This window comes from Desmodus rotundus, chromosome 1 (genome assembly GCF_022682495.2).
Source record: "Desmodus rotundus isolate HL8 chromosome 1, HLdesRot8A.1, whole genome shotgun sequence".
NCBI classification, from domain to species: domain Eukaryota; kingdom Metazoa; phylum Chordata; class Mammalia; order Chiroptera; family Phyllostomidae; genus Desmodus; species Desmodus rotundus.
In genome coordinates this window covers 10,965,058-11,086,516 of record NC_071387.1, presented here as the reverse complement: position 1 = coordinate 11,086,516, position 121,459 = coordinate 10,965,058, and the positions used below count along the sequence as shown (strand labels likewise).

The 121,459-nt window shown below is 45.0% G+C and overlaps 3 protein-coding genes and 1 pseudogene across 4 annotated transcripts; 1 reads left to right on the top strand and 3 right to left on the bottom strand.

Moving 5' to 3' along the window:
• Positions 1-10,320: 10,320 nt before the first annotated feature.
• On the bottom strand, positions 10,321-29,478 carry LOC112306511 (N-acetyllactosaminide alpha-1,3-galactosyltransferase-like 1). Its single transcript, XM_071219933.1, is given in 5 exon segments — positions 10,321-10,674; positions 10,676-11,006; positions 11,436-11,573; positions 17,839-17,886; positions 29,354-29,478. Coding segments are annotated over 5 exon segments (996 nt in total).
• A 12,985-nt stretch (positions 29,479-42,463) lies between these two features.
• LOC112306470 (small ribosomal subunit protein uS5 pseudogene) lies at positions 42,464-43,383 on the bottom strand (annotated as a pseudogene).
• A 7,366-nt stretch (positions 43,384-50,749) lies between these two features.
• Positions 50,750-103,958, bottom strand: GGTA1 (glycoprotein alpha-galactosyltransferase 1 (inactive)). 2 transcript variants are annotated; one of them, XM_053921103.2, is made up of 8 exons: positions 103,611-103,955; positions 77,177-77,278; positions 68,858-68,946; positions 65,959-65,994; positions 64,136-64,201; positions 63,513-63,602; positions 58,081-58,218; positions 50,750-53,426 (listed from the first exon to the last, which is right to left on the bottom strand). In XM_053921103.2, the coding sequence occupies exons 3-8, from the start codon at positions 68,935-68,937 to the stop codon at positions 52,733-52,735; spliced, it is 1,104 nt and encodes a 367-aa protein (XP_053777078.1). In that variant the 5' UTR covers positions 68,938-68,946; positions 77,177-77,278; positions 103,611-103,955; the 3' UTR covers positions 50,750-52,732. The 2 variants fall into 2 exon arrangements, with proteins under 2 accessions (XP_053777078.1, XP_053777085.1); XM_053921110.2 differs by lacking the exon at positions 65,959-65,994 and having other exon boundaries at positions 103,611-103,958.
• LOC112306512 (uncharacterized) lies at positions 91,712-121,231 on the top strand. The gene is given in 7 exon segments (XM_045197013.3): positions 91,712-91,817; positions 92,930-92,953; positions 95,423-95,481; positions 103,533-103,937; positions 119,909-119,995; positions 120,215-120,842; positions 120,845-121,231. Coding segments are annotated over 7 exon segments (1,416 nt in total). The 3' UTR covers positions 120,952-121,231.
• The last annotated feature ends 228 nt before the right edge of the window (positions 121,232-121,459 follow it).

Here is a 121,459-nt window from a genome sequence, read left to right as displayed (position 1 = left end):
TAATGGCTTGGTGATGATGAATTCCTTTAGTTTTACCTTGTCTGGGAAGCATTTTATCTGTCCTTCCATTCTAAATGATAGCTTTGCTGGATAGAGTAATCTTGGTTGTAGGTCTTTGCTTTTCATGACTTTTAATACTTCTTGCCAGCCCCTTCTTGGCTGCAATGTTTCTTTTGAGAAATAAGCTGAGAGTCTTATGGGAACTCCTTTGTAGGTAACTCTCTTCTTTTCTCTTCCTGCTTGTAAGATTCTCTCTTTATCTTTAATCCTTGGCATTTCAATTATGATGTGGCTTAGTGTGGTCCTCTTTGGGTCCAACTTGATTGGGACTCTCTGTGCTTCCTGGACTTGCATGTCTATTTATTTTCTCCAAATTAGGGAAGTTTTTTTCATTATTTTTTCAAATAGATTTCCAATTTCTTGCTCTTTCTCTTCTCCTTCTGGCACCCCTTTGATGTAAATGTTGGACCTCTTGAAGTTGTCCCAGAGGCTGCTTATACTACCCTCTTTTTTTCTGATTTTTTTATTCTTCTTGTTCTGATTGGTTGTTTTTTGCCTCCTTATGTTCCAAATCATTGATGTGATTCTCAGCTTCATCCTCTCTACTGTTGTTTCCCTGTAAATTGTTCTTTATTTCAATTAGTGAATCCTTCATTTCTGACTGGATCTTTTTTATGCTGCTGAGGTCCTCACTAAGTTCCCTGAGCATCTTTATAAACAGTGTTTTGAACTCTGAGTCTAATAGCTTGCTTATCTCCATCTTGTTTAGTTCTTTTTCTGGAGTTTTGACCTGTTCTTTCACTTGGGCCATGTTTCTTTGTCTCCTTGTATTGGCAGCCTCTCTCATTTGTCAGCTTCAGGGTATCATTGCATTTGGTCATCATGTTCCCTTAGTCTCCTCTCTATGACAGAGTTTTGTTTTTTCCTTAACTTTCATAACCTTGACAGTTTCGAAGAGTACTGGTCAGGTATTTTGTAGGCTGCCCCTCAGTTTGGGTTTGCCTGATGTTTGGGCTTGTCATGATTACATTGGGAATATGGATTTGGGAAAGAGTACCACAGAGATGAAGTGCCCTTTCCATTGCATCATATCAGGGGAGCATGATATCAGCGTGACTTGTGATTGATGTTAAGCTTGAGCACTTGGCTCAGGTTCCTCCAGTTACTGTTTCTCTCTTTCTGTACCTGTTCTTAGAAGAGAGTCATTAAGTCCAGTTCACACCAAAGGGAGGGGGGGGATGTATTTTTAAACTGCATTCTATCAATCTCTAGTTAATATCCTTTTTACCCCCCTCCTTCCAAAAGTTCACTTAGTTCCTGAGCCTTTGGATGATTCTGTGATATATGTCAACTTAGTTCTTAGCTTTCCCCACTATATCTTAAGTCACTTTTCTGCAGTCCAGCTTCCAAAATTTTGTTTCTATTGTTTCCTCTTCTCTTTGAATTTATAGGTTTATGAGTTTTAAAAATCCCTTTATTGTAGTTTTAGTGGGGTTTCAGAGAAAGTGAAATTGAATTATGTTCAGTCTCCCATCTTTATCTAGAAGTATTGGGAGGAAATATTTTTTAATCATTAAAATTGACATTTAATCTGTGTTTGGATTTGCTATTTCTGTTTGTCATGATTCTACCATTGATATAATTCATGGAATCACTGAATGGTACTTTTCTGTACCATTTTGTATCTCATAAAACATTGTGATCAGTCAAGAAATTCAGTTCCCAGCTAGAGAAGTAAGGCTTCTAATGTTGGTTGGTATGATCAGCTCAGATTATCAAAGGTAAATTGGGTTTAAAGGGAGGTTTATGTGGAATAGGAGATGCTTCCTTTTACATGTCCAATTGTTATTAAGTTTAACAAAAAACAGGGTAGGCTTCGACACCTCAGGAATCTGTTTGGGTCAGTTGGACAGGCAAAGAGCCTTAACCAACTTACGCTAGCCAAGGCAACCAAAACTTGAATGAGGGGGACGGCGGTTAAAATATACACTATAGTTTCTTGAAAATTTGTGTAAATGATAACTGTTGCCCTCTGTATATTTGCTCTTTCTCTTTCCATCTCACCTTTCACCTTTTTTTAAAAGAGTTTTTTAGAGCAGTTTTAGGTTTACAATAAAATTAAGAGAAAGGTACAAAGATCCCCATGTACCCTCTGCGCCCACACATATAGAGCCTCCCCCATTAGGAACATTCCCCACCAGAGTGGTACGTTTGTTCCTGAGGACAAATCTACACCGACATTTCATGGTCATCCAAAGGGTTCATTCTTGGTGGTGTACGTTCTGTGGGTTTAGACAAATGTATAATGACATGAATCTATCATAGTATCACACAGAGTGTTTTCACTGCCCTGAAAATCCTATTCATTCCTGCCCTGCAACCCTAACTATGACCGATCTTTTTATTGTCTCCATAGTTCTGCCTTTTCCAGAACGTAGTTGAAATCATAAACTGTATACTTTTTTATCATCTTTTGTTTTTCTACAATTTTATATGTGTTTTGATATTGGCTTTGTTTACCATTTAGTGACTAGGTTGCAGTTTTTTCTTCATATGCATTTTTATTACATTTTCAACAGACAATGCATCTATGTGGCTCAAAAACCAAAACGATGTAATGTGTATATTGAGAATTCTCTCTCCTGTCTCTGTCTACCTTGTTCTCCATTGCCCTGCCCCTCATTAGTAACCACTTCTGTTAGTTTCTTGTGGGTCTTTGTGGTGCAAGTATAAACATATGTTCTTATTCCCCCCCTACTTACACAAAAGATCACATTATTTATACTGTTCTATGCTGTGTTTTCTTCACTGAATAATAGATATTAGAACATAGAGAATTTCCTTATTCTTTTTTATAGCTCTCTGGGTGTCCCAGTGTTTGTTTAACCAGTTCCCTATAGAGAGTGAGTTGGGTTTGTTTGTCATGTTTGCCTTTGAATAACCTGTACAACCCTCATTCTGTAGGTGTGTAGGTATATTTGTATATACATTTCCACAAGTGGGAGAGCTGCAGAATATTGACTTAGTATTACAGTGTACCTAATGTCATCTGTTGTCATCTGTTTTAATAGTCAGGGACAACCAGGAAAATAGCAACCACTTCTAGTAACAGCAACAGAGAAAATTCAGGGAAGTGGTTACCAGGTGATAGAAAAAGTGAGTGCCTGATTGAGAAAGTGAAGCAACCCAGAGAGTAGTAACAGCAGAGGAGCCACTGCTCGTAACTGGAGAGACAAAAGTAAGAAGGCCGCGTTACTGAGTCCCAGAGCTGGGGGTCACCCCCTGGAGGCTAGCACCTCTAGTGGGAGCTAGGGCCCCTAAGAGGAGATGACTGGAGATGTAGTCACTGTCAGAGAAGGGCCTGAGATCGAAGAGACAGGGAGAGAAATATCCTGGTATATTCCTTTCCTCCCTTGTCCTCCAATCCTTCAGAAATCAGTGGATAGTGAGCCCATTAATAGAGATCTGTCCCCTTATAGTACAGAGCAGAGCAATGGAAGGACAAAGAATGGATTTCAGGACATATGGGCTCAAAATCTGTATAGTCCACTGCTTTTGCTACTCAGCACTTAAGTTCACCCTCTACCCGTGTTTCATACCTTCATACTTCTGTCTGAATGTACAAAGACACTCTCTCTCCCCTTCTCCCCAGACAAGACAGACTCCAAGTCCTATTAGCCATTGTAACCTCAAGTTCAAGATCTACTGGTGATCCTCATTTCTCTTCAGCAGGTCCAGATGTGACCTTCTGTGGCCTGGGAACTTATGAACTAAATTATAAATTAAGTTCCACTAACACATACTCCATACCAAACTGTAGGAAAAGGGGAAGGAAAAAGAGTAGGAATCATCGGTTAATATGTACATAACAGAAAGGTGCATCAGTGCTATAGTCTTTGTTGCTATAAGAAGTCACAAGGTCATAGTTGATATTTATCACTTCCCTTTACCATGTATTCCATATTTCCTTCATTTTTAGCTAGTACTGCAGGTCGTTGGCAGGCTGACTATATTGGGACACATTCAGAACAACAAAAAACACACTTGGTATTTCAACAGAAAGAATTCATATAAGGAATTGGCTAAGCAGTTTTGGAGAGCCAAAGAAGCAAAAAAGGGAATACTGAGCTAGCCCAGAGATAGGAACTAGAGATGAAGCCACCACGTCTAGGTCAGGGGGGGCAAAAGGAAGCTTATAGGAGGGGCCCCTCAGACCTCCGAGGAGAGGCCACTGCCCCAGCTGTTGCTGATATTTTGGTTAGGCATGATGAGGCTGATTCTAGAGGGGTCCTCACCGCAAAAAGCTGAACATTATTGATAACCAACAGTCAGGGAAGGAATGCATGTTTTCTCCCTTATCTGCCTTACAGAATTGAACAGGTAGTCAACTGGCAAAGTAGAAATGTAGTTCTCATAGTCTGCTCTAGCATCACAAAGCAGAATATAAAAGTGTGGGTGTGGACCAGCAGACAAATGGTTTACTAACTGAGGCAGCTCATCACTTAGCCTGCTCAATATCTATATACAACTTTCTACATCTACTTCAATTTCCCATACAGCATAAACAATTTCCAGCTTTTCTCTCACATGATATAATTATCTTCTGTAGAAATAAGCACTCTCACCTTTTCCCCCAAAAGTTCCCAAATGTTGTTGCATTAATTTCTGAATGATGTTAATTACTCCTCAAGTTCAGTTAGAGCCCCTCTTGAATATTTGCTAACCTTAAGATGAAATTGTAAAATTAACCAGTTATTAATTCTTAAAATTACAATGGGAAAGGAGAAGAAAAAATTGTTAACATCTACACAAATGCATAAACACACATACATTAAACAAAGAAGAAAATAATGTTCAGGTATAGACCTTTTTTCTCTCTGGTCACGAGCCTGTAGTTGATCTTTGTCATTTCCATCTCCTACTCACTTTGTGTCCCCTCTGCTCTGAGGAAGCACTTGTACCAGGTGGTGTGATCCAAAGCGTCACTCCTGAAGGCTCTGAATCTGCAGTGGTCTTGTCTTTTTTGTTATTGTTGTTGTTATAGTAGTTTTCCACTTTTACTGTGAGAATGTGGAGGAGAAAATGAATGTACTTGACACAAAGGAGTTAGATTTGGTGACTGACGACATGTGGAATGGGAGGAGAGAACAAAAGTCTGTATGTGTGTTAAAATGTTTACACTATGGGATGCAGCTCTGGTTTCGTTGGAGTGGAGTTCAGATAGATCTGGGCTTAATGCAGAGTCCCCAGCTGTCCTGGTTTGCCCCACACTGAGGGATTTCCTGGAACTGAGACTTCCTATGCTAAAACCGGGAAAGTACCTGGCAAACTGGGACCAGTTGGTCATCTTAGCCTAAAATGAACTGTCAGGGCAGATTAGCAACAGGAGCTTCTTGGCAGGAGCACTGAGCCAGTTACCGCCTGGGATAATCAGTCCTTAGCAAGTGAGCACGCAAGATGCCTTTAATGTGGCCCAGTAAGAGAGCCGTCGGTGAGGCAGGGAAATGGTGATTCTTACTTAATACGCCATGGTTGCTGCCGTTGAAATCTGTCCCCAGCCCTTGGAATCCATGGATCTAGTGTGGTTAAGGGGGAGAGGATGTTGGAATTAAGATCTGTGACTCCCTCTAACAGAGTGCAACCCAGAGGGGACATTCTTTCTCACCACACACCACACCACACCACAGCTCTGGACACGTGAGGCTTCACTGGGGACTTCAGATGAAGATAGGGTGGGGTTCAAGGGATAGGGAGGAAGAACTCGGTCATGCACCTGGCTTACTGCAGACCTGAAACACTTGGCAGGGCAGAATGATATTTCTGCAGGTGGGACATAAATAGTGACGTTTGAGTTGTGCAGCAACCGTAACATCAACAGGCTGGGGAGAGGAGGCCAGAGGAAAGTTGGCAACACTTCAGCTTTTCTGGAAGCAATTCCAGTCAGGAGGAAAGGATAGGTTGATTAAAGCTCCTTTTTTGTGATATGGTGCCATCTAGTGTTAACCATCATGTTTGCCTTTGTCCTAGTTGGATTATTTAAAGCAAGCAGATGATTGAAGAATCTGGGAAAGTTTCCAAAGTCGTCAATCATTTGCTTGTTCATTTGACAGGTACTGATTGAACACCTTCTGTATGCCAGTTACTTTTCTAGGCATGGGGATTACAACTGTGAACACAATGGCCAGAAATCTGAATTTGTGGAAGCTTACATTTTGTGGGGAGAAAGACAAATCAAATAAGAAAAAATAAGTAAAATATGCACTATACTATATAGTCATAAATGTTAAAGGGAAAAAGTAAATCAAGGAAGGAAGAATTAAGTTTAAAATCGGGGAGGAAGGAGCTTTATAATTTTAGATCATGTGTTCAGGTTGGCCTCACTAAGACTATTTCTAAGCAAAAAACAGAGGTAGTGAGAGAGTATTTGGGGCAGAGGAAATAGTCAGTGCAAAGGCCCTGGGGTGGAAGCATGTCTGGAGAGCTGAGGAACGTCAAGGAGGAATATGCCAAACTAGGGGGAAAGTATTAGGAAACGAGGGCCTTGGGGATCGCAGTAAGGACTGCCACATTTACTCTGAGTGAGATAGGAAATCATGACCGAGTTTTGTGCGGGGCGTGGCTTTACAAAGGTATATACAGGGAAGGACAAAAGTAGGTTCACAGCCATGAGTATGTGAAACAATTTATTTTTGTATCAGTATTTATTAATTATTGTATATTTTTCATATGAGCAACTGTAAACCTATTTTTGCCACACCGTGTATAAATGATAGCCTGTGGTATGTGCCTTTCCGTAGATTTTTTATGCTAAAAGTCATTCATTCATTCAATAAACATTTTTGCTGAAGTTTTCTATTTTTCATTTCTTTTGAGATAATTTGGAATGGCTTGTTGTGACTTTTTTTATGATGACTGCTCTAAAATCTTTGTCAGATCATTTCATCTGATTTCTCTCTATATTAGCATCAGTTGACTACCTTTTCTCATTTGGGTTGTGACATTTGTGGTTCTCAGTATGGTGAGTGGTTTTTTAAATTGTATTCTAGGCATTTTGAGTATTAAGTTTTGAGACTCCAAAACTTAAATCTTTTTTTTCAGCAAGAGAACTCACCTGTTTATGTTTACTTTTGGGGGCTGTGGTTCCAATGGCCTATAGGTTTCAGAGCCTGTACAACATTATTCTGGTCCACTTTGTTCACCTGGTGCCACCAGGGCTCCAGCTTGATCCCACTGATGCTGCCAGCAGGGGTGAAGTGCGCTTTCCCAGGCATTTCCTGCTAGGTGGATGCTGGGCCATGGGGCAGTGAGTGCTTCCCTCAGCCTCTCTGGGTCACCTGTTCTCTGGGCTACACAGCACCTGGCTGATCACTGCTGGTGCTGCCTAAGGGGGGGGGAAGGTGATTTCCTGGGCTCCCATGCCGGTGCTGCTAAGTGGCTAGTGGAGGATACTGGGTCTGTGGGACAGAAAATGTCTCCCATAGCCTTCTCTGTAGGTCACATGGTATTAATAGGCTTCTTGTCCTATCTCCGTCAGTGCTTCTGAGTGAGGGGAGCATCACCCTGGGCCCCTCTCTGCCTCTGGTGGTAGTGATAGGGGTCACCTTTACCTTTTGGCGCTGGGTGGAGGCCCATGAGATGCTAGGCATGGGTCTCCCTGTACTGTTGAGTTGGGGGCCAGGAGACATTGGACCTGTCGGTGCTTCTAGATAGAATTCTCTGCCAATTCTTGCAGGTGCTCCTGGAGCAGGCCAAGCAGGCCAGCCAGTATGGCGTGGGAGCGGGGTGCTTCACTCAGTCTCTGCTGGGCTGCCTCTTTCTTGGGCCTTCAGCCAGAAAGACCTGACTTTTCCTAGAGATTTTTTTTTTGCCTACGCCTTTTGATGGTTTTGAGTTGTAGGCCTCTCCTGTGCCTAGTCTGGGATATACAGGAGAAAAAGAAATCCCAGGAAACTCACCTCCATGCTTTCCCTCAAGTACTAAGGTCTCTAGCCAGGCTGCCTTTCTCTTTCCACTTTTCAGAGTCCTTTTATGGTCGTGTCTAATTATGTCCTGGATTCTTACTTGTACTTACAGGGGAGTAACGGGGAAAAGTGAGTCTATGTCATCTTGTCTGGGACCAGAAATCTCAAAAGAGCAGGCTGTTTTATTTTATACATCTTTCCTCAGTCCATCTCTCTCCCTATATTTTGCTATAAATAACAAGACGAAAGCTTGGAAGCTTCCTTATCTCCATAAGGAAGATACATGCCCTCTTTTCCACTAACCAGAGGAGGCAATGTTGTCACGCCTTCTGTCATTACATAACAAAGCTTCCCTTCCTCCAGTTTTCAATAACATGTTCCTTCCTTTTTAGCAGCTCCCTCAAAGTCCAGACGTCTACTAACAGTCTGTTCAAAGAAATTTAGGCTTTCTCTACCCCGCTTCAAAAAATCTTTCCAGTTTCCATCCACTTACTGCTTACTTCCAAAACCATTCCCACTGTTTTAGGTATATTTTATGGCATCGTCTCACTTTCAGGTGTGAAATCTGTATTAGTTATTTATTGCTGCCTAAGAAATTATCCTAAAACTTAGTAGTATGAAACAATGCACGTTAATTATCTGACAGTTTCTGTGGGTTGGGAATACGGGCAGAGCTTAGCTGGGTCTTCTGCAATACTTGTGGTTCTCTCACAAGGCTGAAATCAAGGCGCTGACTGGAGATGAGGTCTCATCTGAAGACTCAGCCGGGGAAAGATCTGCTTCCAAGGTCACTGGCGTGGTTGTTGGCAGTACTTAGTTCCTTGAGAGCTGTTGCTCTGAGGGGATTCAGGTCCTTTCTGTCTGTGGGCTGGTCACTGCCCTTGGTTCCTTGCTATGAGGGCCTCTCCAACATTTCAACTCGCTTCAGCAAAAGCAGCAAGAAAGAGAGTCTGCTAGTAAAACAGAAGTCACAATCTTATGTATCCTCATGATGAGAGTGACTTCCCATCACCTTTGTCATATTCTGTTAGTTGGAAGCAAGTCACTACATTAAGCTCACGTCCGAAGTGGTGGGGGGAGGGATGTGCAGCTGACACAAGGACGTGAATACCAGGGTAGGTGGTGGTTGGCAGCCGTTGTAAGGTCTGCCTGCCAGTCATTTATCAATATCCCTACTTTTCAGTGCTTTGATAGCCAATGATACTTAACTTTTACAGAATGCGTACTAAGCCTAAGTATTTCTTCCATGAAGGAGTATTTAAATAATAACTTATTGTGACTTCAAACTCTCTACTTCTTATGATATGCTATAATTCATCACTAATTTATGGAAACATAGTTGATATGACTACATAAAGATTCTCATAGAGGTGATTACTCCCTTTCCTGAACCACCATGATTGTTTAGCCATATTTTCCTTATGGGTTTAAGCAGTTTTAAACTTGCAAAAGAGATATTTATAAATAGTTTTATTTCTCTTGGTAGACTGTAGGCTGCTTGAGGTCAAATTCTGTATATTTTAAAACATTCTTCTATCCCTGACTGCACCTAGAAGAATATATTTATCATAAAGTTCAGTAGATATCTATTTTTTAAAAGATTTTATTTTTTAGAGAGAGAAGGAGGAAGGGAGAAAGGGGGGAGAAACATCAATTGGTTGCATCTCACACACAACCCAAGCAGGGTCCTGGCCTGCAGCCTAGGCATGTGCCCTGTCAGGGAATCAAACCTGCAACCTTTCCGTTCACAGGTCAGCATTCAACCCACTGAGCCACACCAGCCAGGATGATGTCTATTTAAAAAAAATAAAATTCCTGTAGCATTAAAAAAAATGAATTCACTATCTTCGTAACAGTAAAAGTAAGGTACAGAGTTGGTAGAATGTCTCTAGTTCACCTTAGTTCAATCAGATACTAGTTCAAATGCAAATTGAGGATATTAATCCCAAGTAGTATTTATCACAACACTGGAAAACAGAGTAAATATTTGATGAGTGAACTGATGAATATTTATCTTTACCCTTACATCTATCCCACATTTTGTGGTTATCTGTCTATCTGTATTTTCTGCACTAGAAGCTGGGTGTATTTCCTCATAAAACATTCATTTTGCACCTCCAAAAATATTTCCACATTATTTAAAATACATAGATAATAACATTACTGTACACTAACATTTAATTGTCCATTTATCCAGCATAGGTAGATTTAGATGCTTCAAAAATACAAGGAGAAAAACAACTTATTTTGAAAGATCACACATTTTTGTAAGTTTCTAAAACACTCAAAAATTTAATGTTTTATCTTTAAGTACTCATTGTGATCACTTATTAACCCATAAATCTAATAATACTAACCATCAAATCCCTTTCGACTGCCATGCTATCTTAATATGTTTAATCTGTGGGGGAGTTCTAAAAGTTGGATCCCAATTATATTCTGGTGATAACAACTTAGTGGGCTTATTGATAAAAAAATACTTGTTTAGGTGACGTTCATATGTGCTGATAAGTTCGTTTTCTATGTCATCAATTACTCCTTTTTGATATTCTACAGTGAAGGTCAAAACCTCATAGGGTGTACCACCAAAAATGGCACTATGATAATAGAAATCTCCCTTTCCAAAAGGGATGAAAGCTGCTGATTTAGATCTTCTTTCACAAGGGAAATTTTTAACATTTTTAAAATGCCACCATTTTCATGCCACCAAATCCAGCATGAAGTTGAGCTACAGATTTGCCCAGGGTTTCCACTCCAAATTCATGCTTGAAGATCTGACTTACATTCATACTGAAGAGAAAGTCAACTTCATGCTGGATGTATTTTATGATGCACATATTTAAATTCTTCATGCATATAACATTAAAGTCTTCCCACATCTTATCTTTTAATACAGTCAACAGTTTAAATGTTCGAAGGGGACCTAGCTCTATGGGAGGTAACCTGGAGAAGTCATCCATCAAGATGTAAAAGATAACATTGTGGCCAATCATAAAGTGCTCATTAGCAGATTGGATGAATTGTTTCAGGTGCTGTCCTGTAAACCTGTGAAACATGAAAAGAAAAACAAACAGGAAAAACTTATTTTGCTAAAAATTATCCGGAGAACACATGTCATTTAAACATTCTGTCTAACATATTTGTCATTGTAGGTGAGGGTAGAGAAGGTGGGTCTTTATCTTTATTGGTTAGTGAAAGAGAATGTAGTGATTTGGGGGCCTGGGAAGAACCATAAAGCTCACTGTGAAGAAAGAAAAAGAGAGCTAAATGAATATTAATGAAAAGATTCCCAAGTAATGTTAAAGACTTAGCCACAGCTGGAGAAAATAACTATGATAGACAAATAAACATACAGGTCAGCCAGAAATAATGATTAGGGTTAATTATGAGTAGCTCTTTGAGTGTAGAAAGTCCTTGGGTGTTTATCTACAATAAACTTTTACAAAATAAAAAAAGGCTATTAGTAACACCTACTTTCCAGTAGCCCAAACAACCAAGCCTATGGTAATGTTCAGCCTTTTATAATATTTTTCCAGGACCTGTCTATTGTAAGTTTCTTCCCATATGACTGGAGCAAGCCAGTTAGTTGTTGTTATTACATCAGGACGTTTTCTGTTGAGCAAACAAGAAACAAAGTAATCAGATGCCACTTAATTATGACAGCAGAAGTTGTTGTCCAAGTGAATATGCTAATTACTATAAAGTACTTTCTATGTGCCAGGCACAGCTATTGAGTGCTTTACATTTAACCCTTGCATGTCCTATAATGTAGGTGCTATTATTATCCTATTTTTCTTATGAGGAAACAAGCACAGATTGGTTGAATAGATTGCTTAGCATCACACAGCTAATAAATGGCAGAGTCAGGAGTTAAGATCAGCCGGATGGACTTCAGAATTTATGCTTTAGTCATGGCACCACATTGCCTTTGGAGCCCAGGGAGTTTTTTCCTTTGAGTTCTGACTGCAGCTTAAATTTAAGTAGCCCAGGGTTTGAACATTTCTCTGATAACTGGCTGACGCAGACAGCACTACTGCCTCCTTATGTCTTCTTTACCACCCCCTTCTCCTTTTTCTTTTCCTCCCTCCTTTTTTCCTAGAAGCTCTAGAGAACTCCCTTTTCACGTTTTCCCTAATGCTTTAGGCCCATCAATGCAAATGCAAGAAAACAAAATTAGTCCAAAAAGGGAGAATGACATTAGATTTGGTTCTAATAATAACAATAGGACAGCAGAAGTAGCAACATCAGTAGTGATAGTTTTGCTGGAGGCAGAGCATTGAACTAGTAAAACAAATTAAGAACTTCATTTTGGAAGGAAATGCATGCAAAGTCAGAAGCCATTTTGCTCTTGGTGATTGCAGGTTTTCATTACAAATCCAGACCCAGATAAGTGTAGGATTTTGCGACGCTTAATAGTATCGATATATTATCAATAATATATAATAGTTCTTTATTGTCAGGGCATATATTCCAAGACCCCAGTGGATGCCTGGAATTGCAGGTAGTACTGAGCTCTATATGAAGGGGGGACCCCAAACCCTGAATTTATTTATTAAAAAATTGTGTAGTTATTCTTACATGTTAAAACTTCAGTCATGTCCTGAAGCTCATTAGCTCAGTGGATTGAGTGTGGGCCTGCGAAACAAAAGGTCGCTGGTTTGATTCCCATTCAGGGCACATGCCTGGGTTGCAGGCTAGGTCCCCAGTAGGGCGCACGTGAGAGGCAACAACACATTGATGTTTCTCTCCCTCTCCTTCTCCCTCCCTTCCCCTCCCTTTATTAAAAAAGGGCAAACACATTGAAAAAGTCTCCAAAAAAAAAAAAATCACTGAAGCTGAATGCAGCCTCTCACAGCAGCACCAGCTGGTACACCAATACAAGTGGAATACTCACTTAGTGGGGGAAGCCTGTACTACAAGGGGCCTGCCCTCCAGAAGACAATTCCAGGCTTTTTTGAGTCCTTCATCATATTTGACTCACAACTCTTAAACTCTGTCTTAAAACTGGCCAGATGTATCCTTGCCACAGTGATGATGCTTAGAAATTAGGTATGCTACAGATACAAATCAATGTCTACTTGAGAAGATGAAAGGGCGAAGATTGTCCCTCTTTCCTCATTAGATCAGATTAAGGATTCGTTTCCAGAAAAAGTCTCTGAAAGCAGAAGGCAATTAAAAACCTGCCTTTGGAGATTGTTTGATAAATGGAAGAGGAAGCAATTAGAAGATACTGAGAGTCATTAGACTTAAAGGCTGACCAGAAGGCATCCTCTGCAAAGGAGGCTCTCAGAAATCAGGGGGACAAGACGACCCACCCTGTGGATGCCTTGCCTAGCCCCCCTCGATGGCTTAGTGTCTACGTACAAAGTGGCCCTAGCTACTTGGAGTCCAGTGGGGATTGCGCATGTGCCCAATGACATGGACGTCCCTTACTAAGATGGAGCTATTAGTCAGCACTGAGTGCCCACCGTGCCAGCAGCAGAGGCCAACTCTGAGCCTAAATATGTCACCGTTTCCCAGGGGGACCAGCCAGCCAAGTGATGGCTGCCTGATTATATTAGACTCCATAATGAAAAGGGCAGCATCTTTGCCTTGGAGGAATGTTTCACGTTCTGGGTGGGGATTTGCTTTCCCTGCCTTCAAATCTGCCAGGTTTGTCGACTGGCAGAATATCTGATTTATTGCTATTGTATCAAACATAATGTTGCCTCCTGCAGGGTACACATTTCATGGTGAAAGTAGTGTGGTGATTGGCTCACTTCCATAAAGTTTTCTGGTCTGAATATGTGCATCACTGTCCAGAGGCAGCTGGCCTGGTAAAAACTGGAATGGCCAAGAAAAGTCTCAGTTTCAGTGTTAGTTCAGAGATGATTCCTGAAACATTGAGGTACTGTTCTATAGGATACTGTTAATGCTTTGAACCAGTGAACAATGTGAGGTGCCATTTCTTCCAAAACTAAAAGACAAGGTCCACAAAGCAAGATGGATGTGGGATGTTCCTACTCATGATCATATCTAATAACTACCTTATAGAATGTTTAGTTGCCATTGTTGTGACCTTGGGTTCAGTGGGTTTCAAGTTCCTAGTTCTCAATGGAAAAAGTCCTTCCGGTAGCAGGAAGTCCTCCTCCACTTCCTGTCTACCTGGCTTGATCACCATATCACCATAGTTTGTGCCCTTTTCTTTTTTCCTCTGTATTCATGTAATTCTATAGATAACATGTATACAATACACACACACACACACACACATATAAATACACATATATGTCCAGGCTTTTAAAATCCTGTTTAGTTTAAAGTAATGAGATAATGCACACATTTCTGCACCTTGCTTTTCTCACTCAGCACAACCTTGTGGAAATCCTTCCAGATGATCTGTACTAGTTCTTACTCATTCTTTCTAAAGGCTGAGTAATATTTCAAGGTTTTAGACAGTTTGTTTAGCCAGTTCCTTATGATTGGGTGTTCATTTTATTTCTGGGATTATTTTTGTCACTATGAGAAGCGATACAATAAAATTTCTTAATCTTGTATCCTTATGTATCGTTGCTGTTGTTTTTGCCGGATAGTCCCAGGAGTGGGATTGCTGCCCGTATGTTCATTTTAATAGGGGTTACCCAATGACTTTTTAAGTGGCTGTACTACTTCACATTTCCATGAGCATTTTCACTACACTGTCAGACTGTAGCTCTTTAAAAATTCCAGTGTAATGTGTATAACAGCTCATTATTACTTTTTATTACATTTCTCTAATTTTCAGTGAATTTAAGCATCTTTTCATATGCTTGTTGGTTATCTCAATTTGCTTTACTGTGAGTTTCATATTTTCTATTGAATTGTTGATCGTTTCAGCAGTTTGTAGGAGTTCCTTGTGCTTAATTACATCTGTATTACAAACAATTTTTCCCAGGTGATTTTCTCATCTATTAAATTTTGGTTCTTCTTAAACCAAATAAAAGTTTTTAAATTTTCTATAGATCACTATAATAACATAATTAATAAAATATAACTTAAAAATAAATTTTATGTAGTGAAAGGTATCTTCTTAAGTAGCTACTATGTCTCCAGCATTTTAATTAAGATTTCCTGCCCTGGCTGGTGTGGCTCTGTGGGTTGAGTGCTGGCCTTCAAACCAAAGGGTTGCTGGTTCAATTCCTAGTCAGGGCACATGCCTGGGTTGCAGGCCAGGTCCCCAGTGGGGAGCATTTGAGAGGCAACCACACATTGATGTTTCTCTCCCTCTCTCTCTCCCTTCCCCTCTGTCTAAAAATTAACTAAATAATCTTTTTTAAAAAAAAGATTTCCTTCTTACCTAGATTTTACATGTTTTCTAATTGACTTTAAAATAAGATTTATTATTGCTTTACTTTTTACATTTAAGTCTTTAATCTATCGGGAATTTATTTTTATGTGACATAGGATGGGGGCTCCACTTTTTTCCCACTTAGATGGCCAGGAGTACCAATGTCACTTATGAAATAATCCATTCTCCCCTCACTGATTTGTTTAGCCATAAGTATTTGTTTAAATAGAAAATGTCAAGCCCTCCTCCCCAAATGAAGTAAATATGTAATGTGTGCTATTCTGAACAAGGAATTTTGGGAAGCTTCACTTGGGAAGCTTCATATAAGAGCTCTCTCAAGTGGCTGGAGGACTAGGATCAGACCTTTTTCTTTGGGAATTCTCTTTGTAACTCTCCTCACTGATTTCTAAAAGACCACCTTTATTATACATCAATTTTCATACAGTGTATTGTGCTCTAATTCTGGACTTACCTTGCTTATAATATGTTCCACATTGATTTGATCACAATGGTGTTAAGCAAAATTCTCTTATTTTTCACACTTTCTTTGGCTGTTCTGAGATATTCTTTTATATTTACTTGAAAAAACTTACAGTTTTTTTTCTAATTAATAAAAAAAAAAATGAACTTCTTCCCTGATATCCCAATATTGAAGAGGTCATTTTATTTTAAACTAAAAGCCAACATGATGCTTAATAATAAAGCACAAGCCTTCTGATCGAGAATGCCTTCTACCACTATTACATTGTTATGAAAGTGTTATCATTTCCGTTAGACCAAGGGTTTTATGTATTTATTTATTCTACAAATATTGAGCCTCTACTATGTCTAGGCTCTTTTTTAGGCACATTCTAGTGAGGAGAGGCAGATAATAAGTGAACAAACCAGCAAATATATAGCATGTTGGGTGTTTATGAGCACAATGGAGAAAAATAAACTGGATAGGGAAGGAAGGGAGTGGGGGTGCCATTTTATATGGGGCGGGTGGAGTCTTGAGGGGAGTGAGAGAGTGAGCCATTGGCTATTGAAGGATGAATGACCCATGCAGAAAGAACAGAAGGTGCAAAGGCCCTGAGGTGAGAGCATGCGTGGTGTATGCGAGGAACATCAAGGAGGCCGTTGTGATTAGAATGGGGTGAGGTCTGAGATAGATATGAGGTGGCTATTTTATCTATAGTTATTTCTCCCATTTTAAACTCTTTGAACTCCTTGGAAAGCATCTTATAACAGCAGAGGGTCTAAATGTCCATAACAGCAAAAACCTAGAAACAGTTGAAGTGCCCATTAACAGGGCGATGGATGAACAAACTGTGGTATAATTCCAGTCAGTTATTATGCAGCCATCAGAATGGATGATAGTAACATGCAATATTTGGATGACTCTTGGCAATCTAACGATGAAAGGGAAAATAAGTCCCTGAAGATTACATACAGCATGATATGTTCTTTATAAAGTTATGAACAACTGAAATTTAAAAATAAGGCTTTACCAAGAATATATATAGCAGATATATAGTTAAAAAAGAAAGCAAGGAGATGATAAATCAGGATTCCTAGTAGTGGTTGTTCCAGGGCAGAGAGGCCGAGTGGGAGTCTTGGAAAGAACACAAAACTAGATGTTGAAGTTATTGAAGGTGGTGATATTTGTTTCATTAAAAATAAGTAAGCAAGAAAGCACACAAATCAATAATATAAGTAGATTTTGCATGGACTAATGAGATGAATCATGAAGCAAGGGGTATTATTAATGTAATTCTGTATATCTAAGATCTGTTTTAAAAATATAAATATGAAAAGAATTCACCGATGGTGAAATACATATAAAAGATGCTGAAATTCAATAATTACAGAAATGCAAATTGAATTGAGATATTTTAACTAATAGTTTTTCCATTAATAACATGTTTGATACTAAATGTTTATAATAAAATATAAAGATGTAAAACAAATAAAATTTTACTAACATTTACCCCCTGCTGAATGGAAAATAAATGGTGTAATCATTAAAGGGCATTTTAGCAGCCCTTCAATAAAAATTTTAAATGTTTATATCCTCTTAAATTAATGATAGGAATTTATCCCACAGATATATTCACACAACAGTGCACAAAAATATCTGAACAAGGATATTCATTAAAATATTACTTACAATAGCCACCAAATTGCACACAATACAATACCAATAGGGAGTTGCTGAAATAATTACTCTCTATAGCCATAAAATAGGATACTAGATAGCTATTAAAAAGAAAGAGCTTCTCCCCTGAGTGTTAATGCCAAAATCAAGAGAATTCATTAATGGCATTTTGGAGGCTGCTTATAAAGTGATTTTTTTCTTCCCCTAATAAAACTGCGAATGTTAAACCAGATGATAGCTTTCTTATTAAGACCCTTAATTACCTGACTCTTTATGAATAAATCCTAGTTTGGTACATAAGAGTCTTAAAAATAAGAACTCTAAGTCCTGAAGCCTGTCAGGATAGCTACAATTTGATGATAGGGTAAAAAATTTCCCCCATTCAAATTGAGTTATACTATTATTATATTGTGAGCAGAATTTTTTGTTCTTACTTTGGATTAAACCAGTCTGAGAGCCGAGGTTCTTCTGCTTCATGATCCCTGGGTACAAAGAGAAAATCAAGTTAAGAGTAATCCACTCATTCTGCAAATATGTATTGCACCCCTATAACATGACAGGCACTATTGGTGCTGGTTTGGTAACTATGAACCCTTAGGTCAGCTCCTGCCCTCAGGAAGCTAATAAACTAGTAGGAAAGACAAGATTAAGTAGATAATTATAGTACAGAGTAGTAAGGGCTAATAGGGAAAAACAGATCTCCGTGGGAGCATATACATGTAAATGGGGTATCTAACCCAAGTTTGGGGTCTGGGGAAACCAACTGAAAAAGAAATATGTGAACTGGGTCTGGAAGGATAAGGACTAAAGACACAGAAGGTAAAGATGTCATGACCAAAGGCAGGAAGGAAGTGACAGTATGGTTTGGGTTGGGAGGGAACAAATTTTTAAAATTAACAGGAGAAATAATGTATACTTGGAGAAAATGCAGATTTAATTCATTTATCAAACATTAGTAGCTTACTGTGTGATACTCTGTTATGTGTTGAAGAGGCTGAAGTAGGGGCCCAAATGTTCACCTTTGACTTTTATTAGAGAGGAAGGAACCACCCAAGGTTTTGTTGTAAACTTTTAAGTTAATTATTTAATTAGCAAGGTTATGAGGGAATTTCCCTTTTATCAACCAGGGACATTTTGTAAAATAAGAATAACTTTAAGCAACTCCTGCTTCCAGAAAGATGGAATAGCACTGATTTTCCCTATTCTTATCACTAAGCCTAGCTGAAACCCCTGGACATTGTACATAAAGACTCTGAAAGGCGGAGAGAAGGCAGCACAGGTAGACACCTTGGGTCTCAAAAATGGACATGGCAGTTTGTTCCCTGGATTTTCTGCCACATATATCCTAGACTGGGTGTTAGCGAGGCCAGCAGCCCAGGAATGCCAATGGGCAGACAGAAAAAGAGTCCCAAGAAAAGCCTGCTCTTCATAGCTGGAGGACCAGGAAAAGGGCAACCTCGCAAGACAGAAAAGTTGTAAACACTACTGACTATAGTCCAGCCCAATGTCACAGAACAACCGTGGCCCCACGCCCATCCCTCTAGAAATGGCCACGTGGAGAGCTTAGCTTTCCATCTTCTACAGACTGTAATGAGGTTCCCTCACCTCCTCACTCATGTGGAGTTAGAGGAGGCTAGCGGGGGTTAATGCTTCCACCACTGCTCAGCGCTCGTGGCCATCCTCCTGCAGTCCTTGTCAGTGGAGACGGTGTGGGCAGCCTGAACTCCCATCCCCGCTGTTGTAACAAGGAGCCCTCCCCACCAGGTTTCAGTGGAGACAGAGGTGAGCACCTGAAGTTTGACCCCCTCAACGGACCGGACTGAGTAGGTGCCACCCATGCCCAGCTTGAGCAGTGTAAGAGGATGCCTGTTAAAACACAGGTTTAAATAAGATGTGGTCTCCTAATACCCAAACTGTCCAAGTTTCAATAAAAAAATCACTCATTTTACCAAGAATCAGAAAGGTCTCATACCAAGAATCAAGGAGATCCCTGAACGAGAAAGGACTATCTGCAGATGTCACGGTCACACAGATGTTAGAAATACCTGAGAAGGACTTTAAAGCAGCCATTGTAAAAAGGCTTCAGCGAGCAATTCCAAACACTTGAAACAAATGAAAAAATAGAAAGTGACAGCAAAGAAATAGAAAGTCTAATCAGAGGTGTAGATGGCACAAAGAAGAACCAAAAATAAATTTTAGAACTTAAAAGTACAACAATGAAAATAAAAACTCAGTGAATAAGCTTAACAGCATAATGGAGAGGATGGAGGGGGAAAATCGGCAAACTTAGAAATAGAATAATAGAAATCACTCAATCTGAACAACAGAGAGAAAAGGAAGGAAGAAATGAACAGAGCTTCAGGGGAATGTGGGCCTATAACAAAAGATTTAACATTCAAGCACTTGGACTACCAGAAGGAGAAAAAAAAGGATGGGGCTGAAAAAGTGTTTTAAAAAATGGCAGAATATTCCCCAAAATTTGATGAAAGACATAAACATAGAGATTTAAGAAACTGAGTGAACCCCAAACAGGATAAACTTAAAGAAATCCAGGATAAAACACATGGTAGTCAAATTTCTGAGAGCTAAAGGTGAAAAAAATCTTGAAAGCAGAGAAAAATGATTCACCTATAGGGAAAAATACTTGATGGAAAGTGGGTTTCTCATCAGAAATCATGGACCCAAAAGGAAGTAGAACAATATTTTCCAGGTGCTATAACAAAAGAACTGTCAACCAAAATGTCCCTCAGCAGGTGAATGGTTAAACAAACTTTGGTACATCCCTTCATGGGATGTTACACAGCAGTAAAAAGAAATGACCTATTGACATACATGGCAGCATGGCTGGATCTCAAGGGCATTATGCTGAGTGAAAAAAGCTTATCTCAATAGGTTATATACTGTATTGGCTTGGCCAAAACCTCCAAGACACCTTTTTCATTTTCACCAATAACTTTATTGATTTGGATATTTTGAGTATGTTGCATATCTCCTGCTATTGGCTTCCAGTGGTAGAGGCCAGGGGTGCTGCTAAACATCTTCCAATGCATGAGACAGCCCCACAACAAAGAATCATTTGGCCAAAATGTCAATTGTACCAAGAAACTTCGCACACCACTTTTGATATGGTCAATCAGTCACAGCAACTTCTCCATAATTTTTTTGTGTGTTTTAGTTGCATTTTTATCTTTCTTGAGTAAAGCATAATACACCAAAAATGTTGCATATTTTCTTCTACTTTTAATATTAAAATGGCAGTGCAAAAATTCACCAATTTTGGCAAGTTTCTTTAATGCATGCTGATATGACAGCTGTCACAATACAATCTAACAAAATCGTTTTGAATGAAGTTAACAACTAAGCCCTACTAGAGCCATCCTGCAGAAAAAACTAAATGCACTTTTTGGCCGACCCAATATGATTCCATTTATAAACTTTGTCAAAGTGCCAAAATTATAGAGATACAAATAGATTAGTGGTACTAGGGAGAGCGAGGGAAAAGGGTTGGTGTGAGTATAAATGGTAGCTCAGAGGAGGTCTTTGTGTTGAAGGAATAGTTTGTATCTTGATTGCTGTGGTGTTTACACGAATCTACACATGTGATAAAATGTTATATAACTTTACATTGTTTTAACATAACGATTTCCTGTTTTGGTATTGTACCATAGTTATGTAAGATGTAACACTGGGGAAAATTGGGTGAAAGTTATACATGACTTTGTACTATCTTTGCAACTTCCTGAGAATCTGTATTTCAAATCAAATGTTTTTTAAAACCTTTAAAAGTGCATCCCTTTTTGACATTTCAGAGGTTTTTTTAGCCAAAGATATTTCATTACAGGATTCCCAGGCCTCACATTCATTCAAAATCAAAATCGTCCACAGGGTGGAGGGGGACTAAGGGGAGAAAAAAATGGGTCAACTGTAATAGCATAACCAATAAAATATACTTTAAAACAAACAAATAACAAAAGAAAACATGGAAATCGTCCATGCTGAACTTCATTAAAAATATACAGGGACAAATGAAGAATTTTTTCAAAGTTCATTTTTTCAATGGTTGATTTGACTAATTTCTCCAGTCCTACAGGACGGTCAGTAGCAGAAAACATGGTTGACTAATGAGGACTATCAATCTGAAATAAATATCCTATCATCCTGGACAGAGATATTTCAACTGTAGCAAATGTCAAACACTTGTTTGGTATAAGCAGGTGAGTGTGTCAAGTGAGCCAACTTTGGAGATGTACACATCCACACTCACACACATGTGTTCATGCATGGTAGAGTATTTCTGAACTGATCCCCAAGAAATCTGCCAGTGGCCGCCTCTAGAGAGTTTAGTCCAGTGTTCTGCCCTTTCTGACTGCCAAACTTTAGAGCCCCCTTGACTCCAGGCTGTTTGCCCTCAATGCAGTTTGTAAAATATTTATGAAACCCAGATTCTTACCAGCAGAGACTTATCTTCTGTAGCTGCGTCTTTATTCTTTATAAAAATGAAAAAAATGCATTTAGTGTGATATTTGGACAAATCCCTATTGCAGTTAGAATAACAGAAAATCTCGAATTCAGATCTCTTCATTTACTCACTTGTTAGGCAGATTATTACTAAACTCCTACTATGTGCCAGCCATAATGCTACGGTTGTGCACGCATGGCACCCTGTTCTGACATGACATTGGCTTTTTTTCGATTATGGGACAGTACCCCAGACGGCAAATAACATATAGAACATGATATCAAAGCAACGGGGTTAATTTTAAAAGTCATTAGCTCCCACAATATTGCTAATTTTCAAATAGCATTCAGTAACAATGCATTGCTTTTTTTTTTTTTTTTTTAAGACTATAAGGAGGAAGGCATGGTTTCTTATTTAGGTAAGAAATTTTAGAAGGCTAACAAATTTGTTCCCCAGTACAGCTGTGTTTCTACAGCAGGTTACTTTGAGTCTTTTTCCTATTAGATGGAACTTTTATGTAGCCTAAAGTATATCTAAATTGGCCCCCCAACACTCTCTGTCCTGTTATCTTGCCTTATTTCTTTCTTCATGGCATGATTATATAAAATACAATGCTCCTGACATTATAGTATATGTATTTCTTTGCTTCTTGTCCATCTTTTCCACCTAGAATATAAAGTTTCCTAAGAGAAGTCAGTTTGTGTGGGTTATTACTGTGTTCCCAGCACCTAGAACAGGGCCTGGTACCAAGAAGGTGCTTGAGAAATATTTGTTGAATATTGAAAAATGAAAGAATTAGTATATTTATGATCTCATTTGTTCCCAAAGAGGAGATAATTTTTTAGATTAATTAAGGGAGTGTTTATTAATACTTTTTAGATGAAACTCAGTATTTTAGATCAACTCTGGCAATCACTAAAGATAATGATTCTTTATATTCTTTATAAAGATAATAAATTCCTTATTTTTACTGGAAATGATGCTTGATCAGTGTCAGTGATACAGCAAATGAAATCAATAACAGTATTTTCCTTTTACAATTCATTCTCTGCTAGAAACAAAAGGAGAAAAGAGGTTTTTTTTTAGAAGGTAAAAAACCACTTCCTTGCCATCTTCTAATAACAAATTAATTTATGGAAATTTGGCCACCAACCCAAGTGTTTTATTCTAGGATGCTCAGCCTTAGAGAGAAGGCAGACTGGAGTTAGGGGAACCACCTAGCTTGTTTGAAGTGCCTATAAAGTCTCCCTTAGGATGCCATCCAGTCCTTTTTAGATGAGGTGCAAAGCATCAGTGACATTCATTTTGTGTTCCTTTATCAAAGTCCACTATGATTGATTTTATAAAGGAAATTAAAAAAAAAGTTCTGCTTCATTTGTGCTTCTGTAAAAATAAAAAAGATACTTATGAAAACATCCTTATGCACTGGGGTGTATTCTTTCCCAAAGTTACTGTTTATATATATATTTCCCCACAGAGATATTGACTAATAATTTATTCAAAGACTATAGGAGTAGTAGCCTAAAAATATATGAGCTGTCTTAAAGGTATATCCTTGTAAACAGTGATTAAAAGTCTAAATTAAAGGCATTGAGCTCTAAAATGGAATATTTGGCTCCAGCCAATGCACCTTGTGTTGAAGGTATTAGGATTTCTGTTTACAAGTAGGCATCATCCAAGAACAGGTCCTGCTTTTGGATTATGTATTGGAGTAAACTGAGGTCTCTGATACCTACTTTTAGAACACTTATAATTAATGAGAAAGGTGTTTTAGATATATACCTTCCAATATGGTGACCACTAGCAGTACATGACTTAGTGAATACTTGAAATGTTGCTATTTCAAACTGTGGAGTTTGAAGACTCAGCATGAAAAAAAAGTAAGATATTTCATTAATATTGTTTATATTTACTACACGTTGAAATAAAATTTTGGATACAGTGGGTTAAATGAAATACATTACTAAAATGAATGTCATCTGTCCCAGACAAGAAAAAGCTAAAGTTGTTAAATACCACCAAACCAGTATTACAAGAAATCTTTTTAAAGACATTTCTTAGCCCTGGCTGGTGTGGCTCAGTGGATTGAGCATTGGCCTGCAAACCACAGAGTTGTGGGTTTGATTCCCCATCAGGGCACAAGCCTGGGTTGCAGGCCGGGTCTCCCAGTGCGGGGGGGTGCAAGAGGCAACCACACATTGATATTTCTCTTTCTCTGTTTCTCCCGTCTAAAAATAAATAAATAAAATCTTTAAAAAAAATAAAAAGACATTAAGAAGAAGAGCCCTGGCATGTGTGGCTCAGTTGGTTGGAGCATCATCCTGTAACCAAAAGGTTGTGGGCTTGATACCCCATCAGGGCACATGCCCAGGTTGCAGGTTCCATCCCCAGTCTGGGTGCATAAGGGTGGCAATTGATTGATGTTTCTCTCTTCCATCAGTGTTTCTCTTTCTCCCTTCCTCTCTAAAAAGCAAAGAAAAAAATGTGCTCAGTGGATGTAAAAAAAAAAGAAAAAAGAAAAAAAATATCAATAATAAAATTGCAGTAACTCCATACCTATCAATAATTGCTTTAAATGTAAATGGATTAAATGCTCCAAGACCCACTTCAGATTGAAAGACACACAGTCTGAAAGTAAAGGTATGGAAAAAGATATTTCATGCAAATGGAAATGAAAAAAAAGGTGGAGTTGCTTCCATATCTTGGCTATTGTAAACAATGGACGTTTTGATGGTTGCCCTATGGGGGTGTGGGGGTGGGTGAAAAAGGTGAAGGGGTTAAGCAGCACAAATCAGTAGTTACAAAACAGGGATATAAAGTACAGCATAGGGAATATAGTCAATAATGTTGTCACAGCTATGGTGTGAGATGAGTACTAGATTTATTGGGGTGATCACTTCCTAAGTTATGTAAATGTCTAATCACTGGAATGTACAACTGAAACTAAAGTAATATTGTACATTAACTGTGACTGAAAAAATAAAAAATACTAAAAATATAAAAAGGGGGGAGAAAAAAAGCCTGGGTAGTAATACTTATATCAGACAAAATAGACTTTAAAACAAAGACTATAACCAGAAATAAGGAAGAATTTTTCATGTACAATAGCCAAGATATGGAGCAACCCAAGTGCCCTTTGAGACCCATTGGATGAGAAGATGTGGTGCACGCGTGCGGGTCGGGTACCACTCAGCCGTTTGCAACAACACAGGTGAACCTCGGTAGTATCATGCTAACGGAAATAAGTCAGACGGAGAAAACAAATACCGTATGATTATACTCACATGTGGAACCTAAGAACCAAAATAAATAATCAGAACAAACCCATAGATACAGAGAACAAACTGATTGTTGCCAGATATGAGGGGAGTTGGGCTGGGTGGAAAAGGTGAACAGACGAAGGAAGTACAAATTGTCAGTTACAAAATAATCATGGGGATGTAAAGTACAGCATCAGGAATATAGTAGATAATGTTATAATAAATATGCATGGGGCCGGGCGGGTGCTAAAGTAATTGGGGAGAGCACTTCAAAAGTTATATAAATGTCTAACCACTATTCTGTACATGTGAAACTAATGTGATGTTGAATGTCAACTGTAACTGAAAATCTTAAAAAGAATTTTAAAAATAAGCACATTTTAAGCTGAAATAAACTATGTAATTTGAAATTCAAAAAACAGAATGGTCAGCTGTTTCTTTTTATACTTTTGCAATGGGGTTACTAGAATATTTAAAGTCACAAATGTGACTTGTAGTATATTCCTTTAGACAGCTCTTCTCTAGATAATACCAGACCGGGAGGGCTTCAGCTGGGCATAATTTTAGCGTCCACAATGTAAAATGACCAACTTTTAAATGCAAGAACATTAGAAATCCCCTGTGAATGAGGCAAGATTCCATTTAACCAGATTGCTTCTGACAATATGTCCTCAGTGACATTATTCTTAAAGGCCAGAAATATGTTTATGTGTCACCTACCTTGTACCATACACTTTGAAGGCCAAGGTTTGAGGATGAGCCCTCCTATGATTTCACCAGGTCACCTGAACTTTCATATAGTCTCGTCCTAAGAGCCTTACCTTTAGTTTTTGTCTTAGAATGTTTTCTGAGCATTAAATTTTTGGGTCTTCAGAAAAATATATAAAAAGATATTATCTAATACTCTCCTTGTGTTCGAATCTTCTGCTAATGGTGATGTCACCAAACTCTTGGTGATGAAAGCATTAGAAAGTCATAATGATACATTTGGTAGCAAGTTCTTCTCATTGTTACTAGATGGTAGAACTTTGTCTCATTTGAAAAAGTAAAGGATTTTAAATATCTTGCTTTTAGGGTGTTGCTGTTGTACTTTCTTACCTTTCTCAATTACTGATTTTTACTTATGGAAGTTTGTTGTGAATGGTGTGCTGATGTGTGTATGTGTGTGTATGAATGACACAAAAGTGAAGCTTTTTTCCTTCATCCTCTGTTAGGCATTGTCCAATTACCCAAGGTAAATCTAATCCCTTCTTATGTTTTCTTAGAATGTTTTTAAAATACTTATTTTCTGATTATAGAAGTAACACATTTCCACGTTATTAAATTTGTCATGTGCATAAAAGCTCAAAGAAGAAAATGATACTCAAATCATCATAAAAAGAATGAAATCTAGGAAGCTAGCAACTGAAATCCAAAGAAGTTCAATTTATCAACATCTCTTTTCCGGTTAGTGCTTTTGTGTCATGTTTCTGAAATCTTTGCCTCCTCAAGGTAGTGAAAATCTGCATTTTATTTCAGTAGCTTTACTGTTTGATCTTTCACATTTATGCCTATTATCCATCTGAATTAATTTTTTAGTATGGTGTGATACAGGGCTGTTTTGTGTCAGTCTCAGCCTATTGATAGTGATGCGATAGCCTAGGAATCCCTGGAGCCATTTACCTGGGCTCCTACTACTTGTGGTGAGACCCCACCTCCCTCGCAAACATTTCCATAGCAACGGTGCAGCTGACCCAGCACTGTGGTTCTTATTATGATTGCAAGATGCACCCCAGAACAGCCATCAGGGAACTTTGTAAAAACAAGGGTCACAAGTCCTGTAGGGTACACAGTGTGCCCAGGACGACTAGACAGGGAAGCAGGGGGGAGGGGAGAGAGCAAACTCAGACCTGGGATTCAGCCTTTGTTGGGGTAGCAGGGGTGTCCAACTTTTTGGCATCTCTGGGCCACATTGGAAGAAGAATTGTCTTGGGCCACATATTAAATACACAAACACTAACGAAAACTGAGAGCAAAAAAAAGGTTTTAAGTAAATTTACGATTTTGTGTTGGGCCACAGTCATAGCCATCCTGGGTCTCATGCAGCCCACGGCCCTTGGGTTGGACACCCCTGGTAGAGGATGGGGTGCCTGGGGTTTCACACATTTACTTTTTACTAGCAAATTTAAAACGTAAGAGTGGAAATTAAAGTGTGGGAAGGAAAAAGTGGGATTATTCAAGGGGTCAGTTACCAAAGTTCCCCAGGGCTTTCTAAAAGGGAAATTTCATGGATGAGGCAGCTGGCTCTTTATCCAGCTGTTTAGCTACTATCCAAGGCACAGATGGCAGTGTGCTTATGTCTGAAAAGGGTGCCCCAGCAACCAAAAGCTTAATGTCAGACATTCATAATCAAAGAAGCTTATGGTCAGGCACTAAACTACAGTGGAAAACTTAATTTTTTTTAATTAAAAAAAATTGTTCTATTTTGGAATGTCACTAGATTTACTGGAAGATGCAAATATATTACAGAAGTCTCCCATATAAACTTTACTCACCTTCTCCTAATGTTAATATTTTATAAAACCATGGTACATTTTTCAAAACTAGGAGATTATCGGTGGTAAAATACTATTAACTAAGCCACAGATTTATTTGGGTTTCACCAGTATTTACCCCAATGGCCTTTTTTTAGTTTCCAGGATTAATCCAGGACACACATTGCATTTAGTCCTTATGTCTCCTTAATCTCCTCTAACCTGTGTCAGTTTCACCCCTCGTTCATGACCATGACCATTTCAAAGAGTCCTGATCAGGTTGTAGCATGGCCATCAATTCGGGGTTGTTTCTGATTATTTCTTAGTTAAAGTTAATTTTAATAGAGTCACATTTATCAGCCTTCCCCTTTGTTAATATTTTCTGTGTCTTTTAAAAAAATACATTTATTTATTTTAGAGAGAGGAAGGGGCAGGGGGAAGAGAGAGAGAGAGAAACCATGATGTGAGAGAAACATCAATTGGTAGCCTCCTGTACATGCCCTGATCGGGGATTGAATCCAGAGTCTAGGTACGCACCCTGCACCCTGACTGGGAATCGAGCCGCCAACTTTTTGGTATGTGGGGCAATACTCCAACCAACAGCGCCACACCAGCAGGAGCAATTTTCTGTGTCTTAATTAAGAAGTCCTTTTCTGTTCTAAGTTTATGAAGATAAACTATAGTTCTCCTTTAACTTCTGGTCTTTGAACTACCTGCAACTTAATGTTTGTATATACTTGTGTATGGTATGCTATAGAGGTACAATTTTAATTTTCCCGTGGTGGCATCAACTTTCTGCAGCACCATTTATGGAAGTCTTTCCCTGCAGATGTACAATGTCATTGCCAGTACGTATTTCTTCTTTCCCTCTTTCCTTCCTTTGTTCCTTCCTTTCTCTCTCCTCCTTCTTTCTCTTTCTCCCTCCCTCCCTTCTTTTCTCTGTCTATATTTTTTCTTAATAAAGAATAAATTAATATCAATACTTAATAACAGGTTACTATAAACTTTATAATTTTAATTAATAATAGATACATTGTTCAACTTAATACCTTCTTGCACTTTTTTTGTATGATTTTGCTATCAGGGCAGCACTTGCTTCATAAAATGAACTGGGAAATGTTCCCTCTTTGTCTATTTTTTGTAAGAGATTGTGTAGCATTGATGTTAATTCTTCTTTAAATATTTTGTAGAATTCTCCCATGAAACCATCTGGGCTTGGAGACTTTGCGAGTTTTTAAAATTATGTATTCTATTTTCTCAATAGCTGTCAGGCTATTCAAATGATCTATTTCATGTTGGTTGAGTTATGGTGGTTTATGGTTTTCAAGGTTCATTTTATCTAAGTTGTCAAATGTATGTGTGTAGAGTGTTTTATAGTATTCCCTGGTCATCCTTTTGATATCTGAAGGTCTGAGGTAATATACCCTGTTCCTTTCCTGTTATTGGTAATTTGTATCATTTCTTTTCTTTGCCAGACTTCCTGGACAATTGCGAATTTTATTTTATTCCAAGAACCAGCTACTCATTTCACTGATTTTTCTCTATTACTTTTCTGTTTTCAATTTCATGGGTTTCTGTTCTTTATCATTTCCTTACTCCTTCTTGCTTTGGCCTCATTTTGCTCTACTTTTTCTAGATTCTCAAGGTGGAATTATTGATAATATCTCATTTTCTACAATAAAAAGCCTGGATGTAAAGGACATTTGGTATTTCCTACCTTCCCACAGCAAACACAGTCAGCCCCACAGTAATTTTATGATTTGCATAATACTTTTCCAATACTTCTTCTTTGTAAGTGTCATGCCACACAACCGGAGCTGACCAGTGGGTAGTCGCATTCATGGATGTTCTATAAGAAAGACATAAGAATTACAAACAAAATACCTTTAAAAAATTGCAGTAGATAGGACTTATGTATAAGTCTTGCCTGATTGCAGCATTCCCTTACTCTTAACCATAAGCCTTAATGGTTATAACTGGAGAAACAGCTTATCAGAAATGGCCAGGTCATTACAAAAGGATACTTACAGATTTGTTACACAGTGATTCCAAGACCTTTGAGGACACATAAGTCTAAAGTAACTATTTGTCTTATATTTGGACAAAATATCTTGGTCCTAGGCTTTTTGACATTGATTATTTTCAGAAATCATATTTTGAAAACTGAACTTCCCAGTTTTCATAATCTCAAATGTTTTTAATGCTAATGCTACTGTGTACTGCCAAAATCAACTTTGTCAGACCTCTGAAAGACAGCCAAAGTTTTAGAGCAATTAAATGAAGTTAAATCCAGAAAAAGATGACTCAATATGGTAGGAGTAGGAAAGCTTTGTGATATTTCTTTTAAACTTTGCCTTGTACCAGTATGGCAGCGCAAATTATGAAACAACAAAGTATGTTCTTAGTGTGAGTATCTGAGTCCAGAGGGAAAAGAGCAGATCTAATTCTCAAAAGATTTTGTTTGTCTTGAGAGTTTTCTGAAGGACTGGCAATATCACTTAACTCAGAACTCTCTGAGATCAGAAAAATGGCTAAGTGGAGAGTGTTCCTTGAAAACATTTTAAAGAGGAACAATGAACACCTGCCACCTGGGGCAAAAGATTATGGTTTGAAATAAAAACTAGGTATGCTGAAAGCCTGGGAGGAAAAGTTTGTAAGAGAGTTCTTTGAAAAGTAAGGGCTTCGACAAAATCCCATGTATAACATGAAACTGAGAAATCCATGCATCTGTTCAGGCAAGATGTATCCTCAAAAAAGGTCTGTGAAGACCCACCGATTTCATCTCTTGCTGATATTCAGGCTCAGTGCAAGCCATAAGTGAAAGCTAAAGCGTAGTTGTAGATCACTGGGCTGTGTTGAAGGAGGGTCCAAATACAGAGCCAATCTTCAAAGACTCTGAGTTTTTTTTCTTCTTAGTTTTCTTTTCTCTTCCTCTTCCTTTTGCTCCACCTCCTTTTTCTTTTTTTTTTCTCCTTCCCCCCAACATCCTCCCAGACCCAGCTCTAGGCACTTCCTGAAATCTCTGTGAAACCATCATCTGACCAAAAGTTAAATAAACAAGGACCTCCAAGACCAAACAAGACAAAGAATACAATCTTTTAAAGATTGTTCAGAAAAGTCACTAAACAGACAAACACCTACAACCCACAGCTAGCAAGAACAACAAACTCTGCAGAGCAAAATAATCTGATTTTCAGAGTGAACACATCATAATATTCACAATGTCTAGTTTTCAACCAAAAATTATAAGGCATGCAAAGAAACGAGAATGTATGGCCCATTCAAAGGAAAAAAAGTAATAAAAACTGTCTCTGGGTAAGCACTGACAATGGGCTTATTAGACAAAGACTCTAAATCAACTGTTTTAAATATGCCTAAAGAGCCAAAGGAAACTGTGTACAAAGAACCAAAGGAAATGAAGAGAACACTTTTTCAACAGAGAGTCACAATAAAGGGACAGAAATTACAAAAAGGAACCAAATATAATTTCTGGAGCTGAGATACGAACAAAACTCATCATAGGATTTCAACAGCAGATGTGATCAGGCAGAAGAAAGAATCAGCCATACACAGGACAATTTAACTAACAACAGAATGCATATTCTTCTCAAATACACATGAAACATCCTCCAGGATCATACATCAAGCCATGAAACAAATCTCAATAAACAAAATGGTTGGAAACATACAAATTATCTTCCCATTGACAATGGTCTGAAATTAGAAGTCAATAGCAGAAGTAAACCTGAAAGCTCCCCAAATATATGGGAATTAAACAACACTCTTGAACAACTAGTAAATCAAGGAAGAATATCACAAAGGAAATTGGAAAATACATTGAGAAAATACAACATACCAAAAGTTATAGGGTGCAGTAAAAAGCAGTACTCAGAAGGAAAGGTATAGCTGTAAATATTTGTATTAAAAAAGATGAAATATCTCATATCAATAACCTTACTTTCCACCTTAAGAAAATAGAAAAAAAGGAGCATACCAAGCCTAAAACAAGCAGAAGGGAGATAAAGTAAAGATTATAGCAGTGACAACTGCCATAGAGAAAAGAAAATAATAGAATCAGAGAAACCAAACGATGGTTCTTTGAGAATATCAACAAAATTGACAAACCTTCCACTAGTCTGGCTAAGAAAAAAAACAGAGATGACTCAAAGTATTAAAATCAGGAATGGAAATGGGGACATCACTATAGACCTTACAGCTATGAAAAGGATTATAAGAAAATACGATAAACAACATATTGTACATCAACATCTTAGGTAACCTAAATGAAATGGACAAATTCCTAGAAATACACAGACTACAAAAACTGGTTCAAGAAGAAATAGAAAACCTTAATAGACCTATAACAAATAAAGAAATTGAATTGGTAAAAAAAATCTCTCAGCAAAGAAAATCCTAGGATCAGATGGCTTCACTGGTGAATTCTACCAATCATTTAAAGAATTAACAGCAATTATTCTCTAAGTTTCCCAAAGAAGTAGAAAAAAAGGGAATACTTTCTAACACAGTCTGAGGCCAGCATTAGATATCTCAAGAAAAGAAAAATTATACACCAAAATCTGTTATGAATGTAGATGCAAAAGTCCTCAACAAAATTTTAGCAAACTGAATCCAGTAGCATATTAAAATCCCACCATGATCAAGTGGGATTTATTCCAGGAATGCAAGACTAGTTCAACATACAAATACTAATCAATGTAAAGCACCGTATTAAGAAAATGAAAGAAAAAAAACCCACAATGATCTTAATTGAGGCAGAAAGGCTTTGACAAAATCCCACACTTTTTCATAATAAAAATACCCAAATAGGAGTAGGAGGAATTTCCTCTATGTGATAAAAGACATGTAAAACCCACAGCTGACATCATACTTATTGTTGAGAAATTTAAAACTTTCCCTCTAAAATCAGGAACAAAACAAGAATGTCTGTTTTACCCAGTTCCATTTAACATTGTACTGGAAGTTTAACTACAGAAATTAAGCAAGAAAATGAAATTAAAAGCAACCAGGTTGGAAAGGAAGAAGTAAAACTATCTCTACTAGCAGAGAAAATTCTAAGAAATCTATAAGATCACATGCAAAAATCATGTGTGTTTCTGTATATGATAAACAATCCAAAAAATAAAATTTAGAAAACAATTTCACTTACAGTAGCATCAAAAATAATAAAATATTTAGAAATAAATATAACCAAGAAGGTGTAAGACTTTTACAATGAAAATTACAAAACATTGTTGAAAGAGATTAAAGAAGGCCAAAATAAATAAAAAGATATCCCACATTTATGGGTTAGAAGGCTTAATATTGTTAAGATGGCAATACTACCCCAAGTGATCTACAGATTCAGTGTAATCTCTCTCCGTAATGGGTTTAATAGTGTATTCCACCCCACCACAGCCAGAATTCAAATCCACTTGGAACTTCAGAATATTACCTTATTTGGAAATATCTTTGCAGATGTAATTAATTTTAATAAGGTCATTCCAAAATAGGTTGGGCCCCGTATCCAAGGACAAATGTCCTTATAAGAAGATGAAAGGACACATTGAGAAGAGGCATAGATAAGAAAGCCATATAAAAAAGAGGCAGAGATTGGAGTTATGCTACCACAAGCCAAGGAATGCCTGGGGCCACCAGAATGTGGAAGAGGCATGAAGAACTCTTCCCTAAAGCTTTCGAAGGGAGTATGGCCTTGATGTCACCTTGATTTTGTATTTCTGGACCTCAGAACTGTGATGAAAAAATTTTCTGTTGTTTTAAGCCACTCTGTTTGTGACAGCCCTAGGAAACTAATATACTATCAATTTTCCAACTGCCTTTTTTTTTTTTGGAAAAATGGACAATTTGCACCTAAAGTTCATTAAGAATTGAAAGGGGCTCTAAATAGCTAAACCAGTCTTGAAAAAGAAGAACAAAGTTGGAGGACTCACACTTCATGATTCCAAAACTTACTACAAAGATATAGTAATCAAAACAGTGTGGTATTGGCATAAGGATAGACATAAATTAGTGGAATGTAATTGAGTCTGTAATTAAACCCATACAACTATGATCAATTAATTTTAAATAAAGGTGCCAAGGCAATTATGGTTAAATAAGGTCATAAGAGTGGGGCCGTAATCCAACAGGACTTGTGTCTTTATAGGAGGAGGAGATGCCAGGGATGTGTGCCTACAGAGAAAAGTCCATGTAAGGGACAGCAAGAGGCCAGCCATCTGCAAGCCAAGAGGAGAGACCTCAGGACAAACAAAACTTGCCAGACACCTTGATCTTCAACTTCCAGCCTTCATAAGTAGGAAAAAAACTAAATTTCCATTGTTTAAGCCACACCCCATAGAAAAAAATAGAAAAAGCAATGAGTGTTGAATTTTATTTAGTAGCCTAGTTAGAATCTTTTTAAATTATATGTTTTTCCCCTTTGTTCAGTTGTGTGATGAATCATCACCTTGAATCACTAAGCTGTGCTTTACTTGTCTTAATGGGATTCTGTGCAAGTTATTAAGCTCTTACTATCTTTGATAACTCACCCCACCACCCTATGCTCTGCCTTATTAAGCTGACCTGGGACTCTGCAAACCACATTTGCCAGTGGGCACCCTGTTTTTGCTAATAGAGGGCACTGGAGGAAAGTGACAGGTTGGGGGAAGAAAGAACTTGCTCTTTGTTTCCTGTGGGCTTCTTGTCTGTGTACTGTTCCTGCATGTCCCATTCCAGCAATGCGTCTTCACCACAGCGATAGCAATTCCTTTCCAAAGCAGCAGTTGAATCCAGCTTTCAGGTTCTCCAACATTTACAAAACCAGTCTTCCTGTGCTCCTTAGAGGTCTGGTTCCCTGCCCCAGCAAGCCTCCCTAGAGCTCCGAGACACCAGCACCAAGTATATGGCTTTGGAGTTTAAGTACCTGGAGCTTCTTTAAGTCTCTAAGGCAGTGATTTTCAACAAGTGTGCCTTAAGAATTCTTAAAACATGCCATACCTGACTATGTAGTCAGGGGCGCTGACCTCTTTTCTCTTAGACTGTCAAATTAAAAAAACCCGACAACAGTCAACACAATAGCCGTCCAATGTGAATGAATTAAAAAGTATACGTATTTTTTTTCATGAGATCAGCACAAATACATTTTTGGATGCATCGCAGAATTTTAGTAATTAGTTTCTTTGTGTGCCATGAGATGAGAAAGTTGAAAATCGCTGTTCTAAGGCTCAGTAATCCCAGCTTCTTCCTTTTGTTTCTTCAGCCCTAGGAGAAATAGTTACTGCCTGTTGTTCCTACCTTCATAATGCCTCAGGATTCTCTTTCAGGTCTTTCAAGTTACCTAGTTAACAACTTTATATGAGGTAATAATTCTTTATATTAAATTCTCTGTTTAAATAATTGGTGTGCTTTCTGTGTGCTGATTAGATCTGACAAATGTTATGATGTGGGTCGGCCAAAAAGTTCATTTGGCTTTTTCCATACGATGGCTCTAGTAGTATTAGTTGCCTTTAACTTCATTCAAAACAATTGTGTTAGATTGTATTGTGACAGCTGTCATAGCAGCACACATTTAAAAAAACTTATCAAAATCGGTGAATTTTTATGTAGCCATTTTAATATTGAAGATGGAAGAAAATATGCAACATTTTCAGTATATCATGCTTTATTATTTCAAGAAAGGTAAAAACACAACTGACGTGCAAAAAAGATTGCTGCAGTGTATGGAGAAGGTGCTGTGACTGATCAAACGTGTCATAAGTGGTTTGCAAAGGTTCATGCTGGAGATTTCTCATCATACGATGCTCCAAGGTTGGGTAGACCAGTTGAAGTTTATAGCGAGCAAATTGAGACATTAACTGAGAACAATCAATGTTCCACCACGCAGGAGATAGCCCACATACTCAAAACATCTACATCAGTAAAGTTATTGGTGAAAATTAAAGTGGTGTCTTTTATTTTACAGAAAAAACTAAACAGACTTTTTGGCCAACCCAGTAGTATGAGAAGATGTCATGGACCTTTATCCAATAATAATCTAAAATGGATGTCTGCTTTCAAATTTTGATTAGCCACTTCACGTCCATAAGTCCTGTGGCATCAAGCATGAAAGATAAATGGGTAGAATAAGAAGATGGAGGCAGAGAGGCTGGAGGGAAGGAAGCTGTTGTATTAAAACGTGAAGTACACAGATACGCCAACTATCTATCTGATTTGGGCTTTGGTTCTCTCATTGGTGAAACAAGGAGAATCAACCAAATGGTCTTCAGTACACCCTTACACCTGTGACCTGCCATCATTCTAGGGCCTTTGAGTGTTTTTGTTATCTACACACTCATTCATGGAGGGTGTGGGTCCTAATGTCCATTCCCAATGGGCCTTAGCCACTGCTTATTTTTAGAAATGTAATCAAAGATCCATCTGCTCTCCCCCATTTGGAATGCCAGTTGTGATATTGTTGCCATCTGTTAACTTCTACTGAGCAATCTATGAATTAATCTCACATGTAATATTCAGCATTTTTACCTGGGAAAAAACCAGTCTGATAGATTTAATTCTGGTTGAGTAGTCACAGACCTATCAAGAAAAATAATGCAAAGAGCCACACTGTATCTTAGTAGAGTTTGAGATAACTGAATGTCCATCAAGTATTATAATAAGCTGTAGGATGTGAAATGAGCATGAAGCAGTAAGAAAAACAGTGATGAACTTTGATAGTAATGGCATGGAAAAATCATTACCCTCAACCTCAGCCTCACTCCGTGTGCTGCCCAGAAACCTTTGTTTCCACAGTTCTCATTCTTAATTCACAGAGGAAATAGCAGCCATCAGATGAAAACTCTCTCGACTTTCTGCCACCTCACATCCAAATTTACCCATAGTGCTGAATATGTACCCCTTCTATCACACTGGAAATACATGCCTACTTTCTGTTTCAGGTTAGCCTTGAACATCCTCTGTGCTCAGCAGCCTTGATTTGATGATTACTCTCAGAAGGCCCTGTATTTGATCAGTTGACAGTCTCCTGGACATTTTCCTGTGACTTTGAAGTTTTATGTACAATTAGACTTCTCTCAGGAGTGTAAGACTCTTATGTCCAACTGTGTTCTGAAGTCTTCTGCTTGAGGTTTACGCAGACACCACAAAAAGAAGATGTCAAAGTCATCATTTCTTCCCCAAAGTAGGTCCTCTTCACACACTGCCTTACCTCCCTGGGCCCACTTGGACTGGCAAGGCGGAACTATGAGTCATGCTCCACTCAGAGCACTCCCTAAGTACCAGCATCAAATCCATCATTAAACCCTGCTGGTTTACCTCCAAAACATCTCTCAGATCCACCCCTTTCCTCCATACCTGCCCCCCCTTTGTCTTCAAGTCACGAACATCTTTTGTCTGGGCCACTACTATAGACCTAATTGGTCTCACTGTACACTTTTTAAAAAGACTTCTTAGTATGAAAAATTTCAAAGGTACACAATTGTAAAGAGACTAATACAATATAATGAATGTCCCCGTCCCCAACAATGAGCTATGCATTACCCGCTTAGCCTGCCCTTGTGTTGCCCTTTCAGCCCATTCTCCATTTTTCTCTTCTGCATCCAGTATTATGTTTCTGAAGTTCCAGTGTTACCGTGTCATTCTATTGAGTTTAACAAAATTCAGTGTCTTCCCATTGTCCGAAGATCACGTCCTCATTCCTAATATGGCCATAATATTTTGCACGATCTCCTTTCACACTGTTCCAGCTATGTCTCCTACCTAGCCCTGCACTACAATATTCCAGGCTCGCTGGCCTTTTTTTAATTTCCTTAAACATGCCACAAAATCAACCTGCTGATTCCCACATAGCCTTTAGGTCTCATTTTAAATATCCCTTCTTAAGGGAAATAGTTCCTAATCTGCTAGATGAGATTAGATGTACGCCTACTATAACTGAACATTTTTTTTAAATTAAAAAGACACTATCAAACCAAAAAAAAAGCTAATATGAATACTTTCCTAAGTATTATCTAATTTAATCCACACCCATGAGATAGGTGCTATTATTATTATTCTCCCCATTTTCTAGATAAGGAAACTAAGGCACAAAGAGTCTCTATTACCTTGTCCAAAATTGCAGAGTCCGTGGAAAGACAAATAGTTGTGCCTGAGACTTTTCCTTTCCTCCTTGCTATACACTCTAATGGCACCCTGGCTAGGACATCCTTGGAGAGCTGACCCCGGACTAAGTTAATGAGGGGGCTGGGCAGCTGTGGGGCTGAGTCGTAAGTCATGAGACCGTATTTGTGCCTATGTACACAGATAAGAGTAACTGCACCATCAGGGGTGCAAATGAGATTGTGGTGTTCTCCCCAGCACTGGTGTCACTGACAACGCCGCCTCTGAAGGCTGAGTGCTCGTATGGTGAGGCTAGAGAATTCTGATTAGATAATAGAATAACTGTCAGATTGTATCGCATTGAAGATCGTATCGCACTGAATACATTGTGCCAGAAAACATTTTAATCCATTCTTTGTCCCAGCCTCTACTTCAGCAGACTTTCTTGAATGCTCCCACCTTTTCTTAGAGGTTTCCTTGCTATTTTCAGGTGGTTGAAAGTTACTGTCCCCATCAGCCATCGCTATAAGTTTCCCAGGTACATGAAAACATTATTACTATATTATTTGCATGCACAGCACAGCTCACCCAAGTATGGAGTCCCGGTGTTAGTGGGGGTGTGTATGTAAATCACAGAACCATCAGAGAGGCAAGGCCCCTGGACACAACAAGCATCAGAAAGGCAAGGTCATTCACTTCCTCATGTAGGTTCCCATGACTATAGGAGACTTTGAAGAACGTAATGATATTGGGTCTTGCACAGTCTTGGGGAAGTTTTCCTCTCTGCAGACATTCCGATGACATGATTTTGTAGGTGCGTGTGGTTAATACAATCTCCTGAGAGTCTTTCAGCCAAGACTTAATTCCTGTGTGTTTGCCCAAAGCTTTAAAAAGCACAAGGTTCCTACAGACTGAGTTCTGACTCCTGTAACTTCTTCCTGTAACCAGTTCCCACTCTATCAGAGACAGCACTCTGCCAGCCTGCTCTCTTTGACTCCTAGTTTTCTGACGTTAAATGAGTATCTCCGTGTGTGTTTGTAAAACTGCTTTGGTTTACCCTGCCTGCAGGAACCAAGAATTCGCAGGTTCTCCCTCGCCCTCCAACAAGTTTTGTCCTCAAAGAAGAGGTCATAGCATATTTATAAATACTTACCAGCACCGATACATCCTCTGTAGATCCTTTGTGTTTAAGATAAATAAAAAGCATTATGTTACTTTTAAATTTATATGAAGGGTTTCCACATTTAAGATGATTAGGATTATACTCAGTCAATTCATTCACTTTATTACCAATTTTGTTACCCAGTCTTACCAAACATCTAATGAACACATAATGGTATGGACAGAATGTGTGTGTCCCCCTCAGGTTCATCTGTTGCAACCCTAACTTCCAATGCAACGGTGTTACGAGGTGGGGGTGATTAGGTCAGCAGGGTGGAGCCCTCAAGAATGGGATCTCAGGGGACTCCCTCACCCCTTGCACCATCTGAGGACACAGTGAGGGGATGGCTGTCTAGGAGCCACGAACAGGCCTTCACCAGGCACCAGATCTGCTGGTGGCTTGATCTTGGACTTGCCAGCCTCCAGAACTGTGAGAAATAAATTTTGTTCATAAGCCATTCAGTCTGTGGTATTTTGTTAGAGCAGCCCAGGTGGACCAAGACATACTATATGCCAAGGACATTGTTGGTTTTAGAGTACAGTAATAAACATGATAAACATTACTGAGGTGATTTGACTAATAAATATTACTCATGTGCTATGTCTTAAAAAATAATTCTTTGAGGTGCACATGAGAACACTTACTTAATACTACTAAAACCATGGAATTTGCTAACTGCAAATGAAGTTTTCCTCCTTGCCTCCAATATATAGAGGGCAAATACCACACATCGTGCCCCAAGACACCAATATTAAGGGTATTTCTTAAAGACGATGCCGCCTATTTAAAATGGAAGATTCTCTGTCATATTTACTAACATTACATTGCCATAATTACACAGTAATTGTCTTGGCAGCTTAACATTGCTTCTCCGTACACATATCGGCTTACAAAAATTACATTTAGCTTTGACCCCATTAGAAACAAAGAATTTTTATGTTGAAGGTTGTATTTATGCTGACATGTTTCGATGTCATTTGGATATATTTAGGTATATTTGGATTGATACAGATGGATGATGATTTATTCAGGGGATGAACCTATCACTTTTTTAAAAGAAGATTTTATTTATATATTTTTAGAGAGAGGGGAAGGGAAGGAGAAACAGAGGGAGAGAAACATCAATGTGTGGTTGCCTCTCACATGCCCCCTACCAGGGACCCAGCCCACAACCCAGGCATGTGCCCTGACTGGGAATCGAACCAGCCACTTTTTGGTTCGCAGAGCCTATCACTTTTATGACATAACCAAATCCTTACCAAACACCAGAATAAAATATTCATTAATTTTTTTAAGTTACCTGAATTGATACTCTCTTTGCAAGGCCCATAGAGACAGTAAGAGTAGTGACAATAGAATTGTTTTTCTTTTGTATCTCATCTTTTAGTGGGACGAAAAAGAAACAGATAAAAGTAGATTAAATAAAGTACAATGTATACAGAGTAAGCTGTGTTAAATTCTCTCTCTCTATGACTTAAACTACACGACTTAATAGATTCTATCTAGGCTTTTAGGCACCTCTGCTCATTGGATGTTGATTTATATGAAAACAGAGTTGAGTTAGTGACAAGATACTACTTATTTGAGTCATCCGCCCAAAGTCTGAGGATGTTAACTGGTCTAAGCTGGTTTTGATACAAGAGATCTTACAAATGTCGTTCATCTTTTCTAAAGCACAAAGAGCTTTTTTCTACAGAAAAGTTACACCACTTTGCCTCCTGAGCCTTTCAGGGTGGAGTGACAGAGAAAAAGAGATAATGAAAACACCTACTTGGACTCTAAAGAGTTGTATTTATAAAGGAACATATTATTTGTAATTAAATTATATTATTAAGCTGATGATTCCAAGACAGGTGCTAAAACTGATAACAGTATAAAATATGTGCCCCTTCTCAAAAGTATTTGAATATATAATTGATCTGGAACACTGAGTGGAGGCTAAACTATAATTTTTAGATTATTTATAAATTGACCTTGGAATTGTAGCCATCGAGTTTACAAAACCCCTTTGTAATATTTAATCTGTGGAATATAAAGTTGTCTGTGTATAGCAAAAGTTGGATATAGCTTAATTTGGCTGAAATTAGGGACAGACTCTTACCTTTTGTGTTCCTAAGATCATGTAGAAATTTTAGTCAGCTTCTTCCTCGAGGAGTTAACATCCATGGATAGTGGTTTGGGAAGACGTGGAGAAAACTAAGAGGACAGACAGTGTTCAAGCAGGAACTTTTGAGGCTTTTGAAAAATCAAAAATCAGATAACCTATTACCGGTTCTACGGTGCTTTCCAGTTTTTGTGTTTACAGTGTTTACAGTCTGTGAATGATGATGTCATCAGATTCTGTTTTGATGATGAAAGAACTAGACACTTGCAATCATAACAATTCATACACCTGTAACTTTGCTTTGTCATTACCAGGAGACTAGATTTTGTCCCATTAAAAAAATAGGATCATTTAAGTTTCTTTCTTCTCTTGTAGATTTCTTAAAGCTTTATAATGAATTTTAAATGGAGTATAATTTACATAAAGTAAAATATAATTGTACACCTTATTGGGCTTGTTACCCATGCATATATATATTTATATGTGTATGTATATATGTACATATATATATTATATGTATATGTAAAAACCACTTTAATTAAGATATAAAACATTTCCACCACCCCAGTAACTTTTCTTGTGCCCCTTTGAGTCACTACCCTCTCCCACCCAAAAAACCAGTGTTCGATTTCTATTACCACAGCTGAGTTATTCCTACTGTGGAACTTCATACAAATAGACTTGTATGGTATACACTCTTTACATTTAGCTTTCTTTACTCCAAAGTTTTGCAACTCACCCATATTATTCTGTGTATCTCACATTAGTGTGTGTATCTCATACAAAACGTTATTTCAAAATGAATTATAGATCTAAGCATAAAAGCAAAATCCACAATTAAAGAAAAATATAGGAGAATATCTTTGTAACTTGCAGGTAAGATCTCTGACACAAGTAAGAGAAAACTAAAGAGGTGATGAGTTATACTTCATCAAAATAAGAAATCTCTGATCATCAAAAGACATCATTAAGAAAATGAATTGTCATTACTATTCACCAATACCTTATAGTAACCTGAAATAATACATACCATACATGACCCATACAGCAAATAAAATGCATATCAATGTTAAACGTTTTCTGTTGATTTTTTTGAAATGAAATATTTAAAAATCTTTCTCATTTCCTTTTGTGTATATTCTATAGCTGTTTTCTTTGTGGTAATCATGAGGATTACATTTAATGTCCTGAATTATAACACTCAAATTAGAATTTATATCACCTTAATTTTAATAACATACCAAAACTTTGTTCCTTTACATTTCTGTTTTTACCTTTTGTGATTGCCATATGTCATAAAATTACATTTTTATACAGTGTGTGCCCCAGAACATAAACTAATAATTCTTTTAAATGCGTTAGCCTCTTAATTATGTAGAAAACAAATTTCGGAGTTATAAACCAAAGTTATAATACTAGCTTTTAGACTAGAAATTATTATTATTATTATTATTATTATTATTATTATTTTAACAGGCTTAATTCACTTTATTTTCCTTGTACAAAAACTATGTGGTGGCCACAGCTGGAGCCTGGGTCCTCTGCACAGAAACCCTGGTGTGAGTCTTTACAAGATGGTCGGTGAATTCCTGGTAGGGAGACTTGGTGAACACAGTCTCTTTCCAGAGGTCGGGGGTGAGACAGCTGTAGGTCTTAGAGACGGCATCAAAGGTGGCCTTGGCAAAGTTGCCCAGGGTAGCAGTGCAGCCCCTGGCTGAGGTGTAGCAGTCATCAATACCAGCCATCATCAGCAGCTTTTTGGGCACAGGGGCCGAGACGATGCCAGTGCCCCTGGGTGCAGGGATGAGGCGCACCAGCACAGAGCCGCAGTGCCCAGTCACCTTACAAGGGACGGTGTGAGGCTTGCCGATCTTGTTCCCCCAGTAGCCTCACCGCACAGGGACAATGGAGAGCTTGGCCAGGATGATGGCCCCGCGGATGGCAGTGGCTACTTCCTTTGAGCACTTAACACCCAGACCAACGTGCCCATTGTAGTCCCCAATGGCGACAAAAGCCTTGAACCGGGTCCTCTGGCCTGCACGTGTCTGCTTTTGCACGGGCATAATCTTCAAAACCTCGTCCTTGAGGGATGCCCCCAAGAAAAAGTCAATGATCTCAGATTTTTTAATAGGCAGAGAAAAGAGATTTCTTCCAAGGACTTGATTTTCATGTCCTTGACCAGGAGGCCCAACTTGGTGACGGGGATCCACTCCTTATCCTCGGCCTTCCCTCCGCGAGCTCCACGGCCTCGACCCGGACCCCGACTCCGACCCCGGCCTCGACCTCGGCCCCGGAAGCCACCGCTGCCTCCCATTCCAGGGCCCCCAGGGCCCCCAGGGCCTCCCGGCCCTCCCGCAGCACCAGCGTCATCCGCCATTTGGTGTTCCTTGGGGAAAAAAAGTAGAAATTATTTTTTATTCATTAATTTTAAAGGTCGGGGGAGAAACATTGATTTATGCATCCATTTATTTATGCATTCATTGGTTGCTTCTCGTATGTGCCCTGACCAGGGATCAAACCGGCAACCTCAGAGTATCAGGAGGACGTTACAACCAACTTAGCTACTGAGCCAGGGCTTAGAAATTTTTTTAAAAATTGTGTTAGTCTCTTAAATAGTGTAGAAAACAAAAAGTGGAGTTATAAACCATTGTAATAATACTAGCTTTTATTGTTACATTTACTTTGATTGAGATATTTATTTTTCCATATGGCTTTGAGTTATTCTCTAAAGTCCTTTCATTTCACCCTGCAAGACACCCCCTCTTGTCCTCGAAAGGTTCCAATGAGAAATCTCCTGATAATGTTATTGAGGATTCCTTGTGTGTGACAAGTCACTTCTCCTCGCTCTTTTCAAGAGTCTTTGTCTTTATCTTTCTTTTTCAAAAGTTTTATTACAGTATGTCTCTTTGAGTTCACCATAGTGGATTTAATGAGCTTCTTAGATGTTTATACTCGTGTCTTTCCATAAACTTGGGAAATTTTCAGGCATTTTTCTTCAAATATTCTCTCTCTCCTCTTATTTTGGGACTCCCTAATGCCTATGTTGCTCGGCCTAATGGTAGCCAATAGGTCTCTTAGGCACTGTTCACTTTTCTTCACTCTTTTTTAGTATTCCTCACACTTGATCATTTCCAATGTCCTATCTACAGGTTCACTGATTCTTCTGCCTGCTCAAATTTGCATTTAAATCCCTCTAGTGAGATTTTTCATTGCAGTTATTGTAGTTTTCAGCTCTAGAATGATTTTTGTTTACTTTATAGGTTGTCTCACTCTTTATTGACATTTCCATTTTGTTTATAAAGTCTTTTCTGACTTTTTTTCACATCATCCTATAGTTTTGCGTATCTTTGACAGTTGTTTTGAAGTCTTTGTCTAGTATATCTGCCATCAGATCATTTCCAAGAACAGTTTCTGTTTATTTTTTTCCTTTGAATGGGCCATACTTTACTGTTTCTTTGTATGTCTTGTGATTTTTTTTGTTGAAACTCTACATTTGAATCTAATACTGTCATAAGTCTGGATATGAGATTATGTCCCTTCCCAAGAGTTGGCTATTTTTTTTTTGTTATTGTTTTCATTCATTGTTTTGTCTTTTTGGTTGTTGTAAGCTGTCTCTGTGCCAAGGGTCAGCCTAAGGTATAACTTAAGGTCTTTTCAGAGCCATTTTCTGAGCATGCACAGTCACTTTCTAGTTTTCCCCATATGTGTAGTTGTTTTTGAATGCCCTGTTCTTTAATATATGCTCCCAATGAGAGAAATGAAAGGGGAGAAGAGAAAAATTGAGGGAGAAAGAGAGGGTACTGGCCCTTTAATCCCCTGGAAGTCACCTCAACTGGAGGGGAGGGGTTTGCAACAATGGGAGGAGGTGCAACTACAATGGCTCCTGCCTCTTTGAACCTCAGTGATCAGAGCACATATTTCTGATATCTGGAGGATGGGGTCCGTTATACCCACCCTGGTTTGCACAAGCTGCATGTAAGCTGCTCCAGGAACACATGCACTAAGAGTTGAAATTGACTGAAATTAACCTTGATTTACATCCAAGTTTCAGTAGATTGAAGAGTTCTAAGATAGTTACATCAGACTGATTTTGCTAGTGCAATTATTGTCTGGGTGGGGAGAGAGATTCCTGGTGCTTTCCACCATATTCCCAGAATCCTCTTTACCTGGGGAGGTTGTTAAATTCTCAATACCCACCCCATACCAACTGAGTCAGAATCTCTGGGGTCAGACCCAGTCATCAGTATTAGCTCTGCAGGAAATTCCAGAATACAGCCAAATGTCAGAGCCAGTGCTTTATGCCTCTTACAACTAAGAGAGAGGTATAACTCCTATGGGGTACTTTGGATTTTGGAGATGATATCCCACACATGAGGGTATCTAGCTGCCTCCCATTTTCCCGGTAAATATAAAAGCTATGAGTTTCCAGTAGGGCACTGGACAAGAGAAAGCTCCCCAGTTGGTAAATTGTCCTGCCACTGGATCTCTTCTGACCAATTACATCTTACATAATCCAGAGGGTCTGAAATGGACTGTGATGATGAATGAAACTGTGGCTAGCCTTGATAGGGAACTTACAGGAGGCCCAACTGAATTCCAGAGTGAGGAAATGTCCCTTGAGCAGATGACTATCATTTTCTTTTAAGCAGGAGTTCCTAAATATTTCCCCCCCTCCTTCTTCCTTGTCTCTCATTGTTGACTTTATAGTGTTTGGGTGTGAGCTGAATTTTATTATTAATTTTACAGATTGCAGAATAGTCAGATGGGCTTTCTAAGGAACCAAAAGAGAATCTGGAGTAGTAGTAGACTGTGAGAAGCCTGGCCCTCGGGCATTATCTGTGAATTCTATGATCTGCTATTAGGAGGTGGGGATGTGCTACAGTAGTGCCTAATGTTTTGGGATTCTGGTAGCAGGGCACATTTTACATATGTGGGAGGAAATTATTGATAGCCAGACAGCTCTAAGTGGAAAGTGGTAGACATTTTCAGAGGCATCTGCCCAGCTCACAGCAATAGACCCTTGTCTGAGAAACTGCCCCCTAGTATAATCCACCCCCCAGTAAACCTACCTAATGGCACAGCTGCTAGGAGCATGAGTGAATGCTGTGCCATTTGGGTTTCCTTCTCCAGGAATTTAGAGTCCTGAAGGAAGAAAGCCTGAGCCTGGAGGTAGTTGGAAATGGGTCATTTTGGCAGACCTCCAGGGGAATTTCCTAATTTTCTGCTGTTGAAGCCCTTGAACTTCCCTGGCACTTACTCATGGGCTGATTGTAGGGATGTGCACAACTAAAATTTTACACAACTAACTCCTAAAAAAGAAAGATGAAAAGGAAAAAATGATCTGATTTCTAGTGTTTGCTGATTCCCATGGTGTAAATACTCCCACAATGGCCGGTACCAGGCTACCACAGTGAAGTCACTGAACAGGGAGCTGGGCAGCATTGTGTACAACAGGCTCTCACGGGTTGTCAGCTCTGCTTATGTTCAGTGGAACTCTCCAGTAGCCTCCCAGTAACCTCTCTTTTGGGTTTAGATAACTCAAGGGGGATGTCTGTTCCTTGCAACCAAAATATCTTTAACAAAACTCCTAGCTACCATAACCCCCTTTTATTCTGAACAGTTAGAGTCAATTCACTCAAAGTGTATTCTAACTTTGGCTGATTTTCCATAGCCCCATACTTTAAATATTTGTAGCTATTTTCATTTATATATAAAATTCATATCTGTTTCTACAAATGGGTAGTCTTCACCAGGTCCAGATTTTGTTTTTAATCACTGCGGTTGCTTAGAATAACTTATTTTCAGAAATTCCTGCCCTCAGTGTCCAGTACAGTGAAATGCTCTATCTGTTTTTCTTAACTGTGAATGTTACAGGAAGACTAAGGAGTGAGTTACAAGCTTTTGATACTCATCAGGGACTATTTCTAAGGTAGAGATCAGTGGGTATTATGCATATTGGCTCTCCCACATTTTTTAAATGAAGTTCAAGGAAATTTTACGCCAGAGTTTCTCAAGCTCATCACATTTTGAGACAGACAGTGCTTTGTCATGGGGGCTTTCCTGTACATTTTGGGATGTTTAGCAGCATCCCTGGTCTCTACCAGTAGATGTGAGTAGCAACCTCCCCCACCCAAGTTGTGACAACCAACAATATCTTCAGACATTGCCAAATATCCCTGGGGTCAGGGTAGGGGCTGGGGAGTGGAGGTGAAAAATCATGCTGGTGGAGAGCCACTGCCCTACACTGACATAGCAGCTTTGTCTCATGTATCACTGACCCTAAGCAGCACCGAACCTTACGCAGCACTGAGCCTGGTTATGTACCAGGTTAGACCCTGAAGCTCAGGCTGCACCTCCTGAGTGCCTATACTATAGGAGGAAAAGTTCCAGTTGCCAGATATAAAAGTATCTGAGCCCATAATCAAAATTTTGTTTAATTTTAATTAAAAAAGCACTTCTTATGAGCCCTGATGGGAGTGGATGTGATCATTCATTCATTCATTCATCTTGGAGATATTTGTTAAGCAGTGCTTCTGACATAGGTGATGTAATAGGTGCTGGAGCTGATGCAAAAGCAGACTACAGCCCTTCCTATAAGAAACTAATTATTCTAGAAGGGATCAATGGGGATATTTTCAGTTATAAAAGCCCAATTCCAACTGACTTAAACAATAATGGAATTTATTGCCTCACACATTTGAAAAGCCCATAGGCTGTGCAGGCTTGAGGTAAGGCTGGAGCCAGCAGCTCGAGGGTTGTCATCAAGGACTGGGTTTCCTTGTTTCTCTGCTCTTCCAATTCTATTGTCAGTTTCACCCTAATGCTGACCCCCCCTTGTGGTCATCAGAGGTGTCAGCAGCTCTCATTGTTATGTGCTTCCTCATTTCCTGAGGATCTGAGATTCACGTTGTTTGGATTAGTTTAGGTCCCCTGCCCACCCCCAAATCAGTCATTACCACCAAAGGAATGAAAGGTGCTGATTAGCTTAGCCTGGACCACTTGCTCCAACCATAGACATCACCCCGACTCCGTAGAGGAGACCAAGCATTACTGGAAGTGGGGAGGAGAGCCACAAATGCTGGGAGAATGTTGAGTCCTCAACCAGCCAAAGGGCTCCCATGGCCTTTGATGCTTTTCACACAGGTTCTGCCAGGTGATTTCCTCAGTCCCAAGCCTTCAGCACCATTTGTGTGGGTGTCTAAGTCTTATCACAGTCTTCTGTGTTTACATGAGCCCCACCTCCCTCAGACATCTCATTGCCTCTCTACTTCTCACAGTGATCCCCTTCTCTTTCCAGACTCAGTTCAGAGTCAGCTCCTCCAAGGCTATTTCCATATCACCAGGCAACCTCCCTCCTCCACACTCCCTTAGCCCGTAACTTCCATTGCCCTGTATTGCTCAGCTTGTGACTGCTTCTCCAGCTTGGCTACATGACGGGTTTAGACCCACATTTTGCTCCTGCAGTTTCTGGTCTACTGAGTTCTTTAATGCCCAATAAATGAATCGAGAGCTTTTGATGGTGATTCCTTGCATCCTCAAATTTCACAAACAAGATGGTGTGTGTGTGTGTAAAAGAGAGTGGGAGAGAGTGAGGGAAGCAGACTTGGGCTGTGAAAAGAGCAAAGGATTTCAAGTCAGACAGTCCCGGATTTGAATCCTAGCTCTGCATCCTTTTAGATCTGAGGTTTTGACAAATGGATCCCTAGTTAATCCTTTCTCTCATTAAAAGTATTCATTGTATGTTATACATTCATGGTTTCTATGGTGTTTCACACTTGTACAATCATGTGTTATTCACATAAGGTACATTTTATAAATACCTGTAACTCTAAGTTTTGCCATAGATAGGGTTCCCTCATTAATAAATCACACAGTGACTTTGGCTGGAAGATCAAAGATGAGTCATCCCAAGAAGGAAGAGAAGTCAGACTGTTGGGAACTATCCTGCCTGGTTTCAGGAGCTGTAACCCTGCCAACAGGCAAAAAGGTCCCATGGCTACGGGACCTTGGGACCATAAACCACTAAGGAGACAAAATTTATCTTCCCAGCAGGGGCGCAGCCTCTGCCCGCTTTATTGCACCCTACTTGGCCTCTGGAGGATGGCTGGATAGTCAATGACGGTTAAGATTCCTCAAGGGAGGAACAATCTGAAGACAGGCACAGTTGCTAAGGGGCCGTCAGGGAAGGATTTAGGGGATTGTGGAAGAGGGACAAAAGCCTCTCACACCTTGGCTTTATCGCAGCCTGAGTTCTCATTCTATCTGAAAAAAGTCTCCTATCTTTTGGCTACCTTGCTTCCCTCACCTGATTCAAGCCTGAAACAATGCGGAAGGGAGGTGCAGCCCTGGGCCAGAACCGGTGGTTAAGCTGGGGGGCGGGGGTGGGGGTGGCTATCAGGCCTAAGAAAGAATGCATAAAGTCCTGTGCAACCTGCTTTGCTAAGAATGTCCTCAATTTAAATGTTAAGGGTCTGAGCACAAAATAAGTTTTTTTCCCAAGGTTTTACAGCCAATTGGCTTCACCCTGTCTACCAGACCCTGACTCAAAAGGATCCCTGTGATCCCAGAAATGTTATCTGTAAACTGTACCTCCTTTCTTTGATATGCATCCCTATGCAAGCTAAACTCAGTAAGAGCCCAATGAGAGGGGCTTGACACCTTTCTCCTCTGAGACTGGTCAGCCTTTCCTCCCCAAGCAGATCGTGTCTTGGTAGACTTACTCTCATCTGCAGCAGCCAGCGGAGCTCTGTGGGATGGAGCCCCCTCACATCAGACCCTTCTAGTCTTAAAGAAGCTTCTCCCATTCCAGCAGCATGTGACCCCATTAGAGGTGGAGTGGAAGTGGTTGTCCCTTCCCACCCACCCCTCAGCCCAATTACACTAAGGCACTGCCCTGGCAGAACAGCTCAAATGCCCAAAGGGCTTCTATCAGCCCTGCATGCACTATGTAAAGATAAGGTGAACACCTATTGTTCTGTTTGCATGATCTATTTAACTAATTTAATGCATTTGGGGCAGGTTTAGCACGTAGAGTGGGAAACATTAGAGGCAGGAAACTTATCTAGTTTTTTAAATATCCTTAGGGCAGAGATGGCCCATTACAAGTTCTTCTTTAAAGTTGCATTTGCCTTGTTGTGAAATGAGGTCCTCTGAGTGTTTATGGTGTCAACACATTTATCTTTGTCAGAGTCTGATTTCATCTTCAGCTCAGCACTTCCCAGCTGGGTGGCTTAACCTTTCTGAACCTTGCCTGCTCATCTGTAAAAGGGGAATAATCCTCTATGATGAAGACATTATGCCCTGTTGTACATCCAGTGCACCATACCCCATCAGCTTGTCACCTTTAATCTGTTTATTACAAACACATGTGCCCAGACTGCTGGAAATCCAGCCTTTCCCCAGGCTTCCTTGGCCAGATATATTCCCCAAAGGTCAGGACTAATAAGCCCAGATATAGTTAAGGCATTGTTTTCTCCCTTTGCCCTGGTGCCCACCCCAGGCTTCAGGAACAAGCTGTTTCCTACTGGGTCTCCCACTGGTAGGTTATTAACTACTTCAGCGTATCACTTTGGAAAGTTCTATAGGAGCATTTGTTTTAAAAGTTTGTAAATCTCAACCATGTTCTACCTTTGTAATAGCAAGCACATTTTTAGGACATGAGGGCTTTTTGTAGTCTAAGAACTTAAAATTCTAGAATTGACAATTCTCAACATCTTTGGGAGAAAATGCACAATCCATGACCAGACCAGACCAGAATATACTGAGAAAATAATTTATTCAATTGTAACCCAGGAATTTAATTTTCTTTTAATGTTTAAGGATAACTATTCATGAGGTTCTTTTTTTAATGAGAAAGGGAGGGGAGGGAGAGAAGGAGAGAAACAAGGATGTAAGAAACATCCACTGGTTGCCTTTCATATGCACCCAGACTGGGGACAAACCTGCAACCTAGGCATGCGCCCTGCCCAGGAACCCAACTGGTGACCTTTTGGTCTGCAGGACGATGCCCAACCCACTGAGCCACACAGGCCAGAGCTATTCATGAGATCTTGAGTTTGTTCATTTGGGATTTCAATTTAAATGAATAAAGGAAAAAAAATCAAGATTCCTTCAAAAGTAAACATCATCTATTTAATCATTCAGGATAGATCATTTCTTTGGTTCAGGATTTAAACCATTAACTTTTCCTATTCCAGAATGTATTCCAGAAAACTTGAGATAAAGAGAAACAAAAGCCCTAAGTGACGCATGGTTTCCTTTTTCTTTTACCAAGTCCACTTCTGGATTTTTGGTTGGTTTTGTTTTGCTGATTGTGATACCTTTTGGCAAGAAGTGAAGAGTAGAAGGCACAGTGCAACGGCAGGCAAAATGTCGCTTTCCTTTTGTCAGAGAAGCCCTTTGTGCTGGACATCATGCCAATGCAACGGTTCTTTAAATAAACTGCTTAAAAATGGAAACAAATGACTTAAAACTGGAACATAAGAAAATTATAAATATGTAAATGTTGCTTCCTAACTTCCTTTACATTGAATTGCATCACTTTAAATAATATGTAGGATTTCATAACTTCTCTTAGAGAAGGGAATTGAATGGTAAGCTGTTCAGTCATGAGGAATAAGTCTCTCATTGCCATCCCCTCTGCTTCTGATATAAAGTCAATTAACCATTTTATTAAGTGTGTCTAGTTGTTGTTGCACCTCAGTGGCACAGGGGAAGATGAGGTTACTTCATGGGAGGGCTTCTCCTCCAATCCACTCCTGATGTTAGCCCTCCAAGTGGGGCATGATAGGCTGAAGGACCCTGAAGGTTAGGGCAGGTGGCAGCAGGACTTGCTGATGACTGTTTGCCATGAAGCCCAATTCTGGAAAAATGTAACTCCTTGCAAGCCTCTTCAGTCCACTGTGGGCCTTTGTCTTCCCTGACACCATCCATGTCTTCTGGCCAAGAATCTGAAGGTACAAGTTGCAGAATCTGGCAGACTGAATATGACCTGGGCAAAACAAGCATCATCTTCCATGCAAGTTCTCTCTGCTCTAGTTGTCATGGGATGGGGGAGGCTGTAGACCATCCACATTGCCCCTCCCATTCAGCGCCTGGGTCCATGCATACTGTATTTAAGTGCCAACCCCATGTCCTGTGCTCCTCTGAGGTGGCATCGCCCAACTGTAATCAACCCCTCCCCCCGCCTCTTTCCACCCTCTCTTAGCAAACTCACTTTGAGGCTTTGTTTTCACTTTCTTCGGATTCCCTGTACCTCCAAACATTCACCACCATGATATCCACTGGGAATCTCAACCAATCTTTTCCACAGAAGCCAAATATCCTGAGAGAAGGAAAGTACTGCAAATGGCCCGAAGCCACCTGCTATGAAACCATTTGAGGACTGCCAAGTAGACGGTGTCCTCACGGAGTTCTCCTGCTGCAAAGCAACCTGCGTTGCTTTAGATTCAGCACCTTTCCTACAGCACATTATTTGTACATGCAGAATGTTTCTGGCTTCTTCTTTGCTTTTTTTCTTCAACTGGCAGTATTTCTCCCAAACCCAGAATAGGTAAGAAATCATTCAGAATTTACACCTGATTCTCCCATAATACAAAGCTCAAAGTCACAAGGAGGAATAGTATGTACTTGCTGGGTTGGTGTTTTGTTAGTATTTTTTAAAGTTAAAATTGTGTTATTTTTTCTGAGGAAATAGCCAGAATACTCTCCCAAATTCAGAAACCTACTGGTACAATTTAAAGTCAGATATTATTTCTAACCAAATTATATTCTTTTGTCTGCCAAGATATCTTGACGGTCTTAATATCTGAAGGTAGGCCTATATGATAATCCCAGCAATATTCTGGGGATAAGATTTTAGTTGGTTTGTTAAGAAGGAAATACTTGTTTAGGTGGCTTTCATCATGCCACTTGGCTTCTATGTCATTTTTCTTGTCCTGGAGGATTCCCTTGAAGCACTCCTGGGTGATGTTTAGGACTTGAATGGGTGTTCCTCCAAAAACGGCTGCATGATAATAAAAATCCCCCTGGCCGTATGGAATGAATGCTGAGGACTCCATCCGCCTCTCATAAGTAAACTCATCAGGATCTGCCTTATAAAACCAGGCCTGCAGCTGAGCCACTGACTGGCCAAGGGTCTCCACCCCAAAGGTGTCTTGGAAGACCTGGTCAACGTCCATGCAGAAGAGGAAGTCGACCTCGTGCTGGATGTGGGCCACAATGTGCTCCGCGATGGTCTTCATGCGCATCATGCTGATGTCCTGCCACCTCTTCTCAGGCTTGACCTCAAACACTTTGAAGGAACGCAAAGGACCCAGCTCTATCAAAGGCAACCTGGAGACATCGTCCATCATGATGTAAAATATGACTCTGTGGCCAATCATGAAGTGCCTATTAGCAGATGTTAAGAACTCCTCCAAGTAATGCTCAATGTATCTGAAACAAAGAACAGGATAAATGTACGGTAATCTCTGGGACTCTACAGGAGACCACGTGCAATTTTTATCATTTTGTTTGTATTTTGAGGTCTAGGAGTCTTTCCTCACTCCAGATGTAACATTCCTGACTGCTTTCTGCTGTTCAGTCACACTGCCTTGGGGCAGTGGAGCGATTTATCTGACTGCCAATTTTGGAAAGGCAAGTGTCCATGAACAGCCCTGACCCCTCCCTTCCTCCTGCTCATAGAAGCTGATCGATTGGAGATGGCATAGGTGCTCTGGGCCTAACAGTATGTTTAGTGGTACAGGCCCCACTCCCATGTCCAGAGCCCTGAAGTTTCTGGTGCTATAGTTGCCTGGGTCCCTAAGTCTCTCTAATTCTGTGGTTCAATGTTAGCAGGCCTTGGGCCTGCAGATATAAGCCACATTCTCCAATACCAGCCTCAACTGTAATGAAGACTATATTTACTATCATCTGCCTTAATTAGCCTTTGGGCAGGCAAAGGGGGTGAAGTTCTTTTTTTCTCCCCAGCACTATTGGTATATAACTGACATATAACACTGTTTAAGGTGTACAAAGGGTTGATTTGATACACTCGTATCTTGCAAAATGATTCCACCCATAGTATTAGCTAATACCTCCAACATGTCACACAATTACAATTTCTTTTTGTGGCGAGAACATTTAAGCTCTACTTTCTTAGCCACTTTCAAGTATACACAGTGCAGTGTTAACTGTAGTCCCCGTGCTGCACGTTAGATGCCCAGAAGTCACTCATCTTACCACAGGAAGTTTACATACACCCTCTGACGAACATCAGCGGGCACTAGTTCTTGAGCCTCCTTCAAAGCCCCAGCCTATACCCCAGTGTTGCTATTACCCTACCAGATACAACCATGATGGACTCTTGGGTCCTTTGGAGATGCATTAAGCCTAACCATCGCCACTCTGGGACCCAGAGAATGGGTTAAAGGACATGTCCTTCTCTACTACAGATTCACCCTGTGAGCCTCCCACGGGTCACCCAAAACCCCAATCCATTGTCCAGACACCACCATTTTAAGATTTATTTAAATACTGAAGCAAATAACCTTGGATTTAGCCTTAACTACTTTTCCTTAATTTTTTTACATTTTTAGGTTCACAGAAAAATTGAGTCAAAAGCACAAAATTCCCATCTACTTCCCTGGCCACCCCTCCCTCCCACATCTTCCCCTACTTCCGACATCAGCACCAGGATGGTACGTGTGTTGCAATCAGGGCACCCACACTGACACGCGGTTCTCTCTTCAAGTCCACAGTTTACATTAAGGTTCAGTCTTGGTGGTGTTCATTCCATGGGTTTGGACAAATGTATAACAACATATCTATCATTATGTACAGTATTATACAGAATATTTTTATTGCCCCCAAACCCTGTGTTCCACCTACTCATTCCCTCCCCCACCCCAGCTCCTGGCCACTACTGATCTTTTCACCATCACCACAGTTCTGCCTTTTCTGGAACGTCACAGTATGGGCTCATACAGTAAGTAGCCTTTTCAGACTGGTTTCTTTCACTTAGTATATGCATGTAAGATTCCTCCAAGTCTTTTCATGGCTTAGCTCTTTCCTTTTTGGAGTATTGATCCTACTGATCACATATCCCTGTCTGGATGAACCACAGTTTATTTATCCATCCACCTACTGAAGGACATCTTGGCTGCTTCCAACTTCTGGCAATTATGAATAAAGCTGATGTAAATATTTGTGTGCAGCTTTTTATGTGGGCATAGTTTTCAACTCCTTTAGGTAAATACCAAGGAACACAATTGTTGGATTGCATGCTAAGAGTATGTTTAGTTTTGTAATAATCTGCCAAACTGTCTTCCAAAGTCTCTGTGCCATTTTGCAGTCCCACAAGCAATGAACGAGAATTCCTGCTACTTCCTAGCATTTAGTGTTGTCATCAGTGTTTTGGGATTCTGGCCATAGTAATTGGATGTGCGCTGGTTGTTTAGCTATTAGTCTACTCATTCAAAAAATACCATGTTGATGCCTTCTGTGACCCAGCTACACTCTCTCTTGTGAAGCCATAGAAATCAGAGAGAAGAGGAAGGAGCAGGAAGATGCCTGACCCAGCTCGTGAAAACTCCAGACTCACATTCAGTGGATATGGACTGAATTTAATGGGCTCGCACAGCACCGGCCAATCACGGTGTCTCGTGAGTAGTAATAACTGGCACTTTTCAGTGCGGTTGCTGCTTGGATTCCCTTTCTTTGCTGCCTAATTAAAGGGGTTTTTAATGGTGGCCTGCGGAAACCTAAGGATTCACAATATTAAGTCTTTAAATGGAGAGCATATATCTGAACACTATAAAGAAGGGCTTTGATATAGGCTCTGTGACTGATGGCCGGGAGATTCTTTGGTGCTCTGCACCTTTAAGAAAAATCTATAGTGCCTTGAGGCTGGGAGACAATCCTAAAGGGAGGAAGTGAACCACTCATGGTTTAACATTGTTTATAGATTAAAGCACTGAGGTTGCATTGTTATTTGACAGTAAACCAAATGTCACACCTCCTAAAAAGTCCAAATCCACTCTTCTGAGGATTTATTGCTGCTGAATACAGTCCTCTCCTGCCTCAGGGTGCAAAGGCCTTTCGCCAGGATATGTCATTTATCCTTCAGTTTTGCAGAGTTGCAACTGTGGACAAAAAGGGGGTTCTACGTAATGTAAGCAGGGTGATCTGATCATAAATTCCTAACTGGATAGGTCATGGTGGGTAGTCATGCCTCAGGCACATAACTTCTATAGTAAAAGTTTTATTTTCCACTTAAGCTAGTCCTGTCCATTGTTTCTATGCACCTAGGTTAACATACCTTTGAAATAAGAGAACTACCCTCAAGAGGGCACATAATCCTAATTATCCTGTACCTTGCCTTCTTCGCCACCTTGTACCATATATTGCTGTGTATATGGGCACTTTTTGCCCAAACTTTTGAGGGAAAAATAAGGATGTGCATTATACATGGGTAGTACAAATTCCGTATGTACATGTTTTTAATTCTTTTATTTATGCTTATGTGTTAAAAGTGTAACTTTAGAAAACAATAATGATATCCATATGCAAAATAATACCCTGGAATATGATAATTGGTTTTTGTTTCTAAAAATAAACAAATGATGAAATGAAAAAATTAAATGAAAGATTTTTTCCTGAAAGTTTGGGCCCAAAACATGGGTGCACATTATACATGGGAGCTCAATATGCACAGCAAAATATGGGTAATCTTTCTTATGTTCCCTCACTAATTTCAAAAGCAAAAAAGCAAGCACAAAATTGTCCTTCTCCAGAGCATTTGAGGTCTTGCTTCTCGGCAACTGTCATCAGTTCGGGTCAAATACATTCCTATAAAAATTTTTTGTAGGTTTGGATGTTTCTTTCGCCAACACGACTGCGGGCTGAGGTCACTGCGGGACAGTGGACAACATTCGGGTCTTTTGGAAACATCAGGATCAAATCAGTTTGCGTCATGGCTGGCTTGTTCCCTCTCTTGCCAAAGCATTTAGGGGAGCTGAGTGAGCACTGGCTCCCAACTCATAACAATATAGATTCTTCCAGTAAAAGTGTCAAAACTCCAGGGTTACCCTTTCCTATTAGAGTTGCTTACACAGGTCCCTGGGATTGGCACAGTCAGTGACATTAGGATTTAATCGGTACGGTGCCAGCAATGGCTTCTGAGCCCTGGGTTGGAGAAGGACTTCGGAGAATTGTCAGATCTACACAGCGCTCTCCTTCAGGCCCTATGGCAGCAGAGCTCAAGCTCAGATTGACCTAGGCCTTCAACTCCTTTGTCCAAGGCAAAGGGGTCAACTTCCCACATGGCTTTCACAAAAGGTACAGATGGAAAGGCCGGGATGGGGGTGGAGAAGGAATAGGAAAATTAAACTTTTGCTTTTGTTTTGGAAAAAAAAAAATTCTCCAAAAGAGCAAAATTAGTGATATTTTAAAACTGAAATTACAAGCTACCAATTTCAAATAAGAACGATAGTAGCTTGGGGAGAAACATTCTAAGCAAGGAAATGGACACTGAAAGAGGAACCTATCCAACCTCTGGAAGAGGAAGTCCTGGCCAGCCAAATCTTGGGGCCTGAGTCCTCCAGGACCCAGGAGGGCCAGAGAGGGAGGAACCCAAGGCACCCAGGGAAGAGCAGTCAGCAGCGCTCTGATGTGGAAACGACCACACTTAGGTCAGTCTGGACCAGGAACTTGCTCTAAGTCCTCCTGTCTTTGGTCCTGGGTCTTGGGAGTACAGGAGGAAGAACGATGCCCATTTGGGCTGTCCAACCCCTGGCATCTTGGGAAATTTCCAGAGCAAGCCACAGGGGCAGGGTGGAGGTGGCTGTGGATGAGCTCCGTGGGAGTAGCAGACATTTTTACCTGCACCCTGAGACCTTCCCTTGGAGGTGGGAAGGAGTCGACTCACTGACTCTTGTTTTGTCCTCATGTTTAGGAAGCCTTAGCAGTGATGAGACTGAAAGGGTCCCATTATAACATTCTCCTAACTGATGATTCAGATGAGTCATAAACAGCCTCCATTAGCCCCGGGGGACCCTCACAAACACTTGACAGTTGGAACAAGAAGTTCAATTTTAATAGTGACACCTACCTTCCGATAGCAAAAACAGTCAAACCCACGGTAATCTTCTGTTTGCCATAGTAATTTTCTAAGGTGGCTCTGTCGTAAGTGCCTTCCCACACAATCGGTGCCTTCCATCCAGTCACTGTCCGCACCTCTGGCCGTTTCCTGGTGACAAAACACAGAGCCCTGTATGTGGGGACAGCTTTGCTAAAGTGGGACAGAGCCTGGGGAAACCTGGGGTCAGCTGGGATTTGCGGTCACTGTCCCTGAATCCCGACTGTAGCTTAATTGCAAACAGAGGGCTGGGTCACAGACATTTGAGGGGCAGCATGTTCTGGCAAGTGGGATAGGAGGCCAGGTGCCTCAAGAGGGCTGTCTTGGGGGCCTTTATGTGGGGATCTTACCTGCATATCTCATACCCTCTTTCCTTTTTCCTGCCTTCCTTGTTGTCTTTCAACTCCCTTTCCTAGCTCCCCAGACTTTTCCTAAACTGCCAGTGGCATCTCTGGATGGCATTTATCCCTGTGGGTACCATCTGAGCCTGAGAAGGTCCTGATCCTTAGCATGGGGATGAGAGAGTGATACTGAGTGGAAAGAGAAAACTGTTGCAATTTGCCTTTTGCCAGAGAAGGATTTCTGAGTAAGAACCTGGTTAGAGGCCAAAAAGGGCCCCGGACTAGGGAATTCTGGTGTTATCATTTATTTTACACACAAGGAGATAGAGTCCCCCAGAAAAGAAGGGACTCAGCAGAGGCCCCATAGCTGAGGCCGGAACACCCCGGCACAGACCCCCTCCTCAGCCCATGGGGCCACATCACTAAGGGCACAAAGGGGAGCAGGGAGAGCATTTTTTCTGCACTCAGAACACTTGAAAGGAACTTGGCAAAGCCAACACAAACACAGGAAGCAACGTCAGAGCTACAACAAACTGTAAAGGGTAATGCAAAAGAGCTGAGCAGCAGCTGGGGCCCAGCACAAGGGTGTGACTCAGCTCAGAAGGGGTGGTGGGGACTAGCTCTGACCCTCTCTGGCTCAGGAAGTGGCTGCATTTCCCCCACTGGGGAGCAGAGGCTCAGATAGTCATTTAGATTTAAACTCCAGTGTGCAAAGGCCTGGCCACAGCTAGGCATTTGCTTGTACTTCACCCACTGCAGGGAGAAGGCCAGTGTTGGGGGCAAGTCCTAGCGGTTCCCTTCATCAGGTTCCTGCTGGCTGTGTGCCTGTGGCCCTGGGGAGGCTGCTGGGGAGATGGTAGCGTACAGAACATATCAATCAGGCCAATGAGAACTTCCCCCTCCCAATCACACATGGGTGGAGGGCAGGTTTTCACAAAACTGCCCCTACCCCACCAGCAAAGCTGGCTCTTTCCTCAGTGAGGCTGGGCATGGCTGGGTCGACCCCACCTTGCCCCAGCCTTAGCCACAGAGTGAAAAAGAGCCTCAGAAAACTTGTCTTCATGCCTCTGTCCCTCTGTCACCAGCTCTGCAGTCCCACCCCAGCCCTGTGCCCTGCTTCCTTCTGTCCCCTGCACAGCTGGAATCGCATTCAGGGGTGTGGGGGGGGGCACTCTCAGGCTACTCTCCTGACCCTGTCTTGTCTGGAGTCTCCAAGTGAGACTCAGCTCTGCCCTCACACCCAGGCATGCTGGCCGCATGGGGGACAGCTCCTTCAGAGGTGCACCGACCTCTGCCAGGCAACCTCACATCACAGCACTTTCTCTTTTGGTCCTTGCAACAGGCCTGCCACATATTATGTCCATTGTACAGGTAAGAAAAGCAAGGCTCAGAAAGGCTTGTAAACTTGTCCAGGGCCACATGGCTGGCCGCTGATGACAGTAACTAACACACACTGCACACCTCCATCCCGGGGGACCAGGCACTGTGCTATGGGCTTCATCCTTCAGAAGTGGGGTTCTTTTGATTCCCCTTCTATCAATGAGGAAACTGTAGCACAGAGAGGTTAAATAACTTGCCTGCGGTCACATAGCCAGGAAAGGGCAAAGCTGGGGCTTGAACCCAGATAAGCTAATTCTGTAGTCTGTGCTCTCAGCCACCTCCCTGTATCACTTCCTATGTGGACAGTTACGTGCTATGCTGATGCATCTGGGGTTAAACCCCGGGTCTGTCATTTTTGCCACCCAACTTAGCTACTTGAGTAGTTTTATTACTGCAGGATGGTTTGGGGGGAAGGGCAGGGGGTAGAGGATGAGATCAGCTTCCTGGATGAACCTCTGTTTGTATCAAGACAACTTAGTCATCAAAACCCACAAACCTCCCCCCAAAAAGAAGGGACAGACAACAGGCCACACGTGTGTAAGAGCCTTTGCTGCTCTCAACTGCCAGAGATGTTCAAGATCACCCAGATGGGGCTCCGTGAGGAGGAGAAAGTGCTGCTGGAAAAGACTCGGAGCTGCCCCCAAAACCTCCCTTCCAAGCAGGGCACCCACCATGTTATGATGGCTTGTGTGGTCCCACCACAATAGATCAAAGGCTTCCCACGAGATAAGAGGCTTCAGAACCAAAACCCACACCTGCTCAGGACATTGGTAGCTTTTTTATTTTATATACTTATTTATGGGAACGCCATGGTTTCTGTCCAAGGGTTGGGTGGAGGGAGTGTTAAAATTCCATGGAGTGTGCATGTCAACAAAGATGTGGAATGCATACAATGCATTATTTGCTCAACTCCTAGGCAGCAGCTGCTGGAGAACGATCCGGCAAAGAGCCTCTGGTGAAAGGAACAAGGGCAGTGGCTGTGAAACACACAAAAGATGACGTGGGAAGAATTTTGGAGGAAGAATGAACAGAACACATTAATTAATTAGAGGGGCAGACAGAGGAGAATTCTGAATCGGAAAGGTATCCCAGACTGTGGAGCTTGAGAGGGGAAATTAGGAGAACCAGGGTGGGGTGGGATCATGTGAGACACACAGAGGCATCAAGCAGGCAGTGAGAGCAGGCCTCGGCTGGAGATCTAAACGTGGGACTCATCCGCACACGGACGGTGTCTAGCACCCTGGACGTGGAGAGAGCACATTGGAAGGTGGCGCGCACGACAAGACCTGAGGACACTGGACTTAACCTGCAGAAGCTCTGATGAGTGAAGGCTGGTAAGGGGGGAGAAGCCCCTGTCAAGGAGACTAAGAAGGGAGAATAGAAAAGCAGGAGGAAAACTATAAGGTTCTGATGCCATAGAGTCTGAGCCGATTTGATGTGGAAATGTGAACACAGTATACTGTATGTTTTAGGTAGTTTACAGAAAAGTACACATTTGTAGAACTATATTTAATCATTCATTCAGTTGGTTGTCTGATCACTCCCTTATGCGAGACGTGCACTCTGGGGCCCTGAGAAGACTTAATTTGGTGTTGCTTCTAACCAATATTCTTTAAATACCTGCTCACCACTGCTTCCAAAAGAAGCCGAGCCATGCATGTGGAGAGAGTGACAGCTGGTGGCTGTCATCTGTCCCTCCTCTTTACCCCCAGCAATTCAGCACTGACCCCACCACCCAAGTCCCATTCAGCAAAGCACAAGTATCACAGTAAAAGTGTGCCACCCTCCTTAGAAGGGAGCCTGGGGACCATCTCTGGCTCATCAAGCTTGCTCCTTGGGGGGTCTTAAGCCCTTCATTTGCCCCCCACACACCCAGGGGACTTATCAAAGCAACGGCGTGTCCATCCTCGGACATTTCCAGTAATGGTAACATCTCATAGATGGCTACTCTGTTGTCCACTGATCAAATGACTCACGGTGGCCCCAAATTCCCATCCGCCCTCACTGGCAGGATCCTGTATCCCAAAACAATACAAGAACTTGCCAGAACATATTCAGTCTTTCCAGAGTCCAAGATCCCTCACCCTGGAAGAGAGTTCTTCTCTCCCACCCTCCTAAGACTTCTACAGCTATGCCTCCAACTTCTCTTCCTCCACTAACCCTTGACATGCTGATGTCAGGCAGGACTCAGGTCTGTTCCTCTGCCTGGGTGGCCTCATCCAGGCTCACAGATCCTACTGCCACTTGTATTCTGATGGCTCCCCATCCTCCTTCTTCATATCTCCTGTCGAGCTCAGCACTGCACTGGTAATACACAGGACTGTCCCAATTTATATGTTAAAACCTAATCCCCATTGTGGGGGTATTTGGAAGTGAGGCTTTTGGGGTGACTAGGTCATGAGGATGAAGCCCTAATGAATGGGATTAATGCCCTTACAAAGGAAATCCCAGAGAGCTCCCGCACCCCTTCCACCATGTGAGGACACAGTGGGAAGACGGCCATGTATGAACTAGGAAGCGGGTCTTCACCAGACACACCAAATCTACTTGTGTCTTGATCTTGCACTTGCCAACCTCCAGAACTATGACAGACAAACTTCTTGTTGTTTATAAGCCATCCAGTCTGTGGTATTCTGTTAAACCAGGCCAAACAGACTAAGACCCTGTGAATGTCCTTCTAGATGTCCCCCACGTACCTGAATTCGCACACACCCCTAACTGGCTCATCACCTTCCCCCCACTCCTAGACCACCTCCTCCCCCAGGCCCTCTCCTGACTAGTGGCAGCCCCACTGCCACACAGCCTCTCAGGCTTCACGGTCATCCTGGACAGCTCCCACCTCCTTACTCCTCAAGCCACATCCTTCCAAGTCAGGTTCATCATACCTTCTTACCAATCTTGCCAAGTGCCACTCTAAGACCGTGAACTTCTGGAATATACCCACATTGGTGAGATTGGAAGATGCATTGGTGATCCACAGAAGACTGGAATCTTCTATTTACTGCGTCTAACACAATGTCCAGTACAGAATATGTGACCGCGACTCACAGTGGGAAATACACTTTACGTCGCACCCAAACACATGCTCATATACAAACAGAAACAAAAATTCCGCTAAACAGCACATCCTTACTTCATGTGATTCCCTCTGATTTTCTATTTAACTTCAATTTTTTTTTAAAAAGCTGATGTTAACACTTTAAGCTGAACATATTGATGATAGTGACCAGTGGTTTGAAAGACACCAGCTGGCCTGCCATAGATGTTTGATAAACATTTATGTTTGCAGAATGGATGCACACATGGTCCCTGAGATTCTGCGTCATCGTTGCCATTTTACAGATGAGTTAACTGAATCTCAGAGAGAATCTTCTCGTTCTGACTCTGGATCCTGTGGCTTTCCACAACACACCGTGGCCTGCAAGACCCCTCCCGGCCGAGTATTTTGTGATCCATCTGCTGCCATTGGCCAAGTGCTGTCAGTCACCATGTCACCTCTCCAACATTTGAGTCAGAACATCCAGACTCTTAGTTTCTCATTTAATCCGGTGTTAAAGGTCTACTAGAGGCCAGGACTCCATCTCCCCACTCAGGGATGTTCTCAGCAGCGCTGTTGCTGACACAGCCCCCACCCCCTCCCGCTAAACCCTGGATTTACTGCTCGAGGGCAACGCCCTTTCTTACTGTGGATTAAACCAGTCCCATAGCTGAAGCTCTTCTTCTTCTTCCTTCTCTTTGTTTACATCTTCTTCTTCCTCTTGGTAATCGCGGGTCCTACGTACAAAGGGAAAGCAAGCTGAGAAAGGCAGGGAGGGCGGTTGACAGTGTGGGGACAGCAGGTGAAATCGCACATGGAGGCAGGAACACCTGCAGCAAGCGACTGGCCGGAGAAGGTTCATTACACTAAGTGGTAATTCACAGGGACACGCTGTGGGTGAAAAGCGCAGCATCTGTCTTTGTTATCGTCCTTCCAAGTCAGCACAGTGAGCAGTTTAACGGCCCAGCAGCCCTCAGATTATTTCAGGGGGCAGGGGAAACCTGATAAAGCAGTCCTCATAACAACATCGTATCTTATGACAATCTTGCCTGCAATCTGAACTTCAGCCCAAGCCCCACTCACCCCCAACTTAAATGGAAAACACAAAAACAAAAAACCTTTAATGTTCTAGCTCCAACCTCGAAGTATATACCTCGTATGATTTCAATAAGCCAGAAAAATGAATGCGAGAAGGTCCCACCCATGAACTGTCTACCTGACTCTGCAAGTGTTCAGGGGGGGAAGTACAGAGCTCCGTCTCACACCTTACCTATTGTTAAACCAGCTCGGAAACCACCAGCCCTGCTGACTGCCGCTGTCACCAAGTTCTGGGCTTCTAAGAAATAAAAAAGATGAAAAACATTTTCAGAAAATGAGATTGTCCCAAACTGGGGGTTTTCCAAACTCTTTTTATGACAGAAAATCATTGAAAATTTTATTTTAAAGAGCCAGACAGTAAAACAGACAGAAATGAAGCTGCTCTGGCGGAAGGAGAGGGGCGGGCCTGACAGTGCCCAACCCGTGCCCCCCTGGGGCACCCGACCAGCACTTAGCTCGTTGTCCAGGTTGGCAAGCAGGACAGAAGAGAAGAAGAATGACCTGGGTGAGGGGAGGGGCTCTGATACACAAACCTGGGGCTTGGATCTGCCACTTACTAGTTGTATGGCTATGATAAGACATTTTCCTTCTCTGAATCTTGATTTTTCTCCTCTGAATAGTCACATAATAAAACTAACACAGGGTGGGGCAAAAGTAGGTTTGCAGTTGTTCATATGGAATATGATACAGTAATTAATAAATAATAATACAAGAGTAAATTGTGTTTTGTGTACTCACAATTGTAAGCCTTCTGCCCAACCCTATAATAATAATAATAATAATAATAATAATAATAAACCTACTATGAAGGTATCTTTGAAAACTAAATGAAATAGCATACCTAAAAGAGCTTTATAAGTTGAAAATAACTGTAACAAGTTGTGATCTCAATAAAGAAACCAGTGCACCCTTCCAAAATGATCTTTTCTGCTGAACTAGGAGAATTCAGGCTGCCACAAAGTCAGCAGTCACAGTCTCAGGAAATCCGAGGGTCTCTGAGCCAGAAACTCCAAAACCTGTCATCAGAAACCACCTTCCCCACCCACATGCGGAAGTTTCCACACTTGTTGTGAGAGTCTCCCAAGGTAGGGGCCTTCTGGAGATGGGGAAATAGGGGAAACCAAGAGGTAAGGCCTTTCAGTTGGACAAATTTGAGTTGTGAGGCATGAACAGGCATGATCAATCTGTTTGAAAGTGTTCAAGATGGTTTACGATGAAGAAAGTATGGTTACGATAAGCAGAGAAACAATACAAGAATACAACAAACAAAAGGGAACAGAGAAACATTTACTTAGTCATTCAGGTAGGTATTTTCACATGGCCTTGGTCATCCCAGGGACTCGTGAGAACAAAGGCTTTGCCTTTATTTTCATTTGTAGCTAAAATATGGCTGAATGGGCTTGGGAAAACCGCCAAGATCCCATAGCATTCTGTGCACATAAAAGCTCAGACTTAGTGCCAGAGGATGAACTGTATCAGAAACGAAGGCAGAGGAAAGTACAAGCAGTTAAGCACAACACTTTGCTCTGAGGTTCCGGGCAACCAAGCCGAAGACAGAAAGACAAAGGCTTACATAGTTCTTACTGCCAGTAATAATAGTGATAACAGACCCACGAGTTCATCTGAGTCCCCAACTTTTTCCATGATCCTTTGTCTCAAAGAAATTTCTCGGAAGAATATACAACATATACTGGGTAACATAAGGGACAATATCTACCCTGACACTTTTCACTGGGAAGGCAGGAAATGTTCTCCAAATGACACACCTTAAAGAGACACTTCGTGAGAAAAAGCAAGGGCAAAACACAGCCACGGTTCTCTAAAGGCTGCCTGGGAGGCCAGAGGCATGCTGTCCAGATCCCCGGGAGCCCTGCCCTACCCTCCGCCTCTGACCAGAGCCCCGCCACCAGCTGCCCCAGTTGAGAGTGGGCCGTAGGGGGTGCGGGAGTGGTGGTGGGAGCAGTTCCAGAGCCATCTAAAATTCAAAGCACTTACTTTGAGTGATATATCCACAAGAAAGAGCCTTCTGGGCTAAAAGCAAACAAGAAAGAAAAACATATCAAGTTACTTTTCATTGTGAGAAAAGCTATTTTGCAACCATTATGGGCTGAGTTGAGAGCCTTGTTTTAGCTACTCTTAGATTTCCACCTTCCCTGAGACATAACCAAGGATCTCGGGAGACAGGGGTGTTCTGCTGCAGTCACTCCAGTACTCCCCACAGCAAGGAGGTCTGTGGAGACTCAAATCCGAGTAAAATGGCAACAGCTCTTCACTGTGGCTTCAACCAGAAGAGGCTCACAGACAGGTCCCCTCCCAGGGCTTCCTCAGGATCACCATGGCTCAGCCATCATTCCCATAGGATTTACAGTCCCTCAGAAAACAGGACAAGGAATGACTGCAGAGCCTAGTGCCGTGTTCGGGACGGAGCTTTAGAGATGCAGTGTTCCTCACCTGGAAACCCGAACGAATACCTCCTGGCAGGGCTATTGTAAGAGCTGGAGGGAGGGCACCCAGTTGCTGGCACACGCCAACACTCAGTAACTGGTAGCTGCTATCATCACCATCGCCATCACCCTCATTCTTTTTCTGTAGCTTTCCACCAGCTCTAAAATTCTAGATTTTTTTTTTCACCCAGCCTCACGCCAAATGCTGTCCTAGATGACATTCTTTCAGGATGCTCTGCTGAGAACAGGTGATGTGTTCGGTTAGGTTATTTTAAAATCCTTTTTAGCCTAGTACTGATCACCTGTCTAAGGTTAGTACCCTCAGCTCACCTTAAATCATAACATAGCCAATTCACAAGGTGGCAAAGGATCTGCTGCCTTCCAAACCCCTTGCAGGTATTCAAGCAGATTCTCCACAGCGAGTCATGGTGTGGCCACAGTCTCGGTGAATGGGGCCCTGGAGAGCAGCCAGAACCTGCTCTGGATTGCTTTGCTTTCCTGAGCAGACAGTGTGCCTAGTCCTGCAAAATGACCCCCTCTATGGAAGACCAATGCCAATATGCACATTTGTGCCTTTGGCTCCATATTTTAATTTTGTGAACCACCCAAAATATGGAAGCACAATTCTGGCTGTGATTCAGAACACCAAGGTTATCTGGGCAAGCAGTCACAGCTTGAAGGTTATCCACAAGCTTGAAGCATCCTAACTCAGGGCAGCTCCCCCAAAGGGAACTTGTTCTTTTGTTGGATTCTTCCAACTGCCAGAGCTCTTCCTTCAAGCTGCCAAAATCCTCTGTCCTGGGCTGCCCTCTAGAGCAGAGGGTGATTGTAATAGCGATGAGGATGATAAACACCGCAGCCAGCATCTCGTGAGTGCTTATTAAGTTCCAGACATTGCCCTAACTGCTTTATATACTGTAACTTATTTAATCCTCCCAGCAATCCTATGAAGCAGGTACTAAATTACTATGCCCCTGTTTAAAGATAGGGAAGATGAGGACCAGAGTGGCTGTGCAAGCTGCCCAAGGTCACAGAGGAAGTAAGTGGTGCCAAAGGACCAGCCCAGGCAGCTGAGCTCCAGACTCCCAGGATATTTCCCCAGCTCTTGAGTCCATAAAGCAGGCTCGAGGTCCCTTCACCCAACTCTGGTCCATCTACACTTCAGACCAAGTACCCCAGTTTTCTCAGTTTGAAAGATCTGGTTTGCTGACCCCTCTAACTTGGTCACACTGGTGAGCTGTTCAGAAGGAAACAGAAAGACACTCCAGAAGCAGTTAGATCTACGCAGCACCCTGGGGTGGGCGTGCTGGGGGACGGGACAGCTCCCAATTCTGGAGCAATTCTCTTTCTCCTGATGGACCTCAAGGCGCAGTTCCTTTTTTGGTAGCCGAGATGGTCCTGTTGGCTCATCAAGTCTTAGAATTTAAGAATTGGAAGACATTCAAATGTTAATTCAGGTTGTCACCGTGAACTTGGGGGCTACTTAAACACTACACCATGAAAATATTAATGGTGCCAAGACAGCTCTCCTTGCCCAGAGGTACACAGTGGACTTTTTGGACGGACTATACCAGTCAAAGGCATTGTGCATTTTTGTAGTCGCTTGTGGAGACTTCTTTCTATCAGAAGCCTCTCCAGCTGGAACCTGCAAGGCATTGTAGTTTCCAAAAGCACAGAAGCAGCTTTTGGGGAATGCACTCAGAAATGTTTAATTCACTTTGCTTCCAGAGTTTAAAAAAGAGAAGTTTTAGCCAGGCACAAATAAATCACCAGCGACTCAAGTGTATTTTGCAGCAAAAGTTAACAACTTGAGTTGCTTCTTTAAACTCTGCAAATATCTCAGAATTGCAAAAATCAGGATGGATTTCTCATGGCATTTGTATCTGAAACTTCTTAATGTAATTTCTATATCTGGCCACATGAATAACTTTAAATTACATTTTGGGCTTAATGGGACCTTATTATTCCTGGATCTAGCCTGCCCGGAACTGCAGGAGCACAAAAATCAAGACATTAGGAACATGGCAGGAAGATGGCTGATTAGCCAGAAGGCACTCAGAGCTCTAACGCTTGCAGCACAGCTCAGCGCTAAACTGAGCTAACAAGGAGAATGGGGACAGACTCATAGACGGAGAGCAGATGACAGCTAGTGGGGGAGGGGAGGGGAGGTTAGCGGGTGGAGGGATTGAGCAGAAAGGAATAAGGACTCAGCACATGGACAACAGCGTGGTGAATGCTGGGGGGAGGGGGTATACGGGAACTAAATGGTAATGGAAAAAGAAATAAAAATTTAAGAAAAATATAGTTCAGGGCTCAGGGATATAGAAAAGGTGGAAGCTCTTCTTTATGGTTTCAGTTAAGTCTACCTTTAATTCAGCCTGGTGATTTGGCTAATACTAAGAGATTGGAGTAACTTTCATTAACATCAGTTCATCACGTTTCATAATTACCTGTTGATATATTCCCAAAACACAACAATTACAGTTGACAGAACCAGCATTGACAGAACCAGTTTTCCTTTGACATTCATTATTTCCTCCTGGAAAAGAAAAAAAAGACAAAGAAAACAGATTCGATAACTCCTGAGCAAGACATGGTCTTTAAGAACTGCTGCTACCTGTACATCTTCTCTGAAAGGAAATGTTCATGAATGCGTAATTAGACCTAAGGAGTGCACTCTACCTTAAACTGCACAGGGCTGCAATGGCCAGTTAGGCCAGTTCGAGGAATTGACAGGGCTCTTGTGTTGGGAATGATGCTAAGGCCACTTTGGGGCTCAGAAGGAAAGTACCCGGATGATCGTGAGGTCCACCATGGATGGGAAGCGTGAGGGAGTGACTGTAAATGGTTCCCATGGCCGCCAACTGCCTGAACTCAGATCACCCACCTCTCAGCAAATGACAGCGGGGACCATCCATGTCCTAGCCTTGCTTCCCTTCATACACTGACCACAGGGCCAGCGCTCAGAGGGGCAACCACTCAGGCCTTGAGAGTCTAGGCTCACCCACTTCCCACCCCACCCAGCTTTTCCCTCCACACCCACAGCAAGCCAACAGCTGGTGTATAGTAAGCACGTATTTCTTGATTGCTGCATTAATTGTGGTTGAGGGAGAAAGGGTGCTGGGTGGGGAACAGCAGGCTGGGGAGCACTTTAATTAAGGGTGGTCGGGGAAAGCCTGGTTGGGGAGGTGACTAAAGCTTCCCAAGGAGTGAAGACAGGATGGAAAGGGGTGAGAGGTGTGCCATGAGATGGGATGAGAATATTTCAGAACGGCATCTATGACAGCCTGACAGGAGAGAGCTTCTTGTGTTTGAAAAAAGGACCAAAGAAAAAGCCTGAATGAGAAAAAAAGAGTGATGTCCTTTCACCTGAGTAGCTGGAACAAGGGTGGGGTGGGCAGGGCAGACAGAGCCTGAGAAGGCATGGCAAGGGGGTGGGGACCCATGAAAGCATCTAAAGCTGGGGTATCACCTGATCTGACTTCATTCAGAGACTCCAGTGGGTGCCCAGGAGTTCTGGGGTTAGGGAATGAGTGTGGGGACAAGGGCAGACACAAGGATGTGAGGTGGCAGGCTATTCCAATGGCCAAAGAGAAGGGGTGGCCTGTGCTAAAAAGGAGAGGAGGTGGAGAGAAGTCAATTATTTCCTATACTCTGAAGAGAGAATCGATAGGATTTGGCTGGTAGTTTAGACATCAGGGATGAGAGAGAGGGAAGCAGCAAGGTTTCTGCTTGAGCAGGTAGGTTGCAGCATTTCCTCAGGTGGGCTAGAGGAGGACCAGGTCTGGGGATGAGAGTCATGAACTCCCTTTTGGATGTGTTACCTTCAAGGAGTGTGTGAACATCTAAATGGAGGTGGCAGGTCTGAAGTTCATCGGGGAGATGTGAACGGGGCATGCAACTGGACGTGTTGTTGCATGGATGGTATTTAAGGTGAAGGGGAGGAATTCCATCACCCGGAGAGATGATGCAGAGGGATATAAAGGAAGGAAGAGGGGCCTGGGCTGCAGTGACACTTAGAGGTAAGACAGAGAAGGAGGTGAGAAGGAGGGGACCAGGAGGCAGAGAAAAACCAAGAGGGTGGACACCCAGAACCCAAAAGGAGAGAGTGGCCAGCTGTGCCAGCTGTGCCATTCACCGAACGCCATGGGCCTTTGTGAAGCCACTTCCTACCCCTGCCCTGGCCTCCAGTGAAATGTCCCGCCTCCCCCTCTGGCTCCTTCGTCACTATTCACAGTGCTGTGCACATCCCCTTGCGAGGCGGCTCACGTGGGAGCATCCACACGGGGCCCAGTCTCCTCCTGGCCAGTGTGAGCTTCCTGAAGGCCGGAGGAGTGTCTCACTCAGTCCTCCAGCACCTCGTGTGGAGTCGATGAGGCCCTCTATAAATGCTCGGTGGGCAAATTAAATAAAATGAAAGTGACACTGAAATTTGTCTTTTCAGGAGAGGGGATATTTCGCAACTCTCCTCAAAGAGGTCCTCAGATGATTCCAGTCTTGCATCTCATGTGCTACATCACTTTTATTATAAATTCAGTTAAAGGACATGGTTATCAGCCACGATACCCTAGTCCTCCTTGCTTAGAAAGTGTGCCCCGTTCGGAAACAGAAAAGCCCATGCTGAATTCAAGGTCATAGCTCAATCAGCTCTCACTTGTACCTATGATCGGTGGTGTTCCACCAGCACGCGAAGGTGGGCCTGTTGGGCCCACGTAAACCTCACTCTTGAGCTTCTTCCCATTGAGGACCTCAGGAGCTGGCTGGCCTGGGGCCTGTGGCAAAGTCACAAAGTGCAACAGCATGCAACCCCGCCTTCCTGTTGGAAAAGCCACTTAAAGTCTACATCAACAGCTCTGGCACCGAGCACTAGAAAGTCCTGGGCTTCGGAGCAAACAGATCACGACTGAGACTGCAGCCACCTCTCCATGCTGAAGTTCACTCCCAGAGAAGTGAGAATAGTGACCAAACTCAAGGGCTTTTGAATGAGGTGGGGACTGGACTCCCGGCTCTGATGCACGTGAAACCAGCAACCCTGAACGTGGGGCAGTCCCTCACCCATGTCTCCAGAAAGCTCTGAAAACCAAACAGCCTTTTTGTCATTCAGTTGGCATTACTGCCCCGTCACGAGGCTACTTATAATCCTTATCCCACTTAGTGAGACTGTTTAAACATTTCTTTGCGTGAACATGGATGCATGTTATTGTTTGGTGCTGCTGCACTGGGAGTTACATAATACATGATATTATATATGTTATACATATATATGCTACATATATATAACTCCTGCCTTCCAGGCCCCGCAGTTCCAGAAAAGGGATTGTGGGTTTGTTCCCTTGTCTCTAAAGTGGAGATAAAAATGGCCATGATTGCAAGAGATAAGTTCCATAAAACACTTAGCACTGGGTCGGTACCATATAAACGTGGAAAACTGCTTGTTCTTATTACTGGTATCCATACAGCAGGCTGTCGGGAGGACTCCGTGTGAAAGCACAGTGCCTGGCATTTAGCCAGAGCTCAAAACACATTTGATGGAAAAGATAGAGGGTTCTGGAAGAACTCGTGAAACAATAAAGTGCAGGGAGATGCAGATTAGGGGCCCTAAAGGTTATCCATCTGCTCCACCACAAAGAGCTCACGGAAGTGGGAGGAGACTGATTTTCTCTGACGAGGTGAGGGCTCTGCTACAACACCCCGCCAATGCTGAGAAGCCACCACACTGCACAATGTGGGTCCCAGGCTTTACCAGCCCCACCTGCTGAGGATCAAATGCAATTGACCCCAGTAGAAAAAACGTTAAATGGAGAAACATGCAAACTCTCACTGTAGAAAACACCGAGGCTGATGTCAGGAAGAGCCCAAATCAGACACGTCTCCTAACTGCCCCTCCATGCAAAGTGTTTATGATTTTTCGTTTCAGAAATTAGCATGAGAGGCAGTTCATGAAGCCCTTTCTTCCTGGACTTCACAGATTGCTTGAATCGGCTTACTTTTTGCTGTGGCCAGTCGTCACGCTTGTTGGATGGAGACTTACGATTGGATGCTGTCCAAAGGAGCCAACATCGCGTCCTTTAGTGAAGCACTAGAAATGGGTGTGGACTTGCTTCCTGGGATCTGGAATGCACATCCCCAGGGATGGAGGGGTTGGCAGGGTAGCCAACAAGTCTTTGAAAACATTTTTATAGTTCTCTCTGGACAAAAATGAGGCATTTGGCAGCCAGCACGGCCTAAAGTCTTTCTCTTGTGTGTTTGTCTCTCAGAATTTTCAAAACTGCGTAATTCTGAAGATGGGTGGTTGACTATCTTAGCCACCAACTAGGAAACAGCAGGTTGCTTCTAAATTCTCCACTTACGGGGCAGAGCACAGATTTAGGACTGCCGAATATTGACACCCAGCCTCACGTGGGAACGTGTACTCGGGGTCACCTGGCCCCCACCCCTCAGAGGACTTGGTGAACCCAGCCATACCCAGTCCTAGCAGAGCCCTCCCACCATCTCTCAGGCCCCCTTGTCCCAGTGCTCGTGGTTTCTCCCTGAATCCATCCTACCTCCCACATGCGCGGCTCCTGGTCCCCCTCCCAGAACTCAGCCCCTGCACCGGTTCCCAAATGAAACCACTTGTCACACACCCTCTCCTGGAACACGGGCTGAAAACTCGGGGGCGTTTCTAAGGGCAGGCCACCTTGTAAAGCCCGTTACTTCACCTTTCCTGCTTCCCTCTCCTCCTCTTCCTTTTCTGCGGTATTTCCCCGGAGTGTCAGACTTTTCCATGTGGCTCATAAATTAATTCTTCCTTACCCTCACCTTGCCCCATAAAGAACACCACACACACACAACTTTAGTCTGGGCCAAGAGAGGGTACTCCTTCCCCACAGAAACCCCCTCTGAAAGACACTCTGTGGACTGTGGACCTTGTTTTCTCCATCTCACGTCAGGGGAGGATGAACGTGTCAGCTGCACAGCAGTGCTCAGAAGCCCTGGAAAAGCCATTAACTCTGAGAGCCGGAATCTGCAGGGGGAAAGCAGTGGCAGAGGAAGCCCAGCCTTCCTCTCTGCCTGTCATTCCCCGCCCCCCGCCCCCCAGCCCCTGGAACCCATCCCCTGCTCCCCGGAGCTGCCCCTGCGTGCTCCAGCCTCAGCCACTCCTGCACTCCTGAAAAGGCGTCAAAGACTGAGTGACAAGTATTGTGAACAGGTAAGGGGCAGGGGGGCCACAGAAGCAAACTGGGTATTACAGCCCCTGGACAAAACTATCTTCTGTCCTCCACACCCTCCACTGCAGCGATGGGATCCAGCATTCCAGGGAGGAGTCAGGCCAGCGCAGACTCTTAAAGCAGCAGCCCCAGCTGTCGGCCTTGGGCAAGTCCTCGGACTCTGTGAACTCTGTTAACATGCACAAGCACCCTCCTCTGGGGGCCCTGCAAGTTTAAGAAGAGACCGCACATATGGAGCACACTGTGTCCGTGGTCAGTAACTGCGCCACAGGTGGCTCTGAAAGCAGAGATTCGGCTTTATCTGGGAGAGGTGTGTGGGTCCCCCAGGGCAGCACCACCCAGAAGCTCAAGGTAAAACCCCCCACCACCCCCACTGTGACTTTGTGATGGTCAGCTCCCCGCCCACTGCCCACGGCTCAGGGCCCAGCTGCACATCGTGGCTGCCCCACTGCCCAGAGCCTGAGCTGGGTGTGGAAGAAGCCGAGGCTGACCAGCCCCACCTTCCATCAGAGCAGGTGTTGGAAACTGGGGTCACGAGGGTCTCTGGCCTTAGTCTCCCCATCCTTGAAATAAGTCATCCAGACTTAACTTTCCATGACAGGCTTTCCTGATGGACCCAGGACGTGCAAAAGGAATCAGCCGCTGGCTGGAAATCTCATTATAAGCCACACGGAGCACATCTTACTGCAATGGCCTCATAGATTCCTTAAAGTAAAGATCGAATGAGAAGATCACCCACCAGGACAACTGTGATTGAACAACAATTTTAAAAAAAGAAAAAAGATTACCCACCAACACAAGTTGAACACAGGGGCCTCCTCACCCAGAAGAGAATGCAGACTGGGGTCAGGAGTGGGTAGGGCCCGAATGCTTCCCAGAGGTGAGGAGTGGTCCCCTGCTGGAGCAGTCACCCCAGCCTTGGCGCCTGGACTGGGGCTGCAGGTGGGTGCGAGGGACTGACCGCACTATCTGCACACCCGCCTGGGTCCCAGTAACAACCAGCCCGGTTGGACCTTGTTGCGCACCCAGGAGCCTTCCACTTTGATCCCAAGGGTAAAGAGCCGACCCGGGTGCTGCTCTGCTCCCTGCTCCGAGCTCAGGAGGATCAGGGCACTGCGGCCTGGCTCCCACACCCTCCACACACACCCCCCCCCCCCCCCCGCCCCCCAGGCAGGACCAACAGCCAGCAGCGTTCCCGGCGCTCTGGCTGGAGCCACTGAGCAAGAAACTGTCACAGGACTTACAGATGCGGCATCACCAGTAACAAGTTATGAAGCTGAAAGGAACTTTTCTAAACTCTCAGTAATAAAAAGCAACCGCTGAGTAACCATGCTAGGGGCAAAAGTGCTTTGTCTTTCTTTCGTCTCTATCAAAAACGATACTACAAAGTCCTTGTCAAACACAGAGGAACCCAGGACTGTGCAGCCGTAACATGGCAGGTGCATTACACACCTAAGTAATACCATTTTTACACTACTTTCGCATCATTACGCTTTCTAAATTTTGTCCTATTTGTCAGTTTTGTTATTTGTTGTGATATGTCTCCTCCCACTTTAAATACAGTTGACCCTTGAACAATGCAGGGCTTAGGGGCACCAGTCCCCCTGCAGTTCAGAATCTCAGTGTAACTTCTGACTGCCTGAAAACTTAACTACGCATAGCCTGCTGTTGATGAAGCTTTACCAACAACATAAATAGTCAATTAACGCGTTTTTGTATGTTATATGTATCATACACAGAACTCTTACAATAAAGCAAACTAGGGAAAAGAAAATGTTAAGGAAATCATGAGGAAAATATATATACAGTATTTATTAGGAAAAAGTCATATATAAGTAGACCTGTGCAGTTCAAACTCGTGTTGATCAAGTATCCATTCCATGCCTACTATTGTGTTTACAACTTTGCATTCTTTTTTAAAGAGGGCCCTGAAAATTGAATATGCTTCAGGCCCTAACAACACTTAGATGCTCCCCAAATGAACCAGGCCAGGCCCTGGGCTAAACACTCTAACAGTAGTCTCTCAAGTTAAGCCTCACAACAATTCCGAAGTCACCCCAGAATTATCCCCACTTTAAAGATATGAAAACGGAGGCTCAGAGAGGTTAAGTAACTTGCCTGATGTTACACAGCATAAAGTGGCAGAGCCAGGATTCCGGTCCCAGGCACTGTCCTCTGGTGTCCACCATTTTTACCACTCTCTTCTCAGAAGATATGAGGGCTACCCATGGGCTAATCACTCAGGTCTCTTTGGGACATCCTCTCATTTTGCCTCTCATGATTATCACATAGTGACTGACTGAAAACTAGCCAATCACAGGCTAGTCTTGCTGAGGGGCTGGCTTCCCCTTTGCCCATCTGGCGAGCACTGGCTCTTCTGCCATTCCCAGGCACCTCCTGCATGCCTGGTGTGGGTCTTCCTCTCTCCATCGGTTAATGCCTCACCATGGTCAGTGCAGCGGCTTTTTGATGAGGAAACTGAGCTTCAGTGGAGGCTGAGATGGCAGGGCTCACCCGGAAGGCGATGCCAATTTGAAAAGCAGACCCTCTGACCCCCAGGCCCAGCTCCTGGCAGGGGGCTGATACTGAAAGTGAGGAGGGAGAGTGCTGCTTTGCCCAGAAGCCTCTGAATTGGTGGGCATAGGCCCTGGCTGGGTAGGTCAGTTGGTGAGAGCGTTGTCCCGATACACCAAGGTTGTGGGTTCGATCCCCAGTCCGGGTATATACAGGAATCAACCGGTAAGTGCACAAGTAGAACAACAAATCGATGTTTCTCTCTCTCTCACCCTCCCTCTCCCCTCCTCTGTCTCTAAAATCAATCAATAAATAAATTAGATATTTAATAAATAAATTGGTGGACATTATAGAGAAATGTTCCCCGTTGGGAGAAACACAGTCCACGTCCTGAAAAAACACAGTACATGGAAGGCTGTTCCCAGTCCTGGTTTCATGACGAGAGGCAGGGCAAACACAGACAGCCTCGGACGAAACACATGGCTGAGCGCCCTCCAGCCATCACGAACGGAGCAGCCTGCTCTCTGACATACATCTTGTCATGCCGTTTCTCGAGTCCCTTCAGGAAATCTCAAGCTTGGATCCAGCCAGATTTGCCTTGCTGCCTAGCCCAGACATCGTGCAAGGCTTTTTCCAAGAGAAATAAGGTAAGGTAAATGAAGGGGCTACCTACCGCCTGACAGGGCTCCGCATCCACCCCACCCACATCCACCCACACACAACGTAGCCCCTGGGCCAGATTCATGCCGGCCCTGCACCGGCACTCCGAATCCTGCAGAGAAAACCCCAGGCCGCAGTCACAGCCCCAAGACGTACTGGCAGGGGAAGCAAAATCCACAGCATCCCGCCAGCTTCCACTTCTAGATCCCATGCCAGGGAGAAGGGGAACTTTGTGGCTTCTTCCAGAATTACTGAGGGGGGAGCAGCAAGAGGTTAGCGGGACAGCGAGGGTTCTCCCCCAGGTGGATCCACGCCACAGCCAGCTCACAGTTCCCCCAATGACCCCGACAAGGCAGAAGAAAATCATTTCAACAGCTCACATACCTCATCGTCTGCTTCTCTCCCCGCAGAGTAAAAGGCAAAACAAAGTCGGTTCTGCAGGAGGAGGCAGGGCTGGGAGGAAGGGAAGGTGCTGTGGTCCAACGCCTGTCAAAAGAATAAACAGCTGTTTCAGGAACATGGGGGCAGACGAACCCCAGAGCAGCCAGGGGCTTTGTTCCTTGCAGGCCCTGGGAAAGGGGCTGTTTATCAGGCCTGTTGACTCAGAGCCACACAGGCCAAGGCAGAGATGTTTCTCACTGGGCCCATGAATGGCCCACCCTCCTTCATCAAGTGAAACTGCAGGTCCAAGCCAGGCCAGCTGTTAGCGAAGGGAAGGCCACCACCCCAGAGAGGGACACACGGGCTGCCCACATCTCCTACTCCTTTGGGAAAGTGGAAACTGTTCTGAACCCAAACAACCCCAACTGTCCACTACTAGGAACAGCCAATGGAAAACTAAAAAAAATTAAAAAGTAAAAATTATAAAATAAAAAAACTTTTAAACGCAGAGGGTTGGGTGAAGTATAGCGTCCTCAAGACTCTTGCTGAAATGCTACCCAAACGCTCCGCAAAGTGAGGCCTGTCCTCTACATCCTCTAGCCTTTGGAAGTTACTTTGTTTGAACACTATTTTAATAGAACGTTATGCGGCCTGCCGCACTGCAAACCAAGCTATAAGAACTTTAAAAGGTCACGAGGCCCAACCGGCTCTTTGGCTGAATAATGCTTAACCCTTCCCACACCCACCTCCTGCTCCCAGAATAGACTTTTCCAGCTGGAAGGGACCTCAGAGCGGCGCACGGTCAAACACCCAACGAGAACTCTTTCAAAAACACATGAAGTCATTCTCAGAACTCCAGTGAGTGAGACAGAGGCCGCGGGGTGCTAGGGCCGAAACAGGGCCCAAGCGCAGGCAGCCGCGCTCCGAGACACCTCCCAGGCCTGCGGGGTAGAAGCGCAGACTGAGGGGGGGGGACAAACCCAGGACCAGGGCGCCGAGGGCTGGCCCCGCCCCCAACGGCTGCCTAATCAGCATCTTCCTCTGGTTCCCCAAAGCCATTTTTTTTAAATCCTCACGGAAGGATGTGTTTTACTGATTTTAGAGAGAGGAGGAGGAGAGACAGAGAGAAACATCGATATGAGAGGAACATCCATCAGCTGCCTCCTGCACCCACCCCAACCTGGGATCAAACCTGCACCCCAGCGCCTCGGCACGTGCCCTGACTCGGGGTCCCACCCGCAACCTTTCGGCGCAGCGAGGGCGCTCCGACCCACCGAGCCACCCAGCGAGGGCCCCGAAGCCGATTTCACAGCGCCGGCCCCTGGGACACGACTGCTCGGCCGAGAGCGTCGGGTCTGGAAGATCCCCCGACAGCTCGCTGAGACCCTTCCCGCTCGTGTCCACCGCGCTGAACGAGCTTCGCGCCTCCCCACGCAGTCACTGCACTCGAGGTCTCCGCCCCAAATACAACACACTCGGGCTCCCCGAGACACGTGGGCTGGAACGTTCGGGACGCCCGAGGCTGGGAAGGCCCCAGGCCGCTCTAGAATGTTCCGGGCTTTCCCGCCCCCGCAGGCCCCGCCCCGCCCGCCCCACGCCCACGGGCCACGCGCGGAAGATGGCGGCGCGGAGGCGGCCTGGGGCTGGGCTGCCCGCCCTCCGAGCGGCCGCTGCGTCCGGACGGACGTGCCGGGAGGGCGCCGCGTGTCCACGCGGAGTGTGGCTGTGCGGGGAGCTGCGGGGCGCGCTTCTCCCGCCCCGGGCGTTCACCATCGGCGCCCACGGGAATTACTGCTCCGAGCACTACGCCAGCGAGCCTCGTGACATCGCCCTGGACTGAGCAGATGTCCCGAGACTGTGGTCTTGCACTGAGAAGTCTCTGTATTTTTATTTCTTTCCTGTATTGACTGATTTTGGAAAGACGGGCGTGGGGAGGCGGTGCTGGGGGGGGAGAGAGGCCCACTCCTTGTTCCACGTATGTAGGCATTCACGGGTCGCTGCTTCTGTGTGTCCTGAGTGGGGATCAGTCGTGCAACCTTGGCGACACTCCAACCAACTGAGAAACCCCCCCGGGGCCAGGAGGCCGCGTCATAACTATAACCGGCCCAATGGAGACATCGAGCGTTTGGGTGTCAGCGATCTCCCGCCCGCCCACAGCGCTCCAGTGTGTGGAAGCCCATGGGGAAGTCTGCCCAGCAGACCGGACCCGGATCCTGCAATGATGAGCCACCTCCCCCTGCTTCCGGAGAGCACTCCCACAAGGTAAATCTTCCACGTGCACCTGCAGCGCCTCAAAAGAACCGCAGGTGGAACTCACTTTTAGCATTTCAAAGATGGTCGTGTATGGAAGGCAAAAAATCGATTGTGCTTGCCTTGATAAATATTAGTCTAAAGTCTTTGTTTTTGTAACATTGCCTAGGGCTTTTTAAACATAGTTACAAAACAAAACGAAACAAAACCTAGATCCGTGGGGGTCTTGTTGGGATACTACACACAGTACTGAGAGTAGCTACCACTACAAACATCAACAGGATGAATCTCACACACAGCACTGGGTGACAGCAGCCCTGGCTGTTTCCATTTACTTCAAGTCCAAAAGTAGGCAACCCTGTCATATGGTGCCAGAAGACGAGATGGGGTGGCAGAGACTGGGGGAGGGCCCAGAGGTACTGGTGGCGGGGGGTGGGGGAAATCATGTTTCTTGAGCTGGGTAGTGGTTACGCAGGTATGTCCACTTTGTGCAATTCATCACACGTGGGCCTTTCCTGCGTGTAAAGAATAAACACGATCAGAAACCTTCCTGTTAAAAGCTGCGTTCCCTTGGGCATCGTTTTCCCCTGACACTGGCGCCAGGGCCACAAAACCATGGACAACCCTGCCTTTTCCTTCACTCGGGTTCTCTGCCGCAAGGCCAGGCACCACCAAACACCTTACTAGGGGATCAGGGGAGATCTGTTGCATTAAAGGATCCAGGAAATCTGGACCTATAGTCAATGGGAGGGGAAAGGCAATAGTTTGGAGGCCAAGGAACTGGGCTAAGGGAAAGTGGTCCTTTTGATCATGGTTCAGATGGGTCTCCCACTTCACCATTTATAAAGCAGCCTCGCCTTTATCTCAGCGATCCTCAGGATCACCTACAGGTGGTCAGGAAACAGTGGAGGCTCTGGGAGCCTCAAAGACGTGCTCAAAGCCACCAGCTGTGGGTCTGGTACTGATCCTCCCCTCGGCTGCTTCCAGGGCACGTACTACAGGTCCGTGGAATTAGAGACTCCAGGCTGTGTAACCACAGCTGAACAAAGCCTGCAAACTGGAAGTCAGAACATTGAACTTCTAGAGTACCCAACATAATCTTCCTCTTCCCTAGGACTCTCTCATGCTCGGATTCTCAAAGGAGCCCACACTTATGACCATTCCTTAACTGAGGCAAAGAGCCACAGCAAATGAGCTTCGGCCATGCAGCTCTGCTAATCAAAGGAGGCGAGAGACTCCCCAGGTAAGTGCATGGCACGGTGCCTGGCAGGACTGGCTAATCTCATCATTCGATGGGTCACTAAGGCTCCTTCCAGGCCTAACAGCCCGTGGGTCTGTCAGATAACAGCCAGCATTCGGTGCCTGTCCATCTGCCACACGCTGAGTCAGAGGATTGCAAGGCATGGGGGTTGCAGCCAAGGGGGCTACGGCCTGGGTGTGCCCTGGCTTTGCATCCCGGACCACCTCCTTCCAGGAGAAATGAAGGTCAAGTTCCCCCACCCCCAGCCCCCGTGCTTACTGCTGTGAGGATATTTCTCGGCAAAGAACACTACAGACCAACAGGTTGCAGGCCACCACTGTTTGTTTAATCCTAAATATGTTTAGGGCACTCACAAAGGACCGTCTGGCCCATGCCTGCATGTGATAGAACAATTTGGTTGGTTTCCTCCTCTGCATGGGGGATAAACATCATCCCTACCTCTCGAGGTGGATGAGGGGTTATAGAGTGTGGTGGGTACCGGCATACACTCTGGGGCTAGGCTGGCTGGGTTTGAGTCCCGGCTCTGCTGCTTAGGCTATGCAATTCTGGGCAACGTACTTAACTTTTCTCTGCCTCTGTCTCTACCCCTGCAGCCAGGCGCCACATTGCGGTGGGTCACAGAATGAACCTCAGCTGAGGAAGTGATGTCAGTAAGCATAGGACCTCTTTCTTTCCAGCACGGGAAGGGTTGGGGAGAGGATGCCGGCTAGAGAGACCCTGGAGAGAAAGGGAGATGACCCCAGAGTACACTGCCAGCAGTGGGAACCCCATGATGAGATGGAACAGAGGAGAGAGAGGACAGGCATAGGAGAGCAGCCCTGGGGGGGAGGACGCAAGGGTGCCCCCGAGACAGGCAGAACCTTATTCCCCTCATGCAAAAGGGAAGGAGACAGGATGGGTGGGTTGCTAATGAGTTTGGGGGAAGAAGTAGGTAGTTGACAAGTTCTAATCCACAGCAGCTGAAGTATGGAGGACAAAGTGGGTGGGCTGTAGGGGTGGCAGACAAGCTGGGGGGACATGCAGAATCATCACTGGGGACCCTGGATCCTCACTGTGCTGAGGAATCCTTCAGTGACAGTAGGCCAAGGGAATGACATGATTTGCTTTATTACAAGAATTACGTGGCTGCCAGCTGGTGTCCAGGTGCAAGTGTGGAGGCCTGAACAAATGGACTGAGCTGGATGACAAAGTGGCAGCCATTTGCGAGAAATGAAGGAGGGGCATCCTGAGATCTTGGGTTGCATGAAATCACTTCTCTTTCACACTTGGCATAAATGTCACCTTCTTGGTGAGAACTTCCTGGATTTGAAATGACTTTCCTTTTGTAGTTTGGTTACTTAACTTTTAACTTTCTTTCTCTACCAGAACGTCAGTGGTATGGGCGGATACTTTTGTATGCTTTGTACCACATGAAAGTATCTATTACAGCACCTGGCACTCATACACCTTTGCAGGCTGAACGCATGCCTCATACAGTACTTGGCACCCAGGCGTTCAATACCGTGAACTATTTTAAATGGACGGCAGTAACAATATCAACAATAATAGTGAGCAAGGGGATCAAGGGACTGAGACAGACCCAAATCCAATCCAGTGCTACTCGAAGTGCAGACCACGGGTGCACCACCTGGGAGCCTGTTAGAGATGCACAGCATCCAGCCCACCCAGCCCCAGCCAATCGGGATGCCCAGGGTGGTCCCGGGAGTTGCATTTGCCGAGGTCTCCAGGTGATCCCTGTGCTCCCTCAAATATGCCAAACTCTGCCCTGGGCTGGTTCTCAGGCTGCTGGTTGAAGAAGGGGAGAAGATGGTATTGCTGTTGGTGGGAAAATGGAGTGGAAGGGGTTGGGAGTGGGGGTGGGGGGAGCTGCTGAGTTCCTTTCTAGATGTGTTGAGTTTATAAAGAACCTGCTGGAGCCCGTTCAGCAAAGGCATCTTAGAGAGACAGCCCGGGGCGCAGCCCAATTTGGAAGTTGCCAGCAAGAGGGCAAGAACCAGCAGGTCTGATCTGTGCTTAATGGGGGCAAGGAGGGGTGTCCTTAACAGGCACCTCCCTGAAACCTGAGTGAGGGGCACAGCCCAGAAGCAGGAGAACCAGAACAAGAGGGAGAAGGTGGGAAAGGCTGCCAGGACACAGCGTGCAGAGCAGAGTCCACTCTGGACTCTGGGCTCGCCTGCCTCCCTCTCCGCCGCAGCACTCCCATTGGACCACCTTGGGTCCCATTTGCCTCTGGAAGAGAGAAGGAGGCCTGGGCATGTGCCTGGCAAGGGTACACCTGTCTGAGAACTTCAAGGACACCCAGGCAAACAGAGGTGTGGCACAAAGAGGTTCTGCTCCCAGCTCCGCCACCAGCTCCAGGCAGCCCCCGCTGCACTTGATTGATTCCCACCCCACCCCTCTGCCGGATGAAAAAGCTGGGCTGGTGTGTCTTACTCTGCACCGTGTCTCAGTTCTGGGGTTCACGTCACCTTTCCCACCCAGCTGCAGACTCTGGGCCAAGACGCCTGAATAGGATCCGTTGGTGGCCTTTGGATGGAGGGAGGGCACAGTGGGTAGGGAGCCCCCAGCCAAAAGGAGTGCTGAATCCACAGCGCATATGGCTTATCCAGCTACCTTCAGAGCTGCTGAGTGTCAAGGTCTAAAGATGCCTTCTCCTCCCTCAGCCGAAACGGGAGGCCCAGGCTGGTCCCTGTCCTCCCTCCAGGAGCTGCTAGGAGGCAGATACAGGTTCTCAAGGGGCCAGCTCCCAGTCCCAGCCTTGTTGCCCACCCACGGCGCCCCCCCTGGCCAGCCAATGGCACAGTGTTCTAGGTGACATGAGGGGAATAAACATGTCCCTCTCGTAGCAGGCATTCAAGCTGCAAGCCCATCGGGCTTGTACAGCAGCGGTAATCTGTCAACTCTCCCAGTGTCCCGCTAGCCAGCCTCCCAAAGGTGGTCACCCCATTTACGGCATCCGTGCCAGACAGACTCTGCTTAAAGCCTTCTAGTGATGAGGAACTCACCACCTCCCTGGGCCCCCAGTTTCTTTTCTAGACCATTCTGATTGTAAAACACGTCTTTTCAGCACGGAGGTAAGCTCTGCTTCCGAGAACATTATTAATAATACTGAGCCACACCAGCCAAGGCACCCTGCACTTTCAAGTCCCCGTCAGGTAAGAGAAACACACGTGCCCAAATTCCAAATGCTGCCTGTAGAGCCCAGCCACTGCCAGCACGCTGCCGCGGGCTTGGCCCTGAGCCGGGCTGCACGGGCGTCCACTGGCAGAGGCCACTGCTCCTCCCTCCCTCCCTCCGGGCCCCACCTCCTGTTCTTTTGTTTTACCAGCCTCCTAGTTTTGCTGTTTGTGCTCTGCTTGTTTATAGTAACGCCTCTGGTGTAAAAATCAGGGAGACGTACAAACCACTTTCCCTAGGGCGGCTCTGGTTTACACCTGTTGCAGATCAGTTCACTGGTTACTGCCTTGCTGCCCCCTTCACTCCCAAAGGTACGCCTGTCTGGAGGGTGAATCACAGGGTCACTCTGTAACAGAAAGAGGGTTCAGCCCTGGCTGGTGTGGCTCAGTGGGTTGAGCACCAGCCTGTGAACCACAAGATCACCGGTTCGATCCCTGGTCATGGCACATGCCTGGGTTGCTGGCCAGGCTTCCATTTGGGGGCGTGTGAGAGGCAACCCATTGATGTTTCTCTCCCCCTCTTTCTCCCTCCCTTCTCCTCTCTCAGAAAATAAATTAGACAAATAAATAAATAAAATCTTTCAGAAAAATAAATTTAAAGAGGGTTCAGTGAAGTCTTCCTCAGGATCCTTTCCCGATTCTGGGATTCAGGGCTTGGGTTTCCTTCCTCCTTGCCCCTTGGTACCCATCTCCAGCATCCAGTATTTCCTGTGACTGCTCAGAGGGGTACAAGCCCCATCCCTCCTGACGCATTTCTGTCTCCCCGCCCCCCTACACCTGTGGGGAGTGTCTCAGCACTCGCTGCTTCCCCTGTGCAGGTCAGGAGGTCATTAAAGTCTAAGAATTGACTGGAAAATTTTGAGGTTGTTTTGTCTTGGGGTTTTTTCCCCCCCCTCTACTATATTTTCCTGGGTTTCTCGTAATAAGCTGACTTGAACATAAAAGGCCTTTCAAGAAATAGTCTCTAATGATTAGTTTCCAGGAACCCTAGCAATAAACTCAAAACAGAACAACTCTTTAATTGAGTCCACCATGAAGATGGCTTTTCCCCGCCTGCTTCTGAAATGGGACAGACCTGGGTTCAAATCCTAGTCCCCCTACTTGCTTGTTGTGTGATCCTGGATAAATGACTTCATACTCTCTGAGCCTCAGTTTACTTACCTTTGAACCGGGAATAATAATTCCTTACTCCGTGAGTTGTTGGAAGGATGACCAAGAACACCTGTAAAGTTCCTGGCACCTGGTAGGCACTTAGAAAAAGGCAACTTGTATCGTGATCACTGGTGCCTAAGAGAGGAGCACTGTGTGCACCTCGGCATGGGGCAGGAGGCAGGAGCGCATAGAGGTTAGAGCCTGCATTTGAGGCAGGCCTTGGTGTTGACGAAGTGCATGGCCATGGGCAATCACTTGAACCTCCTGGGCTCGGTGAAATGAGAGTAACAATGCTTCCCTGCTAGACCGTTAGAAATGGGATGGCCATATAAAGTGCTTGGCATAGGGCCTGATGCTGGAGGAGCAAGTGGCCCATAAATGGTAGCTACTCGATTCTCATTAATGATTATTCCAGAACTCCACCTCACAGGCTCTGGCACCACCTGCTCTATGTCCCTAAAGAGTCCACTATGTTCCTGTGTCCTAAAAACAACAGCTCGCTCTTTGTAGAGTGTCTCTGAATCCTCCCATCACAGCCCGGGAGGCAGGGTGGGCCCTGCTCTCACCACACGCAGGGGACGAGTCTGGTGAGTTGCCCAAGGTGACTTAGCTGGGACTGGAGCCACGAATTTTTCCAACCTCCTCCTGCCCCACAGAAAGTCTGCGAGTCACCGATTTAAAGTTGAAGGGAGTTATGTGTTCATTTGTTCATTCATTCAATAAGTATTTTTTTAGTGCCAATATTGGCACCTGCCATGTGCCAGGCACTGTTCAGGCTGGTAGGTCTACAAGGACTAGCCAACATGTCCTCTAACAGGAAGCTAAGCCCAGAACACAACTTACACACCACCAAAGGCATGCTGCAACTGAGGTCAACGTTCTGTGATGGCCCAAACATTCTGGCACTCCCTTACTCTGAGCTCCACGAATCACACATGCCACCTTGCCCATGTGGCTGGAGGAACATCCTCACTACCCAGGTCCCTTCGTGTTACAGATGAGAAAACTGAGGCGTCAAGGAAGGGAATGACCTGTCCAGGCCACTCAGCAATGACAGAAGGAGCCCGGAGCTGGTACCGGGGTGTATGAATCTCTCCCGGACCAGTTGCCTTTTAACCACAGCACAGGAAATTGACGAGCTCAGGGAAGGGGCTGGGGGCTGCAATCAACAGTCTCCTTCCTGAGTTTCCGTATCTGGGCCCACCTGAAAAAGTCCCAGAAACACCTGCCGGGGATGGCTTCCCTTCCTCACGACTCTTGAATTATTTGGGGGTGCCACAGGGAACTTTCTGATGTGCGCACAGAAATGCCACAGAAAAAAAGGCGACCACTGTGTGTAGACTGAAGATACTGAAGCATTCAATTCAAAAAGAACAGCCCTCACCCAAACATAAACATAAAACTGCTCAGAAATGGAGTAAGAACACCTAAACACCTGCCCCACTTAGGAAACATCACGGGGGTCTGTTAGGAAGAATGAGTTTGGAAACCCTGATTGGACCCCTTTGCTCTGTCTTCCCCATGGGTGTAGCACCTGAAGCTCTAGGTATCCCCTTCCCTCTTCATGGTTTCTGCCTTCTTCACTGACGTGTCGGCAGCTGTAGGTGCCCTGTTGTTCCTCTGCTTGGCACTTGGGGCTGAGAGGTAGCTTTGGAGTTTTTCCTCTCTGGGTGTGGTTTCTTGGCACTCACCATGGAAAGTCTAGAGGCTGCTCTGTCTGTACCACTCAGCGGCCTGCTGAGCTGATGTTAGCATGCTAGGCACAGAAGGGCATGTCCCACCTGCGGTGCTCCTTAATGCCCTATCAAACTTTTCTGGCTCTCCACCTTCATGGGAGGATGTCATTTCCTGGTCCCCTTGTGGTTGGGTAGGTCCATATTACTAGTCTGACCAATACAAGTGAGCCCAAGCAATTCACTGCCAGTGCAAGACCCTTGAGGGTCCTCTTACTCTGTGCCATGCAGTACATTCAAGAAGGTGACTGCTCCATCAGCTGCCTCCTTGAATGAGGAGCACAGCCCCCAGCTGACCCAAGATGCTCATATTAATTACAGTAAGAAATAAAGCTTTGTGGGTTTGGCCCTTAAGATTTAGGGATTGTTTGTTACTGCAGCATAACCTACTCCATCCTGACTGATACACTGCCCATCTCACACAGAATAGGGTATTCTCTAGATATTAGTCTACCCACTTCCTTATAAAACCTTTACCTTCCTCACCATGAGAGGCCTGCAGGAATAAAGGAAAGTGAAGTAGAAGCAAGAACATTTCTTCAATGTCCTGGACAAATTCTTTCTCCTAATCCCCAAAGATGGGTGAACATTCAGCCAAATTTGAAAGGTGTGAGAAGGAAGCTCAGAGTGTTGTTCTCTACGGCCTCCCTTTCTTATGAAATAAGAAGCAATGCCATGATGAGAGCAAGTGGGGCTAGCAGCTGGAGAGAGCACCCTGACCGGAGATGAGGGCACAGGGTACCAGGCAGCCCTGCTGAAGTTGCAACAGAGCCAGCTGCGTGGTCCCAATCAGCAGCCCAGGGGCAGTGGGCCAGAAAGTCTAGGAGAGGGAAGTGGTTAAACACAGAGAGGGATATGTGATTTAACTGGCTGATGGGAGGGAAGGAGGTGGAGCTCACAGCATCCCTGTCAAGTAAATTCTACTATTATCCCCATTCTACAGAGAAGAAAACCGAGGGTTAGAGAAGTGGTATCTCTTGCCCATCCTCAGACAGCTAAGGTCAGGGCCAGAACTAATCCAAGTACAGCTGGCACAAAAGCTTAGCCACTCCCCATTTTACAGATGAGGAAGCATCTCAGTCTGAGCTGAAATTCCGCTCCCGGTGTTAATATTATAATAACTACAGTTCAGTATGATTCGTTTCCTCTATAATCCTATTTATTTCATTTTTTCCATTTTGAGACATTCTCAGAAGGGTCTGTCTGCAGGTTTCATCAGATGCCACAGGGGCAGTCCGCGGTCCGTGGTCTATGGCACACACACAAGCAAGGTTGGGAACACTGGTAGAGGCAGGGGCCAGGGTTCCTCATTCTGTCTCCCGTCTACACCACAGAACCCAGAGCTCCAGGCTGGTACCAGGTGAGTGACCCTCTCCTACCTTCGTGCTGGGTGGGAGTGACTAATAGCTACTTTAGCCCAGCTACACAACATAAATCCATAAATATCATGGATGCCTTGATTGCAGCAGTGTGAGCCCATGTGCCACCTTCATCGTAATACACAAGCCACTTGTTTCCCCAGTTACAAAACAAATTGCAGCCCCCGGTGTGCTAGCCAGAAAAGCATCGGTTGCTGATCACAACTTGGGTGGCTGATAGAAGGGTTTGCAGTGGTCACATCTGGGTACAATGCTGGTTGGCCCTCACCCCAGGCTCTGCATCCCTGAGCCCTGACTGGCTGACCACTCCCCACTAGACTTGCTTTCTTAGCATCTGCGCATGGACTCAGTCCAGGTAGGAGTCACATAATATCCCCTATTGTATATGTATATTTTATAAAGTAAATTCCAGACATCCAAACACATACACCAATCACAAAGCCAGGCAGAGCCCTCTGGCTTTCAGACAACCTGGGCTACTGTGGGACTGAGGGACACCGCAGCCGGGGCCAGTGCTCTCTGCTCAGACCAGACAGCTGCGCTGCTTGCCAGCTGGCCAGGGCCCAGGGCGGAGCCTCAGGACAGTGCCGGTATTGGCACTGCCCCAGAGGGCTGTGCGACCTTCTGTGAGTTGTTGACTATCTGAGCTTTGGCTATCTCATCCTCCAAATATGGGGCTACCCCAGATCCAAGCCCAGTCAGTAAACAACCAAAAAGCACCCGCTGTGTGCTGGCACCACGAGGAATGCAGAGGAGCCTGGCCTCGAAGCAATTAGCTATCGCACACAACAGAAAGAAGAGTTGAGTGGAGCTGAAAGTGCCACGTCGTGCTCTGGGGCCACGAAGGAGGGCGTCAGCGGCCCCACATGGGGCTGTGCAGCCAGGCTTCAAAGAGGAAGAGGCTATTTTTGAACTAGGCCTCAGAGGGCGAGTAGGAGTTCCGTGGGTGGTGTCGAAGGCAAACACCCGCAAATGCAGAGAGCTGGAATGGCAAGCACCGCACAGAGACCAGCCTGGCCTTTCCCCACATCCACTGCTTTGAAGTCCGAAGAAGGAGTTCTGAGAACCTGTATTTTTAACAAGCTCCGTAAGTGACTCCAGCATGCAGGCCGTAGCTGCTCTGTGTTGAGGAAAGAAATGAATTTGTGTACAAAAATGAACTTGACCCCAGGGAAGTCCCTTTCTCTCTCACGATGTCTACCCATCTTTAAAGTGCTGGATCAGCCTGGTGGTTTTCAAAGTGTTCCAGAGAAGCCCAGAATGTCCCTGGCTGTCCCAGACTCTCCCTGGAGAGGAGAGGAGAGGTCAGGAGGGCAAGTCTCTGAGCCCCCATCCTCCCTTCCTCAGATCTTCTCTCCTTTTATCTGCTTGTTGTTATATTGTGCTTTCATCTGGTATTTTGTTTGTAGTAAAGTATCCCTGGCTACAAAGAACTTTTAAAACCACTTTCTTGGATGACCCCCAAGAATCCCTAGGGAGAAATTTTTAAATTCCATGAAGGCAGGAACCTATTTTTGTGGAGGATTTCTCTAACAAGTATGACCAGAGCATGAGGCTGTTTACCAGAAGCAAATTATTTCATTATCATAACTTAAAATGTTTTCCTGTGGTCCAGAAATCACTGAGTAGAGGGGGGGTGAAATGTGGCATTGCTATGGAATATGAAGCAACCTTTAAAAAAAAATGTTTTTGAAGAATAGTTAATACATGGAAAATTAAGTGAGAAAGCCACACAAAATTACATGTAGACTTTGGTCTCAACTGTAGGTGCCACACGTCACAGTTACTAGACAAGATGGCAGCTCCCCAAAAAACTCAAAACAATTACCCTATGATCCAGCAGTCCTGCTTCCGGGTCTATATCCAAAAAATCTCAAAGCAGAGACTCGAAAAGGTATTCGTACACCGACACCCACCCTGCATTATTCACAACAGCCAAAAAGGTGGAAAACAAATGTCCATGGATGAATACATGGATAGACAAAATGTGGTGCACACAGACGGGGGATATTACTAAGACTTAAAAAGGAAGGAAATTCCGACAAATGTTTTCACATGGACGAATCTTGAAGACATTATGCGGAGTGGAGTAAGCCACCACGCAAAAGGACAAATATCGTATGATTCTACTTCAGTGAGTTCCCTGGAGCAAATTCAGAGACAGAAGAGTGTTGAAACGGTAAATCTTACGTTGTCTATGCTTTACCACAATAAACTAGACTCGTGTGGTAATAGCGGTAAATTCCCAGCAGCCAGATTGTGGCCAAGTGATCCATTTACCAGTTCTACCTGTCTGCATTTGCCAAGAAGAACACATCACTTCTAAAACCAAACACAAAGCTATTTAATCAAATAAATCTGGTGGTTCTCTGAGTTCCAGAAATGCATTGTTGTCATTTATTTAAATGTAAGCATCACTTTCTGTACTTAATAAAAGGAACCAAGTTCAAGGATGCCAACTAAAGTATGGCCCAGACTACTCAGTCAAAATAAATGAGAGGCAGAGTAGTCCTCCTTGCTAAGATTAGTTGTTCCTGTCTATATTTAAATAAATTTCAAATAAAAATGGAACCAAAATAAATCCTCTAATAAGCCTCCCGAGAAGCTGTCTGGCTTGAAGAAGCTCAAGCACAAACAGAAGAAAGCAAACTACCAAAAAGTGGGGAACAGCCAATGTTTTTTTAGGTTATTAACTCACTGCCGCTGGGAAAATGGCTTTGTCAGTGAATTTCTATTCCCTGGCTTCTGGAAAATGCTCTTGTATAGAATGAATTCAGAATCCAGAAGGGGCCCACCGTTTGTATTCACTGCAAATCCATTTCCTCCAACATGCCCCACCCCAGATAAATGTGGAACAAATATTTAAAGAATATTGGTTTGGCCCTGGCTGGTGCGGCTCAGTGGATCAAGTGCCGGTTTGTCAATCAAAGGGTCGCCGGTTTGATTCGTAGTCAGAGCACATGCCCGGGTTGCAGGCCAGGTCCCCCGTTGGGGGCAAGTGAGAGGCAACCACACATTAATGTTGCTCTCCCTCTGTTTCTCCCTCCCTTCCCCTTTCTCTAAAAATAAATAAATAAAACCTAAAAAAAAAATGGTTATTGGTTTGCAGGGCAACCAGGGTGTCTGCCCTCTGTCATTAGCCACATGGGGTACCTCTGCTCAGGGCTGGCTCAAGGGCAGACAGACCAGACGGTAGCCTCCCAGATAAGAATGCTGTGGCTATATCCAGGTGTGGCCCATTGTTGGCTATGTGACCTCAGGCAGTGTCCTTCGGAGCCTCAGTGTCCTCACTGAACCAATGGGATGAGGGGCCCGCAGGGCTGTCCTTGCTGGGTTGTCATGATCGTTAAATGATGCTGCCGGAGTGAAGTGTGGGAGCTAAGATGCTGGATGCATAGTAGGTGCACATAAACTTTCTCCTTTGTTTCCTAGAAGTTCACTGTCCAAGATTCCTTTGTGTCTTGCCGAGGCGCTGGCACGTACCAAGTGTAGTTAATGCTCAGTGGCCGATGCAGGATTAGGGTGATTCATTGGGGTGGAGAGAGGATCCTTCAGACTTGGGGCTCAGGGAGGGCCCCGGAGGAGGCATGGGAGGGGAGCCCAACAGCCCCATTGCCAGCTCCGGCTCCCCCACTGACTGGCGGGCCCAGGACCCTTTCACAGGCAACCTGGGTGAGATCCAAGAGCAGGAAGGTGGGCTTCACTTCACAAATGAAGAAACAGGGACTCAGGGACCTCATATTCAAGGTCACACAGTTAGCAAACAGCCAGTTTTAGGGTTTGCTAAAACTCCTTTGGCATGGGCTGGGGAGATCTCCCAGTCACGCCAGCTTTGCCACCAACTCCTTTATTTAGTTAGTTACTTTCCTCCTGCCTCTTTCCTTTAAAAACAATAGGTTTCCAATGTCATCTACAAAATGAGGCTCTTCCTGCCCAAAGACCTTTGCATGTGTCTTTCCTCTTCCTGGGACACATTTCCCCAGCCCCCTCACAGCCACTCACCTGCCACTTTGTCCTTTCAGTTTCAGCCATAGTCACCTCCTAAGAAAGTCACCCCATAGTCTTCTAATTCTCCTGGGTTTTGTCCTGTAGGGAGGGCACTGACCGCGCTCTGGACACACACGTGTGACTGAGTCACAGAATCCGTGGTATTCGTTGTGCGTTGATTCAATGAACGTTTATTCAAAGGCCAGCTCCATGGTCTTAAGTACCCTGCCCTCCCCATCCACCACCACCCCATTCTCTAAGGTTCTCATCTCTGAAACATGGAAGGAGGGGTAGGCTTGGGTGCCCTTTAAGGTTTCTGCCAGCTCACACAATCTGTGCGTCTATCATCTAAAAAAAAAAATCAACAACAAAGAAAACAAACCAAACCAAAACCATGGTAATTCTGGCACTTTGTGAGCTGACAGGCTCTTCCGTTCTCTGGGCCTCAGTCTCCCTGTCTCCAAAATAAGACAGGTCAGCACAACCTTCTAGGCTCTTTCCACCTCTGACAACTGTAATTCCCCAAAGGAGGGCTCTGCCTTCCCCTTGCCCTTCACCTCCAGCTCTGCCTCAGTCCAGGCACCCAAAGAAAAAATGTGACACCCAGGAGCACCGCAGCAGCTAGTTTCTCTGCGGCAGGGGTGGCTGAGGGCAGGACAGCGTTTCTGAACTTCGAGGCCAAAGCCAGGACTCCGTGCCCAAGACTTTCTCAAACGGCATGGGGAGAGGGGCCTTGTTGGTATCTGCTGGGCCTCCCAGGCCACTCACTGCCTACCGCCTCCGGCCCCCCCCCCCCCCCCCCCCCCGTGTATTCCCAGAAGGCCCCACAGCAGATTCAGTAGGTAAGCGGTCTCAGGGATGGTACCATGTGACTTTACTCTGATGATTGACTGAAGGCGGTAAAACCCCAAGACAGCAGAAGGTGGAGTGCAGGTCTCCTGGGCCCCAGCAAGGCCCTGTATGACCTTATGGGAGCTCCCATACCTCTCTGGGCCTGGGTTTCCCAGGGGGCTCCAGCTGGGGCTGTGCCAGCTACCTGCTCACTCTGATGTTCTCTCTGAAAGGAGCATAGGGCCGTGAAAAAGGGCGCTGTCTCCTTGCCTGTGTCTGAGTCCCAAATCTTTCACTCACCCTGTGGCCTGGGAAATCTCTGAATCTTTCTGTGCTTCGGTATCCTCATTTGCAACACTGGGGTTTCTGGGTGATGAAAAGGCGGGGTCCCTGTCAAGCTCCGAGAACAGTGTCTGGAGTTCAGTGAATGCCCAAGAAGCGTGAGCTGCTATTGTTTTATAATTACTCTCGGTTCTGCAGAGCACATCCAAGCCCCATCCCTCAGAGGAAGCAAACCTGGACCTCAGCGGGAGCCAAGCTCGGCAGGAAACGGGAACTGCAGGGAGGGCAGAAAATCCTGTGCTGCTGCCCCAGAGCAGATGGGGGTTTAGGGGCAGCTGCCTCAGGCTGCCGGGCCCCAAAGCCTCCGGCTGCACTCAGACTCAGTACTGCAGGGATGGTCCCTGCCCATCCCCAGCTTGCCATGGAGAGGACACCCCTTCAGAGAGGAGAGCAATGAGACATCGAAGGTGCGGGGCGCGGGTTTGTTTATCTCTGTGGCTACTACCTCTGCCCCAAACCTCACGGATAAAGAGGAAGCTGGACTCAGTCATCTCAGACCCAACAGATGATTCTGTCTGGTGGGACTGTTGGCCTCTCACCTCCGGGGACCTGGAGGTGTGGGCAGCACCCCCTCCCTTGGGCCCTCAGTGGGAGCGTCTGCATCCCTGCCCAGACTGCAAAGGCCAGCGGGGACTTCCAATGCTGGCTTCCGCCAGACCAGCCGCTAGGAGAAGGGCAGGAGCCGTGAATATGTGCCCAAGGGCATGCCTCTCAACAGGTGCTGCAGACCGATGCCATCTGCTCCTCCACAAGGAGGCACGGAAATCCATAGTAACTCATTTTTATTGCATTTCACCAAAGTATCAGTCCATGGAGATTTGGAAAGGAAGGAGGAAAAAGGGGGATCTTCTACCACACGGTCTTTAGACACATTGTTCTGCCCGCTGGGGCCACCCCATCTGGCTCCAGTGGGCTCCAGGTTCAAGATGGAGGTATGGGTCCCCAACTCGCTAGAATGACTCCCCCAGCAGGTAGAACTCCCTCCGGGACCCTAGAGCACATCACCCAGTGGCAAACGCGTTGGGTCTCGCAATATCTGCTGTCCCTGAAGAGGCAGGGAGGGCCTGGCTTTTGCTGGGCACAGCCCAGAAGGCTGGGTAGGGAACAGGCATGGACATTTGGGGAAGCCATCTGCCTTCAGTGTTAAAAGCTGTCCACAGAGGGAAAGAATCAGTGCACTAGTTCCAACCCTTGAAGAGGCTCAGGCGAGGATCTGTTTAGCTCCCGCTGCGAGGGTTTTTATTAGGCAGAGACACTTTTTATAGCTGAAGGGAACTTTGGGGGTCTCTGCTCAAACCCTTTTCTTTTGCAGATGAAGAAAAAAACTCAAAGCAAGTGCACCTTAGAACACAGACAGGTTTGAACCCTTGAAGGCTCCCGGCCCTATCTCCATTCATTCGGTTAACCCATGGTTCCTGAGGGCCTACTGTGTGTACGAGTGTTCTAAGCCCTGGAATTTGGTGGTGAACCAAACACAGTAGTTCTCTGTTCTTGTAGAGCTCACAGTCTAGTGGATAAATAAATAAAATTAAAATTTAACAAATAGTTAAATAAGGAAATAATTTGAGGTGGTAAACGGGGCTATGATGCAAATCAGAGACATTGACACATCAGAGTAACTGGGGCGAGGTGGGGCGCTGCTGTTTGGGGGCGGCCTATGTGTACTGGCATCTCTCTGGGGTCCCCGAGGACCTCCCAAGCCAATGGCGTGCTGGAACCTGCTCACGCTGGCTTGCCAGAGCCATTGGTAAATTTTCAGGAATTTGGCAAACAAGTTCTTAAACAGAGCCATTATTAAAAATTAAATTATATAAACGTACACAGCAATTATTAAAAATTAAACTTACAACTAAATGAATTCTGTTAAGGAAATCATCAAAACTCATCACTTCCTAATTATTTCACGAGACGGTCAACTCTTGAGGTTGCAAAACTCTATTGTATCCAGACTGAGTGGGAAATAAACAGTGCGCTCCCAGTTCCTCAAGTGGTGGCTGGTCACGGTAGAAATATTTATATTTGCGAAAAGTGGCACCTACCACCTACCAGGACTTTCACTTTTTGAAGAGCTGGTCATGAAATGCAGAGCAGGCCCCACAGCCTCGGGTTCCAACTCAGGCCCTCTGTGTTTATTTCAGCTGTGCCTTCCAGCCAGATTGGGGACAGGGACCTGTGTGGGGACCGGGCCTCCTGTCACGTGAGTGTGAACTTTCCTCTTCCTTTTTTAATGTTTCCACTGCGAGAAAGCAAGTCTGGGATCTCTAAACAGATCTGTCTCTTCCTGCAAGAGAACTCTCTTCAATGCTATCTATCAAGGGTCTGTAAGATAGTGACTCATTCATGTATTTATTTTTGATCAATTAAATCCAGTGGTGAGTAGCCAGGCATTAAAACATTTAAAGGGACCCTAAAGAGAATCTCTTTATAAATGTGTATGGTCACTTCTGAATTCCTCTAGATTTCCGCTAAGCTTCCTTCCTTCAAAACATAACTGTTCTGCTAGCAGCCGAGTTACTATTGTTTCTCCAAAGGTACTATTATTTTTACTACTACCAATGATAACAGCAATGTCATTAACAATAGTACCACATGTCAAGCACTAAGCAGTTATATTATTTCTAAAATTCACACCAACCCATTTTACACACGAGAATATTGAGATTCAGTGGTTCGATAACTTGACTAAGACCAGCCTGCCCCTCCAAGAGGTCCCCAGAAGGCTTTTCTCTCTTGCATTCAGCCCTAGGACTCCTTACACCTGCAGGATTCTATGGCACTGCAGACTCCCCCACTTCTGGTGGCTTTGGTGGACTTCATGACGGCTGAGTTTGGTGGCAGGAGCCCCCCCCCCCCACACCACCACCAAAGCAGAGCGAACCAGGTATACTTGAAATGCAGGAAAATGACTCAAGTTTGGCCAGTTAGCAACTTTGCATCCTAAAACAATGGCACGGCCCTGGCCAGTGTGGCTCAGTTGGTTGGGCATCGTCCCATAAAGCAGCCATTTCCTGGTCAGGGCACATGCTTGGGTTATGGGTTCAGTACCAAGTCAGGGTGCATTCAAGAAGTAACCAATCAGATGTTTCTCTCCCTCTCTTTCTCTCTCCCTTCCCCTCTCCCTAAAAATGCAATAAACAAAATCTTAAAAAAATTTAAAAAGTGGCATGAAGAGGAGGGCACCCAAACTAGGATGGAATTAAAAACATTAACTACATTACCTAATCACAAGACCTGGCCTCTCTCTCTGCAGCCTCTTCCAACCACAGCTTTTCGCTCTCTCTGGCTGACTTCTGTCTCAGCAGTGACAGGCAGGGTCCCCCTCATGGGCTGGGCATGGATCTGTGTCCCAGCAAATTCTCCCAAGCTGCCCCCACCTTCAAAACCACCTTCCCTCCCCCCAAACCCCGACCAAGTCTCTAAGCCACACTGTGGAGTGAGAACGGCCTCAGTTCTGCCACTTCATTCTTGAAAGACTTTGACCGAAACAGTAAATCCCTAGGCCTGGGTTTCCTCCTATGTAAAGTAATTGCAGACCTCACAGGGTTTTTGTGAGGCTCCAGCAAGACAGAGCTACGACCTCACTTTTCAAACTGTCGACTAGTGGAGAACTCTAATAATAATTTTATCATTATTTTTCTGTTTCCCCCAGGGTCTTGTTGTCAGCCCATAGCCACCAGTCCATCTCTCCCAGGGCCCATTTTTTCTGCGCAACCTCAAGACACCATTCCACCCTCCTGACCACATCTGCCCAGAAACCTCCCATTGCTCCCACTTCCCAGACATGTTCTCTCTGGGCTCTCCCCCTCCATCTCAGGTCCCTCCCTCTCCAGTGAGGACCTGACCCAAGTGGCAACTTCACGGTTTTCCCTTCCATTCACATCTGCCAAGGTCGCATTGCCTCAGAAAAGAACCACAGGAAGCATGCGCCAACCACCCAACTCCCTTGCGAGTGCTTTCATGGGGTTTCTGGGTACTCAGAAACGTGAGCCCTAAGCCTCTGATCTGCACCCTGCTGCCATCAACACCTCTCCTTTATAAGAGGCTATGTGGGGTAAAAATAGTATAATGACCCCAGGAACTCAAGTCTGGGCAAGTGGCGCACCTGGTCTGCATGGCATGCAGCTGAGTTCTGTGGCCTGCGCTGTGGGATCGGACAGACAGAACAGATCAGCTCTTGGGCTGGAGGTTTAGGTGACGTGTTTTTACTTCCTCTTTTTGGAACTAAAGGGCTTTTTTAAAAAATATTTTCTTATTTTTTGCAGGGGGCTTTATTGAATTTACTGAATTTATTGGGGTGACATTTGTTAATAAAATTATATAGGTTTCAGGTGCACAATTTTAAAATGCATCATCTATATATTGCATTGTGTGTTCACCACCCCAAGTTAAGTCTCCTTCCATCGCCATTCAGTCCTACTTTACCATCTCCTACCTCCCCCCATGCCCCCTTCCCCACTGGTGATCACCATGCTGTCATCTGTTTCTGAGTTTTGTTTGTCTGTTTTTTGCTTAATCCCTTCACCTTTTTCACCCAGCCCCACAACCTCAATCTGAAGGGCTTTTAGAAATAATTTTGGATTGAGTATACTAACTGATGACCACCTTTCAATCCATGGACCAAATCTACATCACTCTGACTTTCCAAACTAACCTACCTAGACTCCCTCTCTCGGGAGTGAAAGTAAAGCTCCCGCCAGCAGCCCTTTCAGCCTGGGCTTGAAGTGAGGTGCCTCGCCCCAGGTCTGACAGCCACTAAGGATGCAAACTCAGGCAGTGGCCTCCAGAGCACACTTACCCCCCAGAGTGGGTCGTGCAAGGGGTGCTGTGGTCCTGAGCAGTGTCCCCTCCAGCTCCAGCAGCTCACAGTGGAGGAGGGAAGAAGCGACCCAACAGAATATGACTAGGGCCGTGTATTGGAGTGCACCCAGGGAGCTGGGGGAGGGGAGGAGGGGAAGGACCTAATTCATAGGAGGCAGGAAGAGAGGCTGGTTTCTCAGAGAGGAGGAGGATGAAGCTGCCTCTGGAAGGATGAATAGGAAGAACAGGTGGGATGGGAGGTGAGGAGAGCATTCCCAGCAGAGGGAGGGGCGGGAGGAAGCCCAGAGGCATAAAACCAGGGGAGGGATTCAAGAATTACAGCAGTTCCCTGAGGCTGAAGCAGAAATTCTTAGGGAAGTGATGAGAGGTTTAGAAAACAGCTAGTTCAGGACCTTAAATTCACCTGGGGGAATATATGCTTTATCCTGAGAAGGCTTACAAAGACTGAAAAAACCAATCAGTCTGATGGCTGGAAAGAAGACTTGAGTGAGTTCTACTAGGAGGCCTAAGGCTGGAGTGGGGAATGGGGAGGGCAAAGAGTAAGCGTCTGGGGTGGAGAGAGTGCACCTCAACTAGGCAGGAGCAGTGGGGATGGAAATGAAAGCACTATTGAAGAGGTGATGAAGAGGTAGTATTAATTGTATGACATAGATCTGACGACTCAGATGCAGGGGGGCAAGGTAGGCAGGTGACTCCCAGACAGAGGGACAATGTGCGCAGAGATACTGAGACTTGAAAGGGCACTGCCATACTTGATTAAAGAACAACTGTACCAACCTGTAGTCTGTATGATGGGGGTTGGTTTAGAGAGATAACTGGGGACCTGCATCAGGGAGTTATTAACAAACCTATGTAGTCTACTGGGTTATTGTTCCCAAGTGTCATTCCCTGCCAATAGGCAGAGCATATACCTCTGCCCCGCTGATTTTGGACTTGGTCGAATGACTGGCTTTGACCAGTGGAATGTGGGTGAATGTGACACTGTTCCAGGTCAGAGTGGAGGCTTTAGGAGGCATCACATCACCTCTTTCCTCCAGCTCTCACCACAGAAGTAACATGTACCAGAGGGAAGTAGCTCCCCCAGCCTGGGTCTTGGGACGAAATAACAAATGGAGCAGAACCACAGAAACCATGCAGCCGCAACTGCCCTACAACTGTCTTGCAATGTGGACAATGACTAAACCTTTGTGGTCATGAGTTAAGACTTGGGGGGTTGTTTGTTATGTAGCATAGTTGCACCAGAGCTAACTGATACACACTCTATATGTGAGGTAAGGGAGCAGGTGATGAAGAACCTTACATGTCATGATTAGGAGTTATCCATATGGAGAGTCAACGGAGAATTGTGCAGTTGATGAACTTTCTCTACTTCATTCGCTCACATCTAATCTCAGAGGTGGAGACAACCATCCTTTTTGCAGAGCCAACCTTCCCCACCCCCCCATTTCCTCCTGCTCCTCTTAACACCTTGCTCTATTGGCCACCCTTCCCTCTCCTGCACCAGATCCTTCCCCGAGACTGTATGTCACTTGTCTTTTCTATCCTCAAATTATGTCCTTCTCCCTGTCTTCCTACAGCTATATAGCTCAATCTTCCTACTGGCCTTCTCAGACTTCTGGAAAGAGTTGAATATACTCACCATCTCCATTTTTTTCTCTCACCTATCAGCAATCTAGCAAGCCTGCCCTACATTCCAGCAAAACTGCTTTCAGTATGTATTTCAGTAATCTCCAAATTACCCAATGCACTTTCCAGCCCTTATCTTCTGAGATTGCTCCACACCATTTAGCATGGAAGTAAATTCATTATCCCCCAGCCCCACACATTCCTCTTTATATATCCTCTCAGCTAGTGGAACCATTATGCACCCAGTGACCCATGGCAGAAAGCCAACACAAGATAATGAATTCTGTTCCAGACTCGCCAAGTTTGCAGTGCCTTTGAGACATTCAAAGAGGGATGCACAAAGAGCAGTTAATCAGGTGAGCTGGGGGCCCCAAAACAGAGATCTGGAGATAAAGACGATTGTTAGACAGGTTGCATTTAAAGCCGTGAGTCTGGGTGAACTTGTCTAGTTTACACAGTACAAATACCAGGCCTTTAAATCTCTCAGGTGACACATAGGGAGCTCTCCTGAGTCAGAAATCCCTCCTCCTAAGGTCACAGTTCCAACCATCATTTGATTCCTTCCCTCCTGGGTCATGGCTCCTACTGACCTCCACGCCATCATCTTATTTCATATTCTGTACCCTGCTCGTGTTGTCCTCACCAGTGACTCCTAAAACTCCATCGAAGATAAGAGGTGTAAGCTCCCACTGCCCAATCACTGAAATAGCTAAAATCAGAAAGACCGACAACACCAATTCTTGTCAAGGGTGTGGCATAATCACAAGGCTAATACATGGCTGCGGAAGGTAAAATAGTACACCCTGTGGCCCAACAGTTTTATCTTAGGTGGAAACAAATGTCTACAGAAGCATTCTAGATGGAGAGCAGATGACAGCTGGTGGGGGAAGGGAGGGGAGGTTAGGGGGGAGGGGAGGGATTAAGCAAAAAGGAAAAAGAACTCGTGGACATGGACAACAGTGTGGTGATTGCCAGGGGGAGGAGGGTATAAAGGGACTAAAAGGTAATGGGAAAAATACAATAAAGATTAAATTTAAAAAAAAGAATTCTGTAAGAAATAACAGCCAAAACAGAGTAACCCAAATGTCCATTAACAAGAGGGTGAATAAGCAAACCAAGGTACATCCATGCAACGGAATACTACTCAGCAATAAAAAGTAACCAACTACTCGTGGATACAACACAGCTGGATCGGAAAGACACTATGCCAGTGCGACAAGCCAGATGTGAGAGAGGCATGCAGTATGATTCCGTGCATGTGAAGTCCAAGAGCAGGGAGAATTAATAAATGGTGAGAAAATCAGTAGGTGGTTACCTCGAAGGGCAGAAGGAAAATTGGGAATGGGAACTTTCTAGGATGTTGTCATATTTTATATCTTATTTTGGGTGGCGGTTACACAGGTGTAAACAATTGTCAAAACTTGTTAAACACAACACTTAAGATTTGTGGATTTTATTGTATATCAATTACACTTTCAAAATTTGAGAAGTACATAGTTTTAAAGTATCTGTAAAATAAACAGTAAAGTGAAAGTATAGGGCAGAACATTCATTTCAAACAAAATTCTATTTATGCTATGAATTCACCTAGATGAGTGCCCCCGATGCTGTGCCCCTTTCAGTCCTTCTCCCCGCCTTTGTTCTCATCTTAAGGACATCTGTTCATTAGCCACTTTCTAGCCACCACGAGAGAGACTATTCACAGGAAAGAGCACACAGCTTAGAACCAGACGGATCTGCATTCAAACCCAGCTGCGCTTTAAGAGTGGATGAGTGACCCTTCACTTCCTCAACTGTGAGACAGGTTAATGATACCTGCCCTACCCTGGGGGCTGGGCTAAGACATTAGCAGTGTGCTGAGGAGCTGCTGGGAACCTAATTCTGTTTGACCTCAGTCTGTGAAACCAACTCACATGTGAAGATCCCCTAAAATCCTGGAAAAAACTCAGAGGATGAGACTCACTGGCTTCTCCTCCCAGAAGCCTAAGGAGGCGGGGACCCTGGGGCCCTGGGTTAGGGTCTAAGTGAACCGGGGCTAAGAGCTGGAGAAATGACTGCTTACAGCCACAGTGGCCAGGGAAAGGTACCCCTGGCCTACAGGTTAGGAGGTAAGATTTGGCTACTGGAGGATCTTGCCCAAATCACTTTGCACCCCTCTTGGCTCAGTTTCTGCAGGCTGGATTGGAGGAATTTGGTATTAAACCAAATGGCCTCTCCCTGGCCTCTCCAGCTGGGTTGATTGGGAGTGGTCCAGCAGAAGGAAAGGTCCCGAGTTCCATTCTGGTCAGGGCACACGGTTTCGGGTTCGGCCCCCCGTTGGGGCGCCTGCAAGAGATACTTGCAACAGATGGACATTTCTCTCTCATTGATGTTTCTCTCCCTCTCTCCCTCCCTTCCCCTCTCTATGGAATCAGTAAAAAAAAAGTGTTTAAAAACAACCACCACCACCTCTGGGAGTTCTCAGCGTATGTTAGAGATAAAGGCAGAGCTGGACAGGGTCTCCACCGCGTTGGCCCTTGAGGCAGGATCCTTGAGGCATAATTTGAAATCCCCTGGGCCCGGTAAACCCTAGGGACCCTTTCCCTGCTTCCAACCTGTCTTATTCGGCCACTGACACCTGTTACTTGGAACAATACCTGGGATCTACACCTGCCCCCCATATGGTAGGAGAGGCAAGGTATACCTAGAGATAACTCCAAACAAGAGCTTAGTGTAGCCGAAGAAGCACAGAAGTGCACAAGAGTAACTATATCCTCTCCCTGGCGCCCCAAACACACGGGAGCCCTTCCACACTCGGCTGTCCTTACTCGGAGCGGTATTCCTTTTCCCGAGTAGTGCAAACTCAGGCAGTGTCTGGGAAAGCGTCTCCCGGCCAGGAGGCGGCAAGGCCAGTGTTCCCTCCTGCATCTCCTGCCTCCTGAGACACACCGATTTCCAGGTAAATGAATGAGGCAACAAGGCCTGCTCAGGTCCCTGAAACAGGTCAAAAGACAAGCGAAGCCACTAAAGCAGGCGCCTGGGTCGGGGTTCCTCCTGAACGGAGAGGCAACGCTGACACCCTCCGCACGGCCCTCCTCCTTCCCCGCCGGCCCCGCCGGCCAGCGGGAAGACCGGGGAATCTCTGGTCGCTCGTCTTTCCCCACGCCTGACATTTTTTCCCCACTGTTTCTTGGCCGCCTTTCAAGAGTTTGTGTAATCATTCCGTTTAGCTGTTTTTCTGCCCTTTTCCAACGTGGGGTGGCGTCCCTTTCTTTGCAGAGTTGAAGGGGCCCTTTCACCTCCCATCACCCCAGTGAAGCATGCCCTTTGCTGCAAGTTACAAAACCCGAAACTTTCCGCAAGCCCAGTTTTTGGCTTGGCGCTGGGTTCTGCGAGCTCTCACCTCTTCTCCTGTGCCCCTGCGCTCGGGAGTCCGTGCGCCCCTCGCTCTACGCCCGGGCTCCCCTTCCCAAGAGGCAGCCTTTTCCCATCCAGTTCTGGGCGAGAGCCATGCCTCCTTCCTGCCCCAGAGACGGGGACAGACTCCTCACTGCTTTTGAGACTTCCTCGGTGGTCTCACCCCTGCCCCCTGAGCCTCCTGCCTTCCACGCTTTCGCCGCGGACTCCATGCGGAGGCCTCCACCCGCAGCCCCTCCCTCAGGCCCCAGTCTGGGAGGCTGGGCAGAGGCAGCGACAGGGGCCGGATGAGACAGTGATGGGGTCCGATTTGGAAGGCAGAGACGAGAACAAAAGCATGGGCGCAGGGCAGGAGCCGGGCAGGGCCGGTGCAGTAGCCCTTCTCTCCCCACTTCTCCCGCGCCGCAGCCCACAGCCCGGGGCTCTGGCCCTGCTCGCGGCCTCGGGGGCCTCGGGCGCCTCGGGCGGCGCCCCGGGGGGACCCACCTGATCGGCAGAAGCTGGGTGCGCTCGGGAACGGACCGCGCCTCGGCTGCCGGCCTCCGCAGCGCCCTCGGCTGTCGGGACACGCGCTGGGCTGCCACGCCGCCTCCGCCCGAGCCCGGCCGGGCGTGCCGCCTGCACTCCGGCCGGACGCCGGGCGCTCCTGGGGCAGCGGGCGAAGCGCAGCGGGCAGGAGCGCAAAGCGGCAGCGAGCGCTCGGCGGCGGCGGAGCACTCCCGGCGAGGCGCCGCCCGCGGCTATTTATGCAAAGCGGATCCCGCCCCGGACACAGACCGCGGAGAGGCTGGCCGAGTCGGGGCTCCAGGGCCAGTGCGTGCGCGTCTGGTGGCCGGGAGGCCGAGAGGGTGTTTGTTTCATTTCACTCAGGCAGAAAAAAGCCTGAAGCCAGCAAAAAAAAAAAAAAAAAAAAAATCCCGGGTGGCGGTGGCTGCCTGGGCCTTGGCCACCTCGGGCCGGCACGTGGGGGGGGGGGGGCTGCGAGTCAGAGGGGGTGGGGTCTGTCACCCAGCTCTTTGAGGAGTGGCCTCGGCGCCCTGGCGCGCCGCCACACTGTGGGGAAGCGGAGAGCCTGGGAGGTCCGCGCCACCATTGTTTCCTGGGGAAGGAAGCGCACAGACACAGCAGCGACAGGCCGGGGGGCTCCAGCCTTTCTAGCCCTTCCCTCCCCCCACCCCCCCAAGTCCTGAGCTCGGGGAGAGAGGGGTTTTTCCTCGGGCACCTGGTGGGGGTCCTGTCGGTGCTAGTTCACAGACCTGATGATCTTTGAGCCCAGACTTTCTCAGATTGGGCTCTCCTCACCCCCTGGGGTTCTCCACCAGAACTGTTCAGAGGGGCCCCAGCGGGGTAGCTGAGTTGGTTAGAGCATCTTCCTGATAAGCCAAGGCAAAGGATAAAGTCCGCGCCGTTTGCTGAGCAGGCCTATGGCCTTGTTAAACGTGACTGCCACTGTATTCTCTTGAGCTTGCGTCCCAGGACTGGAAGTAACTGGGCAGCCAGAACGGGTCATTACTGGCTGCCCCCCACAGCCGCAGGCAGAAAATAACTTTGGAATGAACTGTGGCCTCTCAGTACTTGGCCCCAACAGCCCAGGGGCCACACAGCAGCACCCCCCCACACCCTTTTTTAATCCAATTATAATCCATTAAAAGCTCAAAGCCTCAACCCCTGGAGGCTGGTGTGTCTGTCCACACCAAGTGCCTCTCCTTTCCTGGAGAGTAAATAAAACTTCACTCTCTACACTTTCTTCCCTTCGTGAATTCTTCCACAGCGCCCGGCACCGGCCACCCTAACACCGCGGTTGCGGGTTAGATCCTGGGGCAGGGCTCCTACGAGGACCAACCAACGCGCGCATAAATAAGTGGGGCAACAAAGCAGTGTCTCCTCCCTCCCCCTCTCTCTCTAAAAGTAATAAATAAATGATTTTTAAAAATTGCTTAGAAAGGAACCAAAAAGAAGTCTATTTCAGAGTGTGTGCCTCTGCGCCCAGTAGGACAGCGATTCACTTCTGGTGAGTTGGTGCAGGCACGCCAGGCCACCCTCTCCTGGTTTGTGTGGATGGAAAAGGGGCCACCTGACAAGCTGGGGAGGCCTACCTGGTGGCCCTGTGTAAGCACATAGGATGGTTTAAAATTCAAACTTTTCTAACTAAACGCAGTTCATGGCAGGTAGTCTGGTCTTAGGCAGATATTTTTCTCTAACAAAGGTCAATCTTTACCTTAACTGAGCCTGTCTTCTTCTTCTTTTTTTTTTTCCCATCTACATAACATACCTGATAACAGTAACTTTGGAATATCAAAGTAATTTCCTTGTTTTGGACCCCTTAAAGAACACCCAGAGACCACAAATCCCCTCGTTGTTGTCGTTACCATGTTAATCGTTAACTATTAATGAACTATCCGGTACCCACAGATGTAAAAGAAGTGCGTGTCTCCTTTTACTTTTTATTCAGTCCCAGAGATTCCTCCCCCTTTGCTTTCTCCTGCCTCCCTAATCTATCACCAATGAACTTCACTTAACCCCCTTGCACCTCCTCCTTCGACCGTAGTGTAGGAAATAAGCTGCAGGATGCCATTCTCTGGAGCCTGTCCTCACTCTGTTGAGGTTTTGCTTCCCAGCAGTTGTCATCAGTTTGGCTCAAACTCATAACAGTTCTCGCTTGTTTGGATATATTTTTTTTTACGTTGACACTTGTAAGGACAAAAGTCATCGCAGTCCCAACTTTGGGCTCAGGATCCTCTATTTTACCAGTGAAAACTCAAAACTTCCTCTTGCCAAGGTCATTTCCATTGAACGTCAATTTCAGAGACTAGGAGATTAGCTTCTGAAGTATTTTAGTGGGTTGGAGATGTAATTTGACACCATGAGAAGTGACACAGAGCATGGACCTCACGAAAAACTTGAATGGTTTCATGCTAACGAGAAAAGCGAAGGTCAAATACTTGAAAGATGTATCCGAGGCGGTAGGCGGGCCAGGTGTCATTCTGGGCTTGGGAGAATGGAGTTTCCTGTCGGGTCCAGTGGAGTAAAGTGGTGGGAGAATTGAATTATCAGGCCCGTATGGTGCCTCAGGAATGAGCCTTAGCAAGCAAGCACAACAGGTCCTTTGCTAGAGCATACATTGTGCCTTTACTGTCTTTGGTGAACACACTTGCAGCAGTTCATTGGTAGTGAGTATCACAGTAAATATACACCGAGCAATGTTATGCCAAGTGCCTTATTTCCCACTTTTCATTAGCGAATTTGAGAATGCATTGTTGAAGTCGCTCGGCACATCGGACTGAATTAGAAACGAGTTTTTGTGTTTTAAGAAAATAATGAGTAACTCTGATGGTGGCTCAAGTAATGTCACTCGTGATCCAAATCAAATATGACAATGCAGGAAACATAAAACATGTGAAAATGTTACTTTGCTCCCATTAAACCTGATGTCAGGGTTTGATTTCAGCAACACGGGATCGGCCACATTAATTTGACGTTGTTCATTTAGATTTTATTGGTGTTGTGGTTATGTTTGTATTAGAAGATTTGTTTTGGTTTTATGGTTGGTTTATAGAACTGTAAGTGTGAAGGCTTCATGATTAATTTTAGGCTTATTATCTATGTCAGTAACACTAAAATAAAAATAATTTAAGTCAACATTGTGTCTGGACTGTTTTGTTTTGTTTTGAGAGGAGCTATGTAGTTTATAACATCTAACTAGAAATTCTACTGACTGAATGAACTAGAAAACACCTTAAAGATTATATATACATTGGGTTTGGTGTTAGGAGTTAAAGGCCTAAGACGTAAGATGAGTTAATCTTCTCTTCTGAGACTCATTGGTCTCTAATGCAAAACGGGGATCAAGATGACGGTTTGTGGGAGAAGCAAAATCAGGATGGATAACTGGTGGTGAAAAGGAGTTGATGGATGGATAAGCAAAATGTGGTGCAGCCACACAAGGGAATATCATTTGGCATAAAAAGGAATGAAATACACATGGATGCATGCTACCACATGGATGAATCTTGAAAACGTCATGCTAAGTGAAAGATGCCAAACACCAAAGGCTACATATTATATGATTCGATTCACATGAAATAGCCAAAATAGGCAAATTCATAGAGACGGAAAGCAGCTAAGTAGCTGCCAGAGACTGGGGGAGGGAGAGTGGGAGCAACTGCTTAGGTACCGCATTTCCTTGTGGCTGAGGAACAATGCTCTGGAGCCAGGTAGACAGGACGGCTGCACACGTGAAGGTACTAATCACACTGAACCATAAGAACAATCTAACAATAGCCAGAGGGGAGAGGGGAGGGACAGTAGGGAGAAGGGTCTTCAGGAACTACTATAAAGGACACATGGACAAAACCAAGGGGGAGGGTGGAAGCAGGGGAGGGAGGTGGGTTTGGCTGGGGTGGGGTAGAGAGGTGGGGAGAAATGCAGACAACTGTAATTGAACAACGATAAAATAATTTAAAAATTGAAAAAAATGGCTTAGCCATTTTAAGTGTAAATTTTATGTTATGTAAATTTTATGTTATGGTTATTTACCATAATTTTTTTAAAAAGTGTTTCTGCAAAATTGACTATCCATACAAAAAAATAAAATAAAATTAGACTCCTAATAAATATCCACCCCCCCCCACACACACATAATAGATGGGTAAATGACCTAAAGATGAAGAAAGTATTAAAAACTTTAAAGGAAAATATTATTACCTCAGAATAATTAAGGTTTATTTAAACACACACACTGCACTGACCATAAAGAAAAATATGGATACTTTTAACTACATAGAAATGCAAAATATATAGGAAAGATATTGCAACAAATTAATAGACAAAACAGAGATTGGGAGAAGATGTTTGCAACATAGATAACTAACAAAGGATTGATATCTAGAATATGCAAGGAATTCCTGCAAACATACAGGAAAAGGCAAGTACTCTTCAATTTTCACACCTGACTCAAGTCCCGCATGAAATGTTCCTGGGTCGGGGTCCCTGTATGTGCAAAGTACACGTGTTAACCGAAGGGAGAGATGGGTGAATAGATAGATGGATGAAGAACAAGCAATGAGATTCCTTATATGCTGCCTTTTCTAGACAGCTCGCCTCCATCCTCTGACCCCGTCCTCCTCTCTCACCAATGTCCCTTTCTTCCTCAGATGCTCCCTGTCAGAAACACTGAGGTGCGGTGACTTCTGGCAGGCAGGGTTTGGAAGGCAAATCCAGAGGGTTCTTGGCAGGGAAAATTGCCTCCTTGAGGTCTTGGGAAGGGCAATATCAACAAGGGTGGGCTGGACTGGGGTGGGGATGGTGGGCCAAGGTTTCCAGAGTTTGCTGAGCCCTTTGCACAGAGGCAGCAGGTCAAGGAAATGCCAGACCTGCCCTGGAGCTCCTGAGATGGCGAGCCCGCCCCTCACGTTACCATAAGGAACTGAGATTCAGACGTGGGTGTGAGTTTCTTAGAATCACCAACTAGGAATTTTCCAAACTGGGTTTCATTCATCCCCAACTCTCCCACGTGCTCCTTAACCCGAGACAAGTGAGGAAATCCCCGGGTCCAGAGCGGGAAGGTGTTTTAAAGTACTGACCAGAAGGGGTAGAGTGAGTCAGGCAAAACAAAAGGTGAGTGGAAGAGCTGAGTCTTGGAGGAAGTTGGGCTGAGCACCGAGGAGGAGGCAGCAGGCAGGGTGAGCTGTGCCTGCAAAGGCGCAGAGGACCAGACAGCGGAGGTCCACACAGGAGGCCCTGGCCATCAGCCTAGGGGCTCAAGGGGCCAAGCTGGAGTCAGGGCAGAGAAGCTTTGAAGGGAAAGACCAGGGATTGGCATTTTTCCTTCCCACAGAAGGATCCTGGAGAGAATGGGGGGGGGGGGGGGAAAGGGAGAAGAACATGGTGGAAGTTGTGTATGAAGGGCTTACTCCTGCCCCTGCTCTCCCAGTCACCACTGAAGCATGAAGTCTGCGGGTGAAAGGGATTCTATGGCGAAGGACCTCCATTCTACGACCTCTCGTAAATTCCTGCCTGGGCAGACCTTGGTGAGTAGCCCCGCCCCAGGCCACATAACTTCTTAAGTAAAAGATTTATCTTGGCCATAACAAACACTGTCCATTGTTCTTGTGCACCTAGATTAACACACCTTTGAAATAACCACCCTCAAGAGAGCGCATAATCTTGTAAATTATCCTGTAATCCCATCCCTGCCGTGTTTTCTCCCACCTTTAAGTAATCTTCCTTAGTCCCCTTCCTTAATTTCAAATGCATAAAGGAAAACCACAAACTCCATTCTCCAGATCATTTGAGACCTTGTTTCCTGGCAGTTTGGCTTAAATAAAATCTTATAAAAATTCTTTAGAGTTTTGGACATTCTTGTGACCACAAATCAAAGGGAAGGAAGGGGAGAGTGAAAGACAGGAAGAAAGGAAGGAAGGAAAGAGAAAAGGAAGGGAGGGAGGGAGGGAGAAAAGAAGGAAGGGAGAAAAGGCTTTCTGACTTGGGGCCGGCATCGGAGAATTGCCTTCATTCCAGCTGAACCATAAATAAGATGGGAGGAATTGACAAGCTCAGGAGACAGGAAGCTGACTTGGCTCTTTAGAGGCCCATCAACTTCTCTGCCCTTTATTGAACCAAGGGAATGCTGTTAAAATCATTTCCAGGGGAGGAAATATCTTTTCACTTGATTTTGCAATTGGAAGTCAGTTGTTTTCTAATCATATTAAATTCCGCCTCTGTCACTTACATATATCTAGTCTGAAAAGGCAGAAAAGTCTTTTAAAGCTGGCGGGTCCATTTTTTAAAATCTGTCAGTGCTCCCAGGGCCAAAGAATTCTGCCAGCTGAAATATGATTTTATCTACCCATCCAAACTCACATTCCAGCGGTATTAAAGTGCCCTCCCAATCTTTAAACGAGGCCGTAGAATCATCATCCCCTTGGGAGGAGCATTCTTGTTCCATGAGAATGTCTTATCTGCTTTTCAAATCAAATACAAAAATAAGATAATTTGCAACTTACAAAAGCTCATGTGCTGGGTCTTCTCAAGGGTTCAGATACGAACTTCTGGGCCTTAGAAAGAAAATTTGTCATAGAACAAGCCAGGCTGAGCTCCAGTTCTGTCCCGGTGATTCCACAAATTGTGCAACAGTGAGGGGGAAAAGCCACTGGAGGTGATGTCAGTTATCTTATCTTTCAAATGGGGATAATTATCTTTGCCTCTCAGAGATTTGTAAGAATCAAGGAAATGAGATAGTAGTCCTTGCAAAAGGGGCTCCAAATACAATATACACTCAATAAATGTGAGCTCCTATCATCAATTATATAAACAGATTCTTGGAATTCTTTAGTCACTAAACTGAATGGGAATGGGGTGGGCCCCCCTACCCAGCTCTACCCAATCCCCTGCTCCAGGTTAACCCTTCCTCACCCTGAAGGTTTAGCCCAGGTCTCTTTCTGCCTACCGATGGGGAAACTCAAGAGTTAGAGATTTTAGCTCTGACTGCTGTGGCTCAGTGGGCTGATCCCAGTCCTGCACACAGAAAGGTCGCTAGTTCAATTCCTGGTCAGGGTGCATGCCTGGGTTGTAGGCCAGTTGCCCAGTTCAGGGTGTGCAGAGGCAACCATTCGATATTTCCCTTGCACATCAATGTTTCTCTTCCTCTCTTTCTCCCTCTCTTCCCCCCTCTCCAAAAACAAATAAATCTCATCTTGAGAGAGAGAGTGAGAGAGTGAGAGAGTGAGAGAGTGAGAGAGTGAGAGAGGAGTGAGAGAGGAGTGAGAGAGTGAGAGAGTGAGAGAGTGAGAGAGTGAGAGAGTTAAAGATTTTAGTCTTAGTTGCTGGGCTTAAGTGATTAGTGCTTGTGGCAAGCTGTTACTCCAGGAACTGGAGTGCACGACTTCCTGACTCTAGGCTGTGGAAGAATTCAACCGTTGTGCCCCAGGGGTCTGCAGGGATGGAGAATTGGAGTTGCTGATCAACAGGTAAAGAAGTCCTAGCAAATCACTGCTGGACTGCAACTCTTATTTCATTAACCTTTTCCCCAGCCCCTTAGTTATCCTTTCTTCTCCTTATAAAACGGTTGGCTTGAGATGAGATGTTGAGGTGGTTTTGGAGGGTACAGAACCTGCTGTCTTCTCAGATCACCAGCAAGAAAGTGCCCGTAAAGATTCAATCCCTGTCTCTACTTACTGGTTCTGGTAGAGACAGACACATGAAGGCCATCTTTTCCAGTTTCACTACCACTCTTCCCTGCCCCTGGGCTCCAGCCACACTGTCCTTCAAAAAGGCCAAGTACAGTCCAGACATGGGCCTTTATAACCCGCAGTCACTTCTCTACTTGTAGCACGCATGTGCCCTTAGATATTTTTTATTCAAAACAAAACAAAGAGAACTTCTTTAACTGGAAGAAAGCGTATTAAAGTCTGTCTCCTGGCCCTGGCCAGGTCGCTCAGTTGGTGTGAGCATCATCCCGATACTCCAAGGTTGTGGGTTCAATCTCAGTCGGAGCACATACAAGACTCAACCAATGAATGCATCAATAAGTGGACCAATAATCAGTGTTCCTCTCTCCCTCTCCTTTCCTTTCTCCCTCTTAAATAAATAAATTAAATGTAGCAAAATAAAATTTTAAAAAATCTATCTCCTGGCTTATGATCTATGGGACTGTCAAAAAAACATGTGCTGGGAGCCTGAGGTGTTTTTCTGCTTCCTGACCCTGTCGAGAGGTTCCTGCTTGGAGGCTCTCTGCCCGGGTCTGTGTGTCCCACCAGGCAGACTCATAGCCTGGTGCTTCATCTTCTATCTTACACCCACTGTGCCCGCAGGCTCCCACACCTGGCTCTCTGCAAGTATCCCACATGCAGGCCCCATGTTACCCCACTTTTGAAGGCAGATGTCATAGCCTGGAGGTCCCCAGAGTCAGCAGTGGCAACCCCAGCAAAGAGAGAAACTCCCGAGTTCTAACAAAGCTGGGCCCCGAGGTTGGCTTGATTGTTACTAGCTGGGGTCATCAGGTGAGATGCTGCCCCTTTCAGGACCGTGGCTTCTTTATTTGTGTAAGGAGGCATCCTACCTCAGAGGATCCTCTGGGATGCAGTAGGTGAGGCACCTGGCAGTAGTAACAGCTAAGATAATTATCAGGTCACTGAGGAACAAACCTCAAATGGGGGGGTGTCAGGAACTGGAAGAGGCAATTAGGAGGATATAGAGGGTGGGTGGGCATTCTTGGGCTATCTCAAATGTTAACTGTAGGAAACAACCAACTTCTGGTCCCCAAGAGTCCAGTCCTGCATCTCTTTGCACAGAAGGTGGGGGATGACCTCCATTTCGAACACTTACTACGGCGGCTGGTCCCTCCTCACACAGTGAGCGCACTGCCCACGCTGGGGTCCTGGACAAAGCTGAACTGCTGTGCCGGCCATGGATCATTTCTACAGGATGTCAATGCTTTTGTTCCCCCTATAGTTGATTATTACAGACAGAGCCTTTCTCTCTCTGTAATGTGGGCACAGCTCGTTGAGTGCCAGCTACAGGCCAGATCTGTGCCTGAGATACAAGTTCACCTGCCTTGTGTGCAGTGGACGGGCCATCTGCATGTTAACCCCATTTTGACCTCTTTCTTCAGCCCTTGGGTCCAGTTTCTTTTTTAGGACAGGAGGGAACCAACATTACCTGAGATGCTACCGAGTGTTCTACTTTGTGCTATAAGCTTGACAACTAGCATTTTGTGTCGGTTCTCTGGCTGACTCGGCTTCTTCAGCATGGTCAAACTGGGCTTAGCCATGTCCCCTTCTCTTTTGAAGAGTCCTGGTCTAATTCAGTGTCAGCATCAGAATGCTCCCTGGAAGAAACTCTGCTGCCATCTTGCTGTGTGACCTGCGTAAGTCCCTTCCCCTGGGCTCCAGATGCCCCATCTCTACAGTGACCCAGCAGAGTGGGAGGGTCTCCCCAGTCACTCTCTGCTCTGATGTCTTGAGTTTGCCAGGCATTGGCAAACATTACTAGTTATGTGACCTTGAGCAAGTGATGTCACCTCTTTGTGCCTCAGCTGTCTCATCTGAGAGTTATAATTTACTAAAAAATTAGAAACCAGCTTGGTATGAAGTAGGCCCTGTACGTGAGCAGTTAGGCTCATCACTACCACCAACACCATCACTATCACCATCACCACCAGCACCAGCACCACCCCACCACCATCACCCGCACCATCAGGGTGTGGGTGGATGTGGCTGGTGTGAGGAAGACTGCTCAGAACAGAATTGATAGACACCTGGATACAGCCCTTGCTCAAGCAAGTTTCTGCCTCTTCCCCCAGCTTCAATCTTTTCTTTTTGAGGTAGGTGGATTGGGCCTGATAGTTAGGGCAAGGGGTGGATCTTATGGCCAAAGACTAGACCCTTTCCTTTTCCTTGTTCCTGGTTCCTAGCTTTCTAACCAAATTCTTTAAACTTTGAGTTCTGGGACAGAGTTTAGTCTTTGTTTCTAGGAGGCCATCAGTGCCCAGCTCTGCCCTCAGCTAAAGGCAGCCAGGCTAATCTGAACAAGAGAAAAAGAGCTGGGGCAATGCAAAGGAAGAAAGAAATCCAGGTCTGCAAGGTTTGTACGTTGAATTTTTATTTTATTTTATTGATTTATTCTAGAGAGGGGAAGGGAGGGAGAGAAGCATCAATGTGTGGTTGCCTCTCATGCACCCCCTACTGGGGACCTGGCCTTCAACCCAGGCATGTGCCCTGGCTGGGAATCAAATCGGCAACCCTTTGGTTCGCAGGCTGGCATTCAATCCACTGAGCCACACCAGCCAGGGCTGCAAGTTGAATTTCTTATCAATGTAACACTGGCATTGTAGCCACACACCCCCTTTGGGAGACAGGAGACAGACTGGAGAGGAGAGGAAAGGAGGGGATAAAATGGGAAGAGAGAGCAGGAAGGGGATAAAGGATGGGGGAGGGTCTGCATGAAGAGGCCACCAAGGCAAGACTCTAGAAACAACACCCTCCGTCTTCTCTGCTTACTGGAAATCACACTGTGTGTGGTCAATTATATCTCGATAAAGCTGGGGGGAAAAATTCCAAAACTAGGTGTGTGTGTGCCTGGGGGGCAGTTGTACTTATTTGCTGCCTGCCTGTGTGTGTGCACAACTGCATGCGTGTCTGTCTTTATGACTGTGAGTGTGCTTGAGCGTGCATCTATGTGTATGTGCCTATGTTTGAACAAGCGTCTGTATGGCCATGTGTAGGCAGTGCCTGGCACATATTAGGTGCTCCATATGTATGTGCATATGTTTGAGTGAATCTGTATCATTATGCATGTGTGTGGCTGAGTGTGCATTCCTGTACATTTACGAGTATCTGAACGTGCCTGTTGCTTCTCTGTGGTGTGGGTGAAGCCTGGACTCATATTGGTGTCTGGGTATGTGTTGTAAGCACGTGTCCCCACACATAGGTGTGAGGGTACCTTTGAAGTGTGACTGTATCTTTCAGTATATGAGGCTGCAGGCTGTGAGCTTGCCTGCAAGGGTGGTACGTGAGCACGCCTCTGGTGTGTGCTGTGCAGGCATGTGCGTGCATGCACGTGTGGATGCGTGTTTGTGATGAGGGTATGTGTGTGTCACGTGTGTGTATTTATGCTGTGAGGGTGTGTGCCTGCACGTGTGCGTGCATGTGCATGTGTGTTGTGAGGGTATGACATGAGGGGGGGTGTGCATGTGTGTGTGTGTGCTGTGAGGGTGTGTACTCTGGGCACCTGCGTGTGCAGGGAGCCTGGTAGCCCTGGGTTTATTTTCCCTTCCCCAAGTCAGGAAGTGCCTGTGGGTTTGTATGATTGGTCAGTTCCCCTTTCACTTCAATGGGGGCCATTAGGGCCTCTGGCAGCCTGTGGGCGGTTCCCACCCACTCAGTTAACTCTGCTTCCTTTGTGGGAACCAGGAGGGTGAGCTTGCAAAAGCTCAACTAAAACTATCTCCCTGGTTCCAACACTGTGGGGGGAAACACCAGGGCTCTGGCCCCGCTGCGGGAGCCCCTGGTCTGTCTCCCTCCTGTTGCACCCCTGGCCCTCGGCTGGGCAGCACGACAAGACCCCTTCCCAGCCAGGTGAGCCGCAGCCCCTGCAGCAGCCACGGACAAGGCAAGAGATCGGGAGGCCGACTACCTGAGTTTCGATGCTACACCTATCCTGGGTGAACTGGGAGCCTTTGAACAGGTACCTGGAACTCTCAGAGCCCCCACTTCCTCACAGGCAAAATGGGAGGTCTGATATCAAAGTTGACTCTCCCAATGATGCTAGTAAACCTGAACTGAGACCATGAACATGCGCCGTTACCCTGAGAGCAGTAGAGACCTGAGGGTTTCAGACAGGGCCTTCCTCATTCCAGATCAGTGGAGTCACCTTCCAGTTCTTGTCATGACAAAATGACTCCTCTCCACCTTGTTGAGACATCCCCTCTCCACCTGGGATGCCTCTGCATGCTCCAGCAGGCCCCCCACACGCTCTGCTCACCACCCCTAAGTGACTCAGTATGCAGGTATTTTAGAATCTCAAAGAGACACACCTAGCCCTGGATGGTGTGGCCCAGTGGATTGAGCACTGGCCTGCAAACCCAAAGGTTGTTGGTTGGATTCCCGGTCAGGGCCTGTGCCTGGGTTGTGGGCCACATCCCCAGCTGGAGGCGTGCGAGAGGCAACCAATCAATGTATCTCTCACACATGTTTCTCTCCCTCTCCTTCTCCCTTCCTTCCTTTCTCTCTAAAAATAAATACATTTTTTAAAAAAGAGACACCTAGAAATAACTGTTGCCACCACAAGCTGCAACAATGACCCACAGGGGTCTTATCAACAGCCCAAAGGTGACCTGCATAGCAGAGATCCTCAGAGCAGAAAGGCACGTCTCTGGGAGGCAGGGGGACCCACTCGAGAAGCTGTGGTTTTCCTCTGGGCACCTTGCCTGCCTCCCCACCTCTCCCCTCCCACATACAAAAATATATGCACGCTTCCGACCTGGGGTCTAATCCACCTGTAGTGAGGCCTGCCCCAGAGCTGCTCCAGGGCTTCTGGTTTCTCTGAACAGGAGGAGGAGGACACGACTGAGGAGGCTGAAGGAAAGAAGACCCTTTGGAATGACGTGGGTTGGTGGAGCACTCGCTGTCTCAATGCCCAGGTTTCAAGTGTAGACTCCTGAGCCACTGATGGTGATCTGGTCCCTGTCTGCAGAGAATCTGCAGTGCATCAAGGTATGGAAGTGGAACACTGGCCCCTGAACAGCATCCATGACCTCACCCCAGAACCTGCGAGGGTGTTCCGTTTACACGGCAAACAGAATATCAGGGTAGTGCAGTGGTTTTCAACGCATGTGCTGCAAGAATTTTTTATATATGCAATACCTGACTATTTAGTCAGGGCCATTAACCTCTGTTGGTAACCGCCCTGCCTGGTTCCAGAAGCTGTAAGCCCTCATGGCTAAGGCTGAGTGAGAGACCTTGGGACCCTAAGCCACTAAGGAGACAAAGCTTATCTCCCTGGCAGGGGTGCCGCCTCTGCCCCCTTTACTTTACCCTGCTTGGCCCCAAGCCTGAGCAGTTAGCCAATGATGGGTAAGATTCCTCAAGGGAGGGACAACCTAAGACAGGCATGGTCATGAAGGGGCGCTCAGGGAAGGACTTGAGGGGCTATAGAAAAAGGGGGTGATGGGCCCTCACCTCTCGGCTTTGACATAGCCTGAGTCCTCATTCTGTCTGCAAGAAGTCTCCTAATCTCCTGGATGCCTTACTTCCCCTGCCTGACTTAAGCTTGAAAAAATGACAGAGGGCGGTGCAGCTTTGTGCTGGAAAGGGTGGTTCCCCCGGGGCGATCAGGCCTAAGAAAGAACACATAAAATCCTGTGAAACCTGCTTTGCTAAGAATGCCCTCAGTTTTCTGATAAGTGTCCAAGCATGAAATGAGTTTGTTTCTCAAAGTTTTATAGCCCTTTAGCTAACTGACCCTGACTCAGAATAAGCCCTGAGTTCTTTGTATGTTATCTGTTGTTTGATCCTTACTGCCTGACAATGACTGATGAGCTTTACCTGTATTCCTGTGCAAACTGAGCCCAATAAAAGCCCATTGAGGAAAAGGCTCCTGGCCCTTCTCCTTTGAGAGATTGGCCACCTTTCCTCCCCAAGCAGATCATGTCTTGGTAGACTTATTCTCATCCACAGCAGACAGGGGGTTCTGTGGGCAAAACTACCCCACAGACCTCTTTTTCCTTAAATGAAAAAATGACAACAGCCAACACAACAACAGCTGTCCAGTGTGAGTGCCATCTTGAATCATAAATATATGTCATGTAACAGAGTTGCATCTTATTGGTCATGTCACATAAGAAGGTTGTGCGTAATTGGTTAATTCTTAGTGCCAGAAATCCTTATATAGAAGTATAGGCACCTGATTTTTTTAAAAAGTTATTTTGGGGCAAAGAGGGTAGGAAATGACTACTATTATTTTTTATAAATCAATCAAAATTATATATTTTTGTCAAATCGACAAAAATATATTTTCTTGGTGTGCCGCAGAATTTTAGTAATTAGTTTGTGCTATGAGATAAAAAGGGTTGAAAATTGCTGGGGTAATAGATAGGGAATTAAAGCGGTTAACCAACTGGCCTTTAAAAAGTTGCAGAAATTCTGGATTATCTGAGTGAGTACAAGACAAGACCCCTTAAAACTGGAAGGCAGAGGCAGAAGAAGGGTCCAAGAAAGAAGCAGAGGCGGGTGATGCAACCGGTGTTGAGGGCGGAAAGAGACCACAAGTCAAGAGGTGCCGGCAGCCTCTGGAACTGCAAAAGGCTGGGAAACAGGTTGTCCCTGTAGGGCTTCCGGAAAGAAACGCAGTCCTGCCGGTGCCTTGATTTTAGCTCAGGTGAGGGGAAAGCCACTGGACAGGAGGTAGAAAGTGACAGAAGCCCATGCCAGTGTTGCTCCTAGCTGAGCAGGCGACATCTGACGCAGCCATCCCTGTGCCTCTTGGAGGTCCCACCATCCAGATTCAGCCTGGAGCGTCGCCCCCTACACTGGAAGACCTCACAGTGCTGCTACTGCGTGTCGTGCTGCTGCGACAGAGAGGGCTCCTCCTCTGTGGTTGCCCGCCATCTCAGAGCCCCGCAGCAGAGCTAAGGGCCCTTACAGTGGGTCCGGTTCAGTGAGGAGGCTCCTGCAGGTCCCACGAGGACCACGGGGATGAGGACAGTTTCCAACAGCAACCGCTAAGCCCTGGGGTCCCCCTCCCTGGTCTTGTGGCTGAGTCTGCTATGCCACACGGACTCTTCGCCCTCTGGACAAACCCTTGAGTGCCTTGCCAGCCAGTCCCTCCCTCCTTCTCCACCCCACCCAGCCACACATCCTGTATATGTCTGACCCTGACTGTGGACATATATCTCCCTCCCAGGTAGCTCCTCAGCCTTCTTTTAAACCAGTGGGTACAAACAGCACGAGGCTGGGTGGAGGATGTTGCCTAACTGGGCATGTGTCCAAAGGTTTCTGAATCCCCACTCTGACCAGCCAGGATGTCCAGGACTTAGGGATAAAGGCGTCTTCATCCCATCTCTGTTAATAACCATATCCACCCGCACTTTTAGGTCAATGAAGACAAGAGAAGAAAAGACAATTTTGAAACCTCTGTTTAGTCTAAGCCCCTCAGTTATCCATCTCCTTCTGGTTAAGAGGGGTTAGCATTTTCAAGTCAATCCAAAAAGCAACTGCTCTCTGCTCAGCCCCAGAGAGAGAAGTATAGGAGAAATATGGTTTTAGAAAGTTTACTGTAGCCCAGACTGGTGTAGCTCAGTGGGTTGGGTGTTGTCCTGCAAACCGAAAGGAAGACAGTTTGATTTCCGGTCGGGGCACATGCCTGGGTTGCGGGCCAGGTGCCAGGTTGGGGGTGCGTGGGAGGCAACCCATAGATGTTTCTCTGGCATATCGATGTTTCTCTCTCTCCCTTTCTCCCCTTCTTCTCTCTCTAAAAAATAGATAAACACAATCTTTTAAAAAATAAAAAATAAATCTGGAACTATTCTAAAATTTGAAAGAATTTGTTTGAAAGAAAGTCATACACTAGCTGAGGAAGTAACACTTTTGGCAGCTCTCTTTTCTAGTGGTTCTGACCACTCTCTGCCTTGGAGCTTGGAGTTCCTTTTCATGCAAGAGACTTAACTCACACATGTCTACGAGCCCCTGAGGGGCAAGACCATGTATGACCTCTCTATCTTTCCCAGGATCCGGGCCAGGGCTCGACTCATACTAAACACAGAATCAAAAGAATCGAGAATGTCAGAGAGGACGAGAACATCTGGGCTCTGTCCAGGTTGCTTCGCTGCTCAAAGGCCTTCAATGGCTCCTCATTCAAGGCAGCACAAATTGCAAGCTCCTTGGTCAGACGTTTAAAACCTTCAGGTCCCAGGACCACCACGCACCTCTCTTTTCTCCTTTTCTATCACTCCCCCGCCCCCCCACCATTGTCGTGCAAGACTCAGTGTATCAGTCTGGGTTCATTTGGAGAAGCAGTACCACTAGGCATTATGGAAAATCCGGATATATTTAGGGATCTGACTTTATGCACTTACAGGAGCTTAACAGCTGCATAAATAATTGATGCAGGGCTGTGGCCTCCACATTCAGAGTCCTGTCTGAGGCCAGCAGGCAGACAATGGAGAAATAAAATAAGGTCAGGAGTGGGGAAGAGCAAGGCAAGCTGGACCCCGTGGGAACAAAATGGAACTCGCATTGGTCTCTCTGTGTGTCCGAGCCTCTAGCTTCCATCCTGCAGTTGACCTGCAGGAGAAGCAGAAGGATTTCTTGAAGAAATTGACCCACGAGACAAAGAAACTGAAGGAGAAGATCCAGCTGGAGCCGCAGCGGGTCCAGGCCTGGCTGCCGAATCACACCACCCCCACCAAGAGGCTGTAGGTCTTGGTCCACACGCCTGAGCTGCGCAGCGTCTCTGCTCTGATTGAGCAGAAACAAAAGGCTGCGTTCACTTCTATTTCTTTGTAATTTTTAAATGTTTGTTATTTATTGGTGATACAGAAATTTATATTACCAAAACTAAGGTCTTTATTATTTAGGTTAAAATGGATTATTTAGAAATATTTTTGCAGACAACCGCGGCCCGCACAGGGAAAGTCTCCCTGCCTCTGCTCCTCTCGCGGGGCCCCAAGCGCTCACCAGCAGCCACTCAGCCGTGCCCAGACGGGCCTGCCCCGGGGTGTCCAGCAGTTCGGCACCGAGTACCAGCAGCCCCTCACCCTGCAGCGCACAATCGACCTGTACCCTCTCACCAATGATACTTTTGGTGCCAAAGAGCCCCTCTTTGAGGATAGCTCTGTTGCAGCCAGATTTCAACGCAGGAGGGAGGAATGTGGTGAAATTGGAATGAGGACTGTAGAAGGGGCTCTGATGGTACATGAGCACCGGCTACCCGCTGTGCTACTGCGGCAGCTGGGAACGACGTTCTTCAAACTATCTGGTGGTGAACTTAACCCAGGAGAATGCGGAGTTGAAGGACGAAAACGCTTAAGGACGGAGATAGTAGGCGGGCAGGATGGAGTCCTGCAGGACTGGGTCATTGATGACTGCGTGGGTCACGGGTGGGGACCAAATTTTGAGCCTCCTCAGTATCCATGTGTTCCCGCATGTATTACAACACCGAAGGAACATGAGAAGTTGTTTCCGGTTCAACTTCAAGAGAAAGCCTTGTTTGCTGTCCCTAAAAATTGCAGCTGGTAGCGGCACGATTGTTTGAATTGTCTGATGACGCGCCAGGATACGGACCCATCACTCCTAGTCAGCTCTCGAGTGCGTGCAACTTCACATACACCTGAGCTCCTTCCTGCACAGGGCAGGAGTAAAGGAAGCCGTCTCTGCGAGCACAGCTCTACACAGCACAGGATAGACACAGTAGCAAAGGGTACTTTTGTTTGTTTTATCTCTTTCCCAACCCCTCAATCGCCACCTGCTTTCCATTGTTGGAATAGTAAAGTTGATAGGAAGAACTAGATAGCAGTGTGAGCATATGTGATAATGTTTAATTTGCTTTTGTTTCTACTCTTTCATTTTTGTACATTAAAGAAAGTGGACCTCTTTCTATTTGTTATTTTTTAATTTCACATTAAACTTGAAAAATATTTTAAATTTTAAAAAAAAATTTGTATTCATTTCAGGTATTTGGTATAGTGATCATCTAATCACTACGCCTACACTTCTCCTTTCAAATCTCATTCAGAATGCTCTTTTGGTCAATTCTAACCCAGAGAAAATTCCAGAAAACATAGCTCCAGCTCAGCTAAACTTGACCAGACACACACTTCCCCAGCCCACTTCCTTCACTGG

Bases quoted from the DNA above. Each gene is read 5' to 3' on its own strand.
- GGTA1 (XM_053921103.2), bottom strand. From the start codon at position 68,937: ATGAATGTCAAAGGAAAACTGGTTCTGTCAATGCTGGTTCTGTCAACT. The intron at 63,603-64,135 runs GTAAGGTGTGAG...CTTTGTACGTAG, and splicing joins CCGAGCTGGTTTAACAATAG to GACCCGCGATTACCAAGAGG. The intron at 53,427-58,080 runs GTAGGTGTCACT...TCTTTGTTTCAG, and splicing joins ACTGTTTTTGCTATCGGAAG to ATACATTGAGCATTACTTGG.